Source organism: Schistocerca gregaria, chromosome 4 (assembly GCF_023897955.1).
Source record: "Schistocerca gregaria isolate iqSchGreg1 chromosome 4, iqSchGreg1.2, whole genome shotgun sequence".
In the NCBI taxonomy this organism is placed as follows: Eukaryota; Metazoa; Arthropoda; class Insecta; order Orthoptera; family Acrididae; genus Schistocerca; species Schistocerca gregaria.
Genome location: NC_064923.1, coordinates 250,511,546 through 250,655,724, shown reverse-complemented (window position 1 = coordinate 250,655,724; position 144,179 = coordinate 250,511,546). Strand labels below are relative to the sequence as shown.

The 144,179-nt window shown below is 42.5% G+C and overlaps 1 protein-coding gene across 1 annotated transcript; it reads left to right on the top strand.

Moving 5' to 3' along the window:
* The first annotated feature begins 42,870 nt into the window (after positions 1-42,870).
* On the top strand, positions 42,871-129,406 carry LOC126268057 (carboxypeptidase B-like). The gene is made up of 9 exons (XM_049973491.1): positions 42,871-42,951; positions 56,260-56,469; positions 65,174-65,270; positions 76,398-76,703; positions 86,259-86,346; positions 92,232-92,377; positions 115,302-115,358; positions 115,445-115,529; positions 129,091-129,406. Exons 1-9 carry the CDS (start codon positions 42,875-42,877, stop codon positions 129,279-129,281), a joined length of 1,257 nt encoding a protein of 418 aa, XP_049829448.1. The 5' UTR covers positions 42,871-42,874; the 3' UTR covers positions 129,282-129,406.
* The last annotated feature ends 14,773 nt before the right edge of the window (positions 129,407-144,179 follow it).

The following is a 144,179-nucleotide window of genomic DNA, read 5'->3' as shown; positions in this document are numbered from 1 at the left end:
GCAGTGAGTATACGGTTTTTAACAGTGTGGTTCGGGTAATGGAGACAGGAAGGCGACAAGAGGAGACAGTCATGTCACAAAAGCTACCATTGATTATTAGAACTTGTCCTTTTGGATCTAATCATTGCTTACTTTTGAACATAGCATATGCAGATGATAATTATCCTCCGCATATGCTACAATCAATAACAGATGATAAATACCTTGGAAAACTACCTAATAACTGCACTAACTATTTAACCAGTCTTCCGAAATTATTCCTACAGATAACTTGACATATCTGAACGTTTCCATGGACAATATGAGCCTACATATAGTATGCATTCAGTTTTACTTGTAATGATTTTCTAAGGATACTCATATATGGGTTTCTCCATACGGAAGAAGTCGAATTCACTACACTCAGGGACCATATCTATCAGCTTTGTATAGCATACTGTCACTTGCTCGGTACGGCACTGGTACAAGTAGTGTGTGGGACTATCTTTCAGGTCCAGCCAATAGTATGTCATGCACCTTCAGTCCCCTCTATGCTGCTGGGTAGGAGAAGATGACAACACTCGAACGCGCACTCTCTATATGTCTACGGGGTATTTGTACCAAAACCTGTGAAGGGGTTCCATCCTCAGTGACATCAACATTGCCCATATGGTAGCATAAGAGTATAAACCCATCCTCCAACGTCACTAGCAATTCCAGATTCCAGGGGTGCTGATAACCATTCCTTCACCCTTTGCTAACTTTCTAGAAATTTCCCCATGGGTAAGAGTGCTGAGTAAGTGTGCGTAGTTAAATGTTTAAATGCTTCCTGCAGCTTGGTAGCCTCAATGTGAGCATCAGCGGTACTTTCTGTGAAAATCAGATAAAGGCTTGCGATGGTCAGTTCGGTGAAAAGTGTACCACAAACTAAAGGATGTACTGTAAGTGCTCCTGCGTTTCCATATCTGCTAAACATACCCATGACTGTCACTGTGACGAGCATTTTGCTCTCCCAGTTCCCACATGAAGGCCTGAAGCGGTGCTGCCATCTGACCTCCCTGAGGACTGAACCTAGGTTGTGTCTCAAAATGATTCAAATGGCTCTAAGCACAATGGGATTTAACATCTATGGTCATTAGTCCCCTAGACTTAGAACTACTTAAACCTAACTAACCTAAAGACATCACACACATCCATGTCCGAGGCAGGATTCGAACCTGCGACTGTAGCAGCCGCGTGGTTCCAGACTGAAGCGCCTATAAGCGCCTAGAGCCACTCGGCCACAACGGCTGGCTAGGTTGGGTCTGGACCTCACTCTAGAGCTAGAGGATGTCATCAGTTAGCCCCCTAGGCCAACCTGTGAATTTAAAATGTACAAATAGGATGAAGTAACTGGGTCAATTTCTTCAGTCTGGTAGGTCTTTCTTTCCTTTTCTTTCTTCCCCCTCCCCCCCCCCCTCCCACCCTCCATCCTCCCTCCGCTTTCGAGAAACTTTCTGGCAGTTGCCACAGGGCGTCAGTGGCACCCTCTCATTTATAGACATGTTTTGAGTGTGCCACAATGGTATAATGGGAGCTGTAAATTTGACCAGAGTGGTCATTTAGGCCACCTGATAAGGCCTCTGGTATCGCATAACGAAGTTTTTCTTTCTTCCATTTTGGAATATATTGCTGATAAACATTACTCAGTGACCATCATGGTACTTCGGCCGCTTGACATCTTTTTCTGTGAAACCTTCTTGCCCCCAAATGTCTTAGCAATATTACATGTAGCTGATACATCTTCATCATTGGTGGGTTACGCATTTCGAAAGGGTATGCTTCTGTCCATAAACAACTTCATCTGGTTATAACAACATACTTTCATGCACCTTTGACCTATTATAAGCTGCTACCACAAATGGTAGTAAACTTCCCAGTACTACCGTAACTACACACATAGTAACGTAATATTTTCCCTGTGGTACTCTGAACTTGTTCTGTGCTCCCATTCACTTGCAGACGTAGTGCACTCGATTGGTAAAAGTTCAAATAATTGATTCGTCACCTCAGATATAAAATTAGTACCCTGACTGTATCCAAGGTTCTTTGCTGTACTGCCGACACGAAGTGTCTAAGGTCTACGGTCTTTGACGAATAACCATTCCGCCATCGTAAGGTGTGCTATGGGATGGTGTGTCTGCTGCGTGTTATCAGTATTTATGTCCTCCGGCCCCATGCTGCGTAGTTTGGTAGTAATAGGGGTGAGGCGGGGGGGGGGGGGGGGGGGAGAGGAATATCAGTGGTTTTCAGAACCAGGCCGTCTTTCACTGTCGCTAGTAGAGCTCGCTTTTTGGCTGGTGTTACGTGGTGTCTTCACAGTACTCTGCCAATTTTTGACGATACATTGCCAGGAAATGGCATGAAAGCGGTCTTACCATCGTCTTCGTCCTTATTTACGGCCTGTGCGGCTTTCTTCGTGCTCTCCTGCTGCAGGGCCGTCCGAATCTGTCGGTTGCTGTATCCATTCATACGGAAGACGGACTCCAGCTCTGCCATCATACTTTGTTTATCTGAATTGGTGTATACTCTCTGTACTACAATGTTGAATACGCTGATCTTCTGCGAGGGATAGCGGATGCTGTACGCACATAGATGTACGCATGTAGATGTAAAGGTTGACAGGTTGGTTGAATCGAGCAACGTGGTCCTTGCCATTCATGTAAAGGCATAAAAAATGGAATTGCATGTTAATGTACAACATATCCAGAATTCCCCACCATGCTCCACGCTGAGGTCGCCATAGCACATTAGATGAATTCCCTGATTCTGAAATCAGATGGAGCATTTCATAGCGGAGAGAGTCATCCGGCGATAAATGATTTTAGCAAAGTTATTCAGGTTTCATTGACAGATATATTATGGAGTTTTGGTGTTTGCTGAATTACAAGAACTAACGACGTTCACATTTGTTTGATCTTTAAGACAGAGATTCAACTCCAGGTGGACGATGAAGACACTAAGTTCCTTTCTGCAAAAAGAGACAGCTAGTCAAAGTTGACAAAAATTATTAATTCAATTTAATCTGCTTCGCGTCTGACAGACTATAAATATGAATGCCAACTAGACCAGCAACCTTTATAGACATTCAATTAATTTTGTAAATTGTCAGCCAGCTTACAATTGTATAGGTATTCTTTAAAGATTGTGGTTGGATACAGTACACAGACAAGAAGACAACATAAGCTTTTGAAATGTGATGCTGCAAAAGAATGCTGAAGAATGAGGAGACGTGGCAAAAAATAAATTTGTCGCATAATTTGGCTAAAAGAAGGGGTTGGTTGAAGGTGTGCTTTCTGAGTCATCAGTGTCTTACCAATTTCGTAATGGAGAGAATAGTTTGGACAGAGGGGAGTAAAAATTGTAGAGGGAGACCGAAAGGCAAATATGATAAGCAGGTTCGAAAGGATGTAGGCTGCAGCACAGATGAAAAGTATGCACATGACAGAGTAGGGCGGAGAGTCGCATCAAACCCGACCAACTTCCACAACAAGCACAATGCAGTAGCTTTGGTTGCAGCAGACCTTCTGTGATGTTCACTACTAAAGTCATCAGTTCTCTGCTGGGTCTTGGATCTCACTTGTAGGGGAAAGGTGAGTCTCAATAGGATGCATTCCATGCATTCGCTCAACGAGACAGTCGGATCTTCCTTAGTCTGATGTATTACGGGGTAATTTTAGGCGTTAGCTTAATAGCTTCCTAATTCTTAAAATATCCTTAGTTACGAAATATTTTGTGAACTGATGAACAGTGTGAAATAAGGCAGGATACGTGGAATAGGAACTTACTTTTAACACAGAATGCGGTTAATGTCTATCATCAGAAGAATTTTTCAAGGTTGGGGCAGCAAAGTCGGACGCAGTGTAAATCTTTCTCATCTTTCCGAGTTGGATTAAATCTCTTCTTGTAGCACTGGATACAAATCAGCAACGTATTACGGTTACATGTAAATAAACTGTAGGAACGGTACCATTGCATCGCGACTGGCTGTTGCGTGGTGATGATCATAACTAACCACTTTTCTATCAGTTATTGTCCGATTCCAATATCGATTTGTGCTACCTCTGCGAGCTTGCAATGTTTTAGTCGCGAGATGGCTACAATTTCAGTTTGTAATGGGTTTGTTACAGATACTCAAGATTCCTACGTAGCAGAAATAAAATGCACACTCGTCTGCCTTAGAAAAATTGTCACCTGCCGGTAGGATCGTTTGCAGAGACTGATTAGTACAGTATGCGATAACTTGATTGCTAGGTAAGTCACAGAAATTTAATCTTATCACTTAACAACAGTGCCCCCAGTACAGAAATTCGCAGTGTGAAGTTACAGTTAATTAAGCGGACGGAAATAGCCGTAAACTGATAAGACTAAACACTGCATTGATACTAACACTGGAGAATTAATTTCTGAGACTATCATCTGCCTGATAGTTAGACATTATGATTTCGGGTGGACGAATGCCTCAGACATCGTACTCTTCAGACACACTTACATTCCACACTTATGAGGATCAAGTCAATATGAGCAAAAACGAAATTTCTGGGCACCTGAAAATTTCCTGATTTCACTTGCTATTTTAATCGTGTGGTGAGTTCTGTTAATAGCAGCTTTTCTGTGACCACCAGTTTTGTAAAGTTGTGTCGTGAGTTTTCCGTGGATCATTGCAAATTAGGGCAAATTGCTTTCGGAAGATCATAAATTGATAGTAAGTTTTTCGTTGACCTGTTACTTATCTCCATTCCTTAAGTTATACGCTCTGTCTACGAGATCACAGCCTTTCTTGTGAACCTTTATCAAGCTAGATTGCAGACACTGAGAGGAAAGAGGTTCCACTTCCTTTCCCGCCACCCAAATACAAGTTTCCTCCTTTTCCCTATATCGCTTAAGACAAGTTTCTTTTTGTTTGCGTGGAATAGGCCACGACCGATTTACTTCCCCAATCCGTGCTTACTCTTCGACTCTATTGACTTCATCGTCGACAGTATGGCTGGCAAACGATACTCGCTTTCAGGCTCTATATTTCCCGATACAACGCGGATATGGTATCGAGCGCTGCTTGAAAAATCTCCTGACATCTGTCTCGCGCTGCATGAGTGCAAATAACAAGGGCGAAACTAAAATCCAGCCGCAACCGCTTTATCTGCTTAAAATTTGACAATTTCAGGAAGCAGTAGGGGAAATATCATTAAATACTACCACTGGACAAACTCTTAATGTATTTTATAAATTTGAAAAAAGTTCTCAAACAGTGCGATATGCATGCATTACGAGCTCTTCGTCCAGGCCGTGAAGCCCAAGGAGTGTCGACCAGCTTACGAAACTAATTACATAATGCTGACTGTAACTGCGACAGCAAGAACAAATTACAGCGGCAAGTTCTGTCGCGGAGACACTACCAACTAACGCCACCAGATCGCGCAATAATTGAAGGTTGAGCGTGGCCCAGGATTTCTGGAGCTGTGATGATAGCTGCTCGAGCCGATCAAGGCGTGTTCGATACGACGTTAAACACTAGTCTTCCTCCTTTTTCATTGTGGGCCTTTTATTGGCATATAGATTTCTTTTTTCTTGATTAGCCATTACTACTCGAAAGCGTTACTTAATTAGTGATTGGGGCTCATGGGATGTAGTGAAATGCTGGGGTAGGATCTGTGTTCTTCCCTCAGCATAATGGAACAGCTCCAGATCTGTGACATGACGGTGAATATAGCAAGTGCCTACTTTACGATCAGAAATTACGGAAATTTGAAGAAAACTACTTTCGCCCCGTGACCGACCGATAAGTGCGTGCTACTATCGAACAGCTTCAGACATTTGAATGGGATCTCATTGTGGACCTGCAGGAAGTTGGATGGATCTATCGACGGATTGCTGCACATGTGTCACACGATGTACCGGTGGTTTGTCGTTGCGTTCATCAGTCGTGTGTGTAACATTCCTACACCTGACGCCAGGTTCTGAGCTTCTGCGTGGAACAGACGCACGTCGAGATCGAGGCATTTTGCGAGTAGCGATGCCGACCGTATGTCATCCAGGAAAGAAATCAGGGTGCGTGTTGCTGCAACTGTGTCGTCAGGGACCGTCGGGATGTGTCTGCTTGCAACAGGATTAAGCTCATGTGTGCCCTAGCGAGGCTGCCGCTTATACCACGACACCGCCAAACATTGCTTCTCTGGTGTCGTGAAAGAGTTGACTGGAGAGTGGAATGGCGCTCAGTTGTCATCAGTGGTGAGAGCAGATTCACTCTGTATATGAGTCAAGGACATAGACCTGGCGAGTTGCCTATTCCAAAGTGCAATCATCCGTGACACACAGGTGTCATCCCAGGCTTCATAGTGTGTGTGTAGAGAGGGGGGCAGGATATCTCGCAAGCACTTTTGCTGTGTCTGCAGCGTAAAGTAACCAGTACTCGCTGCATTGCATAGGCTGTTGTGTCCTTAGCACTCCCATTACTTCAGCAGGAAGGTCATATACTTTTCCCATAGGACAATGCAGTCTACATATGGTATTACGCTCCAATGTTCTCTTGCCCTGACCAGCAAGATCACCGAAGATCCTACCAGCTAACACGTATGGGGTGTGGTGAAGCAGGAGTTCACTTGTTCTCCAGAATTTGCAAGAATGATTGTCGAATTGCGAAAAACAGACTGAAAGTGCTTGAAATAGTCTATCACAGGATGACTTTCGGCACGTTTATGATCGTTTGCAGACGAGAAAACCTTCCTTTGTTATTGCCAGAAGGGGATGCATTATGTACTGCAAAAAAAAAAATTGTTGCTTACCGCTTTAGTCAAGTTTAGTGTTGTCTCCTTCAAAGTAGTTCCATTCTGATTGCATACACTTTTTTTTGCGCTTCTGCCACTGATGGTAACATTTCTGGAACTCATCTTCTGTAATATCCTCCAAGACCATCGTCAAAACTTTTTGGACACGTTGTGTTGTTTGAAAATTGTGTGCCTTGACCGCCGTTTTGACCCTTGGAAATAGAAAAACAGTCGCACGGAACGATATATGGTGAATAAGGTGGCTGTGGTAGTACTGGAATTTGTTTTGAGGTTAAAAATTGCTGTACTGACAGAGCAGTATGGGATGGTGCATTATCGTGATGCAGAATCTGATTATTGGCAATGTTGGCACGAACACGAAGAACTCTTTTACGAAGTCTTTCTAAACCTTCTTTGTAGTAATATAGGTTAACTGCTTGTCAAGGAGGTACCCACTCTTTATGAACAATTCCCTTGGAATCAAAGAAGCACACAAGCACGCATGGTCGTCCACTGTGGTCTTCATCTTCAACATTCGTTCTGCCTTAACTAAATATTTTATGCCAACAAAAAACTTGAGCTCTTGGCATAACCTCCTCTCCAAAAACCTTCTGAAGCTTACCGTAAGATGTCATCGCGTTTTCACCCAATTTAATGCAAAAAGAAATGGCATACAGTTGCGCAATATAATGCGGTTCCATTTCTGTGACGAGAGACACAAACACGTGTTAACTTATTACAGCACAACTCACGATTGAGCAGTTGCATCGATGTGCTGCTTGCACTAGAAGCAGCTTATAGACCAAGGTAAAAGATATTGTGCCTATGCAAGCCTGCAGGGTTGCCACATCTTGCAAAGAAAATCAGTCTAATTACTTTATTGTCACACCTCGTATATATATATATATATATATATATATATATATATATATGATAAACTACATGGATGGGGTCCTCACCGGAAATGGAGTAAAAAAGCTCCTATAACATGTGTCTGTAAATACATCGTTGCCAAGTTAGGTGATGCTGAAGAATGAAAGTTCCTCTGACCACGTGCTGCGTCTGTAGGCCACAGATGCCGATTATGCAGACTGATGATGCCTGTTCTGGTAAAGATAGCTTCGCTGGTAAAGAGGACTAATGTCAGAAATCCAATTTTTGCGATTTTCTGGAGCAAAAACATCGAAAAAGTCATTCCCGTAGAGGTAAATACGCTGCTGATAATCCTTGCACTCGTTGCAGGTGATAGGGATAGTAGAGGTTGTCATGTGGGATACAAATAATCGTACTTTGGCTTGCACTATATTGGCGCACCACTTGCCTGGAGCTTCTACTAGGTTTAGTCTCAATGTCCTTTAAAACCTGGTCGTCCATGTCTGGAGTATGCACAGTCCTCCGCCTGCCTGCACTTTCGTCATTCTGGAAAGACCCCTGATAATACAAAAGCCAAAAGGGATTGAAAAGTTGTGTGATGTCATTGGTGTCTGAGAGGGTACCTATTTCGCTATACCCATCCTGGCTCTCGACCGTTTCAATTTGCTTGGTCTACACAAACACCATCTCGGCTTGTTCCCGACATGAATATCGGATCATTCTGCTGCTTACAGTATCCTGCGTCAGTCACACAGCCTGCAACGCACAAGGAACACATGACACATGGTCAGAGGAACTTTCATTCGTCAGCGCCGTGTACAGATGCACCAACCATTTGCTGTCACATATCACTACAAGAACAACTCCATGGAGGTCTCCCACATCCTTTGTCCCGAATACTTTGCTGTGTCATTACGTTTGAGTGAGAGAGAGGAGCACACGTGTGTAATGTCACACAAGATGGTGTTCAGAATGAAATAGCGCGAGTTCAGGTAGAGAGGTATTCGAAGCAAAATTTGTGGATGTTTGCGCAAGAGTTTAAGGTTACATATGTTTTGAAAAAACTCCAGAAAACTTTGCAGTGCCATATTTAGTGAACATATTGCTTGAAGTGGTCTTGTAGTGAGCAACGACAGTAACAATCCGAAAAAAGTTCCAACACGAGAAAACATTGTTCGAGTGAAGGAATGCATGGAACAAAGTTAAACGAAATCTCAATGTCGTTTATTTGTGAAAATGAGAGTTATGGTCAAGTTGAAACATTACCAAAAAGAACCTTCATCTTTATCCTTACAAATTTACTGTTGTACATAAGTTAAGGAGCCTAGACAAACTTGAGTTCTGCCTGTGGTTTCCAGATGAACTGAAATTATGAGTTTTGGATCCTCAGTTTTTCATTTCTTCATGTGATGCCTGGTTCTGCGTGTCAGGATGCGGGAATTCAGAAAACATGCACCATTATGCGTCTGAAAGTTCCAGTTAGTACTTTGAAGAGGCGGTACATAATATCAGTACATGTGTTTGGTGTGAATATGTGGAGCACTCACAGAAGCAGAAAGACTGTATTGATATTTTCAGCAGGTTGTAGAAATAGCACACATTGCCTTGAAAAACTTGCCGCGAGTGAATATGCGGGCCGCGCGGGATTAACAGAGCGGTCTGGTCGCTGCAGTCATGGACTGTGCCGCTGGTCCCGGCGGAGGTTCGAGTCCTTCCTCGTGAATGGCTGCGTGTATTTGTGCTTAGGATAATTTAGAATAGGTAGGGTGTAAGCTTAGACCTTAGCAGTTAGGTCCAGTAAGTTTTCACACACATTTGAAATTTTTTTTTAGTAAGCCTTCTTGACAGATTTGTTAACTTTCGTTACTAAAGTTGCTATAACGATATAATGATCGCTAATACCGCAGACTTTCTTTGAATGACTATAGAACTGTAGCAGTGGAGTCGGGTGGCCGGAACAAACATCCAGCAATTAATGAGTGTTTCATCTACAGCTGTTATACGCGACCAGATAATTTCACTGTCACACTCAACTTCGACTTGAATAGACACAATACTATTGTCAACTGCAGTGAACACTGCCCTCCTATGGCCTCTAGCCTACCTCTCCAATAAACGTTCCACGACACGCTAAATATCTCAGAGCTTTCCACTTCGGGTTTCAACCAGCTCTCGGTCACAAGAACAATTGGAGAGCGACAACTTTCCTGGAGGGCACTAAATTCGGAAACTTTAATACGAATACTGCGGAAGTTTACTGATAAGATTTGGATAGTCGAAGTGTCTTTACTCCGAACCCTTGCTGCGTATGAACTAGAGAGTGTTCATCAGAGTACCTCAAACCACCTTCTAGCCTAAGAAACTCTCATACGCACTTCAAAAGTGCTCTGTTACCCGTGAAGCTGCTTGCTTTGTATAGTGCACACCTGCCCTATCAGTGGGAGTCCTACAATACCCCACACGATAACACAGGTCTAAAAATATGCAGCCAAGACCGTCACAGAGTCGACGAAACCTTTGGTTGAAACCCTCCACTCGGCTCCAAACCAAAGAACCCTGATCTACCGTGGGAACAGTGCTGCCAAGTGCGAGCTCTGCTTGCGCACCGCGCTCGAGATCAGCAGTCTTCACCACCTCTGCCAGCCGCCTGTATGAACTGAGGATGGCCTCAGAACTGTTATAAGGTCTGACAGCCAGATTACACATTTCTAGATTTCCGGCAGCCATTTGACATGGTGTCCCATTGCAGGCTGTAAACGAAGGTAGAGCACATGGAATAAGTTCACAGATATGTCAGTAGCTTGAAGACTTCTTAAGTAATACACTCCTGGAAATTGAAATAAGAACACCGTGAATTCATTGTCCCAGGAAGGGGAAACTTTATTGACACATTCCTGCGGTCAGATACATCACATGATCACACTGACAGAACCACAGTCACATAGACACAGGCAACAGAGTATGCACAATGTCGGCACTAGTACAGTGTATATCCACCTTTCGCAGCAATGCAGGATGCTATTCTCCCATGGAGACGATCGTAGAGATGCTGGATGTAGTCCTGTGGAACGGCTTGCCATGCCATTTCCACCTGGCGCCTCAGTTGGACCAGCGTTCGTGCTGGACGTGCAGACCGCGTGAGACGACGGTTCATCCGGTCCCAAACATGCTCAATGGGGGACAGATCCGGAGATCTTGCTGGCCAGGGTAGTTGACTTACACCTTCTAGAGCACGTTGGGTGGCACGGGATACATGCGGACGTGCATTGTCCTGTTGGAACAGCAAGTTCCCTTGCCGGTCTAGGAATGGTAGAACGATGGGTTCGATGACGGTTTGGATGTACCGTGCACTATTCAGTGTCCCCTCGACGATCACCAGAGGTGTACGGCCAGTGTAGGAGATCGCTCCCCACACCATGATGCCGGGTGTTGGCCCTGTGTGCCTCGGTCGTATGCAGTCCTGATTGTGGCGCTCACCTGCACGGCGCCAAACACGAATACGACCATTATTGGCACCAAGGCAGAAGCGACTCTCATCGCTGAAGACGACACGTCTCCATTCGTCCCTCCATTCACGCCTGTCGCGACACCACTGGAGGCGGGCTGCACGATGTTTGGGCGTGAGCGGAAGACGGCCTAACGGTGTGCGGGACCGTAGCCCAGCTTCATGGAGACGGTTGCGAATGGTCCTCGCCGATACCCCAGGAGCAACAGTGTCCCTAATTTGTTGGGAAGTGGCGGTGCGGTCCCCTACGGCACTGCGTAGGATCCTACGGTCTTGGCGTGCATCCGTGCGTCGCTGCGGTCCGGTCGCAGGTCGACGGGCACGTGCACCTTCCGCCGACCACTGGCGACAACATAGACGTACTGTGGAGACCTCACGCCCCACGTGTTGAGCAATTCGGCGGTACGTCCACCCGGCCTCCCGCATGCCCACTATACGCCCTCGCTCAAAGTCCGTCACCTGCACATACGGTTCACGTCCACGCTGTCGCGGCATGCTACCAGTGTTAAAGACTGCGATGGAGCTCCGAATGCCACGGCAAACTGGCTGATACTGACGGCGGCGGTGCACAAATGCTGCGCAGCTAGCGTCATTCGACGTCCAACACCGCGGTTCCTGGTGTGTCCGCTGTGCCGTGCGTGTGATCATTGCTTGTACAGCCCTCTCGCAGTGTCCGGAGCAAGTATGGTGGGTCTGACACACCGGTGTCAATGTGTTCTTTTTTCCATTTCCAGGAGTGTAGAACCCATAATGGTGTAATGTTCATCAGAGACAAAGGCATCGTCATGAGGGCCCCAGGGAAGTTGGATAGGAGCGGTATTGTCTATATATACATAAATGATTTGGCGGGCAGGGTGGGCAGCAATCTGCGTTTGTTTGCTGATGATGCTGTAGTATGCTGTAAGGGGTGGAAGTTGAGTGTCTGTAGGAAGATACAAGACGATTTATACAAAATTTCGAGTTGGTGTGATGAATGGCAGCTAGTTCTAAATGGGGAAAATGTAAGTTGATGCGGGAGAATAGTAAGAACAAACATGTAATGTCGGTTACAGTATTACTAATGTCCTCCTTGACACAGTGAAGACGTTTAAATGTCTGGGCGTAACATACCAAACGATACGAAATGGGACGAGCGTGCGAAAACTATGGTAGGGAAGGCGAATGGTCTACGTCGGTTTATTGGGAGAATTTTGGAAAAGAGTGGTTCATCTGTAATGGAGACAGCATATAGGACGCTGGTGTGACCTATTTGTGAGTACTGCTCGAGTGTTTGGGATCCGTATCAGGTCGAATCGAAGGAAGACATCTAAGTAGTTCAGAGGCAGGCTGCTAGATTTGTAGGTTAGAACAACACGTAAATGTGACGGAGGTGCTTCCAGAACTCAAATGGGAATCCCTTAGGGGAGGCGACGTTCTCTTCGAGAAGCACTAGGGATAAAATTTAGAGAACCGGCATTTGAAGCCGACCGCCGAACGATTCTACTGCGGTCAACATACACTGCACCACGAAGATGAGATACGAGAAAGTAGGGCTTATACGCAGACATATAGATAGTCCTTTTTCCCTCGTTCTATTTGCGAGTGGAACAGGAAAGCAAATGACTAGTAGTGGTATAAGCTACCCTCCAATGCACACCGTTCGGTGGCTTGCAGAGTGTCTATGCAGATGTAGATGTAAGTGTTCAGCGGGGAGAAGACGTTCAGTCTTCTGACCACCTTCATCGCCTGATCTCTTTCCCTGTGACTTTTACTTGTGAGGCAGATTGAAGGGTCAGGCGCCTGTAAACAACCCTTACACACTGTGAATGCAAACTCTATTGCAGACAAAGCTACTACGCGTGTCTCACTGTTTAATAAATCGAGCACAGTGCTGTACCGAGGTCAATGGTGGCTGCTTCCGGCATCTTCTGTTATGTTAATTGACATTGGTTGTAAAATTTATGGCAGATAACATCTGTCTGAAATTGCATATGACTGTGCAATACTGTGCGAAGTCTGTTGGCTGCGTAAAAGGACAATATTTGTCGGAATGACGTGGCACGTGGGTGACTTGCCCTGCAATCACGGAGTGACGCACGTCAAAAACTAGCGATTCGCCGAGCTAGGCCTTAACGAACATAGTAAAACGAAATTTCCGTGGCTGGCACTGGCTCAAACGAGTGACGCAGAAGCTTCCTTGTCTAGCAGCTGGAAGATCGTGTCTGGTGGCGTTGTCCAGCAACGAGGGCGATTGTGAACGAGCTAGTGCTTAGTTGCTGTCGTCAGTTGCCGAAAAATATCATTAAAAACATAGACGTCATGTGACGTAGCATGTGAAAACTGCTGGATTTGGAATGGTTACTCCTGTAACTGAAATATCAGATCTGGAGATGGTTCTGAATGAACCGAAACCGGTCATATGAATAAAAATATTTGCAATCAAGACGACTTTTAAGTAACAGTATATTTCGTACGAAGACGTGACGCTCTACCAACTTACCTACGCAAGATCTTCAAATCAAGCGCTCACAGGCAGTTTTCCCTAAGCTCTTTAGTTCTGGTGTTACTTTTGATTAATGTTTACGTACGTTCTGCCGGACGACAGCATACAGCACGACCTAAATCGGTGTTTTGGTTGGTATTCTATCTACATACAACGTTTGGTACCGATCTGAATGTCTGGTATCTCGAGATTTCGGTGTGAGTGGGCAAGATGTACATACGACTTCCGCTGTACCAAAACATCTGAAAACGGAATTATTTTCTCTTTCTCTATTCGACGGTGAACTGGACCTTCTACGCCGTGTGGTCACATCATAAACGTATCGTCAAAATACACTAATGGCCATTAAAATTGTTACACCACGAAGATGACGTGCTACAGACGCGAAATTTAACCGACAGGAAGAAGATGCTGTGATGTGCAAATGATTAGCTTTTCAGAGCATTCACACAGAGTTAGCGCCGGTGGTGACACCTACAGCCCGCTGACATGAGAAAAGTTTCCAACCGATTTCCCATACACAAACAGCAGTTGACCGGCGTTTCCTGGTGAAACGTTGTTGTGATGCCTCGTGTAAGGAGGAGAAATGCGTACCATTACGTTTCCAACTTTGATAACGGTCGGATTGTAGCCTATAGCGATTTCGGTTTATCGTATCGCGACACTGCTGCTCGCGTTGGTCGAGATCCAATGACTGTTAGCAGAATATGGAATCGGTGGGTTCAGGAGGGTAATACGGAACGCCGTGCTCGATCCCAACGGCCTCGTATCACTAGCAGTCGAAATGACAGGCATCTTATCCGCATGGCTGTAACGGATCGTGCAGCCACGTCTCGATCCCTGAGTCAACAGATGGGGACGTTTGAAATACAACAACCATCTGCACGAACAGTTCGACGACGTTTGCAGCAGCATGGACTATCAGCTCGGAGACCATGGCTGCGGTTACCCTTGACACTGCATCACAGACAGGAGCGCCTGCGATGGTGTACTCAACGACGAACCTGGGTGCACGAATGGCAAAACGTCATTTTTTCGGATGAATCCAGATTCTGTTTACAGCGTCATGATGGTCGCAAACGTGTTTGGTGTCACCGCGGTGAACGCAAATTGAAAGCGTGTATTAGTCATCGCCATACTGGCGTATCACCCGGCGTGATGGTATGGGGTGCCATTGGTTACACGTCTCGGTCACCTCTTGTTCGCACTGACGGCACTTTGAACAGTGGTGCCCTGGCCAGTACATTCTCCAGATCTCTCACCAATTGAAAACGTCTGGTCAATGGTGGCCGAGCAACTCTCTCGTCACAATACGCCACTCACTTCTCTTGATGAACTGTGGTACGGTGATGAAGCTGCATGGGCAGCTGTACCTGTACACGTCGACCAAGCTCTGTTTGTCACTATGCCCCGGCGTATTAATGCCGTTATTATGGCCAGAGGTGGAGGTTCTGGGTACTATATAAAATAATGTCGTGTGGCTAGGACCTCCCGTTGGGTAGACCGTTCACCTGATGCAGGCCTTTCGAGTTGACGTCACTTCGGCGACCTGCGAGTCGATGGGGACGAAATGATAATGATTATGACAACACAACTCCCAGTCCCTTGGCGGAGAAAATCTCCGACCCTAGCCGCGGTGGTCTCGCGGTTCTAGGCGCCCAGTCCGGAACCGTGCGACTGCTACAGTCGCATGTTCAAATCCTGCCTCGGGCTTGGATGTGTGTGATGTCCTTAGTTTAGTTAGGTTTAAGTAGTTCTAAGTTCTAGGGGACTGATGACCAAAACAGTTGAGTCCCATAGTGGTCAGAGCCATTTGAACCATCTCCGACCCAGCCGGGAAACGAACCGAGGCCCTTGGGATTGAAATTCCGTCATTCTGACCACTCAGCTACCGGGGGCAGACTTCTGGGTTCTGATTTCTCAGGATCTATGCACCCAAATTACGTGAAAATGTAATCACCTGTCAGTTCTAGTATAATATATTTGTCCAATGAATACCCGATTATCATCTGCATTTCTTCTTGGTGTAACAACTTTAATGGCCAGTAGTGTAACAAGAAAATGAAGACGGTCGAAGGGCAGCCAAATTTCATGCTCTTTCCTCAAATTATTCCATATTTTAAGCTGACCATCTGCGACAGTATGACGTTATTACCAACTAATCTGAAGCCAACTTTGGGCGATATAAGGCCACCACAGCAGCAGCTTAGATGGCCAGTTGCTCCTGACGAAGACGATGGAGGTAATCGTTGAAGGTTTGAGGTTTTACCCTGAACTGACGAGACAAGAAGCCCGAGAATTTTTTATGAAACAGTGCCGTCGCGAAAGTCTTTGTTCTCAGTAACAAAAGGGGTGAAGGTATCTAATGTGTAATCTGCCTTTAATTGTAGAATGAAAGTGGTAATTAATGTTGTGCAATATATCGAGCATACAGTGAATCGCGAAGTAAAACCCCAGGAATCATTAAACGGCGGCCCTTTAAAAGACACACTGCGTGCTCTTTACCACAATTCAAGTTGTTAAGGATTTCGCCAAAGATCGGTATTACAGCACTACATCCGCCACTTATGTATGAGTTCACGACTAATGCTTCCACAGCAGCGAAGGGGTAGCTCTGAAGACGTCAGGTTAGTAGAGTTCAGAAATACCGAGATATATGAAGGATTTGCACTTTACCGACGAAAAACTCACACATACAGACACTCTATTACAACTAGAGGCTGGGGCATATCTTTCTAATGCCAGGAGATAGTTGTAGGATCAATCACACATCAGTCGTCTGTAAATATTTCCTGGACTGGTTTTATTTCAGCTGGTTACAGATGCATATCACTGCGTCCAAGGACTTTCGTTTGATCAACATATTCGTTATCTATAGAACAGCAGATTAAGAACTGCTCAAAAAGCCGTCATATAATTATCTTTGCAGACTGAAGTATGATAAGAGACTCATGAGCATATGACACTCTACGACGGTTTGAAAAGGGATGTAGAAAATATGCTTGTTGTTTCCTTTCCTTGACTACCTCAAACACTTACACACAGGTTAAAATTAAGCTCTTGAGTAATTATTCTAAACAAGTGAACCTAATGGAATGAAATTTTCACTCTGTAGCGCAGCTTGCGCTGATGTGAAACTTCTTGGCAGATTAAAACTGCGTGCCGGACCGCGAATGGAGTTTGGGGCAAATTCTCTCACGACCTTTTTTTTTAACCACTGCGCCATCTTTTTTATTACTTTAATTTTTTATTTTTTTCCTGCCCTGAACAGGAAAAGGAAACTACTTACCACCGCCAGTTGTGTCCTGCGTAAAAAAAGGATATGCGCCGATTCAGGTGTTGGCACATATCTATGCGTATCTCAAAGCAACTAAACTATTTTAAAATTGGGTAGGAAAGGTAGTAAGTTGTGGGAGCGATGAAAATGAAAGTAATTTTGTAGGAGCTTTTTTATTTTGTTATTTCATTTTTTGTTCATTTTCATTTTTATTTTATTTTATTTTTTTACCAGAATGTTAGAAGTCACTCGTGCCTTCAGGTGGTGATACATCCGAACGTGTCTTCTCGAAATTTTTAAAGGAGCTCCCGTTTGTTGTTCGTTCATAGCGTCGAGTCAGCAAAACAAGCATCGCTTGGACGTTCCAGCTAGAAGGCGGATCATGAGAGGCGCTCCATAGAAAATTAGGAACGAACTGCCTGTATCTGGGGTTGAGAACAAAGGCGAAGTGTTCATCATTAAGGAACTTCAAATAATCCAGCTCCGACTTCTCGTGAGAGCCAAAAAGTAGCGAACCGTATGGCCGCGTATTTAACTCACATTGTTCGTTGTTGCAGGGTAATGAATCACATCTAGCAATAAAAGTGCCTGGAAAGTGATCTGAGCGGGTGTCTGCCGGGTAAGGAAAACCCAAGATACGATGCGCCCTCCTCCAAACGTCAGACGATGGACCGCATTAAAATCAGTGGGCGTCTCTGTCGCCCACACCGCAGTGAACACAAAAGTTATGTCAGCGAGGCGGACGCGGTGCAAATGAAACTAGTTGACTTTTTTGCCATTGACGGTGATATACCAGGTGGACTGGACTGCTTTCCACACGCAACGCCATATGATCTGGGGAAACTAGTGTTCGATGGGATTGGGGGAACGACGCATTTGTAATGTGTCACGTACAGTCTTTGTATGGAGTATTCAAGGATGTGATAAGTAGTGGAGGATGTAAATTCCAGAAATAAATGCCGAAAGTGATTAAAGGGGCCGGCCGGTGTGACCGAGTGGTTCAAGGCGCTTCAGTCTGAAACCGCGCGAATGCTACGGTGACAGGTTAGAATCCTGCCCCGGGCATGGATATGTGTGATATCCTTAGGTTAGTTAGGTTTAAGTAGTTCTAAGTTCTAGTGGACTGATGACCTCAGATGTTAAGTCCCATAGCGCTCAGAGCCATTCGAACCATTTTCTGATGAAAGGTGCGTTAGAAAGTCTGTTAACATGACTGGGGCCGACACTGGGACCGGCGCATAATCATGTAAAAGCCATCCAGTGAGGCTCGTCAAGCAATGGCGCCAGACTTTTAGTTGGGAGCTAACCAAATGTGCCGTATATCTTCCTGGAACGCGAAATAAACCCACCCTACCACGCTCCCATGGGATGGCAAGGTAGAAATATTGAACATTAAATAACATCGGTACAGACAAAGGATCCCATTTCAGCCGGCCGTGGTGGCCGATCGGTTCGAGGCGTTACAGTCTGGAACAGCGTGACCGCTATGGTCGCAGGTTCGAATCTTGCCTCGGGCATGGATGTGTGTGACGTCCTTAGGTTAGTTATTGTTAATTAGTTCTAACTTCTAGGGGAGTGATGACCTCAGAAGTTAAGTCCCATAATGCCCAGAGCCATCTGAACCATTTGATCCCATCTCCAACAGCTTACGACGGGAGATTGTGGTCGGAACCGGCAACACTTGTGCCACATGAGGAAAGCGACAGCTGTGGTAGACTTTCGCGTATTGCGCACATTGTACAGTGTCGAGGGATCTAAGCTGGTGATCCACGAGGCGAACACAAGGCGTTTGGAGGAGACGTCTGCTGTTTGTTGCCACCGCACGACGGAGATAATCCATAGAATCAATACCTAAATAGCGGACGCTGGTGGCCACACTTAGAAGAGCGACATATATCTCAGGTAGGCCCTAGCCAATGAACAGACCCTGTGATTTGGAAACGTCAAGGGAACTGCCAGATGCCTGCCATTTTCGCTGCGTAAGCAGAGGACAAAATCGTCAGCATACGCCGTAGAACAGAAGCGGTGCAATGCAATGTCAGGACCACCATGCCTTGGCGAAGTCTCTAGAGCAGGGGTTCTAACGCTAAAGCATATGATATCCTGGAAAGTGGCCAACCCTGACGGACAGAGAGTTCGATCGCTAGACGCACTGTGAGGCCACCATGTACAGAATACTCTTGAAGTAGCGCTTCTCAGGAGACACATTACCACTGTTATTATATGCGCTGGAAAACCCATGTACTGGAGGACCGTCTTCAAACAGGCGTGGTCGACATGGTCGAATGTCTGACTTAAGTGAAGCGATGCCAATGCACTAGATAGATGTCACGACCTGGCGAGTGCGATCATGCCCCTGTAACGACAGTGGGATATACGGTTATCGATGTCACCATCCAGCAAAGTCAGATCAAGGGACTTCACATATCTTGCTGCCTCTTGAGTCTTGATGCCAAGAAATGGGTGAAGATTTTCGTGTCGCTGTTGAGTAGAGGAACAGGGGCAGATCTGTGATAGCCCTTGTGTCTTAGGGGCTGGGATGATAACCCCATCAAGGAAGGTGGCTGGAATTGTCGTTGTTGGAGACATCAGTCCATGACAGATGAACGTCGAAGCAGATACCAACAGATAGCTGAAACACTTTAAAATTCGAGGGGAAGGCCGTCAGGTCCTGGGGAGTTATTAGCAGAACCCCTCCCCCCCTTCCTTGATAGCTTCTAGGACTTCATTGGTGGTCACGTCTTCCTGAAGTTCTTTACATCCTCGTTCAAGGGTGGGTAATGTAGGATGGCAGCATAGAACCAGGTGAAATAGGAATGCTAAGAGTGACCAATGGTGCATTGAGTTGTCCACCGTCGTCCTTCTGCATCAGTGAGGCTGTGTATGAAAGCTCGACGACGTCATCCGGCCAGTGTGGCAGTGCGGTTCTAGACGCTTCAGTCTGGAACCTCGTGACCGCTATGGTCGCATGTTCGAATCCTGCCTCGAGCATGGATGTGTGTGATGTCCTTAGGTTAGTTAGGTTTAAGTAGTTCTAAGTTCTAGGCGACTGATGACCACAGATGTTAAGTTTCACAGTGCTCAGAGCCATTTGAACCATTTTTAGATGACGTCTTCGGAGTTCTGTGAGGAGGTGGTACACCGTCGGCATTTCTTGAAGCATATAGTCTTGTGTGCGGCACCTGACAAGGCTGCTTTCGAAGCTTTTTCGAGTCGGTGAGGTGACCCGCGCTTTAGCACTATGAACTATCGTCCGACAGTCGATAGAAAATGCCATCGAAGTACAGTCATGTAGGATCACTTAATAAAAATGCATGGTGCTTGCATGTCAAGCCTTGACGTCTTTGCCATGTCCCATCATTGCCCTGCGTAGAGCCGTTTTCTGCAGGATAGCCATTAGGATAGGGTGGACATGTAGGTGGGGTGACAGAGGCACAACGCGTCCCCAATGATTCAGCAGCAGTCACGGACAGTCAAGTGGGAAACGTTTAATTGCCACCAGCAGCAACTGTGCCACATCTGTTCGTGGCTCAGGGCGGTATCGCAGATGCAGGCTCATAATCGGAGAAAGCCAGAGGCCAAACGTCGGCAAATCGAGTGTCGCCAGCAAGAGAACGTGTGAGATATACGTGGTCGATGCGAATGGACTAGTGCGCCGTATAGTACGTGAAACTTGCACAGCTGCCATGAACCCTCATTCGTGTGACGATAAGGTGAAGTCAGTCAATGAGAAAAAGAGAGGGCCGCACATGGGGACTGTCGTGGAGGTTAATCAGTAGGTCCCTGTGTGAGCTTCATGTCGCCACCAAGAACCATTTAAACCAGGCGGCCCTCAAAAAGCGGCGTTACCTCGTCATCAACGTGGGTGTGTTGTTCACGACGTCGACTGGAGCAGGACAGTTCAAAAAACAGTTCAAATGGCTCTGAGCACTATGTAACTTAACAGCTGAGGTCATCAGTCCCCTAGAACTTAGAACTGCTTAAACCTAGCTAACCGAAGTACACCACACACATCCCTGCCCGAGGCAGGAATTGAACCTGCGACCGTAGCAGTCGCGCGGTTCCGGACTGAAGCGCCTAGAACCGCTCGGCCACCGCGCCTGTCTAAATGGTGTCTCTAAACATTTAAAGTTGATTTGAAGCCCGAATGGTGCCCAGATTCATTGCTGCAATGCGCTAATGTTGTATGCTCCCACTATTGGCACAGAGGGCCCTGCAACGATGTTCTGCAACATCCAGTGCAGCCACTGTGGCTGCAATCACTGGGTGGAAGCTGGGTCAGGTGCATTCCCTGATGGATGGACCAGCATGCCGATCTGCTCTGCCGTGGACATCGTCAGCGTAGGAGGTTGGAACTGCTGGAAGGCAACTGTCGCGCCCACAGAGGGCAACCGCGGTGGGAATCAGGGAAGCACCATTCACGGGATAGGAGGTCGTGTAAAGGAATGACCTCAAATGGGACATCGGGAGCTGCCGTCAGGGCGCTCGATGAGAGATCCCTGTGTTGTATCCGATCCACTGCTTGTGATGCCACATGAATAAGTGCGTCGTCGGAGGATGTTAGACTTCGCTTCTTCCATTTTCGGGGCGACTGCTGCTTTCGGAGGTGCTGTTCCGTCTTAAAATGCGGACCTTCGTTGTCCGAAGTCGTGCTCCTCTGAGGGAAAGCAGAGATAGGCACTGCTCTCCGTTGGACTTCCATGGCAGCAGTCGGCCATTCATTGAGCTCTGGAGAGTTGATGGTCTCATCGTCGTTGGAGGAGATTATACTGGTGAGTCGCCATCGTTCCCGAGAGGGAGTGCCGGCCGGTGAACAGTCGCTTCGTCAAGTGACACATCTAGTTGCGTATGGCCGAGGCGTAAGTATCTAGCAAAGAAGGGGGCGGTACGTTGGGAGCTGCATCACTGGTCGGTATTTGTAGCAAACGGCGACGGAGACAGTAGGACCTGACATGGCCCTCTTGTCCACATCCCTCATGTGGGTGGCCATCATACATGACGTCGGCTCGCACGCCACGTGTCAGTAGATAGGATAGTACATGTTTGGACAGTTCGATCTTGATCTGACGGACACCATTCAACAGGAATGTGTCCTACAACATTGCCGGAGGGTCGTAGGGCTTCAACGAGCACGACTTGTGGCACTTCGAAAGGGAGCTCAATCACCCAAATTTTTCGAAGATCGAAGCTAGTGTGGTCTACTGATACCACCCTAACATGCCCAATGCTTAAACGTTAGTCTGTGTGCGTGTCGTCGAACTACATCAGCACATTCTTCCTCTCTCGTCATTTCAATGTAGATGATACTGGCAGTGGTAGAGAAGTGAATGCCTATCACTTCTACTGGGCCCATACACAACTCTTCACGAACTAATTGTTCGTTTTCATAAGCGCGTGGTCGTGCATTTTTTGCTTTGAATGTTACTTTAAGTGTCGCATGGTGGTAAGAGTGCGCCATGGGGTACAATATTGGTGGACGTTGCACAACACAAATACCACGACACGGAAATAAAGAATTCCGTCAGTGGAGCGCTACCCTGGGCGGGGAGCCAGTCCTCAACGTGACCAAGGCCGAAAGCCAACTGTCCGACTGAGCTGCTCAGGCATGATTCGCGACCAATCCTCACAGCTTCAGAGTGAGACTTTCATTCTGGAAACATCCTCCAGGCTCTTGTTAAGCCATTTCTCCTCAATATCCTTCCTTCCAGGAGTGCTAGTCTTGCAAGTTTTGCAGGACAGCCTCTGTGGAGTATGGAAGGTGTGAGATGAGGTACTGGCCGAAGTGAAGCCGTGAGAAAAGGTCGTGGGTCGCACTTACGTAGCTCAGCTGGACCGTCCACCAGAGACTACTATCACAGCCATCCGCCACGACAACCCCATAAGTCCGCAGCTCGTGGTCGTGCGGTAGAATTCTCGCTTCCCACGCCAGGGTTCCCAGGTTCGATTCCTGGCGGGGTCAGGGATATTCCCTGCCTCGTGATGACTGGGTGTTGTGTGATGTCCTTAGGTTAGTTAGGTTTCAGTAGTTCTACGTTCTAGGGGACTGATGACCATACATGATAAGTCCCATAGTGCTCAGAACCATTTGAACCATTTGAACCAACCCCATAACAACGTCGAACAACATCACCCGACCATCCGCTGCACCATGGTGTGGCGTCCTGGCCACTACCCATACCTGTCCACATATGCCTGTTCCTTGTAGCTTATGGTTGTGAACGGCAAATTATCCACACGCTAGTGCCTCCATTCCACCTATCTCATTGAGGACACACACCGCTTGACATATACTGTGACGGGCAGCTGCTGGGATCTCATGCAACGTATGCTGGCGCTCCTGTTACGACGACAGCCAGAGTCTATCACGCTAGACAACTGCTATGCGCAGGTGCTGTTTACTTTCCGACTACCAGAACGAACACCGCCAACTGGCTGGAGGGCATGGTTCTCTATTGTATTTTGCAAGCCGCGCCTGAAAGTCCCCTCGACTTGTGGTTCCGCCTGACGACGACTCATGAGGCGTTCCGCCGCCTTGCATTGTGCTGAACACGGCTATCGAGTTATTTAGGCACATTATTCGAGGATACTCCTGTCCATTGCCTAGAAGGCACGCTTGAAGATGATTTACGGCATATGATTGATCCTCTGAGGAAATGTTTTAGAGGGAGTCCCCCCTCCATTCATTACGCGAAGACGACTAGCAAGCTTCTGGTGGCGGTACTAGGATCCAGTTAAAAATATTAATAAAAAATGAAAATATAGAAATAAATAAATAAATGAAAAAATATGTGTATATACGTATAAATAAATGAATTTGATCAAGTAAAACTCTCTTGATCCTGTGAGACCCCTTTCCTCAACGCCATGACTCAGAAGACGATACCCCTGTCCTCTTCGCCCCTGATCCTACTCTCGGGTCATTAAAAAAAAAAAAAGTGTTCGGTAAAGCACTTACCCGCAAAAGGCAAGGGTTCTGTCTTCGAGTCTCAGTACGGCACACAATTTTTATCTGCCAGGAAGTTTCAAGTGGGTCTAATGTATTTTATGAAAATTGTAAATGCTCTTCCGAATGTATAACATTCGCTGACTACAAGACTTGTTTTGATACAATATTAATCTGATACAATAACTGAATCGTATTTATTCTCAGTGCAATGGGTAACGCCATTTGATACGAGAAAGTCATGGAAGGCAACGACTTGTAAGCCACTTCAAGTTCTGTTATATTGCACATTTCTCTTTCCTTTCAGCACTCCACATTTAATCATACTCAGCATTGCAATCATATTGATCTAGCGGAGTAAAAGTATCAAAAAGTAACGGCCAATGACCTGGACAATGGTAAGTCATTTACATAATTAAAAAGATTCCTTTCTCATTAATAATAGATATTTATTTACTTAAAGCCCAAGATTTGGCGAAAATGATTATGGAATACATTTAATAAATTTGACACAAACAATTGGGTCAAATCATACTGAAATAAACAGTCGCTCCTTCTATGGTTGATGCAGAATTATCTGGGGACACTTGTTGTGGTGAGAAATAAAAATTATTAACCACGATTGAATGATGCTACTGCGAAAATCACACATGCACTCACGAAATTAATAAAGTCAGATAATTGTGTCAAGTTCAATGTACTAAGAACAAGATGAGAAAAGGAGGAATACATCAAATGTTGAAGGAAGCCTATATCAAAGATACGTGCATATTGACAAAGACCTAAATAATTCAAAAAATTAAGAGAAAAAAGTAATTTGGGCTCCATGTAGGTAGTCGTTCTACTCAGATTTATATGTCCAACACATTGTAAGATACCATATCTCATTATGAAACCATGAACACATGGTGTGGCAGGTGGTTGTGGCACACAATGAATGGTGCGCTATTCACAGAAAATAATTATTTAGACTTATTCAGACACTCACATAAGCTTTTCCTTTATCTTTACTAGTGCACCAAACAAATGAGTAGACAGAGTGGGTGGTGGGTGAAATGGGTGGTAGTTGACGCCCATACTAGAGATACAGAATGATCAACAAAAATCTCAAAAAATCAGTAAAGCAGTCATCAGTGAAAATTCTTGTGGCATGTAGGTATTCATTCCACGTGGATTTTAATGTACTAAACACAAAAACACATAATTTCTTATTAGTCGTAAAATCATGAAAACCTGCGAAGGGGTTGGGGTAGAGGAGAGAAAAGCGATCTTCATACTGGCATCGAAGAAACGAGAACTAAATTGAAATAAATTTCGTCCGAGTTTCTAAGCGAGTTATCTGCGAGCAAAATATTAGCCAGCTATGAAATGCACGATTAAGGTTTGAGAAACTTTGGCACTTTTGATGGTTCATCTTCAGATGAAACACTGACCGTCAGACTACACTCTACAGCGAAATTTAATAAAAGTATCAAAAGGAGGAAAGTTTGACTCACTTCCTTAACATAAATACTGATCATAGAAAAATAATTATGTGATTCTACAGCTAAATAACGCAGATACCTTTACCACAACTTAGATAAGACAGTCCTACAGGACCTGTCTGTCATCTTACCACACCGGAGACAGAGTAGTATAATTTTCAAAAGACTGGCTAGGCAAGAGAGCCTTTCGGGTCTGACCAGCTATCATAGAACGAAGTTACAACCTGATGTATACCTCTGACTCCTCTCATAGTCCTCGATCTCCTGAAGTTATGTTGGCAATGGATCTACTCCACTCATGCTTCTGTGGTCACCAGCATAAACATTCAAATTTACTATACTTTCGTTTTAATTCAGTCCTGAGCGCAGAAAGGGAACACAAGGACAGGAAGAGGTGTGTGTCATTAAAGAAGTGAACAAATCAGCCCATCTCTCCTATAGAGGATTCTGGTCTGCAGAGAAATTAAATACACCGTACGAAAATCAGTGTGACAGATATGCAGCCTCCTATAAAGAGTGTAATCATAATAAAAAGGCAGTCATGGATCTGTTTCATCAAACAGTGTCTCAGCAGAGAATGGATCAGGACTGTCTTTCCAATGGGAGGACAGGCCCAATCATTTTTTGAAGTAATAAGGAGGGGACTGTTATCTCTCAGTCATTCATACACAATCAATAAACAAGGATTGGAAAAGGGCACAGGTCATCCCCGTATTCAAGAACGGACGTCGAACAGATGTGCAGAACTATAGACCTATATCTCTAACGTCGATCAGTTGTAGAATTTTGGAACACGTATTATGTTCGAGTATAATGAATTTTCTGGAGACTAGAAATCTACTCTGTAGGAATCAGCATTGATCTCGAAAAAGACGGTCGTCTGAAACACAGCTCGCGCTATTCGTCCACGCGACTCAGAGGGCCATAGACACGGGTTCACAGGTAGATGCCGTGTTTCTTGACTTCCGCAAGGCATCGATACAGTTTCCCACAGTCGTTTAATGAACAAAGTAAGAGCATATCGACTATCAGACCAAGTGTGTGATTGGATTGAAGAGTTCCTAGATTACAGAACGCAGCATGTCATTCTCAATGGAGAGAAGCCTTCCGAAGTAAGAGTGACTTCAGGTGTGCCGCAGGGGAGTGTCGTAGAACCGTTGCTATTCACAATATACATAAATGACCTTGTGGATAACATCGGTAGTTCATTGGGGCTTTTTGCGGATGATGCTGTGGTATATCAAGAGGTTGTAACAGTGGAAAATTGTACTGAAATGCAGGAGGATCTGCAGCGAATTGACGCATGGTGCAGGGAATGGCAATTGAATCTCAATGTAGACAAGTGTAATGTGCTTCGAATATGTAGAAAGAAAGATCCCTTATCATTTAGCTACCATATAGCAGGTCAGCAACTGGAAGCAGTTAATTCCATAAATTATCTGGAAGTAGGCAATAGGAGTGATTTAAAATGGAATGATCATATGAAGTTGATCGTCGGTAAAGCAGATACCAGACTGAGATTCATTGGAAGAATCCTAAGGACATGCAATCCGAAAGCAAAGGAAGTAGGTTACAGTACACTTGTTCCCCCACTGCTTGAATACTGCTCACGAGTGTGGGATCCGTACCAGATAGGGTTGATAGAAGAGGCAGAGAAGATCCAACGGAGAGTAGCGCGCTTCGTTCCAGGATCATTTAGTAATCGCGAAAGCGTTGCGGAGATGATAGTTAAACTCCAGTGGGTGACTCTGCAGGAGAGACGCTCAGTAGCTCGGTAGGGCTTTTGTTAAAGTTTCGAGAACATACTTTCACTGAGGAGTCAAGCAGTATATTGCTCCCTCCTACGTATATCTTGCGAAGAGACCATGAGGATAAAATCAGAGAGATTAGAACCCCCACAGAAGCATACCGACAATCGTTCTTTCCACGAACAATACAAGACTGGAATAGAACGGAGAACCGATAGAGGCACTCAAGCTATCCTCCGCCACCCACCGTCAGGTGGCTTGCGGAGTATGGATGTAGATGTAGATGTAATAGATCGTTACAACATGGTTGCTAGGAGAAGAATGGTTCATCCATCGATGTTTGATTCAAAAAATATACACTCCTGCAAATGGAAAAAAGAACATATTGACACCGGTGTGTCAGACCCACCATACTTGCTCCGGACACTGCGAGAGAGCTGTACAAGCAATGATCACACGCACGGCACAGCGGACACACCAGGAACCGCGGTGTTGGCCGTCGAATGGCGCTAGCTGCGCAGCATTTGTGCAATGCCGCCGTCAGTGTCAGCCAGTTTTCCGTGGCATACGGAGCTCCATCGCAGTCTTTAACACTGGTAGCATGCCGCGACAGCGTGGACGTGAACCGTATGTGCAGCTGACGGACTTTGAGCGAGGACGTATAGTGGACATGCGGGAGGCCGGATGGACGTACCACCGAATTGCTCAACACGTGGGGCGTGAGGTCTCCACAGTACATCGGTGTTGTCGCCAGTGGTCGGCGGAAGGTGCACGTACCCGTCGAACTGGGACCGGACCGCAGCGACGCACGGATGCACGCCAAGACCGTAGGATCCTACGCAGTGCCGTAGGGGACCGCACCGCCACTTCCCAGCAAATTAGGGACACTGTTGCTCCTGGGGTATCGGCGAGGACCATTCGAAACCGCCTCCATGAAGCTGGGCTACGGTCCCGCACACCGTTAGGCCGTCTTCCGCTCACGCCCCAACATCGTGCAGCCCGCCTCCAGTGGTGTCGCGACAGGCGTGAATGGAGGGACGAATTGAGACGTGTCGTCTTCAGCGATGAGAGTCGCTTCTGCCTTGGTGCCAATGATGGTCGTATGCGTGTTTGGCGCCGTGCAGGTGAGCGCCACAATCAGGACTGCATACGACCGAGGCACACAGGGCCAACACCCAGCATCATGGTGTGGGGAGCGATCTCCTACACTGGCCGTACACCTCTGGTGATCGTCGAGGGGACACTGAATAGTGCACGGTACATCCAAACCGTCATCGAACCCATCGTTCTACCATTCCTAGACCGGAAAGGGAACTTGCTGTTCCAACAGGACAATGCACGTCCGCATGTATCCCGTGCCACCCAACGTGCTCTAGAAGGTGTAAGTCAACAACCCTGGCCAGCAAGATCTCCGGATCTGTCCCCCATTGGGCATGTTTGAGACTGGATGAAGCGTCGTCTCACGCGGTCTGTACGTCCAGCACGAACGCTGGTCCAACTGAGGCGCCAGGTGGAAATGGCGTGGCAAGCCGTTCCACAGGACTACATCCAGCATCTCTACGATCGTCTCCATGGGAGAATAGCAGCCTGCATTGCTGCGAAAGGTGGATATACACTGTACTAGTGCCGACATTGTGCATGCTCTGTTTCCTGTGTCTATGTGCCTGTGGTTCTGTCAGTGTGATCATGTGATGTATCTGACCCCAGGAATGTGTCAATAAAGTTTCCCCTTCCTGGGACAATGAATTCACGGTGTTCTTATTTCAATTTCCAGGAGTGTACATATTGACTTCGGTGCAGGGAGACATCACTGTCTCGCATTTATATCTATATCACACAAGAACAATTAAGATTACAATTGGCTGTCGAAGCAAAACATTAAAACATGGCATAGCTATTGATCTCTCCATGTCGATACGCATTTTTCTTGTTCGTTTTCAGTGAACACTTACTGAGAAAACGACATAAAAACATGAACTGCCCTATGGCGAAATCCACATCGTGTGGCACATAAATAAGATGATGATGATGTTTGGTTTTTGGGGCACAGACACCCAATCATCTCGGTGCAGGTGAAAATCCCTGACCCACACATAAATAAGAACAAGCACAAACACTTAAAAGCAGAATTTGAACTGCTCATTGCAAAACTCGTAGTGTATGAATAAATGTTATTCAGCACGAGCTCAAAATATTTAGCGGGACACTCAATTAAAGACAGCCGAATTGCTTACAAGGAGAGTTCACAATATATTAATCACAGAATGTACTTACTTTAAAAAAAATTGAATTGCCCGCTGGCAAAGCTTGTAACGTGTTACTCAAAAACACTTACATGGATTATGAAATTGAATCACCCACTAGTAAGTTTATGACATCACACTCAGAAAAGATACATGAATGACGAAAAATTAAGTTGCGCAGTGGCAAAGTCTATGACAAGACGCACACAAAAGCAAACATGAATTATGAAACTGAATCGCCCACTTGCAAGATTTATGACATGATACTCAGAAAAAGATGTATGAATTATGGAAAACTGAACTCCCCATAGGCCAAGTTTGAAGTACATTAATAGGCCAAAACACACAGGAATAAAGAAATTGAATCATTAAGAATCAAACTCTCTATAAATCGACGATAGATCACTCACATCCTTGCATTTGCGTGTACCCGTCATTCTATTGGCACAAGCTAGAATGGCTTTTCTCAAGAAAACGGAAACAACATTTGCTTTGCAGTGCACTTTTTGTTTTAATGGAACTCGCTGCCCAATTTCACAGATCTGTACTAAGGTTTTAATGAAGGACATTCCTCGAAATAAAGTTGGAGGGGTGGCTCTATTTGAACAGTAGTTCTCGCCGGCTACTTTATGTTCCCTATGGTAGTTTCAACTACCTCGGCCGTTTTGCCTCTAGTCTTCCGCCACGCCACGCCTTCAGTACATCGTCTTCTGTTCAAATGGCTCTCAGTACTATGGGACTTAACTGCTGAGGTCATCAGTCCCTAGAACTTAGAACTACTTAAACCTAACTAACCTAAGGACAGCACACACATCCATGCCTGAGGGAGGATTCGAACCTGCGACCGTTGCGGTCGCGCGGTTCCAGACTGTAGCGCCTAGAACCGTCCGGCCACTCCGGCCGGCCATCGCCTTCTGTACTCGGTCCTTAAGGTCTCAGTACTGTTCCTCTTTTCACAGTCAACAAGCTTGCCTGGCTGTATTGTGGAATTAAACAAAGCCCTTTGCTATGACCAATACTTCTAGCAAGTTAGAGACACGTTTCGGTGGTCGTGCTTTAACTCAGTTGTAGTGAACACCATTGATTGTTAAGGTGACACCCATCATCTGTCACGTCTCATCTTGTTAGCAGCAAAGGCGCCTCCTTCAGGCGTCCTGACACAGTGACAGCTAGTGCCAGAACACATGTACATCCTTCTCCATCTGTTTGTGGCGGACCAGGGTAGAAAATAACAGACCCCATTGAGTGGAAATGCATGCTTGCCGAATGTAATGAGAAATTACGAAAAGACTGTCGCATGCCCCACCTCGTTCTCTCCACAGGCTTAGAGGAATAAAGCTGCAGCTCTCTTCTGGGACGTCAATTCCAGCAAGTAGCGTAATTCAGTCCTATTCTCTAGCAAGGGATGAAGGTGTTATGTGAGGACGTTTGAGGAGTACGCAGAAGAGAAGGAAAAGAATGAGCATGGGTAAGGTAAAGGAGAGAGAAGTGCATCATGTGTGACACACTATTGCATTGGCACTTAAACTGAAGTTCGGAGACTATAACCTTTTGGTGTATGGAGCTTGTCAGCAAAATTTGACCATAAAGAACGGAAGTTACGTGGTACACGTCCTAACTACCACCCTGTGCTGTTATGTGATGCGTTAATTCCGAAAATACTGTACAGTGGCATCTGATGTGAGTACATTATTCAGTATTCACGACAATTCGTCTGTTATATGCGGGCTATGTTCACGGTGCATAATTCCAACAGCTATTTCATCCTTCGGTACTTGTCGTTTTCTGTAATTATACATTCTTTGTTTTAATTTCTTCTAATCACAGTACCAATCGTGACTGGTTTCGGCCATTCATGGTGCGATCGACAAGATGAACGTGAGTTGCACTGCTCATGTTGTGTATATCTCTTCCACTATTTGCTGTTTCAAGAGTTATGGTTTCTCTAGGCGGCCAACGAATGACCGTAACAGGTCAGGGTTAAATGGATGTTACTGTGATTATGTGTAGGAAAAGTGAAAAGAATTGTATAATACTTGTCAGTCACTGTTCTCCTCGGAGATTTTTTTTTTTTTTTTTTTTTTTTTTTTTTTTTTTTTTTTTTTAGATATCAGCACATTCATCCACTTATCACAGATCTGCATATGTTCCCTTACGTTGAGGGAACAATAGAGACGCTACCCCAGTTTTTCATTATATCCCACGAGGCCCGTAGAGTTCTACGTCTAACGCTGCAGTCACGTGAAGCTTACTTTCGACTGATAATGTCTGATAAGGAAAAGAAATTCATTTGCCCACAAAAGGTCGACAGTGAAAAAGAAGAGAGATTACGGTTTATCGTCCTATCAAGCACGTCTCGAATGACTCTAGCAGTTTTCGTCACAGCTCGAGAAATCTTGGCCACTTCTCCAGATTCCGATTGTCGCGTAAGTTAGTCCCAACAAAGGAAATTGCTGCTGTAATGTATTCTCGCGATAATATTATTACAGTCAGCATTACATGATTTATTTCGTTTACGAGGCATTCAACTCTTGATTAATTTTCTACATTGTTTCATCTTGTTTACAAGCTGAATAAAAAATTATAACTTTATTATCCGTTATTTTACTACATGAACAGAATTAGAGATGGTTATTAGCAACCATCTTAATAAAGCTTTATAGTCTCTTGAAAAGCTTTATAGTCTCTGGAAACCAAATAAAGTTCTGTCCAAGGTTCGAAATCAAGTAGTGTCTTTTTGCCGTTAATTGATCTTACGAATTACCACAAATGCTTCAATAGCTTAGTGGATAGCGTAGATATCTGCTGTGTAGAGGACTTTGGTTCTATTTACTGGATTGGTTTGCTTTGTGGGAGGATTGACACTCAGTGATTGCAGACCGAGCGCCGCCACACGGCAGGTCTTGAGAGACTTCCTAGCACTCGCCCCAGTTGTACTGCCGACTTTGCTAGCGATGGTTCACTGACAAAATACGCTCTCATATGCCGAGACGATAGTTAGCATAGCCTTCAGCTACGTTATTTGCTACGACCTAGCAAGGCGCCAGTATCCGTACTATTGATATTGTGAATCATGTACCATAATGAGCGACGTTCTCCATTAATGGATTAAAGTTAAGTATTCCACCAGCTACGTCAGTTTTTCTCAATTCTAATTCCCTTGTCATGATCCAGACCTCACGCCAGCCTGCGTGAGCTAAAACGCATGCATTTCGGCCTCCTTTAGCAAAACGGTGTTGGCTCTCCTGCCAACCACAACACATACTCACACTTGTCTCAAGCGGTTTAGAGGAACCTGGGAAGCTTAAACTTGGCTGGTCGGAAAAGGATTGGAACCTCTATTTTCTCAGTGGCTTAACACTCTGCAACTTGGCAGATAAAGGCTCACAAGAAAGATTGCGACCTCGCTGATAGAGCGTAAGACAATTATGGAGTGGAGATAAGTAATTGTCCACGGAAAACCCATTAGCACTTCAGGATCCACCAAAATCACTTTGCCATAATTTTCAATGACTCACGAAAAACTCGAAGGACAACTTTACAAAATTGTGCTCCCGGATAAACTGTTGTTAATAGAAGTCATCATACGATTAGAATTCAGGTTCCCAGAAATTTTGTTTTTGTTCATATTAATTCTATGCTACTAAGTGTGGAATATACTTAAGCCAAACGTGGTCCTGAAAAAGTCAAGGTGTCTGAAGCATTCGTCTGTCCAAATAATCTTATCAGTTTACTATTACTTCCGCTCTAGTAATTAAATGTAGCTTCAGACTGCTATTTTCTTTACTAGTGATAACAAATCCAATCAAAGATTAATTTTCTGTGGTTTGCCTAGCACTCATGTGACCTCCCTCTACCAATCAAATGAACTTACCGGCTAGTGACAATCGTTCTAGGGGAGACGAATGGCGTTTTATTTCTGCAACGTAGAAGTCACCAAGTATCTGTAACATACCCATTGTAAACAGTAGTTGTCTCTATATCATGTCTAGAGCGTCGGTATCTCTCAGAGTTAGCACAAACGAACACGCAGGTCAGACAGTAACTGACTGATATGTGGTCAGTTATGGCAGAGGTTGAAAATACCGCTTCAGTTGTAAATTACTTCATTTTCACACGACCGATTTCGGATCTCCAGGACAGGACTGCCAAAGGCGAGGTGACGGTTAAGAAAAAGTCTGAATACGAAACAAAACGATAGTATTCTACATGTCGGGGGACGAATCTCGGAAATCTGAATATAGCAGAGAATACAAAAGCTTGGTCTGGATACACAGGGGGGTCAGTAAAGTGAAATGGCGAGAAGGTAAGAATTAATGGTCAGTCGAATAAGAAGTAACAGCTAAAAGAGCAGAAAATGGTTTTACGGGGTAGGGTTCATCATGAACAGAAAAACAGGGCAGACAGTGAGTTACTGCGAACAGTTCACGAATAGGGTTATTATTATCAGAATCAACAGTAAACTAGCGCTACAACAATAGTTCAGGTTTCAAGTAGTCGCCGAAAGAAGGAATTACAAAAAGGTTCAGGTAAAGAGAGGAAATAGGCAATATGTTACTTAGGAATGAAATAAGAAGTTCAGAGAAGCCAAGGCGAAATGGCTGCAGGAAAAATTCAAAGAAATCGAGAATAATATTTTGGTAGGAAGGAGTGAACCATCACACGTCATTCGATGAAAAGTGGAGATTTTGCTACATGTGTAACACTTTCCGTTTCTTTGTTTGCTGGCAAATGAATACAGTTCGCGTCATCTAACCTTCGCCGTATATTTTCCTGTTTAGGTCTATTGGGTTTCTTTCTAATTCTAACGCTGATACTACATTGTGAATTGCACAAATGTGACGTCGGTAAGCATGGAATGACCCCATGCAGAGAAGCGATAACCACCTGTGGGAAATTAAAAGTGAAGGCATGAATATTAAGAGTGCAGGAGGAATTCCATTGCTAACCGTAGGGGTAGAGCCGACTGGTGGGAAGAGGCCGTTGAAGGTTTCCACAAGGGGCGAGGACTGTATTGTGACGTAATCGAAAAGTAATGAGAGCCGACACGAAAACCATAGGGAATACCGTATTAGAGTTGTAGTTTACCAGAGCATTTGAAGATCTGCGGTCAAACAAGTTGTAAGACATACGTAAACGTAGGCTTCCGCGGCCATTGTCACGGTCAATAAAATTCTTCTGGGTTTGGGACCGCTTTGTCAAATATAACATTCTGACGTCTCCTCAGGATGTATTGCAATACAGCCCGAGGAAGGCGTCTTGAAATACTCGCAGAAAGGTCGGAATTTTGTAGTTGACAATGCGGTCCCAAATCCAGAAGAATTTTATTGACTTATAAGACATAGATTACAAACCTTTGGAATTTCTAAAATCGTTGGGGAGAGGGGGGGGGGGGGGAGCGGCAATCAAACGACAATTCAAGTTGATTTATATAATCTATTAGTCTTGGCAGATACAATCAGACTTTCAGGGAAACATCGTCCTCACAATCGTGAGGACAGTAAAGAGACAATTACAAGAACCATTACCTAATCACTTTAAAAGCTCAAGCTTCCAAGACGCTGTCAACAATAATACACAGAACAATGGAAAAGAAAAATGCCGGTTTGTTAGATGAGGGTCCGTTTGGCTTTTGGAAAGACAAAGGCATCAGTTTTTGCAGTTTGGACAGTGCATTTGATAATGGACGTAGGACTGAAGAAAAGTCAAGACATATTCATAGGATTTGTCGACCTGGAAAAAGCATTCGACAACGTAAAATGGTGTGTGTGTGTGTGTGTGTGTGTGTGTGTGTGTGTGTGTGTGTGTGTATGTGTGTCTGTGTGCGTGTGCGCGCTCGTGCGTGCGCGTATATGTGTTATGTCCTTTGTTTCGGCAGTCTTAAGGGAATCGCGAAATCCGCGAGTAATGAGGATAATGGACAAGGGGCACTACGTTAGTTCTTTGTGGATCGGTTGAGACTTGTGTTCTGACGGGAGGCGTGACAGAATAGTCTGTGCATTTGCAGTGAGCACTGTGTCTGGACGGCTTAGTATTTGCCGGCACGGTATCTCAGCGTGTTCAGTCAGCGAGCTGGCTGTCCACTACAATAAAGAAAACCTAGTGAATGGATCAACGATGAACTTCAACTGGTGTCATGTGACGTCCGCCATGACCAAAGGCAACGAATAATAACGGACAAAATGAAAAATGAAAAAAAAGTGTGTAGAACATGTGTCTAATAATCAAGCGACCCGGGTTAGAATCCTGGTGCGGCACAAATATTCAGCATTCCCCACTGACCTCAAGATTGAGGTTCACAGCTCATAACCATAATTGCTTTGTGCCTTAATTTCTTCAGTGCAGTTGCACACCAGGCCCGAATTCTTATCGTAGTCGGCGAAAGGCCGAGAGTAATGAGGATAATGGGCAGAGAGCACAACGTTAGTAGTGTGTGGATAAGTTGAGGATTTGGGTCTAACGGGAGGCTTGGCCGTACTGTTGCACTGCCCACGCCGGACTGTGTGGCCGAGCGGTTCTAGGCGCTTCAGTCTGGAACTGCGCGATCGCTACGGTCGCAGGTTCGAATCCTGCCTCGGGCATGGATGTGTGTGATGTCCTTAGGTTAGTTAGGTTTAAGTAGTTCTAAGTTCCAGGGGACTGATGACCTCAGAAGTTAAGTCCCATAGTGCTCAGAGCCATTTGAAGCATTTTTTTGCAGTGCCCGGATGGCTTAGTAGTCAGAGCATCTGCCTAGTAAGCAGAGGGCCTCGTCCGAATCCCTCTGCGGCACAAATGTTCAGCTTTTCCCATTGATTTCAGTCTATGCCCGTTTGCAGCCCATGTCTGTAATTCATTTGTGTCTTAATTCATAATGGCTGCTGGATCAAAAATGGTGCCTGTTCCTTCGGACATTTTCGAAAGAACAATTACCACGTATGTAGAGGTATTCTTCACCGCGACGGAGGCGTGGTGACTAGAAGGTGTCAGCGGTGAATAGGAACATGTTTTCACTCGCTTCATTCGTTTTCCCGAGTACCTCAGAGAGTACAGAGTGATTATTCTGTCTTTTCCCTTCGCCCAGAGCGAGCATAAAACGGAGAATTTTCTTAAAAGATTTTCGTAGTTCTCCACGTGTCGCCCATGTGGCAGTGCCGGAAGATAATCGAAACCAGAAATATGTACATCAGTTATTTGTGGGATGGTTCTACTGTCATGAATAATAAACCTCGACCTGTAATTTTCAACGAAGTATTTTCACGTGAGAATATGAAACCATTAAAGTTCATGCGTCACTTCTCAACTAAACGTTGCAAGCAAGCTGCTAAACCGCTGAATTTCTACGAAAGAATACTGAAAACGCATTACTATCGATAAACTTCAGTGGCTCAGGCAATAAATTTGTACTGTATTTCTTTGACTGAAAATAACATTTGTTACTTTATTTGTTTGTTTCTATTATTTAAAAATATTTTTTATCCGATTTTACGTATCCAGCGTCAGGGAGAAAACGTTATGAGCTAGCGACTAAGTCGCATACCGAGTGGCTAAAACAGGAAATCCGCATACAGGTCCAGAGAATCTTATTTTGTCAGCAGCTCTAGGTATAGTTGAAATTATCTTAGGTAAGCAGGCGGCAAACAAGCTTCAAAGTTTTGGAAAGGACACTATTGTTTTTGACTTCACTCTTGATGGTATGGCTTACGCTCCGCGGGAAGTAAATTACACTCAGTTAAAGCAAAAAATCTCGCTTAATCGTAGCAATACCAAGGGAGCAGAGGCGTACCGCCCTCAAAAGTTCGTTCGGGACATCATTACATTAAAAAAAGGCGCCCTGCACATACTAATGTACCTGTGATCGATGACAGTAAACACATGTTATTGTTAAGCTACTTGAATTAAAAGATGCAGTTAAGTGGTTATTCTTGATTTCCATCAGTAAAAATACTCATCATATGTTGAAGGCAAAGTCTTTACACACTGCAAAAACTTCCTAAGTAATGAATTCAGTTTGCGAGCTGCTCGTACCCCACTTTGTTCTGAACGTCAGTTTCTCTCAGTAAAAACTATCTCGTACGTAATTTTGCTTGATAGTTGAGACAAAGGTTTCTTCAAATTACCAGATATTTAACCAAAGCCATCGTTTGACGAGGGGATAGGAGTTAGCATTTTATGTGCCGTTAATAGCATTATTGAGAGCCTTGAACTTCATTAGTTTTTCTACAGCCTTATTATTAGTGTGTCTGTCGTTTAGCAGGGCGAAGTCTAACAAGAGAGGTGACTGTTACCCATATCAGACGATATGATGAGGCATTCTTCCCGTATCTACTTTTCGATACAACATTCTAATATGCCTCACGTTAATATCAGGCGTCGGACATTTGACTGAACTGCTCACCTCCAGTACAAATTTAAAAGTAGATGCATGCATGCTAGCTGAAGGTGAACTCGGTAATCACTTCTTTCAGAACTCAACCCACATACAGATTATTTGTCCTCTTTTCTTTATTTTCAGACAGTCTCTGTGTACTGATGGCTCGTGTGCTTAGGTTTCCTCTCCGTAATTGATTAATAGTAGCTGAAAGACATCAGCCAGAACATTATGACCACCTAGCTAAGCCCGGTTTGTCCACCTTTGGCACGGATAACAGCGGCGACACGTCATGGCATGAGGAGATGTGGTCTTGGTAGGTCACTGGAGGGAGTCGTCATCACATCTGAGCACACAAGTCACCTAATTCCCATAATTTCCGGAAAGCGGGCGGTGAAATCTAGAAATCTGATGCTACGTTCAACCACATCCCAGATGTGTTCGATTGGGTGCAGATCTGGGGTGTTTGGGGGACCAGCACATAATTTGAAGTCGCCACTGTGTTCCTAGAACCACTCCATCACACTCCTAGGCGTGTGACATGACGCATTACCTTGTTGAAAAATGCCATTGCCAGCGCGAAACTTGATCGTCATGAAGTGGTGTACGTGGCCTGCAACCAGTGTACGACACTCTTTGGCTGCCATAGTCACTCGCATGAGCGCCACTGGACTAGTGGATGCCCACCACATGAATGTTCCCCAGAGCATAATGTAGACGCCGCCAAATCGTCTCCGTCCCGCGGTACAGGTGTCAATGAGCTGTTCCTCCGGAAGCCGACGGATTCGCCTGGTACATTGGCATGATGAAGAGGGTATCGGGATTTATCAGACCATATAACGCTCTCCCACTGTGACAATGCACAGTGCCGATGGCGACGTGCCCATTTCTGTCGCAGTTGCCGATGTCGTGGTGTTAACATTGGGACATGTGTGGATCCGGAGGCCCTCGTTGGGAGTATTCGGAGCACTGTGTATTCGGACACAGTTGTATTCCACTCAGAATTAATCTCTGATGTTAGTTCCGCCGTAGTTTGCCTACTGTTCTGTTTAACGAGTCTTCCCAACCTACGACGTCCGACATGTGTAATGAGGGGCGGGCGGGCGCTAACTCCACAACGTCTAACACGATGTGTCCGGGAAAACGTGAAGGCAGCCCGTTTTGCGATTCTGGTAATTGTGTTGCCAATCTGCAAGTGCGACCTAATTTGATGGTTCGAGGTGATGATACGGTGGCGAGGATTAACAATGACACTTGACAACAGCGCAACATACAGGTGCTATCTGTAACTATAAAAAATCTGCTAGCCAATAGTAGGCCTCCCTTTAAAAGTGGGAAACATACCTAGTAATAACATGCAACAAATTCCCCTTGGTTCTCTGGTAACTTATCGTGGAGCACGTACGTCCCGTTGGTAGTCAAATGGTTAATAACAGCGTGTATACACACCTTTGTAAAACAGCGATTCTGTGGGCATGAATTCGACAACTCCCTGACAGGTTTCTGGAGACACCTCACTTCACATGTCTCCTCACAGGTCAGGCAATTCCCATCAATATAAACCGGTGGTTTATGGATGGCGTCCAAGATCTATTCCAGAGCATAAAGATGAGGTGAGTCTGGTGCCCAGGATAACAACGCGACTTAATTATCATGAGCATCAAGGCACTGTAGCACAACTCTGGCCTCGTGATACTGACAGTTATCCTGCTGGAAGAAATTATCGCCGTCGAGCGAGACATCAAGCGTAAAGGGATGCAGGTGGTTCGCAATAGTGTTTACACGCTTCTCATGTTTCATAGTACCTTCGATTACTACCACAGGTTCCCCGGAAGTCCATGCAACTGCCCCACATAGTAGACAGTGCCCCCATCAACATCTTTCTGTGGCACGATATACACTATGTGATCAGAAGTATCCGGACACCTGGCTGAAAATGACTTACAAGGTCGGGGTGACCTCCATCGGTAATGCTGGAATTCAATATGGTGTTGGCCCACCGTTAGCCTTCATTACAGCTTACACTCTGGAAATCATACGTTGGATCAGGTTCTGGAAGGTTTATTGGGGAATGGCAACCGATTCTTCACGGAGCGCTGCACTGAGGAGAGGTATCGATGTCGATCGGTGAGGCCTGGCACGAAGTCGGAGTTCCAAAACCCCGCAAAGGTGTTATATAGGATAGAGGTGAGGAATATGTGCAGTCCAGTCCATCACAGGGACGTTATTGTCGTGTAACCACTTCGCCACAGGCCATGCATTATGAACAGGTGTTGAAAGATGCAGTCACTATCCCTGAATTGCTCTTCAACAGTGGGAAGCAACAAGGTGCTTAGAACATCAATGTAGGCCTGTGCCACGCAAAACAACAAGGGGTGGAAGCCCCCTCCATGCAAAACACGACCACACCGTAACACCACAGCTTCCGAATTTTACTGTTGGCACTACACACGTTGGCAGATGGCGTTCACCGGGCATTCGCCATACCCACACCCTGCCATCGGATCGCCACATTGTGTACCGTGATCCCCCACTCCACACAACGTTTTTCCACTGTTCAGTCGTCCAATGTTTACGCTGCTTACACCGAGCGAGGCGTCATTTGGCATTTACCAGCGTGGTGTGTGGCATGTGAGCAACCGCTCGACCCTGAAATCCAAGTTTTCTCACCTCCCGCCTAACTGACATAGTGAATTTTGATGGAATTTGGAATTCCTGTGTGATGGTCTGGACAGATGTCTGCCTATTACACATTACGACGCTCTTCAACTGTCACCGGTCTCTGTTACTCAACAAATGAAGTCGTCCTCTACGGTTTTGTGCTGTACGTGTCCCTTCTCGTTTCCACTTCACTATCACACCGGAAACAGTGGACCGAGGTATGTTTAGGAGTGTTGAAATCTCGCGTACAGATGAATGACACAAGTGACATCCAAATCACTTGACCACGTTCGAAGTCCGTGATTTCCGCGGAGTGCCCCATTCTGCCCTATCACGATGACTAAAGACATATGAGGCCGCTGATATAAAGTATTTGGCAGTAGCTGGCAGCACAATGCACCTAATATGAAAAAAGTGTGTTTTTAGTGGCGTCCGGATACTTTCAGTCACATAGTGTAAGTCTCAAGCAGCCGTTCATCTGGATGACAGCGTATCACTGTGATGACAAAAGTCATGGGATACCTCCTAATATCGTGTCGGACCTCCTTTTGTCCGGCATAGTTCAACAACTCCACGTAGCATGGACTCAACAAGTCACTGGAAGTTCCCCGGAGAAATATTGAGCTATCGTACCTGTACAGCCATCCATGGTTGCAAAAGTGTTATCGGTGCAGGATTTTGGGCACGAACCAACCTTTCAATTATGTTCCGTAAAAGTTGATGGGCTTCATGACGGACTATCTCGGGCCAAAGCATTCACTCTAATTGTCCAGAATGATCCTAAAACCAATTTCAAACTACTGTGGTCCAGTGACATGGAGCAGTGCCACCCATAAAAATTCCATCATCGTTTAGGAACATGACGTCCATGTATGGCTACAATTGGTCTCCACGTAGCCGAACAGGACCCAGTCCACTGCCTGTAAACATAGCCCACACCATCACGGAGCCACCAACAGCTTGCACAGAGCCATGGCTTTGTGGAGTCCGCGCCACACTCGAACGTTTCCATCAGCTCTTACCGACTGAAATGGGGATTAGTCTGACCAGTACACGGTTTTCCAATCGTCTATGCTCGAACCGATACAGTCAGGAGCTCAGGAGAGGTGCTGCAGGCGATGTCGTGCATTCGCGTCGGTCGTTTGTTGCCACGGTCCATTAACGCCAAATTTCTGATAACTGTACGAAACGCCACTGCTCTCGGTCGTTAAGTGAAGGCTGTCGGCCACTGTTTTCTCCGTGCTTAGAGGTAATGCCTGATATTTTGTATCCTCGGCGTTTAGTATTCTCGGAATATTGAATTTCCAAACGTTGCGAAATGGAATGTCCCATGTGTCTAGTTCCAACTGCCAATCCCTCTTTGAAAGTCTGTTAATTCACGTCCCGCGGCCATCATCATGTCGAACATTTTTTACACGATTCACCTGAGTCGAAATGACAGCTCTGCCAATGCACTGCCCTTTTATACCTTGTGTACGCGATCCTTGTGTACGCGATATTACCGCTATCTGTATATGTACATATCACTATCCCATTACTTTTGTCACCCCGGTGTACCACCCTCATCAGCGTGTGTCTGTGCAACGATATATTGTCTCAAGAAACCATTAAACTGAGAGACGTCGTGCTCGGTCACGATCATGAATTTGGTATAACTATAAATATGATTTATCCGACCATGCGACATGTTTTCATTGATTCGTGGTCCACTCTCGATGATCTTGCGATCACTGTGGTCCTCATTGACGACGTCGCTGGGTGAGCATGGGAACACTTATTACTCGTTTGCTGCGTAGGTTCATGTTGATGTGCGCTGTGAGGTGTTCTCTGAAACGTGACTGCACCAAAATTCTACTCTTCCGGCAGATCTGCCACAAACGCCGCCCATCCTTCTTCGGAGAGCAGGCAACTCTCCGACATCGACGGCCTGTGGTTAGGCTTGGAAGTCAGACATTTTGTGAGCTACTCATGGTTTCAAGGTCCTTCACACTTTTTCCACAGAAGCTTAAGACTGTAGCACAAAAACAGCGGAACAAAACGGTTCAAATGGCTCTGAGCACTATGGGACTTAACATCTATTGTCATCAGTCCCCTAGAACTTAGAACTACATAAACCTAACCAACCTAAGGACAGCACACAACACCCAGTCACCACGAGGCAGAGAAAATCCCTGACTCTGTCGGGAATTGAACCCGGGAACCCGGGTGTGGGAAGCGAGAACGCTACCGCACTACCACGAGCTGCGGACAAACAGCGGAACAGATTCTTCGTATCGAGGTGCTCGTTTCCAAGCGGTGGTCATAACCATTGATCAGTGGATTTCCCCATGCGTGTCAGCATTTTCGCGTTGAACAGTGATTATAATGTTTCGGCTCATCGTTATATAGAAAATATCAAGAGGGTTTGCATCGGTTGTTGAGAGTTCCTAAATACGGCACTAAATGAAGTGGATAATTAGAGGCTAGGAACGAGATAAGGATGAGTATATAGGCTGAGGGCGGGCGGCGAGGTAACAACACGACAGGATGGGAGCCTCTGCACTGTGTCTGCTGCCGCTGGCTGCGCTTCTAGCTCCTGCGCTGGCAGCCGTCTCCTACAGTGGGTGAGTCTCGCAAGTGTTACGCTACCTGCCGCGGCCTCTTCTACACTATCTACTTTCTTATCTCAGTTGGCTTCTCAAGACAAGTGCGTCTACTGCAGTGCCCCTGGCGCTCTATTCCTCTACTGAGTCTCGTCTGTTTTCAGTAGCCAGTTTCGTTTACACGTCTGCACCAAAATGGGCGATATTGCGAGAGCTGTCTGCTGTGCACTTTGGTAACTCAGTGGTGAAGGTGAGGTTACGAGGGACTATCTTATTACGAAAAAATCCAAACATAGAAATAAAATGTAGGAACAAGCAATGAAAACAGAATTTATTAATGGCCAAAGAAGAATTCGTTGTGGAAGTTCTTGTCAAAGATTGTTTGGTGAATTGTTCACTCTCCTGAGAACCGAAAACATAGGTTAAGTGACATCCAAACATTTCGGAACATATACATGTATTTACTCGAGAAAGCCGGCCGGTGTGGCCAAGCGGTTCTAGGCGCTACAGTCTGGAACAGTGCGACCGCTATGGTTGCAGGTTCGAATCCTGCCTCGGACATGTGTGTGTGTGATGTACTTAGGTTTAAGTAGTTATGAGTTCTAGGGAACTGATGACCTCTGCAGTTAAGTCCCATAGTGCTCCGAGCAATTTGAACCCTTCTTTTACTCGAGAGAATATACACTTACAACCACCTTAGAAAACATCTAGAAGGCACTAAATAGCACCTTTTTGTTTTAAGGTTTGCATCATGTTTTCTTGCTAAGTGCCAAATAACATCGAAAATTATGTTTCTAGTCCAATAACTAACTTTTTCGCGGTCAAAATCATTTTCATTAAAACATGTGTATCTGTTTACGTTCTTATTTATGCGTAGTGTAGATTTCTTTCTCTGTAAAATGTAAATAAAATGGCTTCCAGATATGTCGTTTCTCTTGTAGAAAGAATACTCGCAGGAAAAAAAAAGGAACTTGTGTAACTTTTCAATGTGCCACGAAAACTCAGCGAACAACACATTAAAAATTAAGAAGACCAAAAAGCATAAAATCCATTTCCATAAAAGGAGTGAACTCTACCAGAATACGTTATAGCTTCCGATGTTAGCAGGCGCCGCCATAGTCCCTTGTCTCTGCGCATGCCCAGCGAGCAGCATACTCGAAAATTCGGAACTCCACACTCGGCACTATCTATACTTCATTGAAGTCACAGACACATTTTCGTCGTTGCTGGTTGCCGACTTACGCGCAAGCACGAAAGGCGCACGCACTGCGAGTTGAGTTTAGCCACAAAGTCGCTCGCGTAAAACTGGCTTAACACACACTTCGTTGCTGTTCGTACATTCAAAGAATATTCTCAGCCAAGTGGCTGATGTGAGTTCTTGAACCTATTCAAATCGACTAACTTTGATTGCTTTTCGCTACCTGACAAATTTAGCTAACAGACGACACAGTGTTTCCCGGAAACGAACATGTGCATAAATCAGTTATTCAACTGCTCACAACATTTCGGTGGTTGTTAAGTCTGTCATCCTCCTTTGGATTAGTAGTTATAGACACCTTAAACCCAGCGTCTTCTGCTATTTAACGATCAGGGACAAGTCGCCACCGATTGATATCGTTTGATTTCTATCGATTCAGATACTGGTATCAGCCATCACAACGAGATCCTTGTAATGTACGAATAGAAGAGATATACCCATGCTGTTTTAAAATGAGGTTATTGCATGAAAGAGTTTAATGCATTTCATAAACAAGAAATCATGTATTCCTCCAGAAACTTCTTTTTGAATGCTTCCGTGTACTATGCTTAATATAACTGCTACATTAATTGCCACTTTTTCCTTACATTGCACCCTTCAGTTCTAGTTCTTTCGTGTTGGAAAGAGTAAACCATCGGTTCCGAAATACATTGTAACGATGAGATTCTTGCTCTGGTTACAAGCGGGTGATCACTAACGCAACGTGAAACACACGTTTCGTCCCCAATACTCACGAAATACGTTTAACAGAAAATTTTTGGTTATACGCTTCGCGTTCTGTTGCCTGCACACTCGAGGTGATCGGAAACGTATGCACCTAACAGGGCAGCTAAGTGATGCGTTCTACGCACAATGGGACAAAGAAGAAGTAAGTTAATGTAACTAGGATAGACTCTCAAAACACATCCCGAACGATTAAATATTTTTAGCTGTGGTTTTAGATAGCTTACAGTGGACAATATAGCGAATTTATAGCGGCCTAAGTGTGAGCTCAACTTCTATAATGGAACTATATACGTTTTCTGTTGCACTGGTAGGAGCTTTCGAAGAGGAGTTATGGGCCTCGTATGTCTAGATATTGAAACTTCCTGGCAGATTAAAACTGCGTGCCCGACCGAAACTTGAACTCGGGAAGTAAATCTGTGAGGACAGGGCGTGAGTCGTGCTTGGCTAGCTCACTTGGTAGGCACTTGCCCGCGAAAGGCAAAGGTCCCGGGTTCGAGTCTCGCTCCGGCACACAGTTTTAATCTGCCAGGAAGTTTCATATCAGCGCACACTCCGCTGCAGAGTGAAAATCTCATTCTATGTCTAGATCTTGACTGAACAGCAGCAAGTTAATAGTAACGCAGCTCTGTCTCATTGTCAGCGAAAATTGTCTCATAAAAATCTGTGCTACTGTTCTAAATGTGAACAATACGTAATTCAGGTACCGTGTTTCTTACAAAGACTGTCACATAAAATGGTCAAATTGTTGATCTTGATCATTGATACCCTCTGAAAGCGATTCCGGACAGACAATACTCGCGGATCACAGCAGTGTTTCAGCGTATTTAACATCATCGTAAGTCGTCTACGTTTCCTTCTAGATCTGTTAAGTTTTCTCACATATAAAAGTCCAGAAGCGTAGGCCATTTTGCGTTTCCTGAACGATGGACCAAACGATGTCAAAACGTTCTACGCATGGTCTCTAATTATCTGCGCGTAATTCATGGGCCATCATACACACTTGTACCACAAGGATTGCCTTACGCACAGTGGGATGTCTTCCAATAACTTCAACAGTATGTCTGCTAGGACCTGAAGCTAGTTGTTATTTAGAGTCCCATCAATGAAATAAGAAACCATATATTGAAAAACTTGTATTGCACGTTAATGTTATAAGGTCATTGTTTGTCCACTTCTCTAAGCCACTTTCAACTGACCTGTAGATTAATATGATCATAGTTTGTACGCAATGCCTCATGCGCAAAGAAAAATCTAATATAGGAACGCTGCATTATTTTGCATTTGTCGGTGACGGCAGTCGGAGAACTGTAACAATTTTCAAGCTCACTGCCACAGAGCTTTGTATCGAGCGAAATATGGAAAGGATGAAATTCAGTGGAACACTCGCATGCCTGATCCCACTAGCACATTAAGTTTCCTCGAAGTGACATGCCTGTGTGTTATCGTTGCCAAAATATGAGCCGCATTTCTCTCACCTCTTGCTGTTCCTTTTTGTTGGCATACTTTAGTCTTCACACTTTGACTTTCTTGAAACATTTTTATGACGTTTATAAAGTCAGATCTTAATGGTCTGGCATGACCAGTATACTTTTCAGCTTCAACCGCACCGCTATTCTAACAGTTTGGTGACGTTCGGCGCACCGAAAACTTTTCCCTCTCTCTTTATATGAGAAAGTCTCAATAGCAGCACGAGCAAACCGTCTAGCCAAACTGACGGCCTTCAAGCGCACAGTGTCTCTTACAACTGTGGAGAACCACCAAGATGCAACGGTTATCGTACTTGTGCCACGGGATGTATTTTAAAAGTGGAGCAGCAGTATTTCAATCTCGTAACGGGGTACACGTTCAATAGAACATGTGTTATACTACTGTGGTCGAAGCTAGCAAATCGTATGAAACAAGTGAAGGTGATTCAACGTTACTGGGTCGTTGGTTGTATTCCTAAGGCACGACTTAGAACTATCTCCGTCAATATTATTCTCCCCGGTGTGAACCTTCATCTCCGAGCAGCACTTGCAAACTACGTCCTCAATTATTTGCTGAATGTATTGAAATCTCGGTCTCCCTCTACAGTTTTTACCTTCTACAGTTCCCTCCAATACCACGAAGGTTATTCCCTGACTCCTTAACGCATGTCTTGTCAACCTGACACTTCTTCTTGTCAGTGTTTTCCATACGTTCTTTTCCTCGAGGATTCTGCAGACAACTTCCTCATTCCTTATCTCATCAGTCCCCTAATTTTCAACAGTCTTCTGTCGTACCACATTCCGAACCCTTCAGTTCTCTTCTGTCCCTGTTTCCCTATAGTCCATGCCCACGTTTCACTGCCGTACAGCCGGCCGGTGTAGCCGTGTGGTTCTAGGCGCTTCAGTCTGGACCCGCGTGACTGCTACGGTCGCAGGTTCGAATCCTGCCTCGGGCATGGGTGTGTGTGATGTCTTTAGGTTAGTTAGGTTTAAGTAGTTCTATGTTCTAGGGGACTGATGACCACAGATGTTAAGTCCCATAGTGCTCAGAGCCATTTGAACCATTTTGAACTGCCGTACAATGCTGTGCTACAGAAGGCCTATGTTTGATACTAACAGACTTATCTTGGCCAGGACTGCCCTTTGTACCTTTTTTTTCCCTAGTACTAGTCTGCTTTTTATGTCCTCCTTGTTCTGTCAGTCATGAGTTGTTTTGCTGCCTAGGTAGCAGAATCCCTTAACTTCACCTGCTTCGTGACCACCAATTCTGATGTTAAGTTTCTCTGTATTTTTATTTGTGATACTACTCATTACCTCTGTTTTACTTCGATTAACTCTTAGTCCCTATTTTGTGCTCATTAGACTGTTCATTTCATTCAACAGATCCTGTAATTCTACTTCATTGTCACTGAGGATAGCAATATTATCAGCAAATCTTATCACACATGTCCCTTCACCTCCGTTTTTAATCGCATTATTAACCTTTCCTTTTATTTCGAAAATAGCTTCTTAGAGGTATATACTGAAGAGTAGTGCTGAAAGGCTGCATCCGTGTCTTACAATCTTTTTAAGCCGAGCGCGTCGTTCCTGATCATCCAGGTTTATTGTTCTCTCACGGTTCTTGTACATACGGTATATTATCCGTCTTTCCCTATAGCTTACCCTTATTCGAACATCTTGCTCCACTTCACATTGTCGAAAGCTTTCTCCAGGTCGACAAATTCAATGAACGTGTTTTCAGTTTTCTTCATTCTTGCTTCCATTGCCAATCTCAACGTCAGAATTACCTTTCCTAAATCCAGACTGACAGTCATCTTGCAGATCCTCAATATTCTTTTCCATTCTTCTGCATATTATTGTTCTCGGCAGCTTGGATGCATGAGTTACAATGATAATTGTGCGATAATTCTCGCATTTGTCGTCTCTTGCAATCCTCGGAATGGAGAGAATGATGCTTTTCCGAAAGTCTGATGGTTTAGCGCCAGTCTCACACATTCTACACATCAAAATGAATAGTCGTTTTGTTGTCACTTCGCCGTGATTTCAGAAATTCCGATGGAATGTTATCAGTCACTAGTTCCTTATTTAACCTTAAGTCTTCCAAACATCTTTTATATTCTAGTTGTAATAATGGATCGACTGTCTTTACCCTACCGACTGCTGTTTCTTCTCATATCACAAATCCTTCAGTGTAACCTTTCCAGGCATCCGCTCTCTTCTCTGCATTTGACAGTGGAATCCCTCTTGTGGTCTTAATGTGACCACCCTTGCTTTAAATTTCAACAAAGATTATTTTTACTTTTCTATATGCTGAGCCAGTCATTTCGATAATTATTTCCATTTCGAGTTCAAATTTTTCATGTAGCCATTTCGCCTTAGCTTCCCTGCACTTCCTGTTTGATTCATTCCAAAGTGACTTGTATTTCTGTATTCCTGAATTTCCCTGTACATTTTTGCACATTCTTCTTTCATCGATGAAGTGAAGTATTTCTTCTGTTGCCCATGGTTCCTTCTCAGTTACCTTCCTTGTACCTAAGTTCTTCTTTCATATTTCTGTGATTGCTCCTTGAGAGATGTCCATTCGACTTCAACTGGACTACCTAAGGAAATATTCACTATCGCTGTATATACACTTCACGCGTTTCTACTCATTCTTTAGTAGTTCCGTATCCCACTTCTTTGAGCATTGACCCTTTCTGAATAGTCTCTTAAACCTCAGCATACTCTTCATCATTACTAAATTGTGATCTGTGTCTTAATCTGCTCCTGGGAACGCTTTTGAATGCAGTATCTGAGTTCGGAATCTCTGCTTGACCTGAATGTATACCTAATCGAACTGAACTCTTCTCGTATCTCCTAGCTTTTTCCAAGTATACCTCCTCCCATAGACATTCTTGAACAGAGTATTCGCTACTACTATGTGAAATGTATTACTGAACCTAATTAGTCTTTCTCTTCTCTCATTCCTACTATCAACCTATATACTTCCACAACCCAAACCCCCTTGACTATTAGATTTTCATATCCCTTTACGGACTGAACTACCCGTGCAATATTCTAGTTTACTTTCCCCGTCTCTTCATCTTTTGCTTGCGACACTGGCATTTAAACCTGAACTATTGCCGTCAGTGTTGGTTTGCTGTCGATTCGGATAACCCACTCTCTGCCCTACCTTCTTGTTCACAACAAATCCTACTCCTGTTATATCTTCTTTTGCTCCTATTGATATCACTGTATACTCATGTGAGCAGAGGTCCATGTTTTCTTTGCATTTCACTTCAGTGATCCCCACTATGTATAGACTGGGCATTAACATTCCCCTTTTCACGTTTTCTAGAGTCTCTACCACCTTCAACTTCTTCCACGCCGCGACTCGTAGAACATTATCCTTTCGGTGGTAATTCGAACTTTTTCTCATGGTGACCTGCCCTTTGGCTACTCCTCCCAGACATCCGAAAGGGCGACTAGTCCATTATCTTTTGGTACTGGAAATACCATCATGACACTTTTTCAGTTACAGGCCACATGTCCTGTGAATATACATTATGCGACTTTAATGCAGTGTTTCCATTGCCTTCTGCATCCTCATGCCATTGATCGTTGCTGATTTTTCTGCCTTCTAGGGCCAGTTTCTCACCCCAAGGGCAAGAACCTTCCCTGAACCTCTGTCCGCTCCTCCACCCTGTTTGCCATGCCGTTGGCAGAATAATGGCGACTTCTTAAGCCAGAAGTCTCTGGCCGCCATTGCTGACGATTTTTATTCAAAATTTAAGCACTGTTAAGGTGAGAACCCGTGGGCGAAGACGTCAAAGGCGCTACCCCTAGACCACAGGTCTCTCAATGTATACGAAGAGCAAAAGTTGCTATAACCAAGTCATTGTTGTAATTGTCCTCAAAACCTATTAAATGCTGTAGGCCAGCCGTAAGAAGATGTACTCAATAATGCTGTAAATTGCCGTATTCGTCCTGCTAACAGGCTCTCAGGAAATGATAATTATTATCTCTATCGTTTGACTGCAGACCACTAAACCTGCCATCGATGCAGCATTTTAGATAAAAAGATAACACAAGTGAATCATTTAGGAAAAATAGTCAAGATCGCAGAATATTTCACTTATTAAAATGATAGACTTGGGCACATTCAATGGGCCATCTTCAGATTGTTGGCTCCATTTGGCTGGAACTGGTGGCGTGGTGGACAGCTCCTTGTGATCACAAGTAGTGGCCATTGTGACCGTTTGTCCTGACATCATTGCATAGCAGTTTCGACATCGCATGCTCTCCACTTATTCTATTATCTTCTTTCGTTAGAATAATTACTGTTTAAAACATAAGTACATTTTACATAACTGAATAAATAGAACCCTCTGACTATATTATAAACGTCCTGAGAAATTTTTCGATTTTGATAAAAAACAGTTGTCTGCGTAACAAGCTGACCTGAAGTCCAAATAACTGTGAGTCTGTATTACCGAAATGGCGACTACTTTGGAAGCCACCATCTTGGGTCTATCTCGTCATTTTGAAGTGGAAGTCTTGTGATATTTAAAACAGGTCGAAAGTTACATGAGAAACACAAAGGCGCCTTTTTAAAAATTATCTTTATTCATTTTGGTAGTTATGTCGCATTTTTACAGAATTAGGCAAATGCTAGTGTAAAAGTACATGGGTTGTTGTCTTTGCCTATGAGTGGGTGAAGTTCTTTAAGTGGATACATTAATTAAATAACTGAGTGTGGCCCTGCAATGTTTAGTAGCAGTAAACTATCACTCATCAAATCAGTAATTAAGGAATGAATCTGTCTAATAAATCAAACAAAGACCAATTACATCACTTTATTATTTGGAAGTAATCAGAGCTCTCAAGAAACAAATTTAACAATAACTGAAATTAATAAACTAAAATCTTGACAAACCAGCATAAAGGATTTGGATTGGTAATTCGATGTTGATGCATATCTGAACAAATCATTTAAATTTGCAGAGACTGCACTGTGACTGGCGTGGGTTAGTTCATAGAGATCGAAAATACTACAGAAGGATATGTGTGCGCAGCTGTTACCAGAGTTGAAAACATGTTCAACTTCTAACTGCAAATAAGTGTTCGAAATAAGGATTGGAATTATTGAACACAGTTATGTAAACCTAGAGTTTCCCTAAAGTTCACTTCGCTCTTGCGACTGTATCTCACTATACACAGTGTCTGCAGGTGGCAGATGTGGTGGGTGATACATCAGTCGTTGTTCTAAGGTTTTAATGACGTCAGTCCCATTTGGGAACTGAAATGTATCAATGGTATAACAGGTGAACATTTCTGCCGGACCAGAGTAGTGTGTGATTAACTGTTGCCCACTCACTGGTGTTATGCAATGAGCTGTATAAATGAGCAAGTGCTGTGTCATACCTGAAGCATTACACCATGGCATCTCAAGGTGTAACATCAGTGATGATTTTAGACGTTCTGTGATTAAGAGAATGGACAGCTCATATTTACAGATGTTTCATTCGTAGTGTGCACAGAAGATGCTGGTATAACAGAGACATTCCCAGCAGGCACTCCATCACCGAGGTCTTTCAAGGATGTGAAGTTCTAATGTTCAAATGTGTATGAATTCCTAAGGGACCAAACTGTTGGGACATCGGTCCCCAGACTTACACACTATTTAAATTAGCTAAAACTAACTTAAGCTAATGACAACACACACACCCATGTCCGAAGGAGGACTCGAATCTCCGGCGGGAGAGGCCGTGCAATCTGTTATATGGCTCCTCAAACCGCGGGGCCACTCCGCGCGACGGGGATGTGAAGTGTTTTAAGACATGGAGGAGTGCAAAGTGGTTAAAACATTTCTACCATGCAACTCACTGGGATGATCATGATATTACCCTACATATATGTGGCGGCATTGCTTCGATTATTTGACCAGACGAAAACCCTCAGCTACGTCAAAAGCGAGGAGGTCATCTGGATGCGTTGAATCTTCAAGTTTGATGCTATTCAAAACGCGGAATTCTACGTGTACCTTGCTCTAAATCGACTCAAGAAGAAGACTTCTGTTCTTTGGGGCCTGCAGTGCAAAGTGTGTCCTCTAAAGACATAATTATTATTATACAACTTTCGTTTGGTGTTTTTACCTTACATGTATTATCGTTGCTGTTATGTAATGTATTTCTGTAGAATTATTAGTTTCGGCTTAGATGTATGTTGGAGATGTATATCTCACTTAAGTCGCTTTTTATGTATGCTACTTTTCTCTTGACAGTTTGGATGACAGTGGATCACCGATATTACATGTTTTCATAGTTACCATTACAAGTTAAGTGGTGTGTGGATATGGTTTGTTTTTTTGTAATTTTTGTATGTTTTGTTCTAATTATGTCTTTGCCTGAAATTTCTTTTAGTTTTAGTTAAAACTTTTGTATTATATTTTTATTTTTTCTGTAATAATTTTGTTTACTGCCTACGATTTGTAATGTTTTCTTACTGTTATGTCTTTGTAGTATACTATTCGTGTTGTTATCGCTTTTAGTATGGATGTTTATTATTTAGTGTCTCTGATTCATTACGTTACCCATTTTATTGCTTTATAATCTGACTAAAGTTTTCTGTGACCGTTATGTTCTTTAGGTCAGTTTTTTTCATTCAGTAAATATATGAGGTTACTGTATGTGTTTGAACATGTCTCCATTTCTTCAAGGACGTTCATGATTACTCCCTTTTCCTTAATATGGAGAATTTCTAATGTTTCGTTTATCGGTTTTACCTTGTGTTTTTCTCTTTGTAAATACTGAAAAAATGTGGGCGGGTTGTTTTCACTTTCTTTGGCGTTTACAAAATTCCTTTCATTAGGCTGATAACCTTCTTTTTCCATGGAAAAATACCATAAGGTTTATCAGCTGTATATAACAATGTGTCGAATTCATTCACGTGGTAATTAATTACTTCATATGGATTGCTGTTCTTCGCCCAATAGATGAAACTATCTGTATCCATATAAAGTAATTTCGCAAATTCATAATGAAAACGGTACCGTGGAGTTTGGATAGGTCCAGTATGCAGATTACCACACAGATAAGTTTTTTGAACTCTACAGCAACCTTCGCCATCTCCACAGAAACAAAGCTCTGGCTGAATATGATGACTCATTTTAAATTTGGTATGGCGATGTATTCCCTTACACCATCAAGCCCTTCCCATGCGGTCCTAATAAGAATATCTCAGTGATGTCTTAAATTCTCCACAGTTTTGGCAAAAAGTGCATTGTTCATTAATTTAAAAATATCTTTTTCGAAATCATACGTCACGGAAGCCCTAAGTGTGGTATTTAGATCAATATACTCCTTCAACCAGGGTTCCTGGTTGAAGGCGAAAACATATCTAATTCCAGCCAGAACCACCCGTAACCGAAGACACAGCTGAAGGTTACAGTAATGAATAACATACCTCTGCATGTTCCCCAGCGTTTTCATCAGCTTAGAGACGGAACCTGTGCTTCGCATAACTAGTCACTCTGAACACAGGGGCAAATCAACATGTGCATCGTGCATAGTAACAGGATATGCGAGGTCTGGGTCCGTAACGTACCCTATATCAGAATCATCTGACGTACCACCATTTTTAAATACCTCACCTAATCCACTGAGATCTTCTTCAGGCACCCACTGAAACCTACCAATTGTCAGCGATTATTGCATTGCGCGCCCGTAGAAGTTATTCGCATCCAAATACTGTTCTCAATGGATGCACTGAACATCTCACCCATTTGGTTTTTTTTTTCTTTTTTTCGTGCCTATGGACACATTGGCAAAGGGCCCCATGGATCTGTCACTCAAAGAAAAGAAACATGTCCACATCGATCAATAGGCTGATGGTTTTCTTCGTTTCCTTGAGCATTGCATCTCAAGACAACTTCATTTCTGTGTGACAAAAGGCAAATTAGATTCTGAATGTGGTCATGCATACAGTCCGTAATTTTACAAAAACATTCACAAGCAAATGTACATCTGTGTCCATGCGCTGCTTTGCGTATTCACGCAAAGTTGATATATTAAATTCCTTCCAGACATTTACAGCATGCTCATACTCTGCATCCGTTATGGCATTACCAGTGAGATTACTAGACAATACAATTATACCAGATAGTCTTGTTTCATAGAATTTTGCCATACTATCCAGATACTCATAAGGGAAAATCCCCTTCCTAGTCGCAAGCTGAAACTTTGTATCATAGGGAAATGCACATTGGATCTTGTGCATGTAACCTCGACACATTGTTTCGACATGTTTTCGGAGTGTTGCCTGGATAAAACGTAGCGACTCGAGGAAGTGCAGCATAATTCTAGGCGTCATTTGTTTGGAGAATAATACATATTTCTTGATGCACTCAGGTGTGACACTAACCTAATCACTTTTCATACCGAAATCAGTAAAGTGCTCAACAATAAATCGAGAGTCATACCCACTCAAATTATAGAAAAAAACTGGTACGTGTCGTTGTAATTGATACTTCAGGTACCATGCATTGTGAGCTGCAATGCAGCTGCCGTTAGGTGGGAGTGGTCCTTATGGAGAGCTTCCTCTTTCCAATGTAATGTCAACCAACAAAAATGAGTGTCAACAGCATTCGTGTAAAAATCATAATTCTCCTTCGACTCTGTCATGGGGACGACGTTGCTGTAAAGCTTATAGACCTTCCATGAAACTTTCTTGAGCTCAGTGAGCAGCGAAATAACAGAACTATCCCTGACATGTGATTCGTGATGACTGAGACAGGAATCAAAGTTATATACCACCTGGTACGCCGTAATACCGTTGAAAGATTGTTGTTTGGTGGTGTAAGGGAGCATCGAGATGGATCTACGTCCAGCAACTCACAGCTTAGATGGTGGTTGAAGGAAAGGGGTTAACGAACGGAATTACATGTCCCGCAGCCCTGTGTGTGACTTCCCAAGAGCGAAATTGTTGCATGTATCCTTCTTTTTAGTCACATTACCCATTACAGACAACACATCAGCTGGACAGTAGCTAGCTGCTGGCATTTAGTCTGGTCTGACGACTTGCCTCTTCAAGAGATTTAAGGCGTGGAAAGTATCGACCACTCAAAGATAAATTTAACCTGCAGTGTGTATGTGTGTTGGTCAGACCGGAGTTGTTAAAGTGACATTTTGGGGTGTTTTTTCCTACCATGACTTGGTCCTATTCACCAACCTTTCCAGGTGACCAAATGTTGTTTTTACTTCTACACCACCGTGACGAGTAAGATGTAAACTGTACGATGTTCCAAGACGACAACAGGAGTGTTAATATAGCAGCACTTATACATTGCCATTTTGACGGACATTCAAGCACCCTCTCGCAAGTCGACGGGCTCGCTACATCATCTGATCTCAGTCCCACAGAAAATGTTGGGGCCTATTTGGAACAGCGAGTGAAACATTTCAACCAATACTACAACAATTTGGCAGCGTCACCGATTCTAGTAATGAATCTGTGGCTTCAAACGGATATTTTATGCCTGAAAAAACTTGTGGAGTCTGTTCCTTGGCCGGCCTGAGTGGCCGAGCGGTTCTAGGCGCTACAGTCTGGAACCGCGCGACCGCTACGGTCGCAGGTTCGAATCCTGCCTCGGGCATGGATGTGTGTGATGTCCTTAGGTTAGTTAGGTTTAGGTAGTTCTATGTTCCAGGGGACTGATGACCTCAGAAGTTAAGTCCCATAGTGCTTAGAGCCATTTGAACCATTTGAACCAAGTCCTCGTGGTGAGTAATATTACGTGTGCTATGTTTACCTTGTGTCTCTTAGCTGTCCAGAAATATTTCTTAAATTCTTCATTGTGCTTAGCGTTTGGACGTTGTTCTAAAGGCTGTGTTCTTCGTGCAGACACAAAGTGTACCGACTGGTGCCCACGGAGGAGCAGCTGCCTGTGCTGGCAGAGTGGCGGCAGCGTCCTGGCTTTGACTTCTGGTCGCAGGCGCACCTCGCCGGCCACCCTGTGGACGTGAGGGTCCCTCCACACTTGCAGCGAGAATTCCGGGAGCATCTCTACCGCCACAGAGTAGAGCACCAGCTGCTGATCAACGACCTCGAGCAGTGAGCTTTTCTTTCTCTCATACTCGCTCTCTTCCGACAGATTCACAGCACTTCCTGTCAAAAATTGTGGAATACCCAGAAGGGGAGGATAAAATGAAAATTCACAGGTTAAGTGACCATGCGAAGTTATTTCAGTGATTGCAAAATAGAATAAAACTTTCAAAGAACTTATCAGTGCAACGTTGTACCCCACTCTGGCCTGGGTGCATGCATTCGGTTTGAAAGGGTGACACGAAGCCGGTGCATAATCACGTAATCAGACAAGGTTTAAGGACCAAGCAACACAGCTAGCCGCTTGGGGCGCCAGGTTAGTGCTTAATTTGTATACGACCTGTACACGCATCTCTTTGCTCAGTAGGGTTATGTTAATTTTTAAAGTTCTTACCAAGAGCGCAGGCTACGGCAACTAATGTATAAGGGAAATATAGGTTGTTTGGAAAACTGGGAGAGTACGGAGCACCAAGTAATATGTCGTTTATGTGGCCTTGTTACTGAAACAAACTGGCCCATAACTGTTGTAACTGGTCCTTAGTATCCTGGATATAGGTCTTGGGACGGAGTTCACGATCGAGCTGGTTCCACTCATCTACATCTGCATGGATAGTTTGCAAATCCCACTTAAGTGCCTGGTAGAGAGTTCATCTAATCACCTTCACAATAATTCTCTATTATTCCAGTTTCGAACAGCTCGAGGAAAAAACAAACACTACATCTTTCCGTGCGAGCTCTGATTTCCATTATTTTATTACGATTGTCGTTTCTATCTATGTAGGTCGGCGTCAACAGAACATTTCACACTCGGAAGAGGAAGTTGGTGATTGAATTTTCAATGTAACATATGGCCGCAACGAGAAACGCCTTTGTTTTAATTATGTCCAAAGTTCTCTCCCCTATTTCTCAATAATACAAAACGTGCTGCTCTTCTTTGAACTTTCTCGATGCACTCCGTTAATTCTGTCTGGTAATGATCCAACACCGCGCAGCAGTACTCCAAAACAGGACGGACAAGCGTAGTGTAGGCAGTTTCTTTAGTACATCTGTTGCATCTTCTAAGTGTTCTGCCAATAAATCTCACTCTTTGGTTCACTTTCTCCACAGCATTTTCTATGCGATCTCTCCTATTTAAGTTGTTCGTAATTTTAATTCGAAAGAATCTTCTTGAATTTACGGCCTTAAGGTTTCATTGATTTATTGTGTATCCGAAGTTTGACGGATTCCATTTAACACTCAGTTGCCTGACCTCATACTTTTCATTATTTAAGATCAATTGCCAATTTTCACACCGTAGAGATAGATTCTCTAAATCGTTTTGCAATTTGTTATGATCTTCTGATGACTTGTCTACACAATAAACGAAAGTATCATCCGACTGCTTAGATTGTCTCCTAAATCGTTTACATAGATAAGGAACGCAGGCGACCTATAACACTACCCTGCGAACCGCGAGGAATCACTTCTGTTTTACTCGATGACTTTCCATCAGTTGCTACAATCTGTGACCTCTCTCACAGAAAGTCACGAATCCAGTCGCATAACAGAGACGGTATTCCATAAGTACCCAATTTGATTACATGTCGCTTGGGATATACAATGCAAAAGGCTTTTGGAAATCTAGAGCACGGAATCAATTTGCAATCCCTTCCCAATAGCATTCAACAGTTGGTGATGACGATGTTTTCTAAATTCGCGTTGACAGGCTGTCAAAAACCGTTCTCTTCGAGGTAAGTCATAATTTTCCAACAAAAAATACGTTCCAAAATCCTGCTGCATACTGGCTTTAACGATATGGACCTGTAATTTAGTGGATTACTCCTGTTGCCTTTCTTGAATATTGGTGTGACCTGGGCAACTTTTCAATCTTTGGATACGGATCTTTAATCAAGCGAGCGGTTGAATATGATTGTTAAGTGCGGAGCAATTGCATCAGCATACCCTGGAAGGAACCTAATTGGTATACAGGCTGGCTTTCAGTAAGTGATTTAAGTCGCTTCACTACTCCGAGGATATCAAGTTCTAAGTTACTAATGTTAGCAGCTGTTCTTGATTCGGATTCTGAAGTATTTGCTTCATCTTCTTTGGTGGAGGAATTTTGAAATGCTGTATTTAGTAGATCTGCTTTAGCAGTACTGTCATCGATATTATTCCCACTCCTATCACGCAGAAAGGACATTGATTGCGGTAGTATACTTTACATATGACCAGAATCTCTTTGGATTCTATGCCTGGTGTCGAGAAAAAGTTTCGTTGTGGGAACAATTATAAACATCTTGCACTGAAGCCCGCTCTGTAAAAGATCTACAATCCTGGGGCTTTTGTGTCATGTTCTGTTGGAGACGGACTGTCCGTCTTACTGACCACAGAGGTACCCCAAAGTCACACTGACAGTTCAGACAGATATGAGTCATGTGTATACGAATATTGTCCTGTTGAAAAATGGCACTACGACACTGTCGCATTAAAGGCAATAAATGAAGACACATGGAGTCAATGCGTTACCATTGTTCCCCTAGTCACTACCAATAGCGACCTGAAGTCACCATGGTACCTGAAGAAAAACCGCTGTGCTTCCTCACCTCTTCAAAACATTGGACCCATGGAACCCCTCTGCAGATAGCCGTCATACTCACCAACGGCATCTGGGGTATGCAAGAACCGCGATCCATAGCTGAACACGGTGAGACGCCATGTATCAGCAGTCTTTGAGTCCCGGTCATGCCACCACGCCAACCGCAGCCGTTTGTGTTGTGTTTACAATAGCCAACAGGTGGCACAGTTGCTCTCTAGTCTGGCTGCCGCTAGGCTCTGGCCAATGGTGCAGGATAATCCAGAAACTCGCGGGGAGTCTTTTACTTCCTCTCGGATGTCAGGCGCAGACGTCAGAGGGATATCTTGTGTTTTGTGCACAACAAGGTGATCCTGCCTTGTGGTGGTCAGATGTGAACGATTGCAATCTTGACTCCGATTATACCTGCCTTCAAGTTCCATGCAATTCAGCATCAGGCCAGTGCCACATACGAAAGTCCTGCAAATCTGGATATTGCACGATTCGACCAGCCGTCCAAACAAAGCCAACAACAAGACCCCATTCCAACTCTGTCAGGTGCTGATGACACAATCTCTCACGAGTACGTAATGTCTCCCTGTCCTTCACAGTGATCAAAACGTCTGGTGTTTTTCCCGACCCTTATGCATCTTTATACATCTTCCCAGAACTGGTAAAAACGCTAAACACGAACAACGTTAACTCACTCAGGTGGCCGTTCTATCTGTTACAGAGACTTGCAGCTCTAGTCACTTACCTATCAGCCGATGGTGAGTACGTGTTCGAAGTTACATCGACAGCCGACCGAGCCTTCTGGGTGTTTAACTTTTTATGCTGTGCTGTGTAGATCCTGGTTCATAAAGTATAGTCTGTTCGAGAAATGAACCATAGAGGAGAATGTAATCCTTTTACCCTCATATAGCTTGTAACACATAAGGTGCGTACTTTGGTTTATTTGCAGCAATGGAACATATTTGAAAACATTGACTTGTGAGAATGTACATCATCTGAATCGCGCTACCTGAGATCCTAGCCCCTAGATGCGCTTTGGATGCGATCAGCCGTAATATTAATATAGAAGAAGATCCCACAGATCATCCTACATAAGCGACTCTCGGCTAAGTTACCTGACTGTCTTCTAACCTAGATGGGGAACCACGCTACCTGAGATCCTAGCCCCTAGATGGGGAACCGCGCTACCTGATATCTTCGCCCTAGAATAGCGAGAAGTTGTAGCAGATCGGGCAGTTGCTGCCGAGGAGCGAGAGGCTCAATGTCTTTTTTTTCCTTAGATACTCCCTCGTAGGCAGCGTTCGTGGTGGTAGTCTACAAATATGAACTCTTTCCTACCTTCCTACGTTCGTAATACATAAATTGTTAATTTTAAGCATTTCCTTTTTCTGGTAAGACATTTTAGAATATGAAAAAACGAAATTAGCTTTGTTTTAAGTATGTGTACAATTTAAAATTGTGCAAACAAGCCCGTCCTATTCATTAGGTAGTAGGTTAAATTTAGATGCCAGCAAATAAAAAAATATAAAATAACACGGATCATCGTCAGGTGCAGAAGAAGTCACTCTCCAGTTTATACATCTACATATCTACTCTGCAATTCACATTTAAGTGCTTGGCAGAGGGTTCATCGAACCACAATCATACTATCTCTCTACCATTCCACTCCCTAACAGCGCGCGGGAAAAACGAACACCTAAACCTTTCTGTTCGAGCTCTGATTTCTCGTATTTTATTTTGATGGTCATTCCTACCTATGTAGGTTGGGTTCAACAAAATATTTTCGCATTCGGAAGAGAAAGTTGGTGACTGAAATTTCGTGAAAATATCTCGCCGCGACGAAAAACGTCTTTGCTGTAATGACTTCCATCCCAATTCGCGTATCATATCTGCCACGCTCTCTCCCCTATTACGTGATAATACAAAACGAGCTGTCATTTTTGCACCCTTTCGATGTCCTCCATCAATCCCACCTGGTAAGGATCCCACACCGCGCAGCAATGTCTAACAGAGGACGAACGAGTGTAGTGTAAGCTGTCTCTTTAGTGGACTTGTTGCATCTTCTAAGTGTCCTGCCAATGAAACGCAACTTTTGGCTCGCCTTCCCCACAATATTATCTATGTGTTCTTTCCAACTGAAGTTGTTCGTAATTTTAACACCCATGTACTTATTTGAATTGACAGCCTTGAGAATTGTACTATTTATCGAACTCCAACGGATTTCTTTTGGAACTCATGTGGATCACCTCACACTTTTCGTTATTTAGCGTCAACTGACACCTGACACACCATACAGCAATCTTTTCTAAATCGCTTTAGAACTGATACTGAACTTCGGATGACCTTACTAGACGGTAAGTTACAGCATCATCTGCGAACAACCTAAGAGAACTGCTCAGATTGTCACCCAGGTCATTTATACAGATCAGGAACAGCAGAGGTCCCATGACGCTTCCCTGGGGAACACCTGATATCACTTCAGTTTTACTCGATGATTTGCCGTCTATTACTATGAACTGCGACCTTCCCGACAGGAAATCACGAATCCAGTCGCACAACTGAGACGATACCCCATAGGCCCGCAACTTGATTAGAAGTCGCTTGTGAGGAACCGTGTCAAAAGCTTTCCGGAAATCTAGAAATACGGAATCAACTTGAGATCCCCTGTCGATAGCGGCCATTACTTCATGCGAATAAAGAGCTAGCTGCGTTGCACAAGAGCGATGTTTTCTGAAACCATGCTGATTACGTATCAACAGATCGTTTCCTTCGAGGTGATTCATAATGTTTGAATACAGTATATGCTCCAAAACCCTACTGCAAACCGATACAATATGTGCTGATTTTGTTGAAGTTCACATACCGATATAGCTGGGGAACATATTAAAATTGGTCTTGTCGTAGTGAATAGCTCTTAATTATATCGTTAGAGATTCAGTCAGATAGGCACAGTAGCCATATCCAACTTCATGGATACCTTGTCCTCCATATTTAAGTACAACAGCTTCTCTTTCCCACGCGTGTAGACCATTAATTATATCACGTAATTCACGTTTTCGAACCTGTTCAAATACGTGGGCGTTAAACAAGCGTTAGGTACACAGGGAGTGCTTTCAAACAAATTGTGCTACAGTGAAACAACTCATCTCAGGAAATAAGTATTATAAATGACAAACTGACGACGCTGTTCAAATGCAAGTGCATGACACAAACATTAGGTTATGCAGTGCATACATTTAAACAAGCGGAGCTAGGTTAGAAACACCATGTCAGGGTATAATTACTATAAGTGACGAATCTGATAACAAGTGTCTTTACACTGTGATAAATGTGCAGTTTTTTTTAACATTTCGTCCCAATGATTCACAATCTTCTTAGTTGTTTCGAAGTTCTCTACAACTGTAAGAAAATATTTAAACCAGTAGAACTGACTTCAACTGAACATGAGGTAACTCAGATAATAGCTTGCCCGGCTAGCCACACGGTCTAACGCGCTGCTTCCCGAGCTGGAGGCGTGCCGGTCCCCAGCACGAATCCGCCCGCCGGATTAGTGTCGAGGTCCGGTGTGCCGGCCAGCCTGTGGATGGTTCTTAAGGCGGTTTTCCATCTGCCTCGGCGAATGCGGGCTGGTTCCCCTTATTCCGTCTCAGTTACACTATGTCGGCGGTTGCTCTGCATACACTGTCTCCACATATGCGCACACCATAATTGCTCTACCACGCAGACATTTGGGGTTACACTCGTCTGGTATGCGTGGTTCCTGGGAGGTGGGTAGGGGGGGGGGAAGTGGGGAGAGGGGGGGAGGGGGTCCACTGGGGGCCCAACCGCACAATAACCCTGGGTTCGGTATGGCGCAGCGATGGGGTGGGTGGACTGCTGTGGCCTGTTGTGGGGTTGTAAACCACTGATGGCTATGGTGGGACGAAGCCTCTCTGTCGTTTCTATGTCCCCGATTCAATACACACACACACACACACACACACACAAACACACACACACACACCTAAGATAATTTTTTTTAAAGTTTCTCAGGCATACTCGTTACACAATTCCGATTACAATTTTATTAACGCGTTCGCTCCTACACTAGCTTCCTTTCCTCAACGGAAGAAACAGATGAAGGAAGCTTACTGTATGTTCAATTCCCATTTCTTCAGGTTAATGGAATCTAAATACGCTTATAATTATTGAGCTGATACGCATCCGTTACTAAACAACCGTGCTTTTTATTACCTACCCAGCCGCATATCGGTATTATTACACCTTCTTCATTGCGTTAAAAACCCTTCGTCGATGTTCGGATCAACAATCTACCTTGTTCTCCATATTTAAATACAACAGCTTCTCTTTCCCACGCGTGTAGACCATTAATTATATCCCGTAATTCACATTTTCGAACCCGTTCAAATACGTGGGCGATAACAAGCGTTAGTACACAGGGTACACTCTGTCCGAAAATACGGTTGATGTAGCTCTCCACGCTAGTCTATACTGTGGAAGCCTCTCCATCTCTGAATAACCGCTGGATAGGTGCTTACTCAAGTCTAGCCTTGGATTCCGTATGAAATTTTGACCCCTCTCCCGCAAACACTTTCCTCCATTGCCGCATCACGAATACTTGATGCATCAATATGTATCCTATCAACTGATTCCCATTTTGTTCACTTTGTTCCATAAATTTCTTTTCCCGCCCAATTCGAATAAGTACCTTGTCTTCAGTTACTCGCTCTACCAATCTGGTATTTACCATTATTCTGTGGCATCATATTTTAAATGCTTCTATTATCTTCTTGTCTGAACTGCTTGTCTATCACCTTTCACTTCCGTATAAGGCTGCACTTCAGACAATTATCTTTAGAAAAGACGAAGAAGCACTTAAATGTGAATTCGGTGTGAACATGTCTCTTTTTCGTTCTGAACTCTTTTCTTGCTGGTCCCATTCTACGTTTTACGCCCCTAATTCACTCACCTTCACAAGATTTTATTCGACTACATTTCATTACTCTTGATTTAGATCTACCTATACATGCTTGCCGTGCAAACCACTGTGAAATGAATGACAGAGGGTACATCCCACTGTACCCGATGTTAGGACTTCCTCCCGTTCCATTCACGTACAACAATGTTCAAAAGTCTCTTTGTGCAATTACAAAATATGATAGGGGATGATATGACTGTTACGGACATTTATACATTTCAAAAGCGATTGGACTAGAAGCTGTATTATATTGTTGTCATGCTTATAATGTATTTAATTCAGCTCATATACAAATTGCAAATTTCAGAATTACTGCGATAATCTAGATAATGATTTGAGCGCAAAAACCATATTGTATCTTTAAGGATAGTTTACTTCTCACCCATATAAATAGTGTTCTGAAACATGACGACTGAGTGACATAGCAAATTAGATAATTTTAGCGTTCCACCATTTAGGCCAATTCTTTAACCGGGAGACCGGTATCTCGGTGGTTGATAACATTTTCTTCAACGTAATTTCGCCAGACAAGGCAGTGCTGTCCATGATGACTAGTACTTGCATCCATGACCATAATTAAAGTGAAAATCTATTTGTGAAGCGTCATAGAGATAGGTCAGGCAACAGCGTTGCTGCCGATCGTACATAAGGACAGAGCGAGCTTATTCAGTGGCTAGCACACTGGACTCGCAATCAGGTGGACAACGGTTCAAACTCGCGTCCGGCCATACTGATTTAGGTTTTCCGTGATTTTTCTATATCACTTTAGGCAAATGTCGGAATGGTTTCTTTGAAATGGCACGGCCGATTTCCTTCCCCATTCTTCCCTATGCCAATGGGACTGATGACCTCGCTGTTTGGTCCCCTCCCCCAAACCAACAAACCAATCGTACGTCAGGTATCGTGTTCCCTTCAGTAGGATGATTCCCCCACAGCCCAGATTACAACTTCAAGATTGGCAAAGACTGGACTTATAATGTTTTAACAGGAAATTTTCACCTCGCATCTGGACGTTTGTGTCCAGTGTCCTCTGTGTATAATCGTCAGTTCAGGACTATGGTGTTTCTATATAGGTATCGTAGACGTTATGGTTAAATTATTAGCATTGTCGATGCAATTTTTGTATCAAGAGATTTGTAGTCTATGTATAAGATTTCAGTGTCGGTTTGCAGGGTCTTCGAAAAGGAGCGACAACGGGCGCAGACCAGAGCAGTCTCTAAAAACCCCGAGTCTCGCATATCATTCACCGAGTATCTTCAGTATGATGAGGTATGTTACCACAGGGCAAAAGTGCAAATTCAAAATCATAAGTTTACGCAGTGGTGTGCAGCTACGTTATCGTGGGTAACTTAAATTACTCTACTTGACAATAAAGTGATGCACCCGGAAGGAAAAACGAAATGAATCTTCCCTGGAGAAAAAGGTATGTGATGTTACTCAGTGATCGCGAAATCGAGTGTATTGTACAAAGAAAATGGCAATATAAGTCCTCTTATCAGAATGATGTTGCTCCCCATCTAACTGGATGCATGCACTGATTCAGTTGGGAAATGTGTCATAAAGCCGTCGTATGTTTCCTGAAGCAAGCTGGCGAACTATTAGTGTAACTAAGAATGTCAATGAAATTCACCTACAGTCATGTTACTTGAGATGTTATTTTATTTTATTTTTGAGGCTATCAGTTCCAGCATTTCATTATGCCGTCTTCAAGCGCCATATGCATGTCTCCGAACGAAAGAAAATATGATATAGAGCCATAAATCCCTGGATGTTATGAATTAATCGTTACACTAGTGCTTCATTCGAAGACGGCATAATGAAATGCTGAAACTGGTAACCTTCAAAATAAAATAACATCTTAAGTTACAAGGATGTTGGTGAATTTCATTGACACTGACAATTACTTAACCAGCCGGTGTCTCCTGTCCCTGATAGACCAACAGAGACTGGTGTGACTAGTCCTTGATATCCAAAAACCTGGCACTGAGGTGGTGTTGAAGTCCGAGCTGGACCCACATATGTTACCCTTGAAATGGATCTGGGGATCTCGATGGCCACAGAAGTACCTCGACTTCAGGCAGACTGTCGATAGAGGAACGTTCCAGGTGTGTACGAACATTGTCATGTCGAAAAACCGTACCACGATATTGTAGCATGAGGGGCAACACATGAGCACAGACAATGCTCATCATTTACTGTTACGCTATCAGCGGTCCCTCAGTCACTACCAGTCGTGACGTGAAATCATACAAGATGATTCCCCACACCATGTCGCCAGGAATATCTCCTTCATGTCTCCTCAAAACATTAGAACAATTGTTCTTCTCCCCAGGCTGCCGCTATAGCGGCCGCCGACTGTCATCCGGGATGGTTCAGAGCCTAAATGCATCACTGAATTCAATATGATGCCGTTCATCAGCAGTCCATGCTCCTGGGTCATTGCAACCGCTTGTGTTTCGGGGTTAACAGCAGTCTACGTGTGAGCCGGTAATTCCTTAGTCTGTTTGCTGCTACTGAGCGGCCAATGGTGTGGGATTGTTGTTGTTGTCTTCAGTCCTGAGACTGGTTTGATGCAGCTCTCCATGCTACTCTATCCTGTGCAAGCTGCTTCATCTCCCAGTACCTACTGCAACCTACATCCTTCTGAATCTGCTTAGTGTACTCACCTCTCGGTCTCCCTCTACGATTTTTACCCTCCACGCTGCCCTCCAATGCTAAATTTGTGATCCCTTGATACCTCGAAACATGTCCTACCAACCGATCCCTTCTTCTAGTCAAGTTGTGCCACAAACTTCTCTTCTCCCCAATCCTGTTCAATACCTCCTCATTAGTTACGTGATCTATCCACCTTATCTTCAGTATTCTTCTGTAGCACCACATTTCGAAAGCTTCTATTCTCTTCTTGTCCAAACTAGTTATCGTCCATGTTTCACTTCCATACATGGCTACACTCCAAACAAATACTTTCAGAAACGACTTCCTGATACATAAATCTATATTCGATGTTAACAAACTTCTCTTCTTCAGAAACGCTTTCCTTGCCATTGCCAGTCTACATTTTATATCCTCTCTACTTCGACCATCATCAGTTATTTTACTTCCTAAATAGCAAAACTCCTTTACTACTTTAAGTGTCTCATTTCCTAATCTAATTCCCTCAGCATCACCCGATTTAATTTGACTACATTCCATTATCCTCGTTTTGCTTTTGTTAATGTTCATCTTATATCCTCCTTTCAAGACACTGTCCATTCCGTTCAACTGCTCTTCCAAGTCCTTTGCCGTCTCTGACAGAATTACAATGTCATCGGCGAACCTCAAAGTTTTTACTTCGTCTCCATGAATTTTAATATCTACTCCAAATTTTTCTTTTGTTTCCTTTACTGCTTGCTCAATATACAGATTGAATAACATCGGGGAGAGGCTACAACCCTGTCTCACTCCTTTCCCAACCACTGCTTCCCTTTCATGCCCCTCGACTCTTATGTCTGCCATCTGGTTTCTGTACAAATTGTAAATAGCCTTTCGCTCCCTGTATTTTACCCCTGCCACCTTTAGAATTTGAAAAAGAGTATTCCAGTCAACATAGTCAAAAGCTTTCTCTAAGTCTACAAATGCTAGAAACGTAGGTTTGCCTTTTTTAAATCTTTCTTCTAAGATAAGTCGTAAGATCAGTATTGCCTCAAGTGTTCCAACATTTCGACGGAATCCAAACTGATCCTCCCCGAGGTCCGCATCTACCAGTTTTTCCATTCGTCTGCAAAGAATTCGCGTTAGTATTTTGCAGCTGTGATTTATTAAACTGATAGTTCGGTAATTTTCACATCTGTCAGCACCTTCTTTCTTTGGGATTCGAATTATTATATTCTTCTTGAAGTCTGAGGATATTTCCCCTGTCTCACACATCTTGCTCACCAGCTGGTAGAGTTTTGTCCTGACTGGCTCTCCCAAGGCCGTCAGTAGTTGCAATGGAATGTTGTCTACTCTGGGGACCTTGTTTCGAGTCAGGTCTTTCAGTGCTCTGTCAAACTCCCATTTCGTCTTCATCTACATCCTCTTCCATTTCCATAATATTGTCCTCAAGTATATCGCCCTTGTATAAACCTTCTATATACTCCTTCCACCTTTCTGCCTTCCCTTCTTTGCTTAGAACTGGGTTGCCATCTGAGCTCTTGATATTCATACACGTGGTTCTCTTCTCCCCAAAGGTCTCTTTAATTTTCCTGTAGGCAGTATCTATCTTACCCCTAGTGAGATAAGCTTCTACATCCTTACATTTGTCCTCTAGCCATCCCTGTTTAGCCATTTTGCACTTCCTGTCGATCTCATTTTTGAGACGTTTGTATTCTTTTTGCCTGCTTCATTTACTGCATTTTTATATTTTCTCCTTTCATCAATTAAATTCAATATTTCTTCTGTTACCCAAGGATTTCTAGTAGCCCTCGTCTTTTTACCTACTTTATCCTCTGCTGCCTTCACTACTTCATCCCTCAGAGCTACCCATTCTTCTTCTACTGTATTTCTTTCCCCTATTCCTGTCAATTGTTCCCTTATGCTCTCCCTGAAACTCTGTACTACCTCTGGTCCTTTCAGTTTATCCAGGTCCCATCTCCTTAATTTCCCACATTTTTGCAGTTTCTTCAGTTTTAATCTACAGGTCATAACCAATAGATTGTGGTCAGAGTCCACATCTGCCCCTGGAAATGTCTTACAACTTAAAACCTGGTTCCTAAATCTCTGTCTTACCATTATATAATCTATCTGATACCTTTTAGTATCTCCAGGGTTCTTGCACGTATACAACCTTCTTTCATGATTCTTAAACCAAGTGTTAGCTATGATTAAGTTGTGCTCTGTGCATAATTCTACTAGGCGGCTTCCTCTTTCATTTCTTAGCCCTAATCCATATTCACCTACTATGTTTCCTTCTCTCCCTTTTCCTACACTCGAATTCCAGTCACCCATTACTATTAAATTTTCGTCTCCCTTCACTATCTGAATAATTTCTTTTATTTCATAGTACATTTCTTCAATTTCTTCGTCATCTGCAGAGTTAGTTGGCATATAAACTTGTACTACTGTAGTAGGTGTGGGCTTCGTATCTATCTTGGCCACAATACTGCGTTCACTATGCTGTTTGTAGTAGCTTACCCGCATTCCTATTTTCCTATTCATTATTAAACCTACTCCTGCATTACCCCTATTTGATTTTGTGTTTATAACCCTGTAGTCACCTGACCAGAAGTCTTGTTCCTCCTGCCACCGAACTTCGCTAATTCCCACTATATCTAACTTTAACCTATCCATTTCCCTTTTTAAATTTTCTAACCTACCTGCCCGATTAAGGGATCTTACATTCCACGCTCCGATCCGTAGAACGCCAGTTTTCTTTCTCCCGATAACGACATCCTCCTGAGTAGTCCCCGCCCGGAGATCCGAATGGGGGACTATTTTACCTCCGGAATATTTTACCCAAGAGGATGCCATCATCATTTAATCATACAGTAAAGCTGCATGTCCTCGGGAAAAATTACGGCTGTAGTTTCTCCTTGCTTTCAGCAGTTCGCAGTACCAGCACAGCAAGGCCCTTTTCGTTAATGTTGCAAGGCCAGATCAGTCAATCATCCAGACTGTTGCCCCTGCAACTACTGAAAAGGCTGCTGCCCCTCTTCAGGAACCACACGTTTGTCTGGCCTCTGAACAGATACCCCTCCGTTGTAGTTGCACCTATGGTCCGGCTATCTGTATCGCTGAGGCACGCAAGCCTCCCCACCAACGGCAAGGTTCATGGGGGGGGGGGGGGGAGTCTAGGATATAACAGGAGGAATTACCGGTAATGGTCGCTGTGTCAGTAAATGTAACACTCAGCCAGACAAGGGAAATTGACAAAAGTGTGAGAGGTACTAAGAACTCATTTTATTACCCAGCAAGCACTACAGGTATGGAAATTTTAATAGTAGCAGTTTGGCAGAAATACTGAGGCGCAAACGGCTTCAGCTACAAAGATTACATCCTCTTTCCAGAGGTGCAAATGGTATAGCAACCTACTAAAAGGAATGTTACATCATATTTATTGGCCACTGAGTATGGCCCACATTTTTCTGCAAGGTAGGAACGAGACATAGAAGCCTATGCGAGTGTGTTGAACGAGACAGACTTAAACAAGTAGTTCTTAAGTATACAGCAAGTAAAGATAAGCTAAGTAGAAAATCAGTAAGGAAGCGGGAGAGGAAAAATTTTCTAAGTTCGAACAGCTGGTGTTACTCATTCGCCCGGAATTATCAACAGCCGCCAACTAGGGAGCGTAAACATTTCAACAAACCTCGACATTTTGTACGCAGCTGCGACAGAGCTCTGCAAAAAAATGGTTAGAAGAGCACAGACCGAACTGCATTCGTTACTCTCATATCATGTAAGGGATACCATGTACGACTCAGCAGCGCCTATCAGGCATTTCACTACGCAGTGGAGACTCAGTAACAAATTTACTAAGCAAATGCAGTGAAACTGAAGACCGCTGAAAACTCTAGAAGAGCAGAGCAGATTCAGTCATTACGAATGATGTCACAGAACGGAGCCTCTCCTCGAAAACATAAATACTCCACCTCCACTAGTTTAGAGCACTCGATCAATGGGATCGCTAGCTTTCATGTAGTTCGCACTCGATTCTCTAGTCATCGTTAAGAAAGATCTAGTGTGTGAAATTGTTCTAGTATTAGTCTTACACTTCCTGCCTCATGAGAAGATCAGTAATCCATAGCCGTGGATAATGAAGTCTACCGCCCAGTAACGAAGTCAGCGTAGCAGTCAGCACTAAGGCTAGGCGCAAATTGAGACGCGTATAGCACGTGTGACGTGACACGACACTACAGCGCGACACGCACGTGCCGCAGGGTTCGCGCGGGTGCAGCGCATATTGCGAAGCGTACACCATACTTCGCACGCTCCGGCTAGCGACGCTCTGCGCTGACAGAACCGAAGCGCGCCCAACCTGTTATCTTTCTCAAACGATTTTACAAAAACTATTCACTGAAAATATATAATTTGTAGCGTTATACTTGTAGCGTTATATGTCAGCTTCGTGACGAAGTGCCCATAAACTCGCTATTGACCGTTCTTATTGTGATGTACACATTTTAGTAAGACACTACGCAAAACTCAAAAAGTTTGCAACGAAAATTAGGGGTTTCTATGATTTTGCGTTTGGTGCGTATTACACCATATGTTGCTGAGCATGAAATTTAGCTAACATGCTGAATTTTTGTTTAGATTTGGGAGGAGGTCTCCATCTGCCTCCGATCTCGAGAAAATGGATCCCATGTAGCGCGCTCACTTCCGATCTCACGCCCGCAAGAATGAAACACTCGCAACATCTCTCATATCTCCTAAACCGCTCCAGACATCGAGTAGAAAGTTTGGCTAATGATAGCACACAAGGAAGAGTCAGTTTTGTCATTTCTTAAACGCACGGAACTTTCTTACCTATGGCGATATATCAGTACTTATACTTCCCTTTTTATGTATTTCACTACAGTGACTAATTTTTTACTCGTTATCGACAGCTAGCGAAACAAGAGCTTCCTAGTATAAAAATAAACATGAAATTTCTTCTTTTATGTTACTGAAAACCGACACTATGACGTTTTTCGTAAGCTATTGAGCTCTGTGATTGCCAGTTACTTGTTTAATGAGGAACTCCGTTTCGGAATTCTGTCTCAATAGCTGCTGTGAGATGAGTTTGGCAAATTACACTGTGACAAAGGAAGTACAGTTAAACCATTCACCAAGAGAAATGTGGCCGTTACTCACAAACGGTAATGCTTCTTCGAATGAGAAAAGATTAACAACTCACACAAAAATAGATTGCCAATTCCGTTGTAATTTTGGTGGAATCCACGTAACCCATCGTATTTTTAACACTAAGCGACTGGAATCGAAACTTACCCAAGGATTTAATTCCCTCTCTTGATCTGAGCAGTATTAAAATAATGACGAGCGTTCCTTCAGGCGGAATGATAGGCACATGCCAGATACTGTTTACTCACCTAGTGCTTGCCAAACTGACAATGCGTGATCGCGAATAAAATAGTTTTTATTGAGAAAAATAAACAACTGACCTGTCGCACAACACAATGGTCAGTGTATTGTCAGCAGCGGAGGATAATGCGACAGGAATGCACAAGCTAGCCATGTGTGCCTTGTGAGATACAGTTCGAAAAACATTGTCATGAAAGTAGGTCTGCCTTTGTCAGCAGCACATTTCAACAAATTAAATATATCTAATCGTAACACTCTTTTAGGATATTCCTACTTACGTAATAATACCGACCATTTTTTTCATTTGTGTAGCCTGCTGTTGTATAATTGGTTTATTAATGCTGATAATGTGCATGCAACAATTGAAATGCTTTTTCTCATCACGGCGAACCAATTAAATCATCGTTATTTGTGTCTGCTCTTCTACTGTTTGTAGCTTGCAGTGGCAATGTGATGTTCACATGCATGTAATACAGTTTGTCGTATTACATTATTACATCTGTATCAGAGTAATAACACTGAAACTTCTATACTTCAGATCTTGGACGCTTTTTACCACAAGAACAAAGAGATCACACCTGTGGAGATTATCCCTTTCTAAATTTTTGTAACAGATCGTACAGATACGCCAGCATACTAGGCAGCGAGAATATAACCTTGTTTTACTTTTCTACCTTGATTCTTACTCACATGATTTTATAATATTCCTTGCTTCCTTATTCACTACCCTCTGTCCCTTCTTACGATTTGAAAACATCGCGGAGGCATATGATACAATTCCAGTGGCCAATGGCTCATCTGTTACTGAAGTATGCATTTTTCTTGACAGAAGAAAAACAAAACAAAACTATGCATATATAAATAACAGAAAAGTATAATGTACTAACGACGAAAGATGGAGCGTTTAAATGGCGAAAAACGAAACAGTACCCAAAGGCAATGAAATTTAGTACACAGTAAGGCAAAATTTATAGTATGGGCTGCTCATATGCACCGTTCCGATGTGAGCATATGGCCGGGCTACTTTTCCGCTCCCCGCCTCAAATTTCCCACGGTGCCAGCGAGGCAGGCGCCACGCGCGGCGCGAGAAACTGTGCCTCAACCACAACGCGGCGCGACCTGGCGCAGGCGCGTGTCGCGTCCCAGTCGCGTCGCGTCGCAAATTGCGCGGTCCCATTTGAACCTGTGATGTTACAAAAACGCTGCTTCGAGCCACACGCGCTATACGCGTCTCAATTTTCGCCTAGCCTAAGGGTTGTCCAGGGGGCCAACCAACACGGCTCCAGTCCAGGGCAGAAGCTGCCCTAAAATTCCAGCGTTACACGAGTCTTACGGCCTACAAAGCCGCCGGGCCAAATAGAGCATTCAACACATCACGGTACTAGACACTGCGGTCCTCCCGAGACGACAATACAGGCAGTGATCTGGGAGGGACTGAGTACTCCGCAAAATGGCGCCTGAATCAAACAGACATGTCGCGGTCACCGCAATCTCCAAGCAGGGCTACCAACAGGGCATGCCTACCTCGCCAGCGGGCGGCAAACAGCCTCCCTTGGCTATCAGAGACATAACGCCACTCCACATTTGGCTGGAAATGTCCAGGATCCCGGTTGATGTAGCGTCCTCAGCAGCCGTGAGTCTGCTGTTGGAATTCAGCGGATTCCCCTCCAGATTACGTAGTCATCAGCCATCGCAGAAGGCACAGCAACGACTTGTGTTATGAGTAATAAATGGAATAATCTTCACTACTGCTTTACTGCATCTAATGACGCCACACAACTCCTCGGTGTGCATTCTCACAAAATAGTAGGGGTTCCCAGAATGGCACTGGGCGACTCCTACAGATCTTAAGAATGACAACGATAAAACAGAAACATTAAATGAAATTGTAAGAGACTGAAACAAATAGATATATGTGAACAATAGTACAAACTGGCTTTGATAACGACAACACAGAAAATATTTTAGGGATCAAAATTAACATGGAGGCATCGCACCAACAAAATACAACGGAAGACTTAATGATGTAAACAGCAAACACCCACAATAAAAGCAAAGAGTGAGTGAAACTAAGACGATGCTACAAGGAGATCAACTGACAGTAACAAGGAACAGGAGACAAAAGGTTTGTGTTTTGGTCAGAGGGCAGCCTCAGGTGTGAATGCTATAGAGACATTGTTCAGTCTTCGTGAGACATCGAATCCATAAAAAACGTTGTGGTAAAGCACCTGTCGTCTTACAGCAAACCTCATTCGATGTGTAACCGATGTACGCTGTTCTGATGAATACGTAATATGTATATCAAAACCCGTCTGGAACCCTAACTAGTAAAATTGACAAAAAGACTATGTAGAATGAATTTACTGTTTGGAAACTTATGGAGTTATCAGTACCATATAAATATTGAAGTCAGCATGAATGTTAATGTTACGTTTATTCTTTCTGTTATTGATGTTACTACTTAAAACTAGACAGCAAGATTTTTTGTTGTAAACTTATATAATATTTGGCCACTCAGAAAATTCTCTCACTGGTGCGGAAGTTTTACTCAGCTGCGGTTTGTTTCTTCCAACATCATATCACCAGTGATCGTTTGGCTGGAAATATCTAGGATTGGGATCATGACCATGGGCATGAAATGAAAACGTTTCTTTGACTAAGGCGGTGACTATTTGACTGTTATAATGTCTACGTAAGGCTAACGATTGAGTGCCTGTCACACATCTGCAGTATCTATCAAAAAGTTTTGAGTCTCCTCTCAGAAACGATGTTAAATACCATTTACCACAATTCACAATTAATATTCAGCGATCCCCAGACTGATCTGCAAGTCAAAGGCGGCAATAGCACATAAGGAGCACATTGTGACATTACTGCCACATATCGAGAAGCTATATTCTTACATTTTCCACCACTTTTTCGTGATTATTTTATTGGTGGTACGGGACCTATGAGCTTGGGAGGAACGCTTTGCATTTATCGCGCTGGCTAGGTGCACTCCAAGTGCGGTCTCACAGTCCTGTTGTCGGCAGAAGGCAGTCAGAGAATTTTATTAGGAGAGGCGAGCTTCCCCAGACGGGCGGATGGAAAGCTCCAGTGAAAGACCTATCTGAGACCAGGGGATACCGTGCTGTCACGGCTGTCCCCAGAGAATAATTGATTATGATATTCTTACCTTTTCTGGACAAACATCGAAGGTCGAGGTTCCATGGCGCCGCCCAGCCAGTGTGAAAAAGAAGGTTGTTTGCTCCAAAACTGTGCTCAAGCGGTTGGCTTTAGTAGAACCGCCACTGTGCGTGGCGCAAAGAGCCCGACCAATTGAGAAAACACTGATCTAGGCCACTAACAACTTCATGTTTGTTAATGTCGGTTTTGCACACCGAGGGCACAAAGTCTGTGCTGCATTTCCTTGTTTTTTCATGAAATAAGCTATATTCTCACCCATCACATTTCCAGCTGCTTTGAGTCGCACCATCCATGCGGAGATTTTTGAAAGTAGAGGGTTGAGGACAGACAACGAAGTTCCCCCCCCCCCCCCTTTTCCTCAACTGCTGTCTACTGCTAATAGGTGTTTTGATGATTTTGGTGAAACGTAATTTCCTGCAGTAGTACAATCTGTACTCTGAGCAGCTAGCTTCTTACTTTTTGTGGCATGCAAGTAGAATTCCTCTTTTGATTATAATTTGTGATTTTGTCTCATGGACGTTGAACATGTGAGCTGCCCAGAAAAGGGTAAATTGTTGAGTTTTCCCCATGCAGTCTACCATATAATTTCGTACTTCCCAACAGTGTTAGAGTCTTTTTTGTGTGCATTCAATCCAAATTTTTAGAAAATGATACTGTGAGTTAAACTACTCGTGTATTGTACCGATATCCAATAACTGGAGCAAATGAAAATCTGTTATTCTCGGGCTTGATTTATATCGAGATCCCTTAAACTGTCCTACAACTTCTCCGTTGTTAGGCGACCACAGAGAATATATATAATCAGTTGCATACCTGAACTTATTGATCTCACTGTGACGGTATTACAGTTGTCCGTAAGGGCCAAACTCAACGATCATTCTCTTATTATTCAGTGAAGGCAACGAGCTTTGCACTTCCTCATCTTGTTTGATTGCATGTCTGTTTATTAGTTGGAAAGAACTGTGTCGATTTCCCCTACGATTATAAGTTTAACATGTGATGTTTCATGACTACTTGGCTAACATTACAGTATTCATAAGTAATAAGCAACAATGTTTTGTAGCAATGTCATAGAATAACATATATTTGTGGTTAAGTACCCACACAAACGGCATAATGACTATCAAACAACACTTCTTTAATCAGTTATTAAACTCTAATTTGGTGTTACAGATTCTACAATACCTGTCGGATCTGGCTTCCAACTACTCCGACACGGTGACAGTAGAGTCCATCGGGAATAGCTATGCGGGCCGCGACCTAGGTATCATCAAGATCTCCTCCGGAGGTGACGACACCAGGCCTGTTATACTGATCGACGCGGGTATCCACGCCAGGGAGTGGATAGCGCCAGCTGCCGCCCTCTACGTCATCAACCAGCTGGTCGAGAACGCCGAAGAAAGCGCCCTCACAGAGAGCGTCGACTGGCACATCATCCCCGTGATCAACCCTGATGGTTACGAGTACACCTTCACAACGGTAAAGACTCCAGAAACTATAGGGAAACTTATATTTATACACTTTAAGGGGCGTCACGAAGAAATTACCTCGATGGGGTAGAAATCGGTAGATGTGATGTACGTGCATTTCAGAAAATTTGAATCATTTACTGAAGAGCAAGCCGGCCGGAGTGGCCGTGCGGTTCTAGGCGCTACAGTCTGGAACCGAGCCTCTGCTACGATAGCAGGTTCGAAACCTGACTCGGGCATGGATGTGTGTGATGTCCTTAGGTTAGTTAGGTTTAATTAGTTCTAAGTTCTAGGCGACTGACGACTTTAGAAGTTAAATCGCATAATGCTCAGAGCCATTTACTGAAGAGAAAGTTCTACACAAATTGCGCAAGTCAATTACGCGGTGGTCCATCTCTGACCCTTACGCGAGCAGTTACGCGGCTTGGCATTGATTGATAGAGTTGTTGATTGTCCTCTTGAAGGGTATCGTGCCAAATTATGTCGAAATGGCGCTTTTGATCGTCACATGCCGAGATGGTTGGAGGGAACTGTCTATAACCAGCAAAGCCGTGTTTGGAGACGCCACAGACAGCGGTGGCATACCAACCTGAATGTCACCCCCATAGAGCCCGACAATCAGGGATAATGATTTAGTGTGCCTTTTTTTGTTTTTGTTTTTTCATAGCAAGATCCTTTTGGTTGTCACTCGCAGCCTTACAGCACGGCGGTAAGTCGACGATATTCTGAGCTCCGTTTTGTTGCCCTTCGTGACAAACAATTTTAAATATTTTAAGATTACGTCCGCCCACACATGGTGAGTGTTTTTACTGCTTGTCTTTGTACTTTTAAAACCCTACATTGGCCAGCAAGGTCGCCAAATCTTACCCCAACTGATAACGTTTGAATCATTATGGGCAAAGCTCTCCAACCATCTCGGGATTTTGATGATCTAACGCTCAAATTGTTCCGACTTTGTCACGGAATGCCTCGAGAGGCCATCCGTTGATTTCATGTCAGTCATCATCAAGCTTACGTAAGGGACGGACGTTGTCCAATCCGTTATTAACTTGCTCTATTTGTGAAGCTCTTTCTTTTGATTAAACTGAATAAATCATTCAATTTTTGAATCTGTTATCATTTGTTTTCAGTGCAAATACATCACATCTACCGTTTCCGTGCCATCCGGATAATTCCTTGGCGATGTGTGCACTTTCTTTCTTTCTTCCTTTTCTTTTTTTAAGTTTATTAGACGGTGGTGCATAGTTGATAATCAATGTTTGTTTAATGCAATTACTGTGAAATTTACGGTTTTCCCATTATACAAACAGTTCAGAAAAGAATGTCTTCCCAGATGATCATTTCCCTAAAAGATTCCATTACGAATGACATTTGTACCTACGTCTTCATGCTCACTCCGTAAAACACAGTTAAGTGCATGGAAGAGGGTAATTAACATCGTACTGAATGTTATGCTTTCTTCGTATTCCAACCGAGTACTATTTGCGGGAGAAATGACTGCTAAAGCCCCTCTGTGCACGCTGTAATTAATCTGATTTTCAGATTTGTTGCCAATGTGGCGTGACGTAAATCGGTCAGATGGTACATACTGCCGAAAATCGTATTTTTTAACTTCTCATGGTCACGGTTCAAAGTCCTGTAGAATATTTTAAAGGACATCATACTCGCCATTGATTGTAGAAATTATTTATTTCACAATCGGGCTTCGGCCTTTGCGCCATTTTCAAGTGGTACTGCAAAATATTTTGCTTCAGCACATGGCAAACTTAAAAAGCCTCCGTCATGTATACATGTCATCGTCAAAAATAGGCTTTTCACTGCAGAAGTACTCGTCTGATGTTACTATGTAGGATAAGTCTGTCATGTGGTGAAGTAAACGCTTTTGCACTTCCACTTGAAAATGGCCTAAAGGCCGAAATGGCAATTGTGATAAAAATAGCTTCTACAGTCATGGCAAATTTGATATCCTTTAAACAATTCTTTTGTTATTTATTTATTGTATTAGAGTGTGGTATAACGTGATTATAATATCAATATACCACAACTCATCTAAATAACTGGGGGAAAGGATTCGTATGGACATGTAAAGGACGTGTCAGACTTTGTTTCATTTGCAATATACTTACAAATCAATTGTGCGTCCGATCTTAGGATATTCGTCAGGTATGTGGAACCTTTACTATATAGGACTAACAGGAAATAATACAAGTATGCAAATAACGGCGACATGAATCGTTTGTTTGAATAACGAGAAAACGTCACGGGAACTTTGGAAAAACTGAATTGGCACACGCTTGAAGAAAGACACAAATTTTCCCCGAACGTCTATCTAAAAAGTTTCAAAAACCAGTACTGAGCAAAAAGTATAGGTATTCTCTTTATCCCCTACAAATCGCTCCCGTGAAGACAAGGTAAGACCTCTTACAGTAAACCCAGTGACGTTTAAACAGTCATCCTTACCACGCTCATAAGCAAGTCAGCAACGGGAAGGAACCAAAGCACAGACACTCATCAGCCAAAACATTTTGACCACTGCCCATCGCAACGATGGCTGCAGCCTGATGTCGCTGCGGGCTCGTGACACAAAAATACGTAACCTGAGATGACACGCACGGTGGATCACCCTAGCAAAGGTATGGGCTGCAACGGGGAAATTCATTGAGATAAACGACTCCTAAAAAGGGCAGATTATTATTACGCAAAGCCTGGAACGAGTATCTCGGAAACGGCGAAGCTAGTGGAATGTTAACGTGCTACTGAAATGATCATCTATGGAAAGAGATAGGAGGAGAGTGAAGCTACCACTGGGGGCTAAGTGGTTGGACTTCCATGACTCTTCACAGAATGTGGTATTCCGAGGCTTGCCTGCTCTGTAGAGAAGGATAGATGGTGACCCGCGGCATCTCTGCCGACAGAGCACAACGCTGGTGCAAGTGTTTCGGAGCACACCGTTCATCGTACTATGCTGAACATGGAGCTCTCTGCACACATGTTGAGCCAACGACATCGCCAGTTACGATTGAAGTTGGCAAGGAACCATTGGGATTCGACTGTCAATCAATGAAAACGTGTCAGCTCTTCGGGTAAATCACAGTTTTACTACACTAGGTCGCTGGCCGTCTCCACAAATGCCGTCATCGAGGAGAACGGCGGCTCGAAAAGTGCAGTGCGTCGGTACGCAGGCTGGTGGGAGCTGTATTATGCTATGGGAGACATTCTCCTACGCCTGCATGCGACCTGTGGTATAGTCGAATACACGCCGACAGCTGCGAACCACCTGAACGCCTTCACGGTTGATGTCTTCGCTGACGGCGTTGTCATCTTTCAGCAATATAACCGTCCGTGTCTCGGAGCCAGAGACTGTGCTACAGTGACTTGAGGAGCGTTATAATGAACTCTCGTTGAGGTCTCGGTGAACAAATTCGCCTGATGTAAATCCTATGACACGCTTCTGGGTCACTATCGGCTGCCATCATCAAGTGCGCAAATCAGCGGCTCGTCATTTACGCGAATTATGTGACCTGTAGGTAGAAATCTAATGTCACATATCTCCATTAACTTACCACCAAACAGTCAGACCAATGAGTGACGTATTTCGTTCCAAAGATTGATAAACAAGCTATTAAGGATGTGGTCATAATGTTTCGGCTCATCAGTGTAGTGCCAAGCTAAGCGCTCTCCGGCATGCACTTCACAGTGCTTTTCTGAATATGTATGTAAATGTGTGGATGTAGGTGTTATTTTGCGGTTCGGGGTTCGGCCCCAGTGAACACCCCCCCCCCCCTCCCGGGAACGTCTCATACCAGACGAGTGTAACCAAAAATGTTTGCGTGGTAGAGTAAGTATGGTGTACGGGTACGTGGAGACAGTGTTTGCGCAGTGATCGCTGACATCATAGTGTAACTAAAGCGGAATAAGGGGAAACAGCCCACATTCGCAGAGGCAGATCGAAAACCGCCTAAAAACCATCAACAGGCTGTCCGGCACACCGGACCCCGACACTAATCCGCCGGGCGGAAAGAAAGGAAGGCAAATTAGAGTTTAACGCACCGTCGACAGTCCGGTCATTAGAGGAGGAACACAAGCTCAGGTTATAAAAGTAAACCTTCTGTGCTCTTTTCAAACGAGTCGTCACTGCATTTGCCTTTAGATATTTATGGAAATCATGGGAAACCTAAATCCGGGTGGAAGGTCGGGGATTTGAACCGTCATCCTTCCAAATGAGAGCCCAGTGTGCCGACGCTGCGCCACCTCGCTCGGTTTTACTTTTCGATGCGTGCTGTTAATGAATCTTCTTCCACGCGATGTGACACCATCTTAAGTAATACTGTATGAAAAATTATGTGGTCTAGGGTTAGTGTCTTTGACTCATAATCGAAACGTCTTCGGTCCCGGGTTCGAATCCCGCCGCTGCTTAAAACTTGATTAATAATCAGCATTGGCGGCCGAAGACGATCAGCTCTGAGAAGTCACCCTAATTCTGCAAACGGTCTTGTCAAACAGGGTGGAGTATTGGACGAAACTTCAGGGCACTTCCTTGTCCCGAGGGTGGGAAACTGCCCCTAAAAGCAGAAAAATCAGTAATGATCAACGGCATGACGATGCAGAATGCAATGGCAACCATCGCATTAAAGATACGTAACGTGTATTCACAGGACACGTGACATGTAATTGAAGAAGTGTTATGATGATCTCTCCATTGGCAAAAGATTCCGGAATAGTCCCCCATTCGGATGTCCTGAAGGAGACTGCCAAAGATGAGGTTACCGTGAGAAAAAGATTGAATAATCAACAAAAGGATAACATTCTACGAGCCGGGAAGTGGAATGTCAGAAGTTTGAACGTGGTAGGGAAACTAGAAAATCTGAAAAGGAAAATGCTAAGGCTCAATCTAGATATGTTAGGGGTCAGTGAAGTGAAGTGGAAAGAAAACAAGGGTTTCTGGTCAGATCAGTATCGGGTAATATCAACAGCAACACAAAGTGAAATAAACGGGGTAGGATTCGTTTTTAATAGGAAGGTATGGCAGAAAATGTGATACTGTGAACATTTCAGTAACAGTGTTGTTCTTATCAGAAGCGACAGCAAACCAACACCGACAGCGATGGTTCAGGTATACATGCCGACGTCGCAAGCTGAAGATGAAGAGAGAGAAAAAGTGTATGAGGATATTGAAAGGGTAATACAGTATGAAAAGGGGAATGAAAATCTAATAGTCATGGGGGATTGGAATGCAGTCGTAGGGGAAGGAGTAGAAGGAAAGGATAAAGGAGAATATGTGCTTGGACAAGGAATGAGAAGGGGGAAGACTAATTTAGTTCTGTAACAATTTTCAGCCGGTAATAGCGAATACTCTGTCCAAGAATCAGAAGAGGAGGAGGTATACTTGGGAAAGGCCGAGTGATACGGGAAGATTTCAGTTAGATGACATCATGGTCAGATTCCCAAATCAGATACTGGATTGTATGGTGCACCCAGGAGCAGATATAGCCTCAGATCACAATATAGTAGTGATGAAGATTAGGCTAAAGTTTAAGATATTAGTCAGGAAGAATCAATACGCAAAGAAGTGGGTTACGGAAATACTAAAGAATGACGGGATACGGTTGAAGTTTTCGAAGACTACAGATACAGCAACAAGTAATAACTCAATATGCAGTACAGTTGAACAGTAATGGACACCTCTAAAAAGGGCCATCACAGAAGTTGGGAGGAAAACATAGATACAGACATGGTAACTGAGAAGAAACCATGGGTAACAGAGGAAATACTTCAATTGATCGATGAAAGGAGGAACTACAAAAATGTTCCGGGAAACTCAGGAGTAGAGAAATACAAGTCACTGATGAATGAAATAAATAGGAAGCGCAGCGAAGCTAAGACGAAATGGCTGCAGGAAAAATGTGAAGACATCGAAAAAGAAATGAGTGTCGGAAGAACTGACTCAGAGTACAGGGAAGTCAAACCAATCTTCGATGACATTAAACACAAGGGTGATAAAATTAAGAGTGCAAAGAGAATTCACTGTTAAATGCAGAGGAGAGAGAGAGCAGATAGTTGGAAAGAATACACTGAAAGCCTCTACGAGGGGGAAGATTTGTCTTATGTGATAGAAGAAGACACAGGAGTCGATTTAGAAGAGACAGGGGATCCAGTACTACAATCACAATTTAAAATGGCTTTGGAGGACTTAAGATCAAGTAATGCAGAATGGACAGATAACATTCCATAAGAATTTCTAAAATCTTTGGGGGAAGTGGCAACAAAACGACTATTCACGTTGGTGTGTAGAATGTATGAGTCTTTTCACTTTCGGAAAAGCATCGTCCACACAGTTCCGTAGATGGCAAGAGCTGACAAGTCCGAGAATTATCGCACAATCGGCTTAACAGCTCATTAATCCAAGCTGCTTACAAGAATAATATACAGAAGAATGGTAAAGAAAATTGAGAATGCGCTAGATGAGGATCAGTCCGGCTTTAGGAAAGGTAAAAGCACGAGACAAGCAATTGTGACATTACGGTTGATAATGGAAGCAAGACTAAAGAAAAATCAAGACACGTTCATAGGATTTGTTGACCTTGAAAAAGCGGTCGAAGTGTGAAATGGTGCAAGATGCTCGAAATTCTGAAAAAAGTAGGGGTGATTTAGAGGGAGAGATGGGTCATATACAATATGTACAATAGCCAAGAGGGAATAATAAGAGTGGACTACCAGGAACGAAGTGGTGGCGTTAAAAAGGGTGTAAGACAAGGATGTAGCCTTTCGCCCCTACTGTTCAATCTGTACATCGAGGAAGCAATGATGCAAATAAAAGAAAGGTCCAGAAGTGGAATTAAAATTCAAGGTGACAGTATATCAACGATACGATTCGGTGATGACATTGCTATCCTGACTGAAAGTGAAGAAGTATCACATGATATGCTGAACGGCATGAACAGTCTAATGGGTAAGGAGTTTGGATTGAGAGTAAATCGAAGAAACACGAAGCTAATGAGAATTTGTAGAAATGAGAACAGTGAGAAGCTTAACAACGGGATTTATGGTCACGAAGTAGATGAAGTTAAGGAATTCTGCTACCTAGGCAGTAAAATAACTAATGACGGACGAAGCAAGGACATCAAGAGCAGACTAGCAATGGAAAAAAGGGCATTCCTGGCCAAGAGAAGTCTACTACTATCTAATATCGGCCTTAATTTGAGGAGGAAATTTCTGAGAATGTACATCTGGAGGACAACATTGTATGGTAGTTAAGCTTGGACTGTGGAAAAACGGGAACAGCAGAGAATCGAAGCATTTGAGATGTGGTGCTACAGACGTATGTTGAAAATTAGGTGGGCTGATAAGGTAAGAAATGACCAGGTGCTGCGCAGAATCGGTGAGGAAAGGAATATGTGGAAAACACTGATGAGGAAAAGGAACGGGGTGATAGGACACCTGTTTAGACATGAGGGAATGACTTCCATGGTACTAGAGGCGACTGTAGAGGGCAAACACTGTAGAGGATGACAGAGATTGGAATACATCCAGCAAATAATTTAGGACGTAGGTTGCAAGTGCTACTCTGAGATGAAGATGTTAGCACAGGAGAGGAATTCGTAGCGGGCCGCATCAAACGAGTCAGAAGACTGATGGAAACAAATATTTAGGACGATACTTGTTACAAAACACTTTCATGCTGTTTTCCTGCATCATACATTAAATACAGATTTACAGATTTCCAGATTTCTGTAACGAGTCTTTGACAACCTGTCGCTACTGTAGATCTCCATCGCAGATTCCTGATTATTATTTTACCAAACAGCACTACTAACGTCGATGAGGCAGAGAGGTGTTTACTATAAAATTACGCACTTAACATGCTAGTGTCTCACAGGCATTCGTCATTCAACACGTCACATCGAAATATTAATATCAAACTATTGACTTCCTGTGCGAAAATTTTCAGTTTTGGATTCTCTAGCGTCTGTATAATTTTGCCCCGAAATGTTAGACTTTCTTCTTAGCAGCCCACTAAACCATGAAATGAAATGGTCGTCTGGCATTGATGCCCAGGAGTCCCCACCTTGAGAACTTAGGCCACCGAGTTGCAAGTCATTTCAGTTGACGCCACAAGGGCGACAGTCTTGTCGATGATGATGAAATGACGATGAGCACAACAACACACGTAGTCTCCCAGCGGAGAAAATCTCGGACCTGGTCGGGAATCCAACCTGGCCCGCTGCATTGCAGTTAGATGCGCTGACCATTCAGATAATGGGGCGGTCGCTGGCTCCAAAATCATGTTCCACCAAGATTGTTTGTTTGGTTATCTCTATACAAATGAAGAGTAGAAACGAAAAACATTCTAAGTGCCGTTTTTAAGAGTTCTCAGCACTATTGTCTTGTTGAAACTCTGTTGCATGTTTCTAGACCTGATCCAGATGCAAAACTATGAAGAAAGCCGTTGAAACATGCCTTAGTCTCCCTCATGGCCTTCGTGTCAAACTGAGCTTCCATGTGGAGCCCAATTTATAAGATATTAAAACTGGCTTTTGTTGAGTACAGTTCTTTAAATGCGAACATTTTTAGGTTAGGCTTTACCGTGACTGTTATTGACATTAAATGAAACAATAAGTTTACTGTTACCAGTCACTGTTTATTTGTTTCCACGACGCGTTTCGAAGGTTTAAACCTCCATCATCAGGTGGATATACATCAGTTAATATGGCATTTGTGTGTATGTGTTGTGTTACAATATGATAGTGTTCATGTGATGTGTTACGACTGTGAAAAGATCCTGTGACCACTGGAGGTACTTTATCTTACTTAATTTATGTTTACTGCTAGATACAAGTTCAATTTTTGTCAAAACAGACCAAGTTCTGAAATACTGTTTTGTTTTCTCCACTAGACAGTGTCACAACTTCCTCCTAAGAAATCGTAACACAACACATACACACAAATGCCATATTAAATTATGTATATCCACCTGATGATGGAGGTTTAAACCTTCGAAACGCGTCGTGGAAACAAATAAACAGTGACTGGTAACAGTGAACTTATTGTTTCATTTAGAGTACAGTTCTACTTGTCAAAAACCTAATGCTTTATTTCTGTACTTGTACTATCAGTTCTACTTGTCAAAAACCTAATGCTTTATTTCTGTACTTGTACTATCACAAAAAAGCATAGAGCCTCGGTATCAATAGCATTTGCAATAAAAACTCCTTTTTTTGCCGAAACCACTTTTCTGAGAAAATGGCTGTGTACAAAATACAACTTGATTCTTGAAAAGAAGAAAACAGCAAGCAATTACAGTTAGCAAACCTGTTTATTTACATAAGTAGCGCCGTTACCGAACGCCTTGGGCACACTGTAATGATAAAAAAAAAAGGCTGCTACTGCATAAATCTATCATAAGCTCTGGAGCAACGTTTCGAATTATATTTCCTTCTATAGTGAATATCAGTATTTTATAGGAGAAATGGACTAAAATTTCCCCATTAGCGAGCGCAACTGCTTCTACTCAGGCCTCGTAGACTTATATACGTATCTCTACTTACTTGCACTTTTATTGTTGCAGGAGCGTATGTGGAGGAAGACCCGATCTACCGAAATCGTATCATGCGTTGGAGTAGACGGTAACAGGAACTTTAATTTTCACTGGAATGGTAAGAGCAATTTCATACAGCATATGAAATTTTCATTTTATTGCCTACGACTCAAACACACTAAACACTAATTCTAAGGACCATAGTGGGAATTCCTTGTTAGCCTTACAAATGAAAAGCACAAAATTTTGGATAATGTAGAGTATTAAGTTATTGCGTAACCGGTTTTCTACTTACAAAACGAGTGTCAGAGCGTAACTGGCCTTCATTGTCAAACAAGATATACTATGTGATCAAAAGTATCCCGACACCTGGCTCAAAATGACATAAAAGTTCGTGGCGCCATCCATTGGTAATACTGGAATTGATGACAGCTTCCACTCTCGCAGGCATACGTTCAATTAGGGGCTGGAAGGTTTCTTGGGGAATGGCTGCCCATTCTTCACAGAGTGCTCCACTGAGGAGAGGTATCGATGTCGATCGGTGAGGCCTGGCTAGAAATTGGCATTCCAAAACATCCCAAAGGTGTTCTTTAGCATTCAAATCAGGACTCTGCACAGTCCTGTCGATTAGAGGGATGTTATTGCCGTGTAACCATTCCGCCACACTCCGTGCTTTATGAACAGGTGCTCGATCGTGTTAAAAGATGCAATCGCGAGCTCCGAATGCTCTTCAACAGTGGGAAGCAAGAATGTGCTTAAAACATTAATGTAGGCCTGTGCTGTGATAGTGCCACGCAAAACAACAAGAGGTGCAAGCTCCCTCCACGAAAAACACGACCACACCATAACACCACCGCCTTCGAATTTTGCGGTTGGCATTACACATGCTGGCAGATGACATTCACTCGGTATTCGCCATACCCACACCTTGCCATCGGATGGCCACATTGTTTACAGTGATTCGTCACTCCATACAACGTCTTTCCACTGATCAATAGTCCAATGTTTGCGCTCCTTACCCCAAGCGAGGCGTCGTTGGCCAATTACCGGCGTGACGTGTGGCTTATGAGCAGCTGCTCGACCATGAAATCCAAGTTTGTCATCTCCTGCCTAACTCTCATAGTACTTGCAGTGGATCCTGATGCATTTTCGAATTCCTGTGTGATGGTCTGGAAAGATGTCTGCCTATTACACATTATGACCCTCTTCAGCTGTCGGCGGTATCTGTCAGTCAACAGACGAGATTGGCCTGTACGCTTTAGTGCTGTACGTGTCCCTTCACGTTTCCACTTCACTATCACATCGAATCCACCGTCGGAGGTTCGAGTCCTCCCTAGGGCATCGGTGTGTGTGTTGTCCACAGCGTAACTTAGGGTTGATTTAGTTTAAGGAGTGTGTAAGCTAAGGGGCGGATGACCTAAGCAGTTTCTTTCCGTAAGATCTTACCATAAATTTACAAATCACATCGGAAACAGTGGACCTAGGGATGTCTATGAGTGTGGAAATCTCGCGTACAGACGTATGACACAAGTGACATCCAGTCACCTGACCACGTTCGAAGTCCGTGAGTCTAGCGGAGCCACCCATTCTGCTCTCTTACGATGTCTAATGCCCAATGGGGTCGCTGATATGGAGTAGCTCGAAGTAGGTGGCAGCACAGTGCACCTAATATGAAAAACAAGTGTTTTTGGGGGTGTTCGGATACTTTTGATCACATAAGTGTGTATTGCTGCTGAACAGCATTCAAAATATATTACACTTGCTGAGTGAGCTGTAAATACAAAGTAAATCTCTTCTTTGATGGTGGAATCGTAACTTTTTAAAGCTAAATATTTTGTAAATACAAAGAAAATGTACATGGAAATTCTGAAGGTGGCAGAGGTCAAATACAGGGATCGACAAGCTATTTATAATTTGTACAGAAACCAGATGGCAGTTATAAGAGTTGAGGGACATGAAAGGGAAGCAGTGGTTGCGAAGGGAGTGAGTCAGGGTTGTAGCCTAACCCCGATGTTATTCAATCTGTATATTGAGCAAGCAGTGAAGGAAACAAAAGAAAAATTCGGAGTAGGAATTAAAATCCATGGAGAAGAAATAAAACTTTGAGGTTCACCGATGACACTGTAATTCTGTCAGAGACTGCAAAGGACCAGAAAGAGCAGCTGAACGGAATGGACAGTGTCTTGAAAGGAGGATATAAGATGAACGTCAACAAAAGCAAAAGGAGGATAATGGAATGTGATCGAATTAAGTCAGGTGATGCTGTGGGAATTAGATTAGGAAATGAGACACATAAGTAGTAAATAAGTTTTGTTATTTGGGGAGCAAAATAACTGATGATGTTTGAAGTAGAGAGGATATAAAATATAGACTGGCAATGGCAAGGAAAGCGTTTCTGAAGAAGAAACATTTTTTAACATCGAGTATAGATTTAAATGTCAGGAAGTCGTTTCTGAAAGTATTTTTATGGAGTGTAGCCATGTATGGCAGTGAAACGTGGACGATAAATAGTTTAAACCAGAAGAGAATAGAAACTTTCGAAATTTGGTGCTACAGAAGAGTGCTGAAGATTAGATGGGCAGATCATGTAACTAATGAAGAGGTATTGAATAGAATTGGGGAGAAGAGGAACTTGTGGCACAACTTGACTAGAAGAAAGGACCGGTTGGTAGGACATGTTCTGGGGCATCAAGAGATCACCAATTTTGTACTGGAGGGCAGCGTGGAGGGCAAAAATCGTAGAGGAAGACCAAGAGATGAATACACTAAACAGACTCAGAAGGATTTAGGTTGCAGTAGGTACAGGGAGCTGAAGAAGCTTGCACAGCATAGAGTAGCATGCAAGTTGCATCAAACAAGTCTCAGGACTGAAGACCACAACAACAACAAGACACAGGAAACATTAAGATCAAACATAAAAAGTAAATGTACTTGTGTGTGTGTGTGTGTGTGTGTGTGAGTGTGTGTGTGTGTGTGTTTCTGTGTCTGTGTGCGTATGTGTATAGACGTGATTAAACAGTCTATTCGTCTGTATAAAAATTAAATGAAATTAACCATTTCAATAACATAAAATAGAATAAATAGAAATTAACAGTACTGAGAAATAGTTTGATAAAGTTTTATTTATGGAAGCTTCAGTTACTACAGAATAAGAGATGTAACTGAAAATATTGACAGGAAGTACTTTATCTAAACCATGTGTCAGTGATTTGAATAATTAATCTTACTGTAGGGAACATGTACATATAGTCAAACAACAGAGTATATGGAGCACATAGACAGTCACATTTAAATAAATGTAGGGGAAAGCAGAAGACTAGGAAGCAGGAGGCAGTATGGGAAGAATTAGATAAATAAGGACTGTGTGCCAAATGTTTATTGATCTCCTGGGGGTTCTAAGACACTCTGTTTTCCGTCTTTGTTTCCCCAGTGGAGGACATGTACTTGTTATTGGTAGCTGTAACTTTCGTATAAAATGTCTCGTCAAAAGCCTGAATAACCACATTTTGCAGCACGGACTGCTACGAGATGTGCAAGACGAGAGTCAGTGAGTTTCTGGAAGGTTCTGACAGGGATGTGGGGCCATGGCGATTCCAGTCCTGTGGCCTGCTGCACTGGGTTTCGCGGTTGAGCATCAATTGCCTGAACAGACCGATGGAGCTGGTCCTATAGATTCTTCAGTAGGTTTAAACCTGGGGAGTTTACTTGCTGGGGGGATACAGTAACCTTATCCTGTCGCTGTTCGAACCACACGTGTACACTGTGAGCTGCATGACAAGTTGCATTATTCTGCTGGTAGGTGCTATAGTGCGAAGAAAAACCAAACTGCATGTAGAGGTAGACATGCTCCCCAAGGGTAGATACATACTTGCGTTGGTCTATTGTGCCTTCCAGAATGAAGAAATTATCCAAGGAATGTGCTTCAGCCTAGACCCCTCAGACGATTGTTGCAGGGCGTACATTCCAACACCCATTCAAAGATTCAGCATATTTATGGTTCATAAAAAAAAAAAAAAAAAAAAAAAAAAATCTTTGAAAGAACTGTGCACAAACCATCTAGCCACACAAAACATTTTAATAGCCCAGCTTCAGAGAGTACTAGAGAGTAGCAATGATACGAAAACAGTAGATAATGTAAACAACAAAGTACATCAACAGATAACATATGATCATGAAACACGCACTCAGACAGACACAAAACAATATGCAACATATTAGCAGACAGTAAGCTACAAATGGCACGCAATGACAAACAAAAACCAGTTCCATAGTGGGCAGGAAACATACTAAACATAGAGGGGCTCATCATAGCATATAGAACAAGCAGCACATTACAGAACGAACTTGTAAGACAAATCACTAACAATGATAAAGATTGCCAGTATGTGTCTGTCAATTAACCATGCTATTTCTGCCATTCTGTATTTGTGCGCGAAGCATGCAGGAACTTCAGAACCAGATGGGCACAAAATTCAAGATCATTAAAAATTAACAGCTCTCACCTAACATTTGCAGAGCACCTAATGGCACAGAATCACCACCCTAAGCCAGCCGGGTGCCCGAGCGGTTCTAGGCGCAACAGTCTGGAACCGCGCAACCGCTAGGGTCGCAGGTTTGAATCCTGCCTCGGGCATGGATGTGTGTGCTGTCCTTAGGTTAGTTAGGTTTAAGTAGTTCTAAGTTCTAGGTGACTGATGACCTCAGAAGTTAAGTCCCATAGTGCTCACAGCCATTTGAACCATCACCACCCTAAAATCAGCAACAACTTGCTCCAAAAATTAATGGCCGAAGAGCATGATCCTCAGAAAAAAATACTGAATGAATAAATATCACTCTGTAATGCAGTAAAACGGTATTTCCTGCTATAGAAGAGCTATGTAAGGAACCTTACCTTCCCACCTCAACGATCCACATCACACATAAACACACACATACAGTAAGTACCCTGAATAATAACAGTACTTAGAAACTCACGCTCCAGCCATCTAATATGCGCACAACGAAACAAATAAGCAAAATACAGACTCACTAACATTTTAAATGTCCATTGAAACCTTGTGTTTTTGTGACATAATGAACAAAAACGCATGTGTAACCAGCACAACTTACAGTAACAGAGGCAATAAGTATATTAACAAATCCAAAATAAGGGAAGACAAGTCTACAGAACCCGAAAACACATTTAAAATGCCAAACAATGCGATTTTCGGTAGGAAACGAATTTTGGAGTAGAATAATAGAAAACGGTTTGTTGTTTATGGTAGTTGTGAAGCTATCAAACTAAAATAACTTGTTACCATTGTGTAAGGGATGAATGAAACTATGTAAATATTTGTTGTTCACTCTAATATTCTGGACTTAGTTTTCGCCACAGCATAAACATGTAATATTCCTTGTCTTAGTTATGTAATGGGTGTCCTAAATTGTATATGTAAATCAATCCAAAAAACTGATGATAGTTTTCACTCCTTTACATATAAAAATACGAGTAACTTTAAGCTGAAATGCAAATGTTATAATATCACAATACTTTTCTGATCGAGAAATAAAAAAAATTCACTCAACATAGCACAAAGATGCTGGAATATGTTTGGGTAAAGTAAAACTAAACAAACACTGCCTTAATAAAGTGGGATATCGGTCTAGTTTTTTCTGAGCAAGCACAGAAGGAAAGAAGAGCGTCAACATGGGAAAGGTGAATACATGACCTTTTTTGAGCAATAATGAAAACCGTATGGCTACTTCTCGCATCTACACATATGCACACATCCTCCCTCTACTCTATGAGTGGTCATATGGAAGTCGCAATATCTCCTTCCATTCCTGGCCAGTTACTGCTGACTACATTTTCTTCCAGACCAGGATTGAAACTAGTGTCCTCCCAGCTCAGAGCTACGTCAGTAGATAACCTGAGTGGTATATGCTGTGGACTCGAGTTAGACTTCTTTGATCACAGACAGTGATATGTATTAATCTGCAAGCTGTACATTTCTGCTGTTTCAGAGACGGGCTCCAGCAGCGACCCCTGTTCTGACACTTATGCCGGGCCTATGGATTTCTCCGAGGTGGAGACCAGTTACCTGAGGAACCACATCAACAGGAACATCGATCGCATCAAGCTTTACCTTACGTTCCACAGCTATGGTGCCGTAAGTAATAATGTACCACTGTTCCGAAGACATGTAACGAACCATTTGGTAAACAGTATATTTTAATTTAATACTGAACAAATGAACAGTCTTAATAAAAAATAAGTGACCTGGGGGAATGGAGAATGGACAGTTTTGAAATAAATGGCAGTACGTTTTCTTTTTTTTTTTCAAGAAATATATATATATATATATATATATATATATATATATATATATATATATATATATTTGATTTATAGAGTCACTTAAGAAAAGTTATGTCGATGAAGTGTCGACTGTTATCCTGAATACAATTTTCAATTCTCTGCCATAAGTTGCTCACAACTCAAGCAAAGAATCATTGATCAATCTAACACACCACTTCTTTTAATACTAGCTTTTAGTTCCACTAAACTTTGGATTTGTGAACACAGACAAACCATTTCAAATACCCCCAAAGGATTAAGCCACAATTGGATTCACGTAAACGAGTAATGAAGAGTCCAAGGAAAATGTTACTCACAATTGTTATGGATGCATTTGAAGTCTGTGATGTTTCATCATCCTTTTGAAAGCAGAAAGTTCTGTGTGCATCAGGCACATCCACAATTCTGGTCGACAGAATGTCTTCAGCACCTGTACATAACGCTCTGAGCAGACTGTCACTGCTGTGCATTCCCCCTCCAAGATTCCAGTTACGTCACCAGCAGCAGCAGCATACAACAGAGTTACATGTGGGGAGTACAGCACAAGGCTGTTCAGGGAGCAAAAGCGATAATTCTGTTAATTAACTGTCTCAGTTATGTGAAAGTGCACCGATCACTCATAAACGATGTTGTGTTTGTGTGTCTTCAAAGGTCATTCTAATATGCACAGAGTGTCTTTTCATTATTGAAACTTCCTATCTCTCATCTGCTAAATCGCCAGAGCTTCACCAGGATGGAATTTTAAATTCATATGTAAATACTGTTAGATTAAAGGAGACTACTCACCAAAAGCAGAAGTGCTGAGCTGTCGATAGGCGTAAACAGAAAGAAAGAAAACTTCAGTATGCCAGCTAGGAATGAGAGATGTAGGAGTGGCAGGTATACAGGCTAGGCACTGCATGCATGGTTGTCGAAGACAGTGGGGAGCGGTGCATGCTGTGGGTGACATGGTAAGTGAACTGGGAGGGGGTGACTTGATGGAGGAAGGGGGAAACTGTTGGATGGAGGGTGTGGGGGAGAGTGATTTACCAGAGACTGAGCCATGACAATTATGAGAGTGAAGGCTATGTTGTAAGGATAACACCCACCTGCATACTTCAGAGAACTTGGTGGTGGAGAGAAGGATTAAGATGGTCCATGCTGTGAAGCAGTCATTGAAATTGTAGTCACAAAACTAGGAAGTTTTCTTTCTGCAACAAATTGGACATTCATACTGGTGGACAGCTGGTTGGTAGTGATACTGGCAAACATGCTCACTGTTTACAGAAAAGTTAGTTTATGACATGGTAGCTTTCAGAGGCAGCCCATCCTCTGATGGGTTAGGTTAAGCCTATGACACGACTGGAATAGCAAGTGCTGGGTAGGTGAATTGGACATGTTTTGTACCTTAGTCTGTCACAGGGTAATGATCCCTGTGCCAAGTGACTGGGAGTGGGAGTGAAATAGGGAAGGAATAGGATGTACTTTAGGTTGTGTGCGCAGCGGAATACCACATTAGGAGGGGTGGGGAGGGTCTTGGATAGGATACCCCTCATCTCAATACATGATGAGAGATAATCAAAGCCCTGGCTAAGGATAAGTTCAGTTGCTCCAGTTCAATGTGATATTGGGTGACAAGGGGGTCGGGAGGGGGGGGGGGCGTTCTTTTGCACGTGTATCTTGGGGAGAGTTCCTACAACACAAATTCAAATTTCAATTACCAAACGTAATCAGCCTTGTAGGAGGCGATCTGTATTTGTAAATGTCTTCTAATACGCAAAATTCATTTGCCAAGATCGCAATTGTTTTTACAGTGATAACTATTTTCAGCTAATTTGAATTGCAATCTTCAAACATGTAGATGCATAAGATATAACATGCTGGTGAATATTCGACTTGAATGTGGAAGCTACTGCTTGTAGTAATTTGGTATGTAATTCTTTTACTTCTTTCTCTGTCAAGTAATATTACATAGTCATGTCGAACAATTTCTTTTAGCTTACATCTTATGCATTTTCAGATTTGAAAATGGCAATTAAAATTTGCCAAACTAATCATCACCGTACGAATAGTTGCGATCTTGGTGAATAAAATGTTTATATTAGAAGACTTCAACATTTACAAATTAAAATGTAACATTTTTCTCACAGACTCACAGCTCATTATCCAAGGACAGTGTATATGTTGACGTGTGCACGGTTTTGAGATGATGATGTTTGCCTCTCTCATAATGGCGACATTTCCACTTCTTCATGATATTTTTTCGGATCTTGGTGACTTTGTTTCCTGTTATTCTGAAAGTTGTCACCTATAGTGTTGTTGTATGTCGACTTGGAACAATGCGATTCAAAAAGCGACGAGATATCCGCCATCTAGCAACTTACATTTAGGACAAAAGTATCGCAAACAGTCCCAAAGTGAATGATGCCTGAACCATCTGCCACTCTCTATTGACAGCCGTGTATTAGCCAAGCTAGAAACTTCTGTTTCCCACCCACTTTTTGCTCGAGTTCCCAGACCTGTCAAATCTGTAAGTTACTACAATGTTCCAGTCGAGTACTCATCTGTTATTGTCAGATAGCCATGAAGCACTGAGTCGCCGTACTGTTTTTATTTTATTACACTCAGTATTATTTCTACAATACCACTGAATTTCCAAAGCCTACAGCTGAGACAGAATAAATTAAGCAGCTCACCATTCCCCATCAGTACAAAACTTAAAATAAGTAACTGGATTTATAAGAAATAGAGAAAATGGAAGATAATGGTTTTAATGCTTCAGGTGTTCTACATAGCCTCCCTTCACCTGAGTACAACGTGTCGTTCATCCGTACATCCATGCGAAATATCAGATAAGACCTTCTTTGAGATATTGTTCAACTCATTTGTCGCACTGGCTTACACATTGGTTACGTCATAAGACCCTGCAAGTTCGTGAGAACTTCTTCACCTTGTTGTTTTGTGGTAGGTTCGTACTGATAACACGAGGATGGTTATTTCCATAAACAGCTGTCCACATTTTCATTTCAACCTAGTTATGGCCGGTGTCTACGCGCCGTTGTTTTTGTTTTTGCTCCATTTCGAATTGTGACACAACGAAGCTGACACGTTGCCAAAGTAGTTAATGCCCTGACATCACTTATACGGCAGGATAAAATGTCTCGGATATCTTTGGTCGGACGGTATGTACCACATACAGGCTCACTGGCACACTGCTCCTTGTTTTTAATCCGTAGGCAGAATTGGACCCGGGCCGGCTCACCTGCGCAAATCCCACGCGTGGCTATTCAGACGTGCAATACAAATATCATATCATGATATGAATATTTTGCTTCTAGTGATCTATTAGCATAATAAAGTCCATGACAGATTAAACTGTGTACTGGATCTCTAACTTTGCTCTAAATTTCTCAAACCCTTTATTCCATGGGTTGTGCAGGCACTACTCTGAAAGCCTTCTCCACGAAAGGCAAAGACTTGAGGTTGATCCTGGTTTAGAAAATATATTAGGAAAGTTAGGGTCTTTCCACGTACTCACCATCAACTTCCAAGCACTTTTCGTAACGTTGCAAATATCTACTTTAGTCCCTCACCATAGAAGATTCTCGCCATTTTCAAAACTTTGGCCATCAACACACTGTTTCACGTGCAGCTAAAGCTGGGTGCTAGGCCAGGACTGTAGAAGAGTTTCCAACGGAATGGTACAGCAAAAAGTCTATGGTCCCACGTCATAGTGCAGAAGGTCCTGATGCACACCAAAATCTAACTACAGCACGCATTTTCGATGTCACTGTTGTATTTTATTCTGACCTGTCTTTAGCTAACTATACTGCCTGACAACAAAACACGATTTAACGAGCCTGCCAAATGGTCCTTTCAATCTCTATCAGTGGTGATAACGCTGTCTCACATCAGTTTGAGGCATTTCCCTGTTCTTCACAGTGATCACTCAATACCTGGCCGAGCTCATATACCCCACCAGCCCTGGTATCTGTCACTGGAAATTGCACTTCTACTCAGTTGCGTCCCCTCCAGTAGTGTGTACATGATTGAAATCACATTGCCATCCGACCAGGTATTCTAGCTACTTTTTTTTTTTTTTTGGGCAGACAGTGTATATGCAAACTTTCTTCACTTTCCGAATACGCCTCGTATTTTATGTTTCTTTAGTTTCGTCCCTCTTCATTAACAAGGACCAGCCACCGAACGTCATCGGTACAGTCCACAGCGGCTCTTCAGAGAACTGCTTTGTTTAGAACAAAATTTATTTATCATAAAATTTTCAGTAGAGTAATGATACTAACTTCTCAAAAGCTTTAAAGAGCCAAGCGATTGTACTGTATGTTTCTAATTTAAATATTAATGTGGTTATGAACTTTCGTTTTATACTAGAATGTCTGAAAATATTTGCATCAGGCGTAAGTGTAACTGAAATGAGTACCGTACCATAGACTAGGTACTTGGGAATACCCATGTGAGGTAACACCTTCTTTGACGAGCTGTTGGTGGGTGTAGTCCTGGCTTGGTCGGAGGACAGCCCAGGCGTAGCGCCGCTAACACATAAATATGGACCTGTGTGGGTGGTCTTACACGTGCGCTTATTTGCCAAACAGTAAAATGTTTCAAGTCAAAGATACTCGCTATTTCTATGAGGCAAAAAGCTAAAACGGACTGAAACTCAAAATTGCACCTATGGATACATTCTGATAACCAAAACTACTCACTAGAACTTACCATTTTGAAGAAATAAAACATTGTACGACGTGCCGTAGTCCTACTGACAAACGAATCTGCACCTGTATACGCATTTGCAACAGATTATCGGTTCTCTTAGGTTCCTGGCTAGTCATATTCGCAAATAAACAGCCAAATATTTCTGGCAAGCAAGGAACACAAATGTTATTACTGTTCGTTTCACTTGCAGCAACTTAAACTGTACTCTTAGGTTCCTTCCCAACCAAACACTCAGGAGTCGCAACATACTGTAAAAAGTCGGCAAAATATTCCTAACAACCCAGAATGGGAATGTTATTGCTGGTCATTCCACCCGAAGCGATTTCATTCTTTGTTTACTAATCAAACAGAAGTCACAAAATAGGGGTAATTCATTCCTGAGAGAGCACACCCTTAGATATAAATAACATAGAACACTGCAATTCATACATAAAGTCCAAAAATGTATTACACACGCTAAGATGAAAAAAATATTAGCGTAAGCAGGACACAAATCTATTTCCTTACACTCCATCATTCACAATCTGACAAACTACTGTCGGGGATTTGCAAGTTGGAACATCATATTGTTTATCATCGAGTCTCTTGAGGCTTTTGCTGCTAGTGCCTTATTATTGCCATTTAATTTTAAGAAATCCAGCTGAGGGTGACGTTTTTGTGAAACATCTTCAATGTTCCATTGTCTTGATATGGCATTCTGCAAGTTATAATACCAAATCTGCGGAATACGACAAATCAGTTTGGCTCTGTCGCATGGACAGATCGAGTGACATGTCATTTTGACGTCACTTCCTATCAAGCCGAGTGTGGCGCTAACTTCTCCTGGTACACAGACGTTCTTGCTACAGAAACTCTTTGCCTGAGTAGATGTGCATTGGTTAGTACCATAGCGAGCTTGCTTGGTGGGGAAGAACTGTATGTTCAGTATATAAGAACTCCTGGTTTACCCGAATGCTAGAAGTGAAGTGAAATGGTTAGCATAGGGCACAAAGGGTGCAGACGTCAAATATGGCAGAGTTCACAGTATGTCAGCTAATTGCTACCTCAGTATACTATGTCAGTATAGTAATTCACGGAAATGTCGTATCAAAAATTTAAGTAAATCTTGGTGATCAGGAAACTGGCGGCATGTGTCTCTGTTTTAGCCGTAGGTTATATTGTAAAATTATGGAAGTTATGGCAGAACAACATATAAAAAATAATACTTAAACCTTTAAAAATAAATATCTCACAAACACTTCGAGCGATATTTAGAGTCCAGGTGTTAGACGATAGTTGAGCATGCCAGTTATCATCACAGAAGATCACACACCACTGTTGTACAGACTTAGTTATAACATGTTTCAATTATTCTAAATAAGCAAATGTGTCAGAAGATCGACTCCTCCACATACATACTTAATACGAAAGCAGCATGTTGTACCCTGAAAAATCCCCTAATTTCAACGTACTATATGTATAGTTTTTATACTGATTTATTGATTAAGTAACAAAATATTCATCTTGCTGATATTCAAGACGTTTCATTAAAAAAGTCCCAAAATGTGTTGCAAACGGTAAGATGAAAAAAATATTAGCATATAGCAGGACACAAACCTATTTCCTTACACTCCATCATCCACGATCTGACAAACTACACATGTAAATTGTTATACTTGGATAGAGCTCCAAAATACGCTTCTTATGAACACGCTGTGTTTAGTGTTAAGTGATTATTTGTGATGTTTTCTCTGTTGTGAATGTAGAATACAGGTCCACACAATTTGTATTTAAATTATTTGTGACTAAGCTATTCGGCTTAAAATAATGTGTGTGGCCTGAGAAGGACCACCGACTGTGGTACGCCTCTCAAAATATGCATATCACCTGTCAGTTGTGTGTGTTTTAAATGGTACTCCAATTTGTTCAAATCACACATTTTGGCTGGCTAAATAGGGAAAACAACTGAGTGCATCTGGCCATTCATGGTCATTGTATTTGGAGCCATTAGGAGGTAACTTGTACACGAAGGTTTGTTTCAGGCTGATCAGAGCTTGCAGAGTGGTAGATATAGGACGTCATGGGGCTGTACGATACTTTGTCATTTTCAGCAACTTAGTAAAACTCGCTGCTGACAAGTGGGTTAAACGTGGAAGCTGGCAGCCATTTGAGATTCTAACATCTGTGAGTGGGTAGAATGGGACTTGGTATTTTTGAACTGCTTTTGTGATATGCTATTGATTAGACTGAGAGACTATATAAATACATGAAGGAATTTAAGGTGTTGGTCACAGTATTCAACTATAATATGTGAGTTATCGGTGGACAGTTTAAGAGATGCATGACTCAGTGGAACTTTTCTCAAAAACCCCCGCTCTTTTTAAGTCGGCTAATTAGGAGTCGTACTTCTTAAGAAGCGAGGTGCTGCGTAGGCTCTGTGCAGTCCAGGCCATACGCCATGCCCGAAAACAAGAGGCCAAACGAACATTACAGCACCTCTACAAATAAATAATAAGAGAAGATACCATGATCCTTTAGATACCATTCAGTTTGTAATTTCTCAATCATTCACAGAACAAAGAACGCATTGCAGGATAGTGCACTATGCTGATGAAAAATATACTAGACTGAAACAAATATACAGTGGTTCCCTTGGGAATATTTATCCCAACGATTACTTATGAAAAGCAATAAGCAGCAGTATGGGCTGCTAGATTCATCGAATGTAAATTAGATATACTCTTGTGACATGTCCAGCTAAACATCTCGTTTAAAAAAAAAAAATCAGCAACGATGCAACTGAGCATAATTCCGCATCACACACTGACATTGGGGCTTTCTCTTTCTGTTTCAAGACTAACATGAGGACACTCTGGTCCCAATACACGAACGTTATGACTGTCCAGTTTAACAGATACCTAAAAATATGACTCAGCGGAGAAACGACTCTTCCCAAAAAAACGTTTCTGCATTTATCTTGGCTAGCATAGCCACTTCAACTCCTTCGCGCTGAGGTTTTCTCATAGGCTTCAGTGTTGGAAGAAGCTACGCCTTGTAGGCATAAAGACGTGACTGCTTACGTAGGACTCCGTGCACTGTTGATCGTAGCATTACCAACTCCCTGGGAGCCATACGCAGTGACTTTATCAGACTCCTTACTCACAACAAACAGATGGGCGACCTGCCCCCCGTTTATAGAAAACACAACTGTTTCAATAAATGATGTATACCAAAGCCTGAATAGTGGTCGGTACGGTGATTCTCTTCCCCACTGAGTCGTGATGTTTCGTTGCATCTGGTTGTTGGACTTAGTCTCTGCGGACAAGAGCGTTCTAAGGTGGCGTCCGAATTTATAGGTAGATTTGCGGCACATGCTGAAACGTCCCCTTATAAAAATTGTACACGACTGGTCTATGTGAAACGTCCTCTTTGAACAATTATACACGAATGTGCTTAAACTGACACACAATATCTTTAGCGCAACGCAATCTGACTTCCAAAAATCCCTACGAAAGAATGGCCCTGACTAACATTAATCTATATGTTTCACAAATCACTTACCTCACAAAAATCTTCGTTACTCGAACTACTGCAATACAGCGAGCGCCACTACTGCCAGCTAACTAAAAGATTCAAACTACGGAAGTCACTAACTACTGATAGGCATAGTTAGCAAATGAAAGATTTCAATAGAGAACAAACAATGTATTTACCTCACTAGTCATAATATATATAGCAGTTCATGACACCAATTCTTACAAATTTCAAAACTCCGCCATCTCTCTCCCCACGTCCACCACTGCTGGCGGCTCACCTCCAACTGCGCAACGCTACGCGCTGTTAGCATCCAGCTGCCGCTGCCCAACACTACAATGGCAGACAACAATGCAAACCAGCCACAGACTGCGCACAGCACAGCCAGTGATTTTTCATACAGAGCGCTACGTGGTGTTACCAATAAGAAAACCTAAACAGCCTACTTACATAGCCCCCATGCTCCCCACAAAAAATTTTTACAAATTGTTATGGGCAGTGGCCAATACAGATTTGAAAAATTTTTTCATAATTACAATAACAAAGAAATGAAATGCACACACTTATCGATACAATGTTGGTCAAAAGCTAAAATTTTCTCACAGTCCATAAAGACAGTCCTGATCATTCATCAAAGTAAAATTGCAGTGTTTTTCTCAAAGTCTGAGCAGTAAAAGAAATTGCACTTGGAAGTAGTGGATTTCTAAGCAGTCTTGTAGAAGTAGTGTTGTCCTTCCAACGAAAGGCAGTGCTGAGTCTTGACATGCAGACAGGTAATGGGCCACAGCAGAGTCAGTCGACGTTGAAGACTATCGGTAGGTAGGTCATCACAGAGCAGACCCACTGTAGTCCTGGTAGAGATTACGGTATTGGTGGGCCACCAGAGGTGCAGACCCATTGCAGTCCTTGTAGAAATAATGGTATCGGTGGGTCGTCAAAGGTGTAGACCCACTGTAGTCCTTGTAGAGATGGCCAGCAGCCATCTGTTTGACTGTGCAGGTGCACAATCACCATTGAAGAGTCTTGCGGATAATATAGCAAGTCCATAACCACCACTTGTGCACTCACAAAAATTGTTTTTGAAATGTCCTTACAACCAGCAATGCTGTTATCCAGTCCCTTACTGAATTATTAACGCAAGTGCAAACACTGTCAGTCCCTACTTCTCACATATTGTCCATATACTATGACCAACAGAAACGTGTGCAGTGAAATGTAATTTACAAGTTACTTAATGAGATGAACTGGTGTCAATTAAAATTTTATAACATGAGAATACAATAACAAAGGCACAAAATATATCATTAAAGAACATAATATTACAGATAACATTTGCAGTAATACAGGCTTTACAAAAGAATCGAAATAACAAATACATCAGTGTTACAGGAATTATGACATAAGTACATACATAAAAAATCAGAATAATTATTGAAACATCAACTTCACACATTAGCATTAAAATAAAAGAGAATAAATAATGTCTAAACACCAGAAAAATTCTACAATGTAAATATTATTAGCTAAACACATAAAGACAGGAAGAACACAAATATACAAGAGTACACAAACACATAGCGGAATAATAGAAAGGGAAAGGACAGGGTTTCTTTTCAGTGTAACATTTGGTACTGCAGTCCAACCCAAAACGTCATTCTGTAGTTCTTTCGTCTTATCTCAACATTTGTTTCCACCAAAAATATCATATTCAAGCATGCTTTCTGTATTTTGTTCACATCCTCTTTCAAAAATAGTTTTCCTCCACTGTACACTACTTTTTTGGCCAAATCATTTTCTTGTAACTTCTCAATGCATTTCTTCCAATTCCTCATAGTTAGTTTCTTATTTAGTCTACCCCCTCTTAAGCTAACTTAAACCTACTGAGCTCAGATGCTAAACTAAGGGACGAGGCAATGCAGCAGCACAAAACAATTAATACAAATAGCAATGATAAAAAAAATGGAAATTGGCAAAAAAAGGTAGCAATATTACAACTAATATAAGGCAATGCGCAGCAAACAAGAAAAATAAATCAGTAATAAAATTGGCTTAACCCAGTAATACAAAGTGACATTCAGTAGCACTATGAATGGCAAACAGCCGCAGCAAATGCTATAACTTATACCTAAACATGACAAAGCTCAATCAGAAAAAAATGTTACACTAAAGACAACAATGCAGATAAGGACAATGTCTATTCACATCTTAATGTCTATGCAATTAAAGTGGTGGACCACAACTTATTCTATGAAATAAATTACCAGGTACTTGAAAAGAAAATTATGTTTGCAGTTCCTGTTACTAGTCCCTTCTTATTTTTCTTTCCTTTCCAAGAGCTCCTCTTTTTTTTTTTTTTTTTTTTTTTTTTTTTTTTTTTTTTTTTTTTTTTTTTTTTTTTTTGAAGAATGTGCATCATAAAATTATTATTTAACGGATCTGTTGACAGAAAGTTTTCACATTAGCAAATGCATTTACTTTTATTTTATAAAACCAATGCTGCAACACAGCTGGAAAACAGATATCAAATGAAATAAGGAACTGTGGACAAAGCATAAAAATATCATTCGATAGTCATGTGACATTTCATAAGTTAGTAGAATTCTCTCAACTCTCGTAGAAAGACGTTTGTTATAATCAGGTGCCAGATGCAAGTATCTTTCTCAGTAATGAGCGTGTCGTATTTGCGGTGCTTTCTACAAAGGAATGTCAATAGAAAGGATAATGGCCCTTTTTTTTTTACCTGTGCCTCTGAAAGGCACACACTAATGGCTCTCCTTTGTCAGGTGGTTGTCGCGCAGCTGGGTGCCCACGACGCATTACATGCAGGTGGTCACTTAACTGTCTTACCGAAATATTTACGACACCAGTTTCCGCTACAGTGGCAGCCTCATATAAAAAAATTCACAGGTCAAGAATTTGCGTTACAAATATGTAGAAACAAAATCCTTTAAATAGAATAGTGTCCAAATAATTTTCGCCAGCATAGTGATACATTCACGCACATACACACATTTCATAACACTTAAAGTACGATTCTCGGTTTCCAACATCCTTTTTCACAAACCAGAGTCCCTAACCACTACTCATTATTCCTTACCTTATTACACATATGTATATTCGTCGACACTTCTTCAATATGTCATCATAACAGATACGTAGCATAACCAAATAACTCATATAGCATCAGCTTAAGCATACTTCAGCAGCATAATTGACATCGTCGTCGTAATAATAACATCATAACACCACAGTCAAATTCTCAAAATCTCCGTAGCTTCCTCCAATAATTTCAAAACCTAAAAAAAAAATTCTCTGCTCATGTCAAAAGTGTCATCTGCCTCAAACGTACTTTAAAAATCGTGATCCCACACCAAATATGTCATTCAAAGCTCTTATAGTATCACAATGGTTCCGAAAAAGTATGAACAGTCCACAAAGTACAGACAAAATTCAATTTCATAAGTGTGAAGTTATCCACCTGCGTAATTGCGTAAACATGTGTCACTAACGTAGTAAAAAGATGTTGGTTTCTCTGTCAAATGATCAGATAGCTGTGTAATTAATGTGTTAGAGAAATATGGTACCGATGTGTAAAGTTGTATAAGCAAATACCATATTAGCTAGGGCTCCTTGTGGTTGCCATACACATGGTACACAAAGTAGGTGTGTACCCCCCTGAGGATTAATGTAATTATATCCTCAGGAGTTACAGATTACAGCAATGGAATGAAATGTATCACAGAAAACCTTTGTATCATTGTACTTCAAATATCTTTAAAAATAAATGTTTTCAGTACAAAATTAATCACTCAAATACGTGTACTGTAGCGATAAACTGTGCGTCTTGTTGTAAGATAATTCTGTGGAACTGTCGCAGTTATCGTCCTCTGTAAGCAAAGTTCTGCTGAAGTCAATGTACTTACCTCATCATAAACGAAAGTGAAATGCTTTCCGTATAGATATAGTAGTTATTACATACCTTACCGTGATCAAGAAAGTACTATAATGTAACGTATTGTTGTGCTACGATAAAGGCTGTCTCATTGTAGCTATACCACAAAAGTTACTACTGAAACATGTTTTACTTTCCAGAATAATACAGAAAAACTGTGCAGATATAAAACAGATACAGTGCAACAGCAACATTGTAAATTGTCACTCATTAGTAGCGTCGTGATAAAATCGTGTAGCTGTCACATAAACTAACCACTGAGTCATCTGGTATCTCACAGAAAGTACTTTAAATCCAGAATTTAATTTCAAGTAAACCAAAATGTTGCATTAAAATCTCATTAGCAGTACTGGTAAATGTTCTAAGTATGTCAGCCTTATAGTCGTTACGTAATTGTGCAACTAACAAACAAGAATGTACACGCACAATAACACTGTGTCGTCTGTTCACAATATCAATGCATTCGTAATTTCTGTTTAAATAAGTTCTCTTGGTTCTTGACTGGATATTTAACTTCAAACACTGTTGCATGTTAACAATTTCTTAAGTCTGACAAAGCATACTAGTAATGTGAAGTGAAAAGTTATATGGCAAAGACAAAGTTAAAAAGCAGATTATCTTTCAATAAACGGTTTTACATGTGAAATGTGGTGTAAACCTTTATTCTTCCTAGTACGCAGACTGTCAACTGAAAAGCAATTATCATGTGATTGCGTCGGTAAGGAACACTGGAATTTTGCTCAAGGTTAGCTTATGTTATTTTTCTCTGAGCCAGCCGGCGCACGCGGCTGCCTGCGGTGCGAGTCATTGTCTCTTTGTTGGCGCGCGTCGTTATTGGGATTAGGAGACCTAACTTCTACAAATTCACCTTGCCGAGAGGGCCCTGCTCTGTTTGAATCCCGCCAGTTCTGATGTAATTCAGGTCTGTCGTTACGATCATATCGTTTGTCGTCATGTTGGTAATTTCTGTAATTAATTTCTTGTGGGTCACGTGGTGGAGAATTTCTCCCTGAATCGTAACTGCGCGCTGGACCATTGCGTCTGAAGTTATTCCGTCTCACTTGATAATAATTATTTTGGTTCCCGTATTGTCTGTTTCTCTGATTGTCTCTGTGATATTCATTACTACGGAAATGCGATCTTTCTCTGTAATTATTACGCTGCCAGTGTTTGTCTTATGGGTGGTGTCTGTTTTGGTCACGATTTGTGTTGTGAGAATGGCCTTGTCGTGTCCAGTTATTGTTTCTGTCGTCACGGAATTGTGACGGATGTGAACTGTAGTGATTGTTTTCCTGTTTTCGCATCCCGCGACTGTCTGTGTCAATTTCTAATTCTTGTAAGAGTCCCTGAAAAGCTTCAATGTCGTATTTGCAACGTCCTGCCAAAATAATATGTCGTAAATGTTCAGGCAATTTCATTAAGCAAATGTGGATGAGTTCTGTGGGGCTGTATGGGTTTGAAAGATATTGATTCTTGTGTAACATGTCTTCAAAATATTTCACAAGACTGGAAAATTCAGATTGTTCGAAATGTTTCATCATCATCATGCCATGTTTTACTCAGTCTTGTGTGGCTTGGGACCAATATGCTGAGAGGAAGGCATGGTAAAATTCTCCTTCACTGTGGCAATCGTGAATGACCGATCGCATTCTTACAGCTGGTTCATTCTCTAAGTAGCCACATATAAATTCTAATCTGTGCTCTAGTGACCAGTTGGGAGGAAAACAATGAGAGAATTGATGGAGCCACGCTTGTGGATGAATGTCGTTGCCAGAATTCTTAAATGTTTTGAATTTACGTGTAGTAATGAACAGCTTATAGTCAAAATCATCGTCTCGGCGGGTAGCATATCGGTCATTGTTACGTCGTGTCGGCGGTTCCATCTCAGAATTCGGTGTACCTTGCCAATTTCTTTCATAATTTCCGAAGTGCCCTGTGTTATTATTTTGTGGCTGTTCCGTATTTCTATGTCCCTCTTCCCGTATTGGAGAGCGAGTGTCCTCTGAAATACGTAATTGTTGTATTACCTGTGTCAGCTGATCTTGTATTTCCCGGATTTCTCTTTGGTGTTGCGTACTAATTTGATTCAGACTTTGTTTGAATTTCCTAATTTGTTCGCACTCTTCTGTGTCATTAAAGACTACCGGTTTTGTGTCATTCAAATTATCATCTACCTTCGTAGATAAAGTATTTAGCTGATCCGAAAGTTCAACTACTTTCTCTGATAATGAACTAATGTCCTCCATGTGTCTTTCTGAACCAATTTTCAGAGTATCTACTGTGTCCTTTAAGTTTTTGCAAGTTGCGTAACCGAATCGGTAGATGCAACTGAGTCAATTTTAGCTTGCAAGGTCTCATGATTTTCATGAACAATTGTTTGCAGTTCTTTTATGGCTGCTTCGTGATTCTGTAATGCATTTTCATGCCGCGAAAAAATAGGTTGAAAATGCTCAAAAATTTGTGTTTTTACGTTATTACAGACTTTTTGACATTTCGATTCGATTTTATGTAATTCAGTAGTTAAATCTTCACGTGTTTGTTCAAGCGTATGTTCCACTGAGTCTAACTTTTGAAGCTTTTGCTCCATTGCGTCTAACTTTTGCTCTGTTTGTCTCTGATTTTGTTCCATTGTGTCTAACTTTTGCTGTGTTTGTCTCTGATTTTGTTCCATTGTGTCTAACTTTTGAAGATTTTGTTCCATTGTGTCTAACTTTTGAAGATTTTGTTCCATTGTGTCTAACTTTTGCTCTGTTCGTCTCTGATTTTGTTCAAGCGTTGTGTCTAACTTTTGTAGCCTTTGTCCCATTTGTTACATTAACTCTAATAACAGTGCACTGGTGTCTGAAACATGTTCCTCAGTGCTTTTCGGCAGTGCATTTGAACCGGCAATATTCGCATTTTGAAAAGCAGAAAATGTGTCTTGATTTATTTGAGAAAACGGTGAGGACGCAAAATCTGAATCTACAGTATTTGCAAGATTGTGTCCTGTCATTTCGGAATCCTGAGGCGAGCTGTTGCCGACCGATCGATCGATAACTTTTCCCTGTTCACTAATTGTTTCACTGCCTACACCATTATTTGCAACCCGCTCCATTTCCTTACACACAATTACCAAATTACTACTTTGAACATTAGTTAATTCATTACATGGTGGCGCTAACACACTGCTTTCGTCTTCACTGTCATTTCTCAGTTTACTTTGGAGCCTAGTATTACGTTTTTCACACGCCATTATTGTCACAATTTTTCACACGACAACACAGAAAAACACAATTTGAAGAACAAAAATAAGAGAACACATTAACATAGCACTGAAAATAATATCTAGTTAATTGCAAGCACAGCTGCGAAATACTTCATGCAAAACTACATGCATGCCACAACAATTTTACTGTACAACAATGAAAGACTGCAACTACAAAGGAAATTCTCTCTCTGATTACGCGCTAGCAATAAACAAAACCTACACTAATTACACAAACTACAAGGAAAAAATCAGAAGATTCCAGTGAGGTATCCTGGCAGGGTCGCCATATGAAACGTCCCCTTAGAAAAATTGTACACGACTGGTCTATGTGAAACGTCCTCTTTGAACAATTATACACGAATGTGCTTAAACTGACACACAATATCTTTAGCGCAACGCAATCTGACTTCCAAAAATGCCTACGAAAGAATGGCCCTGACTAACATTAATCTATATGTTTCACAAATCACTTACCTCACAAAAATCTTCGTTACTCGAACTACTGCAATACAGCGAGCGCCACTACTGCCAGCTAACTAAAAGATTCAAACTACAGAAGTCACTAGGCATAGTTAGTAAATGAAAGATTTTAATAGAGAACAAACAATGTATTTACCTCACTAGTCATAATATATATAGCAGTTCATGACACCAATTCTTACAAATTTCAAAACTCCGCCATCTCTCTCCCCACGTCCACCACTGCTGGCGGCTCACCTCCAACTGCGCAACGCTACGCGCTGTTAGCATCCAGCTGCCGCTGCCCAACACTACAATGGCAGACAACAATGCAAACCAGCCACAGACTGCGCACAGCACAGCCAGTGATTTTTCATACAGAGCGCTACGTGGTGTTACCAATAAGAAAACGTAAACAGCCTACTTACAATGCTTAATTCATATATTAATAAGTCCCTTGACTTCCCTCGCAGCGTATTGAAAACCAGTTGTTACATAGCACAGTTTTAAAGTCACTGAAGTATAACTTTGGAAAGATAATTTATGGGCATTTGTATTTACATTTTTTATACATTTTTGGTGTAGATGTGTAAGCCAATGTTTATTTTGATGTTTGAGGTTATATAATTGTTTTTATTACCAATGAATGCGGAAATTAGCTTTTTCATTTGTAGCTCAAATAAAAACATATGAATGAAACACAGCTATTGGTTTGATTTCCAGAAATGATGAACAGCATCGCCACACAGTGTGCATGAACTTACCTTTGACATTGTCAGATACTGATCCGGAGTGTCTTTTATCACTTAAAATTCGCACCGCAAATATTTTGATAATCGAAGAAGCAACTGATGATATGCGGATTTCACAGATTGGAATGTGATTAGGGACCCATCTCTGCAGCTCTTAAACAGAGTGTTATAAGTTTCGAACGTGATTTTATTTAAAGGTAAAATTATTTCAGTGGAACAGTGCCCATTGACAATACCACAATAACAGTGAACTTAATTAGAATGTCAAGAGTGTCTGTTGCAGGAGTCTAGTGCAAGTAGTTTACCAGATATCGCAGCTTGAAGACTGTAAACAGCGAAAGTTGTTTGTTCCAGGTGGTAGCAAAAAATTGGTTCAAATGGCTCTGAGAACTATGGGACTTCTGCGGTCATCAGTCCCCTAGAACTGAGAACTAATTAAACCTAACTAACCTAAGGACAGCACACACATCCATGCCCGAGGCAGGATTTAAACCTGCGACGGTTCCAGACTGTAGTGCCTAGAACCGCTCGGCCACAGCGGCCGGCCCAGGTGGTAGCACAAACGAATGTGAATTTCACAAGGCTGCATATGTGCAGCCCTAAACAGGCGTTCATGCATCTCCAATTGTGTCGTTTTGTTAAACAAGGCACTGCCTAGGCCAAACGAAAGACAAACAAATGTGATTACACTACCTCCGTGAGGACGGACACAAGAAAAACCAACGTAGCCTCAAAGCCTGCACTCAGAATGACGACCACCGGCAGCAGTACAAGCCTGCAACGACTGCTTTACAGATTCTAGCATTTCAGCAGTAATTGCAAAGCAGGCAGCAGTAATAAGTCGAATCACATCATTTGCATTTTTTGAAAAGATTAAGAGGTTGACGTCTGCTGGCATTTCTTTTGGAGTACATGGTACACGAATGAAAAGCATATTACTTACACTCACCATAAATCATGACCATGTCCGGTATTTTTTCGCTCTGGGAGATGGCGTCTTACAAACACGTCATAATTACGTCGGCTCTTTCACAGTATCTAACAGGACAGTCGCAGTGCAATTGCAGTGTACACACAACAGAATGTAAACAAACTCAACTAGGTTCTAAGCACTAAAATGGAACAAACAGCTGTTGGTGTTTACAATGTTCACCGTATGATAACTCGTAAACCACTTGCACTAGTTTTCCGCAATCAACACCACTGGAATTCCCATTTACACTACTTTTATGATTTTACTGTCAGTAGACACTGTCGTATTTAAAAATCTGTAACTCATATAAATAACAGCACATCTGTCAACGTCCCAAAATCTGTTTATTGGTTGCAAATACGCGCTCTTGCCTACAATTCACTTCTGTGAAACCGCTTATCTATTGTGCATTCTATTTCCGAAATATGTGCGTTGCAATGTCCTGATTGACTGAGTGACTCATCATCGCCCAGCCGAAACCCCCAAGAACAGAAACTTTAAATTTGGAGAAGGTGTGGATATTTTATTTTAGGCGTCGTTAAAAAGAGATTTTTCGAAATTCCAACACTAAGGGGTTGAAGCAGTGGATGAAGTTTTTTTTTTTTTTTTTTTTTTTTTTTTTTTGAAACTGTTGCTATTAAGGCAGTTGTTAAGCTAGACCTACTAAAATTGGTATGTGGTTTATGTGGTTACTCGGTCTATACATTTTTCAACGTTTTTGAAAATTTAACTCTATAGAGGTGAAATACTGGGCGAAAGCTTTTCTTAAAATATATCATTACTAATGAACTACTAAAGTATTTTTGAAGCTACATTTATGAACAATGGTATTTGACTTCTCGTTACAAAAAACAAACAAAAATGCGTGTTTCAGTGTTTTTGGAAACTGATCTCCTAAAGAAGTGAAACTGGGGGTGAAGTTCTTTATGAAAATGTTTTACTATGGAAGCCTTTTTAAAGCTAAATCTGGCCGGCCGAAGTGGCCGAGTGGTTCTAGGCTCTACAGTCTGGAACCGCGAGACCGCTACGGCCGCAGGTTCGAATCTTGCCTCAGGCATGGATGCGTGTGGTGTCCTTAGGTTAGTTAGGTTTAAGTAGTTCTACGTTCTAGGGGACTGATGACCTCAGAAGTTAAGTCCCATAGTGCTCAGGGCCAAAAAAGCTAAATCTATGAAAATTTAAATTTGGCTTCTCACTTAGAAATATAAAAAATACGTGTTTCACCATTTTGGAAATTCAACCCCTTTGGGAGTGAAACGGGGGATGAAAGTTTCGGTGGTAATATTTCATTGTGCAAGTATTTCTACAGCTGAATCTACGAAAACTTGTATTTGGTTACTCTGCTAGAATTAAAACATATGCATGTCACTGTTTTTGGAAATTCAACCCATAAAGTGGTGAAGTAGGGGTGAAACGTTTTATGAAATTATTTCATTTTCGAAGCATTTTTACAGCTAAATGTTTGAAAATCGGAAGCTGGCTTCTCGGTTAGAGATGAAAAAATATGTTTTTCACTGTTTTAGGAAATTCAACTCCTAATGGGGTGAAATTGGGTCAGACTGATTCACTGATTCAGCCCAAACTGCTAAGGATAAAAACTCGAAGTTCGGAGACGGTGTGGATCTTACACTGTAGGCTTTAATTTAGGAAGGGACTGTCCGAAATTCCGCTCCTAAGGACGTGAAAGAAGTGATGAAAGGGTTTTTGAAAGTGTGTCGCTAGTCGCTAAAAAGGGGATTTTGAAGTTACAACTATAAAAACTGGTATTTGGTTTCTCCGTTTTTGGAAATTCAACCACTAATGTGTTAAAATAGTGGGTGAAAGATTTTTTTGAAAATAAATAATTGCTAATCAACTACTATAGGACTTTTAGGGCTACATCTATGAAAATTGGGAACTGGCTTCTGGGTAAGAAGTAAAAACATACGTGTTTCAGTGTTACTGGAAATTTAGCCCCTAAGGGAGTGCAATAAGGGATGAAAATTTTTAAGAAAGTATTTGAATGCTAAATTTAGGAACATTGGTATTTCACTTTTCTGTTAAATATAAATAAATATTTGTTGGGGAACGAAGTATCTCCGCAAGAATGCAGAAGGCATCATTAACAAAAACTTTGGACTCCAGCTACCAGAGTCGTATTTTGTTCGCAAATACTCGTACATACAGGAAAGGCCATGCTTATATGACCTTAATTACCGTGAAAAGTTTAGATGTTGCAATTTGTGAACAACATAAAAATTCAATTAAATAAAAACAAAAAATATATAAATTTCTCATAGAGTACTGGTTCTGTCTGTCAGTAACTCACATTAATTTTGAATGAAACGGGATGATATTCATTACAAAAGGTTTGTAAACATACAAGAAGAAACTCTGTTTTAGAATTGCCAAAATAAAGATGATATTATAATGTACACTACTGACCATTAAAATTGCTACACCACGAATATGATGTGCTACAGATGCGAAATTTAAAGGACAGGAAGAAGATGCTGTGATATGCAAATGATTAGCTTTTCACACAAGGTTGGCGCCGGTGGTGACACCTACAACGTGCTGACATGAGGAATATTTCCAACCGATTTCTCATATACAAACAGCAGTTGACCGGCGTTGCATGGTGAAACGTTGTTGTGATGCCTCGTGTAAGGAGGAGAAATGCGCACCATCACGTTTCCGAATTTAATAAAGGTCGGATTGAAGTCTATCGTGACTGCGGTTTATCGTATCGCGACATTTCTGCTCGCTTTGGTCGAGATCCAATGACTGTTGACAGAATATGGAATCGGTGGTTTCAGGATAGTAATACGGAACGCCGTCCTGGCTCCCAACGGCCTCGTATCACTAACAGTCGAGATGACAGGCATCTTATTCGCATGGCTGTAGCGGATCGTGCAGCCACGTCTCGATCCCTGAGTCAACAGATGGGGACGTTTGCAAGACTTCAACCTTCTGCACGAACAGTTCCACGAAGTTTGCAGCAGCATGGACTATCAGATCGGAGACCATGTCTGCAGTTACCCTAGACGCTGCATCACTGACAGGAGACCCTGCGATGGTGTACTCAACGACGAACCTGGGTGCACGAATGGCAAAATGTCATTTTTTTATGAATCCAGGTTCTGTTCACAGCATAATGATGGCCGCATCCGTGTTTGGCGACATCGCGTTGAACGCACATTGGAAGCGTGTATTCGTGATCGCCATACTGGCGTATCACCTGGCGTGATGGTGTGGGTTGCCATTGGTTACACGTTTCGGTCACCTCTTGTTCGCATTGACGGCACTTTGAATAGTGGATGTTATATTTCAGATGTGTTACGATCCGTGGCTCAACCCTCATTCGATCCCTGCGAATCCCTACATTTCAGCAGCATAATGCACGACCACATATTGCATGTTGCAGTCCTGTACTGGCGTTTCTGGATACAGAAAATGTTCGACTGCTGCCCTGGCCAGCACATTCTCCAGATCTCTCTCCAATTGAAAACGTCTGGTCAATGGCGGCCGAGCAACTGGCTCGTCACAATACGCCAGTCACTATTCTTGATGAACTGTGGTATCGTGTTGAAGATGCATGGGCAGCTGTAGCTGCACACGCCATCGAAGCTCTGTTTGTCCGCAGCTCGTGGTCGTGCGGTAGCGTCCTCGCTTCCCACGCCCGGGTTCCCGGGTTCGATCCCTGACGGTGTCAGGGATTTTCTCTGCCTCTTGATGACTGGGTGTTGTGTGATGTCCTTAGGTTAGTTAGGTTTAAGTAGTTCTAAGTTCTAGGGGACTGATGACCATAGATGTTAAGTCCCATAGTGCTCAGAGCCATTTGAACCTTTTTTTTTTTTTTAAAAAAAAAAAAAAAGCTCTGTTTGACGCATTGCCCAGGCGTATCTAGGCCGTTATTACGGCCAGAGATGGTTGTTCTGGGTACTGATTTCTCAGGACCTCTATATTTGGCGTACAATTTGCCTGGTAAGTTTTACCCTCTTTTTTAAATATTCTGAAGTGCATCGCTTTTTCCCTCGTCGTTAGCAGAGGTTGAAGTCAAACGCTGTTGCACATGTACTTTCAACAATTTTTTCGACGTTTATGAACCTGATTTTTCTTATTCTGCATTTGTGTTTCTTCCAATTAACTTTACTTTTGTAATCTTCACAAGAAAAATAACACTGTAGTTTCACGTGTTCCGCAGTCAGCACAGTATTTTGATTTATTCATTCGTTTACTCCGTAGGTTGTATTGCCAACCTGGTGAATGGAATTTTTTACACGTCCGTAGTCGTATGTTTGCGTGTATAAGTGTGGTCGTGGGTGTAAATTAGAGAAGACACGCCAGGTGTTTAGCAGAGATTGCCCTCACTGTGCTTGGGACGAGAGCTCCTGCTGATCAGTGACTTTATATTTAGACAACATTTATCTGCAAATTACTGATACGAAATTACATATTGTGTTTAGAAAAATGTGATTAATATAAAAACTTCCTGGCAGATTAAAACTGTGTGCCGGGCCGAGACTCGAACTCGGGACCTTTGCCTTTAACGGGAAAGTTCTCTGCCAACTGAGCTACCCAAGCACGACTCACGGCCCGTCCTCACAGCTTTACTTCTGCCAGTACCTCGCTTCCAACCTTCCAAACTTTATAGAAGCTCTCCTGCGAACCCTGCAGAACTAGCACTCCTGAAATAAAGGATATTGCTGCAGAGTGAAAATGTCATTCTGGAAACATGCCCCAGGCTGTGGCTAAGACATGTCTCCGCAATATCATGTCTTTCAGGAGTGCTAGTTCTGCAGGGTTCGCAGGAGAGCTTCTGTAAAGTTTGGAAGGTAGGAGGCGAGGTACTCGCAGAAGTAAGGCTGTGAGGACGGGGTGTGAATCGTGCTTCGGTAGCTCAGGTGGTAGAGCATTTGCCCGCGAAAGGCAAAGGTCCCGAGTTCGAGTTTCGGCCCGGCACACAGTTTTAATCTGCCAGGGAGTTTCATATCAGCACACACTCCACTGCAGAGTGAAAATCTCATTCTGCTGATTAATATAGTTCTAGCTTTAACACTACTTTTATTTTGAAGTACTATCAGAGTGTCAGTACACTCTGTGTCTTCAGTAGAGATTAATAATGAACGTGTAATTTCTTTTCAGTACATACTTTATCCCTGGGGCTACACCGGCGACTTGCCTGACGACTGGGAAACTCTGGTAAGCTAAACTTACCGCTCTTTTTAAGTAGTAGTTGTTTTAAATGATTTTGTTAACTGAGATGTTAAATTCCGTTACTTCCACAGGACGCCTTGGCCCAAGACGCAAATGAAGCGCAGCTGGCAGCGGGAGGCCCAGAGTACACCATCGGCAGCTTCAACAACACCTTGTGTGAGTAGACCTACAGTCATCATTTTCAAACACCACTGATTTAGGAAACTGGAGCTACTCGCGAGAGTCTTTTTATCTTTTTATACGTAACTTTCTCTCCCGATGTTTCACTACTACGGTTAGGTTGAAACCCTGTGCATCAGACCCAGCTCCAGCGAACTAATACATTGTCTTACAGAGAAAGGAAACATCCAGAAGGAGGGGAGAAAACTGAATGAAACTTCACTGCTTGAAAGGGTATGTGATGTCACTTCAATGATAACAAAATTGAATAAAATATACAACGAGCTTTGCAATATGTGTCCGACTATCAATCTGACGTTGCAACCTCTCTGCCCTGGATGCACGTACTGATTCGGTGATTCCGTAGCATCCTCTCCTGAGGCAAACTGGTCCACAGCTTTTGTAACTACTCCTTGATATTCTGGATACCCGCAGTGCGACGGAGTTGACATTCGGGTGGGCCCCATTTGTGCTTTAAACCAAAAAAAGAAAAGCACCAAGGAAAAATTGTCCGAATGGGACGGAAATCGGCAGATGTGACCCAGACGTTCAGACAAACAAATTATTACAATTTCAGAAGAAGTGGATGATTTATATAAAACGAAGAGCTTCACTAAAGGAGCAAATCAGTAACGCATTGGTCCACCTCTGGTCCTTATTCAAGCTTTTATTCGACTTGCATTGGTTGACAGAGTTGCCGGATGTCCTGCTGAGGGATAACATGCCACATTCTGTCCAATTAGTGCGATAGGTCGTCAAAATGCCGAGCTGCTTGGAGTGCTCTAACCGTAATGGTTCAGACGTTCTCAAAATGGTTCATGTGGCTCTAAGTACTATGGGACTTAACATCTGAGGTAATCATTCCCCCAGACGTAGAACTACTTGAACCTAACTAACCTACAGGCATCACACACATCCATGGCGGAGGCAGGATTCGAACCTGCAACCGTAGCAGCAGCGCGGTTCTGGACTGAAACGCGTAGAACGGGTCGGTCACAGCAGTCGGGCAAATGTTCTCAATTAAAGAGAGAACCTACGACGTGGTTGGCCAAGGTAAGGTTTGGTAAACTTTAAGGCAACAGTAGAGATTCTCGTCGTGTGCTGGCGGGCATCACCTTGCTGAAATGTAAGTACAGGATGGCTTACCCTGTAGGTGAACGGAACACGGTGTAAAATATCGTCGACGTACCGCTATACTGTTAGGGTGCAACGCATGACAACCAAAGCGGCCATGCTATGAAAAGAAATGGCACCTAAGACTATATGACTTTTGTTAACTCGTAATGATGGGGTTGTTCATAGTTACTCATGATCTGCCCCAGCCGACGTCCTGAGTACATTGTCAGCCACCGTAACTTAAATACTGGAAAGTTAATTTAGTTTAATCTTGTGTTAAGTTTCTTCGTTTTTATTATACTTTCAAAACAAAGTAAAGTATTATTACAAAGGCAATCAAAACTTACAATACAAAAGGAGCTGCTCAAAAATCAAAACCTTTGCCAACATGGGTGTTACTATTTACACTTTCTGAACAACCCCAAACACCAAACAATCCTCGGCATTGTTTAAAATTATTATTTCATTAATTAACAATTAAAACTCTCATCCTAAAACAATTGACACATTTCAATGATTACCTAGATTCTTATATATTAAACACATGAGTGAATTCTAGTCTATATACTAATTGTATCGTGTATAAATGCTTAGGGGTCAAATGTTAACAATACACTAATTACAGAAGATTCATATCATATAAAATGTTCTTACCAATTAACGGACTTCTACAAGTTAGTGTAATTAAGATTCCTCACAAGTACATATTTCCATTCACCTCTATGTCAGAAATTACTGTTTGTGGTTAAAATTTACGTTTTTAATAAGTTTCTATTAGACTGTTACGTGTGAACTGTCACACCTCGTTGTCGAGCCATATGGTGGGTGACAGTCAGGCTGGTAGTCCACCACTCTGCTAGGATCTCCTGATACGTCTTTGGCCTGGAATCCCATTGAATTAAATAGATTTGCTTCCAGTTATGACCTTCACATCGAGTTGAATCCTGATGACCAAGGAATACGTGTCTGCTTTTCATCTTTGTGGATGACAGTGAGTGACAACATCAAACAGCGCAGATGGAGGAGTTCTTAGAAGGAGAGGATGTTCAGCGAAAAGACTGACCTGCCTGTTCCTCCCTCTTAAATTCCATCGAACACGTGTGGGATCCTTTGGGGAGACGTATTGAAGCACGTCCACACGCACCATTGACCATCCATCAGTTGTCAACCACGCACAGGTAGTTCCAGTTTTCAAGAAGGGTCGTCGAGCAAATGCGCAAAACTGTAGGCGTATATCTCTGGCATCGATCTGTTGTAGAATTTTAGAACATGTTTTTTTGCTCGCGTATCATGTCATTTCTGGCAACCCAGAATCTACTCTGTAGGAATCAACATGGATTCCAGAAACAGCGATCGTATAAGACCCAACTCGCTCTATTTGTTCATGAGACCCAGAAAATATTGGATACAGGCTCCCAGGTAGAAGCCATTTCCCTTGAATTCCGGAGGGCGTTCGACACAGTTTCGCACTGTCGCCTGATGAACAAAGTAAGAGCCTACGGCATATCAGACCAACTGTGTGGCTGGACTGAAGAGTTTTCAGCAAACAGAACACAGCATGTTGTTCTCAAAGTCGAGACGTCTACAGACGTTAAAGTAACCTCTTGCGAGCCAAAAGGGAGTTTTATGGGACCATTGCTTTTCACAGTATATATAAATGACCTAGTAGATAGTGTCGGAAGTTCCATGTGCCTTTTCGCGGGTGGTGCTGTAGTATACAGAGTAGTTGCAGCCTTAGTAAATTGCAGCGAAATGCAGGAATATCTGCAGCGGATAGGCACTTGGTGCCGGGAGTGGCAACTGACCCTTAACGTAGACAAATGTAATGTATTGCGAATACATAGAAAGAAGAATCCTTTATTGTATGATTATATGATAGCGGAACAAACACTGGTAGCAGTTACTTCTGTAAAATATCTGGGAGTATGCGTACGGAACGATTTGAAGTGGAATCATCATATCAAATTAATTGTTGGTAAGGCGGGTTCCAGGTTGAGATTCATTGGGAGAGTCCTTAGAAAATGCAGTCCATCAACAAAGGGGGTGGTTTACAAAACACTCCTTCGACCTATACTTGAGTATTGCTCATCAGTGTGGGATTCGTACCAGGTCGGGTTGACAGAGGAGATAGAAAAGATCCAAAGAAGAGCGGCGCGTTTCGTCACAGGGTTATTTGGTAAGCTTGAAACCGTTACGGAGATGTTTAGCAAACTCAAGTGGCAGACTGCAAGAGAGGCGCTCTGCATCGCGGTATAACTTGCTATCCAGGTTTCGAGAGGGTGCGTTTCTGGATGAGGTATCGAGTATGCTGCTTCCCCCCACTTATACCTCCAGAGGAGATAACGAGTGTAACATTAGACAGATTCGAGCGCGCACGGAGGCTTTCCGGCAGTCGTTCTTCCCGCGAACCATACACGACTGGAACAGGAAAGGTAGGTAATTACAGTGGCACGTAAAGAGCCCTCCGCCACATACTGTTGGGTCGCTGGCGGAGTATAAATGTAGATGTAGATGTAGATGATGGTGGAATGTAACGCCCTACCACAAGAACTTCTTAACAACCGTTTGGTCACCATTGTAGCAAGTTGCAGAGTATGCATTGTCGTCCGTGGTAATCACATATCCTACTGACAACCTCATCCCGCATTTTCTAATGCACAGGGAACTATCACGAATCACGATGACTTGAGTGTAATTATTGTCTTCGAATAAACGTGCCATTCCTGTTCGTCTCATTGCATGTTTGTTTCAGTTACCTTCTGTAATAAACTCTAGCAGCTCTTTCTACGTATCGACAAAGTTTCATCGAACTACGTTCCTTAGCAGTGACACACCATGCGAAAGTCACTTTCTTCCTTAAGATTAGCAGTCCATCATCTCTCACCGGCGAACGACACTAGTAACTACTCCACGATTAAAAAACGTCCATACGCTATCGTGCAGCATTCCCCAGGTGATCTACGACGATAGTCATGAAGTTGTAATTCTTAACTCAAAAATAAATTAAAATCTAGCTCAGATCGTGAAACATGGTAATGGTGTTAGTTTCTCTTTACATACTGACCTTTCAATGGGACACTTCCTTCTTCCCAACAAGACAAGAGTTGTTTGTAGAAGTCTGGAGCATGCGTTTCGACGTGGAAAACAGATCTATACACTTCAAAGGTTTGGGAATATGGTTTTAAAGAAAAGGGAAAAAAATCATAATGTGAAGGTGTTATGTGAAATGTACGATTATCGTTATTACTGTTATTATTATTTATTTATGTTACATTTTTTTACCGAATCACTAGCCTGTGTTTAAGTAATCCTTCACTTTATTCAATATACTGCTTAACAGATACTTTTTATCAGCCATATTAAAGAATTTCGTTTTAGTAATCCCTTTAATCCACTTGGACAATTTAATCTACAGTTGTTTCAAAGAAAATGCCTGTTTTGCATGCTGAACATCGAAATTTTTATTTTTATTTATACACCCAGACGCGTTTCTCCTTTGTTACAAGGCACCTTCAAAGGGTGTCCTGAAATATTACTTGATTTGTCCATTTTTACACATAGGTTATGGTTTCACATCTAGGTTGCAGATTTAAAAACAGTTCCTTAAAGTCTTTCATGAAATGGAAAGGTACTTAGAGGTAACTTCTAATTAACTGCATCTAAGCAAACCGCTTTTCCTCATCTGGCGGCCGGGCGGACAACTTCCAGTTCACTTTCAGTTCACTGTTTCCGTTACACATCACTGTAACTGCCATCTTTTTAATACCGACTTTCAATTGTTTTTCTAAGTGTTACCATCATTCTCAGTTTTCTCCATTCAACTGTTTTGTGAATATGTGTGTGTGTGTGTGTGTGTGTGTGTGTGTGTGTGTGTGTGTGTGTATTAGAGAGGGAGAGAATTTTTGTAATAAAATAAAATAAATATTTATTTTATTTTTATTACTATATTTTAAATAATTATTATTATTATATTTTCCTGTGTATACTTATGAAAGGACTCAGATGTGTAATCATTTGTTGAGATTTCTTTCTGTTATGTGATCAACCAGCGCAAACAGTGAGTTGTTAGTCATACTTAATTGGTCATTTAGTAGTTGTTTCTTTTCAGCCTTTGTTTTGTATATATGATAATTTTCCTGTAGTGTTAGGAGAGGTTTTCATTATTTATTCTAATTATTTTCATATCATTTTCTCTTGTAGTAGGTTATTTTCTCTCAAATGTTCTACAAAAGTTGAGTGGCTCGTTCCATATTTCCACGCTCTTTGTACTGGATGTCAAATGTTCTGCTAGTTTGTCCTATATACGTTCCATCACATGTGTTGCACTGTAGTTCGTATATTCCTGCTTTTTGGTAGATATCTGCGTGTGCCTTTGGATTGAATTGTCTGTTTTGAATGCTATGTTTATCCCTTGTCTTTTGAAAATATTTTTTATTTTATGTGTGAGTTTGTGCCTGTATGTCATTTTGTACCATCTTGAATCTTCTGTCTTGTTTTACTATGTTCTTTGTGTCGTTATTGTTCTGTCACTGTTTGTGTAGTGTTTTGTTGTACTCTTGTTTGTGGGTGTTTATGTACTGTATTCACTGACTGTATTTGTTTTTTAATTCTTTTGTTTAATTTGGTGACTAGATCCCTATTGTGCCCATTGTTTGTTGCTATTTGTGCGATGATGTATAGTTCTTTCTGGTAATTTTCAGTACTGAGTGATTCTGTGTTGAGTTCACGAAGTGTGAATCTCTGTGCTAACTGTTTCTGTGAGTGTGGGTGATTAGAAGTCTGATGTAGGATTGTGTCAGTTGTTGCAGGTTTACAGTAGATTTCAAAGCTATGCTGATTGTTTTCCTTTTTAATGGTTATATCTAAAAAGTGTATTTGGTTGTTCTGTTCTTTGTCCAATGGGAATCTTATCTTTCTGTGTATTGTGTTTATATCTGTATGCAACAGGTTTACTTTTGCCTGAGGTTCACCTATTAAACAAGGGATGTCATCCATGTATCTGACCCAATAAAGTATGTTGTAATTCTTTTTGATAATTTTATTGAATATTAACTTTTCTACATGGTTTATGAAAATGTTTGCTAGGGCACCTGATACTGGGGATCCCATTGGTAACCCATTTTCCTCTAATAGTATTCATTATTGAAATGAAAGCAGTTCTGTTCTGTTATCAGTTCCAGCAACTTGTGTATTTCTTTGATGTGTTCATCTGGTAGCTGGCTGTTATCCTTCAGATTTTGTTCCATGTTATTTATTGTTTGTGCTATTGAAATGTTGGAATACATGTTTTCTATGTCAAAAGAGAGTAGAGTAACTGTGTCTGGCATTTTTATATCTTTTATAAGTTGTATTAACTGTGAGGTGTTCCTTATAGTTCTGTCACCTTCTATTTTATTAGTTTCTGTTAGTAAGTTCAACATGTGTCCTGAAAGTTTGTGAGTGGGAGCTTTTTTGAAGTTTACAGTGAGACTTACTGAGATATTTGGTTTATGGATTTTTGGTTGGCATTGGAGGGTTGATGCTGTAGGATCGTTCTGTACTAATTTACCTCTTTCTCTGTCTTCCAGTGTGTAGTCTATATTTTTAACATATTCTTTACCTGAAATCTGTTTCTTGGGTCTGATTTCACTTTTTTAATATTATTTTCTGAAACGAACTCTTGTGTTTTGTCAGTGTGTTGCTGTTTGGGCATAAGAACTATTGTATTTGCTTTGTCTGCCTGAGGAATAATAATGTTTTCATTTTCGCATTTCGTTCTGAGTTTTCTGAGTGTTTCATATTCTGTGATTTTACTGTTTTTGTCAGTCAGCTTTTTTGTATCTGTAATAATTTTTTGTACTTCTTTTTTATGAATTCCTTTGTTAGCCAAGTGTTTGCATTGCTGTTTTCACTTTTCTCCTCTCGCTTTAGACTGGCTTCTGATTGTATTATGAGGTTTTCTATGCATTCGCCATCTACTTTTGTGTTCACATTATATTTCAGTTCTTTTTCCAAGAGCTCTTCTTCTTCAAAAGACAGGGATAAACATAGCATTCAAAACAGACAATTCAATCCAAAGGCACACTCCAAAAATAATAAAAAACACAGATATCTACCAAAAAGCAGGAATATACCAACTACAGTGCAACACATGTGATGGAACGTATATAGGACAAACCAGCAGGACATTTTACACCTGGTCCAAAGAGCATGGAAATATGGAACGAGCCACTCAACTTTTGCAGAACACTTTTGAGAAAACAACTACAAACATACTACAAGAGAATGGCATGGAAATAATTACAATCAATATTGATAGACCTCTCCTAACATTACAGGAAAATTATCATATATACAAAACAAAGGCTGAAAAGAAACAACTACTAAATTACCAATTAAATATGGCTAACAACTCACTGTTTACACTGATTGATCATATAACAGAAAGAAATCCTAACAAATGATTACACATCTGATTCCTCTCATAATTATACACAGGAAAACATAATAATAATAATAATAATAATTATTATTATTATTATTATTTAAAATATAGTAATAGAAATAAAAAATATTTTTATTTATTTCAAGTTTCTGCTACCAGTCACTTTTTATTTTATTTTATGCTTAGTCTAACCTAATGCAACGCGTTTCGAACATGTTCTGTTCATTTTGAAGTGTTAATACATACATACACACATTCATAGAGAAATGTTACTTAACAATAAACAGTCTTAAAGTAAATTAGTCTAGAACACTTTGTCCATTGTTTTTTAATTTGTTTAATGTAGCTGCTGGTGTCAAAATTAGGGGGGGGGGGGAAAGGAGGGGGGTAGTGTATATCTAGAAATCGAAATCAGTGATGTCTTCTGCTGGTTTTCTTCATTGTTGTTGATCATGTATATTGCAGCCTGTATCGAATGTAGACAGATTTGCATCACTTCTGTGTTACATATATAATGTGAAAGGTTTTCATATGACAGTTGATCACTTACAATTTCATCATTTTGCTGCTTCACTTGCATACTGGTGTAATGGCGGAGTTGTTGATTGACATTACACTATTGCACATTATATTTTGTCACTGATTGCCACTCCACAAATTGCTTCGATGTTATACACACAACACAAGATGGTGGACTGTAGCATGTGAGTCTGTATCCAGGTTATGTATCGATATTCTTGGTTCTAGTCCATTATTTACGTTGACATTTCTTGAATCTATTGAGTTAAAACTGGCTTAAGACTGTTGAAGAATTCTGAGTTTTTGAATATGGTTACTTCATTAATGATGTTATCTTCATGCTTTGTGTTATGTATGAAAATTTCCATTTCTTCCATGATATCCATTCTTTCACTTTTTCCTATTTTGTCTAAAATATCGAGGTTGTCTTCGATTTTCAAAGGGTGGCCTGTGTCTTTAATGTCAGTTGCTACTGCTGATTTGTTCCATTTTTCAAGCCTGTAGCAGTCTAAATGTTCTTTGAATCAGGATCTGAAATTTCTGCCTGTTTGGCCGATGTAATATTTATTACATTGGCTGCAGGTAATTTTGTAAATGCCAGATGCATCAAGGCTTGTATCTGGTGGTTTTATATAGTCAATAAGCTTCCTATGTAGGTTGTTGTTGGTGCTGAAGCTAATTTTTACTTCTGTGTTTCTGAATAGTCGTGCTAATTTCTGAGATACTATTCCAAGATGTGGCATTTTTTCATATTTGACTGCTGAGGCACTGTCAGTTGTGAGTGTAGTTTGATGTTGTTTGTTTAGTTTATTTTTTATCTGTTGTGACATGGTATTAATTAGAGAAGGCTCATATTCATTGTTTATTGCAGTATATGTTATGGTTTCTATTTCTTGTTGTAGTTCTGTATGTTGAAGTGGAAATTTGTGGGCTCTGTACAGCATTGATCTATAAACAGCTTTTTTGTGGGGGGAGCGACGTGTTTAGGAATTTGGTATATTGGTGTCAGTGCCAGTAGGTTTTCTGTAAACATTGAAGGCTACCTTTTAGTTCTCTTTTGATATTTTTATGTCAAGAAAAGGTGTGGTGTTGTCTTCTTCCTGTTCAAGGGTGAATTGAATATTTGTATTTAGGCTATTGAATTTGTTAAAGAGGTTTTTCACTTCATCTTCTGTGCCATCAAATGGAATAAGGGTGTCATGTACATATCTCTTATAGAATTTAACTTTGCTTGTGATGTTGTCATTTACTGTTAGAATTTTATATTCTATGTGGTTGATAAATATTTCAGCTAATAGGCCACTGAGAGGGCTTCCCATTACTAGTCCTTGGTCCTGCATGTAAATTTTATTGTTAAAAGAGAAGTAATTATGTGAGAGCACTAGATTAAGTACATTTGCAAGTTATATGATTTCTGGTTTGCTCATTGTCTTGTTTCTCAATAGGTTCATTCTTATTATCTCAACTGTTTAATCTACAGGTATACTGCTGTAAAGGTGAACAGTATCTATGCATAGAAGCTTGACTTGATGTGGTACCATCACATATTTGAAACTGTTAATAAGTTCATAGCTGTTCTTTATGGAATACGATTTTTCAAATGTGTATTTTTCTACAAGTATGTCATTTAGTTCTCTCATTAATTTGAAGGCTGTACTATTAATTGAGTTCACAATAGGCCTGATAGGTGTGTAGGTTTTATGGACTTTTGGTTGTACTCTGAGTTTGGGGGCTGTTGGGTTCATCACAATAAGGTCTTGTACTTCATTCTTAGTGAAAATGAAGTTACTATTGTTGAGGTATTTTCTTATTTTAGCTTGAAACTTTGGTGTGTCGTCAACTTGGACTTCCACTATACATTTATTTCAAAGTTGTTTGTTTTTGTTGCTTTTGCGGTTATGTGTCTCTATATAATTTTATTAGCTATGTGGCCTACTACCATTTGTTCAGTGTCATAAAGTTTTGCAAAGTCACTGGCTATCTTTAGTGAGCGTGTGGTATCTTTTATGTTTTTGTGATTGATTCTTGGCTAGACTGAATTCAATGTTGGGAAAAATTTGTGGGGATTACTATTCTTATTTATGTATTTATCGATAGGCAGATTGTTTCTCTTTCTCAAATTGTCTAGCTTCTTTTGATGAGTGCTGTTTATTTTATTGTATGTGTTTTTTATGTTTCCAAGGATGTCATGGAGCAATGGGATCTGTGGTGGATGTGCTAATATCATTAATTCCAGATACATTCTGTAAGCTAATCAGTTTCGGTTTTCTTTCTTTTTATATAACTGTTTTACTTCACATCTCAGCCAGAACTTCTCACCTCTAGTTTTAGCAAGTTGTGCTGAGACAGATTTACAATTAGTCTTAATGTTCATATATTTAGGTACTATGTTTTCGTATAGGAAGGTTTTGTTGAATTTTATACCAAGACATGTTTTAAGTAACTTTAATCTAATGTTTTTGTTTGCACGAAATACTTTCACAACTTGGCTGGTTGAATCATAATTATTTTCTGCCATAATGGCTATGTTTGTGGACCGTGACTGTGTGGGATAATTATTTATTTCAAGTTTCTGCTACCACTCACTTTTTATTTTATCTTATGCTTAATCTAACACAATGCACGCGTTTCAAACATGTTCTGTTCATTTTCAAGCATTAATACATACATACATACATACATAGAGAAATGTTACTTAAAATAAACAGTCTTAAACTAGATTAGTCTAGAACACTTTGTACATTGTTTTTTAATCTTTTTAAAGTAGATGTTGGTGTGGTATTTGGGGGTGAGGAGGGGGGCAGTGTATATCTAGAAATCGAAATCAGTGATGCCTTCTGCTGTTTTCTTCATTGTTGTTGACTATGTATACTACAGCCTGTATTGGATGTAGATAGATTTGCATCAGTGATGTGTTACGAAAATAGTGTGAAAGGATTTTATAGGACAGTTAATTACTTTCAATTTTATCATCTTGCTGCTTCACTTGCATCACCTCCTTGAGAGGAAGGGCCAAATGAAGATGAGAAGATGACAATGAAAGCCCCATTGGTGTAGCTGTCTGAGAATATTGAGCCTCCAAGTAGTATCATACTCCTTACTGAACTCAAAAAATACCCCTAGACAACGCTGCTTACATAGGAAAGCCTGCTGGGTTTTAGCCTCTTGCAGGACCAGCACATCAACAGTTGATCATCATCAACTGAATCCATACCGAGGAGCAGCCTGTTTTTCAATATCCATAGTTCACACTGGATGGTCAGGTACTCTACGGTCCTTCCCACACAGCTTGTTAAGACGATGATGTGGTAACTCTTGGGATATGTTCGGTCCTTTCCTGGTTTGAGGAGAGGTATCAAAATTGCCCCTCGGCATGAGCCAGGAAACTCACCTGACAGCCATATTGAATTAGAATATTGTAATGAGGTATCCTTTGACACCGTATTCAGAAATTGCAGCAGGCTGTACCACATTTAGTCGTGACCATGTGCCTCATCACGAGCGTCGGACAGTGCCGAATGCAGCTCCCATGACGAGGATGGGCAGTTGTAGAACTCCTAACTGATGGACCAGAAGTCTGATTCGACACTCTGCATGGTAGCACGGTAACGACAGAATACCGAAGTCTGGCTGGCAGTGGCAGTAGTGAGCATGCTCTGCCGCTGTCTGCACTATGTCTCCAGGTGTTGTTTTGAGACACCCCTGATTCAACAACGCCGCTATAGGTAACCGACTGCCTTCACTGGAAATCCTCCTGATGGTTTTCCATACTTTCGTAAAACAAATGGAGCAATTTAGAGAATCCATGAACGCTTGCCATGACCTATTCTTAGTCTCCTTAATTACGTGTCGTGCCTTGGTCCTCGCTAATCGATTGGGTGCGAGGTTTTCCGTTGTAGGGCGGCACTTAAACCGTCGCAGACCCGCTCACCAAACCCGAGTAACTAAACGGCACTCATCAGTACACCAAGGAGCAGGTTGTCTCCCAACATGACCTCAGTACTTCGAGATGGAGAAGGCAGCAGAATAATGTATCGGATTTAGTCATGATCAGGTGTCATACCACAAGTATGCCACTCGATTGATGTGGTCCACCTACTACTGGCGCTGTTGCGGCGTCCAAAAACACCTGGCTGGATGAACAAAGTCCAATTGACTCAGTTAACCATCCTTCATGACTGTATAGGTTGAGGGAGAGCTTCATCCAGTAGGTGAATCTGGAGTGGGGAGTGGTCACTCGAATGAAGTTCCTCAGTGACTTCTTACTGAACAGAGATGACACCCCTGATTCAACAACGCTGCTATAGGTAACTGATTGCCTTTACTGGAGTAGGTAGGGAAATAAGGGTCCACTGAGACACAGCCCCACTTGCGTGTGTCAGGCGTATACAACTGAGGTCCGGTAGTTTCCTCAGATTTTTCCGGCTGAGGACTTCCCGCCTCTTCTCGAGGTTTCTGCCATCCTCGCGATCCGGGCAATCAAGCCATACAATACTCCACCGCCACGCCGTACAGTGATCGCTGAAGCATTCCCAGAGCTTAGAGTGACAGGGGACTGGTGGCCATGTAATGGCCACACCAAAACAGCAGGGAACCTCCACCTTGTTACACTCACTGGACAGTGTGTCTAAGGCGGTCACCCTGACAGGGATGCCTCCAAACATGTCTCCCACGATTGTCTGGTTGAAGGCATATGCGACACTCATCGGTCAAGAGAACGTGATGCCAATCCTGAGCGGTCCATTCACCATGTTGTTGAGCCCATCTGTTCCGCGCTGCATGGTGTCGTGGTTTGCAAAGTTGGACCTCGGCATGAACATGGGGAGTTAAGTTGCGCGTTATGCAGTCTCTTGCGCACAGTTTGATTTGTAACATGATGTCTCGTGGCTGCACGAAAAGCATTATTCAACATGGTGGCGTTGCTGTCAGGGTTCCTCAGAGCCATAATCCGGAGGGAGTGGTCACCCACTGCAATAATCGCCCTTGGGCGGCCTGAACGGGGCATGTCATCGACAGTTCCTGTCTCTCTGTATCTCCTCCATGTCCGAGCAACATCGCTTTCGAGACAGCTGTGCACTTCCCTTGTTGAGCGCCCTACCTGGCACAAAGCAACAATACGGACGCGATCGAACCGCGGTATTGACCGTATAGGCATCGTTGAACTATAGACAACTCGAGCCGTGTTCCTCCGTCTTTGTGGAATGACTGCAACTGATTGGCTGTCGGATCCCCTCCGTCTAATAGGTGTTGCTCATGTACTGTTGTTTACATTTTTGGGCGGGTTTAGTGACATCTCTGAAGAGTCAATGGGACTGTGTCTGTGATCCAACATCCAAAGTCAACGTCTATCTTCAGGAGTTCTGAGAATCGGAGTGACACAAAACATTTTTGATGTATGTAGTTGAACACGAGAGTCTAGAGCCTCACGATTTTTAAGATTTTATTCTCCATACTCGTGGACTGGCATATATGTTTCCAACACTACCCGTGTTTTTGCAGACACGGCGTCTGGCGTGAGCAGCGACTGGGTGAAAGGTGTGGCTGGGGTGAACCTCTCCTTCACCCTTGAACTGCCTGGTGGCGGGGACGAGGGTTTCGATCCTCCAGCATCCGACATCCTCAGCATTGTGACACCGTTCTTTGAGGCAATACGCGTCTTCGGCCAATATGTTGCTGACAACTATGGATGATGGAGATCGTATCTGAAGTAGTTTCTATGAGTGAGATATGATTAGTTATAATAAATACAATTTCCTGTATTATATTCTCGTTGTCAGGGTAAAGGCAAATAATAAATTATACGCAGCTTTCGCCACCCCGTCTACAGTGTAACACATTTCTCCTCACTCACCCTAGTTAGTAAGCTAAGTAAAGGTATATAAACATAATCTGTATTATGGACCCGAGAAATTAGTTGATAAGTTAACTGTTATATAGCACCTATTCAACGTACAAAAAGTTGTGTTAACAATCACTACTTATTTCGTGAGTCTCGTTATCATGGTTATTCTGACCGAGCTCAAATCGTCAATCGGGGCAACTATTTGTAATTAACGGAAAGAATAAGTGGATTTAAATATTTGAGGTATTGCCTTAAGCATACAAAATCAGATGATGTTGAAATAAAGTTTGAAAGATGTAGGCATTTTTGTGGCAAAATGCTACGAACTTTTAAACGTTATTGTTGTATGAAGCAAAAGCTGGGTTTCAACGTTTGAGCAAATAAGACAAATTGAACGGTCTGAAATGAGATTTCTCACGATGTATAGCGCGATAATCACACCTAGATCGTAAGAAGCTCTAAATTAAATGTGGAAATACTTACGATTCTTGTCGCTGATCATGTTCAACGTAAGGAAAACAATAGAATCACTAAGCTTGATGATTGTAGTGGTACGTTCCTATGGGACCAAACTACTGAGGTCATCGGTCCCTAGGCTTACACACTACTCAATCTACTTTAAACGAACTTATGCTAAGGACAACACACACACCCATGCCCGATGGAGGATTCGAACTTCCGACTGGAGGAGCCGCGTGAGCCGTGGCAAGGTGCTTTCACACCGCGCGGCTACCCCTCGCAGCCACTAAGCTTGCACGCAATGTAATCGTAGAGGAAAAAAGAACACTGTCCATTCTTTAAAAAGGTGGCATGAATAGCTCTCAGGCGGAACAATTCAATGGGTCTAATCTATAATGTCGATGATGATAATTGTCAGAAGTACTCGAACAAGAAAAGTAGCAGTGTTAAAATAATACATTTGGACAAAATGTCCTCGTTTTACTTTAAACTTTCCAACTTATACCAATATGTTTTGTTCATCATTCCCCAGCGCGCCTCCTTTTCTCTAGCACATCTCCATTCCCGTTCACTTGCTGCCACATCAACTAATTTCTAACACAACGGTTTGTGCATAAACACTAAATACTACGTCACATGAATACAACAAGTTATCAAACTTCCTTCCCCAAAAATTGTAATAGTAAATTCGTTGACATGTATCCCATTTACTTTTAAAATATTGTGTGCTTTCCGTTCAACAGTTAGGCTGACCTAATTTAAGTGTATGCTGAAACGCTAATAACACTCTCGTATAGGTTATAGGTTGCAATTTTTTCAGACTACATCTAGGATAGTTGTGCCTGTGTAAATCGCCTCAGGCAAATGCCCGGATGGTTCCTTTGAAATGGCATGGTCGACTCTTTGATCCCCTCCCCCAAACCAACGAAACAACAATTTGGGCCTGTACGTATTTCGATTGTGCTGAATTATTGGTAAAGCAACCATCACATGGTGTTCTTCCACATCGCTATGTTCATCACAATATCGAATGGACATGTAACATTACTTATTTGTGATGTCATTTGATAAAGCCCAAGGGGACAAAGTTAGCTATTGCTAATGAAGTGAAGTAATGATTTTTTTAACAATAAAAACCTGTATCTCGCAGGATAATGGCTTCAATTAAGTGTAACAATTTTATCCTTCAATAAATATTGGAAAAAGTTCCAGTTTGAAACATAAATACGTCAAAATACATAGGAATATAAAAAAATAAAATTCAATATTTTAAAATAGTAGCTGTAATTGAGAGAAGGTATAAACAACTCCCTATTTCACAACATCGTTGAAACTTCGTGAGCTGTAGTGTCACATAATAACTCATTAGAGGGTAAAGTGTAGGTCTGTTGTGCTTTCTGATGATAGCCGATTCTGCCTCGTTGCCAGGGATGGCCAGGCGAGAGCCTGCAACCAACTGTCTGAGGCCCAGACATATTTTTTTTTTTTGTATTGTTATTTCACTCCCCATAATGGGGTGGGCTGGCAGCAGCATAATACGCCGCTCTTCAGCCAAGAGATTTACAAAAAATATAAGCACATGAGAAAAGAATACATAAACCAGAATGGTAAAAATGGGAGAATAAACGATAACAAAGACAGTTGAGTATGAAATGTAGATTAAAAAACAGATGAGAGCCACACACATTTACGGAGAATGAGCACTGTAGACTGAAGCAAAAACAAAGAAGCACCATAGCGGGAACACAATTGAGTGACACTGGTGACATTGTTGGTGGCGATGTAACGTAGCACTTCACATGGCACTCGAGAAACATGACACCACAACAGAATGGTTAAAAATCACTGCACCGAAGGGAGAGACCTACCACCATATGAAGGGAAGGGGGAGAAAAGGGAGGGGGAGAGACTGGAGGGGGAAACCAGGAGGGGAGAAGGGGGCGGTGGAGTGGAGAAGGAAAGGAGCCAGAAACTCTGTGGGGGGGGGGGGGGGGGTGGAATGGAGAAAGAAGGTAGATGGCAGGTTCAAATGGCTCTGAGCATTATGGGACTTAGCTTCTGAGGTCATCAGTCCCCTAGAACTTAGAACTACTTAAACCTAACTAATCTAAGGACGTCACACACATCCATGCCCGAGGCAGGATTCGAACCTGCGACCTTAGGGGTCGTGTGGTTCCAGACTGTAGCGCCTAGATCCGCTCGGCCACTCCGGCTGTCTAGGTAGCATGAGAAAACGAGAAAGAAGGGAAGGGTAGAGTGGTAGAGAGAGAGGGAGCCCTGAGGATGTGGGGAAGAAGGGGAGATAAAAGCTGGTAGGAGGGGTATATGGAACACACGAGGACATTACCTGGGAGGGGGAGTTGGCTGAAGCCACAATGGGCCAGGGTATGGAGCATGTGAAGATGGAGACCAGGTGGGACGATGGTACAGGTACTGTGTGGGCTGGGGTGGGAGAGTATGGGAGAAACGAAAGGATGGGGTATCCAGTTTGCAGGATACTTATAGGATTTGTATTCGTTCAAGGAACAGGAAAAGATGGGGGAAGGGTATCAAATCATAGAGGATCCGCGTGGGGGACAGGAGACAGATGCGATAACCGAGGTGGGGTGCATGGTGCACAAGAATTTGGAGGGATTTGTAGTAGGTCTGAGAAGGGGGGGCAGAGATCCAAGCAGAGTGGGTACAGCACAGGATGGGGCGGTTGAGGGACTTATAGGTATGTAGGATAGTGGAAGGGTCTAATTCCCATGTTCGACCAGAGAGGAGTTTGAGGAGACGGAGACGATTACGTGGCTTGGCTTGGACTGTCTGCAGATGGGAGGTCCAGGAAAGGCGGCGGTCGATGTTGATGCCGAGGTACTATAGGGTGGGAGTGAGAGAAATAGGGTGGCCATAGATGGTGAAATAGAAATCCAGGAGGCAGGTGGAGGGGGTGGTGTGGCCCACGATGATTGCCTTACATATTGGGCCTACACCGAGAGTTATAGTCTGGAGTGTGATGTATGACAGCAGGAGTACTCTCGTTGTTATCGCAAGCACCCTGACTGCAAATCTGTGAATCAGTCTGGCGATTCGATCTACTATTCTGACATTCATGAACAGCATTCTTGGGGGTATTTTCCAACAGATCTGTCTCCCATCGTGAATGTATGACACATCATCGGATAACAACTCCAGCGTCATCCACAATCAGCATTAACCATCTCTGTATTGACCGACCAAGCACAACAGGCACGGAACTTCATCCCACAAACAGACATTCAGCACCTGTATGACACAATGCATACGCGCTTGCATGCTTGCATTTAATATTCTGGCGGTTCATCACTTCTTGATGCACCAGAATTTCACATTTGCAATGGCTTTTCTCGCTATTATATTAACCCATGAACTTGAAATGCTAATCATTTAAATATGTTACCTAAACGAATAGATTCCCGAAGTTTTATTACTCTTCATTAGTTGCTTTTTGATGTTGGAATTTTTCAGTCATTAGTATTTCTACAAGTATTGGAATGAGACACGGTGTCCCTTTCAAACCACATACATTTCAAAGGTCCAGGAAGAACAATCTACAGTACATATTATAATAAATTGCACCATTTGTTAGACAATCTCAAAGTATTTAGATTACCGCATTACACTGCCAGCTATCGTCGCCAGAGTGCAGCATGGTCGCATAACGTGAAAACGGCGACTCAGCAGCAGCGCGAGCAAGCACTAGTATGGTTTACAGAAACAAAATTGCCGACTATTGTACAAAGAAATTATTGTAGGCTGTATGGATGTGATTCACCTAACGTAAAACAGTTAAGAAATGGTATTGTAAGCTACTGCCATCTGTAAGTGTTCTGAACTATTCTGGGAATGCACGTCGTAGTGTTTCGAAAGAGACAGCGGAGGACATCAGGCAAGCGTTTCTCAGCAGTCAATTCGGCAGGCGTCTAGAAAACTTAATGTGTCCCGAACAGTATTGAATTGCACAGACTTCATATTTATGCTTACTAGGTGCCAATTCTGCTACATGTGATGTCGAACGACCAACCAAGCCGATAACAATTTGCTACGGATTGTTCAAGTATGGACGGTTCTTCCTGCCTGTGCATTTCTCATGATTCGTAACACGGGAGCGGCGAAGCCATGTTATTCTTTCGTATTGTAGAATATGCAGTGACAGTCTGGGTGCCGTCATCCGGGCCCAAACGGGCTCTGAGCACTATGGGACTTCACTTCTGAGGTCATCAGTCCCCTAGAACTTAGAACTACTTAAACCTAACTAACCTAAGGACATTACACACATCCACGCTCGAGGCAGGATTCGAACCTGCGACCGTAGAGGACGCGTGGTTCCGGACTATAGCGCCTAGAACCGGTCGGCCACACAGGCCGGCGTCATATTACACCGTTTGCACTGCTTGCTGTAGCTCCACTTTCCGTTTAGCAGTGATGTACAGGTGTCTCCCTACTTTTGCGATACTGGCACTCTTCGTATGCTCTAGATTACGGTTGTGACGCACGGTCTGTGTTTCACTTGGTTGTCTTACCGTATGTGTCGAAGAATAGCTTCCAAACTTAACAGTGTACTCGGAAATACGGTTACTGTGCAACAATCGTCCCTTCTTCAATAAATGCGACACGAACTTTAGATTTTAGATTGGTGTTGCCGCATAAAAACTCCATATACATAGTCCATAATTAAAAAAGTTTACTTTTAACAATTATTTCGTAACAATTTACTGCTCATTACCACTCCGTTCCTTTAAATTTAGTTTTAATCATTAATTACTATGAACTGATAACGAATATTACGAAAAGTAAACAGAGCGAGGTGGCGCAGTGGTTAGCACACTGGACTGGCATTAGGGAGGACGATGGTTGAAACCCGCGTCTGTCCATTCTGATTTAGGTTTTCCGTGGTTTCCCTAAATCGCTTCAGGCAAATGCCGGGATGGTTCCTTTGAAATGGCACGGCCGGCTTCCTTCCATAATCCGACAGGACCCATGACCTCGCTGTTTGGTCCCTACCCAAAATCAACCAACGAAATGTAAGCCCAATTCTTATTGGTTACGTGTGGCTTCGAGGCAGTCCTCGGGGTTTTATGCAAAGGTAGGCCTCAAGCGTCGGTAGGGCATACACGTTTCTATAAGGAACAGAGCTATCGAAAATTCTAAATATCTCTGAATATCTCTTCCGTAGTAATATGTCAATTTTCGTCTGTGATTAGCTGATCGATCGAGTGTAGTAGTTGTGGATTCAAGGTGTCGTTAAGAAAGACAGGATACTCAAAGGTCTGTACGGCTAGTAAAACATCGGTTTTGACAACTTTATCATGGTCGTGTCGGTTATGGTTGCAGGTAAGTCGTGCCATTAATCAAGATGCCATTATTCTACAGTTCCATTGCTTCCATGCCTCTAGTTTCACATCCTCGTAACAGTCGAGTATTACAGTTTGTGCAGAACAGATGGTAAATCCAGTGGGTTCCTATTCTTTGAGAGTGTGGTTCAGGTTTCAACACTTATTTGTGATACTGTGTGGTCTTATTCAGAATACTCAATACTTCCTTCAGGTGTCCCTGCCGTAATGCCACCTGTTGGGGAGGAAAGTCTGTCAGTCGCCCTACCTTCTTCAAAAGAGTGACCTCATAACTACACTATTGGCGATTAAAATGGCTACACCAAGAAGAAATGCAGATGATATATGGGTATTCATTGGACAAATATATTATACTAGAACTGACATGTGATTACATTTTCACGCAATTTGGGTGCATAGATCCTGAGAAATCAGTACCCAGAACAACCACCTCTGGCCGTAATAACGGCCTTGGTCCGCCTCAGCATTGAGTCAAACAGAGCTTGGATGGCGGGTACAGGTACAGCTGTCAATGCAGCTTCAACACGATACCACAGTTCACCAAGAGTAGTCACTGGCGTATTGTGACGAGCCAGTTGCTCAGCCACCATTGACCAGACGTTTTCAATTGATGAGAGATCTGGAGAATGTGTTGGCCAGGGCAGCAGTCGAACATTTTCTATATCCAAAAAGGGCCCATACAGGACCTGCAACATGCGGTCGTGTATCATACTGCTGAAATGTAGAGTTTCGCAGGGATCGAATGAAGGGTGGAGCCACGGGGCGTAACACATCTGAAATGTAACGTCCACTGTTCAAAGTGCCGTCAGTGCGAACAAGAGGTGACCGAGATGTGTAACCAATGGCACCCTATACCATCTCGCCGGGTGATACGCGAGTATGGCGAGGGCGGCCGCGGTGGTCTCGCGGTTCTAGGCGCGCAGTCCGGAACCGTGCGACTGCTACGGTCGCAGGTTCGAATCCTGCCTCGGGCATGGATGTGTGTGATGTCCTTAGGTTAGTTAGGTTTAAGTAGTTCTAAGTTCTAGGGGACTGATGACCACAGCAGTTGAGTCCCATAGTGCTCAGAGCCATTTGAACCTTTTTTTTTTTTCGATGACGAATACACGCTTCCAATGTGCGTTCACCGCGATGTCGTCAAACACGGATACGATCGTCATGATGCTGTAAACAGAACCTTGATTAACCCGAAAAAATGACGTTTTGCCATTCGTGCACCTAGTTTCGTCGTTGAGTACACCATCGCAGGAGCTCCTGTCTGCGATACAGCGTCAAGGGTAACCGCAGCCACGGTCTCCGAGCTGATAGTCCATGCTGCTGCAAACGTCGTCGAACTGTTCGTGCAGATGGTTGTTGTCTTACAAACGTCCCCATCTGTTGACTCAGGGATCGAGATGTCGCTGCACGATCCGGCTCAGGGATCGAGATGTCGCTGCACGATCCGTTACAGCCATACGGATAAGATGCCTGTCATATCGACTGCTAGTGATACGAGATCGTTGGAATCCAGCACGGCGCTCCGTATTACCCTCCTGAACCCAGCGATTCCATATTCTGCTAACAGTCATTGGATCTCGACCAACGCGAGCAGCAATGTCGCGATATGATAAACCGCAATCGCGATAGGCTACAATCCGACCTTTATCAAAGTCGGAAACGTGATGATGCACATTACTCGTCCTTACACGAGGCATCACAACAAAGTTTCACCAGGCAACGCCAGTCAGCTGCTGTTTGTGTATGAGAAATCGGTTGGAATCTTTCCTCATGTCAGCACGTTGTAGGTGTCGCCACCGTGAATGCTCTGAAAGTTAATCATTTGCATATCACAGCATCTTCTTCCTGTTGGTTAAATTTCGCCTCTGTAGCACGTCATCTTTGTGGTGTATCAATTTTAATGGACAGTAGCGTACAATAAGCAATTACTCACAGTAATGTCTTGTTAACCACTAACATATTATACAAATAAAATACTGCACAACAAAAAAAGATTTATTGCTAAAATAGAGTATATGAGGCACATGAAATGATTACGTTTAGAGATCAACAGCAGAAGCGGTTCTGAGGTACCAGGAATCGGCCCATGCTGGAACGGCCATATTAGTTTGTGGTGTAACCTCCACAGACGGCAATGTAGCCGCTGCCTCTGGCATTCAGTCGATTGTACAGATGGCGAATACTGTCCTGGGATACGTTCTGCTACGCCTCCTCGACCTGTTCACGTAGTTCCGTGAGAGTTGTTGGTTTACGAGTGGAACAGACACTTCTCGTCCCATCATATTCCACATGTGCTCGATTGGAGATAAGTCCGGAGAATGTGTTGGACAGGGAAGTTGCTGCACGTCTTGCATAGCTCTTTGTGTTTCACGGACAGTTTGTCGAAGAGCAAAGTCTCGCTAAGAGCAACACATTACCTCCCTGTTGCATAAACGGAAAAATAACGCGTCTAGCAACATTCTGCACTTAGTGTCCCCTCCAGAAACACTAAAGGTGAACGAGAATTGTAGCTTATGGCACCCAGACCATAAGACATTGGGTGGGGCCAGTGTATCTTGGACGCATGCACTGTACGAATAACGCTTACCAGCTATACTTCATATGCGCAGACGACCATCACTTACGTGCAGAGATAATCTGCTTTCATCGCTGAAGACCATGGCACGCCATTCCATCTTCCAAGCGAACCTCTGATGGCACCAGTCGAGACGTGCAAATCGATGGTAGAAGACGGGCCATAGGTGTGCATGTCCGTAGACCCATTGCTAATAACGCTTCGCAACAGTTTGTGTTGACACGTCTGGCTTCACAATTCCTCTTACCTGTGCTGTGGTAGCTGTACTTTCACCTACTGCTGACCTTACAATACGTCGATCCTGGCTGGCGTCTGTGCTGCGTGGACGTCCAGAACCTCTTCTTTGGATGAGAGAATAGTCACGTGACCATTGATAGCGGGCACTATAGCACGACTGACACAATACGTCCATCTTGTGTGGCAATTCTCTGGAAGGACCATCCCGACACTGCGGTGTTTTGCTTTATATCGACGAAGCCGATGATACGGCGTCATTTTTTTTTCGTTTACTCTTAGAAATAAGCAAGTAAAGAAGTGCTAATCGTGCGTTGTGAAAAAATATAGGGGTGAGTTTTAAATAACTACGGTATACAACCAGAGTAACAAAAAGACATTCAGTTACACGAAATCGCGGATAGCGAAGTGTGGTCATTAAATTGAGTACACCTATAGGACGGTCAATTCCGGGATAAATCTATACGCGTCTCACGAGGGACACGGTACTGAGACCGTTTTTTCTTTATTATTGTTATATCGCGGAGACCGGGCTCCAGTTTATGAAAAGGAGAAAAACTGTATCATTATCATTGACTGTTGGTGTCGAGCAACCAAAACTGTTCATCAAAGGTTTTTGATGGAACTTCGGAGTTAGGTTTCAGGCACTCTCATATACCCCACACCAGTGTGTGAATGAGTAGTGAATAAGAAATAAAACTCTGAACAAAGTTACGTTAAATAAAATAGAAGAAACAAGACAGTTTGGTCGTATCTGTTGTTATTCCATGAACTGTAACATTTATTATCGTTGTACGAAGCCTTTATAGATGATCGTTATGACAATTTGCTTCGAAGGGATCTCGTTACGAGTTAAGTTTTGGGGACACCTGGTCAAGAGGGGGTAGTTCGTAGATCCTAACTGCTACAGCTATTCTGGAATCAGGTGCTATCGTGACCGTTATGTGTTGTCAATGACTTAAGGTTACTATATCTCATTCTCTAAGATCGACGCAACTTTTCACTTGGTATAACGGTGCTTCACGGCAACAATGACAACGCCTACGTCGAAGGAAGATACGGTAGAAGGCCACAGGTTAACCCCTTTCAAACTCGCTCAGTTGGCTGTAGAAAGCATGAGTACATCTCAATGGTATGGTTGCCTGCTTGCTTCACACGTTTGCTCCACACCGAGACATATGGTTGTGAGCATTCACCATTAAATGACTGACACAGATGGCGTTTTCGTAGTTATGCCACTACGCTATCTGTCGGCGGACTACGCTGAAACCATTATATGTATCCCCCAGGTGGCATATGCCGTCATCGGATCAACATCGACGTCATCTTTCTTGGTGAACTAATATTCTTTCCGGCAATGTAGTTCCTCGATCTAAGTTCGTACATGGGCCCTGTGCGTAACAAATGTATCTGATAATACGTTCTTCCTAAACTTTCTCGGTTTCTTGCTTAGCTGCGGTACCGTTACTAGAATTTGCCGTAACACACCTTTCGCACCAACAAATGGCTTTACTCTGTTAACATAAATGATCGATGTTTTGGTAACCGAATGTTCGCATTGACCGGAGAGGTCCCTGGTCGTGTGACCAGGGCCTCCCGTCGGGTAAACCATTCGCCGGGTGCAAGTCTTTCGATGTGACGCCACTTCTGCGACTTGCACGACGATGGAGATGAAATGATGATGATTAGGACAACACAACACCCAGCCGGGAATCGAATCCAGGCCCTTAGGATTGACATACTGTCGCGCTGACCACTCAGGTACTGGGTGTGGACACCGGAGGGATCATCTCTATAGCCTGATATGGACCATTATATTTAGTTAAAAATTCCTTAGGTCTCCCTTTTTAGCGTGAGCAGATTGGTAACCAACATCCATTGGCCAACTCTCAAGCGTGGAAGCTGACTTCCTAGCTGTCCCACACGTTACTGCCATTCAGTTGCTTTTCAATGGGCTCATAGAACTCTTTGCTACAGCTCATGTATTATTTTTGCAAATTTCATTATCAATTCAACGTCCGAACCTAACTTCGATTTTAGTTAATCTAAGGCAGATGGTATTTTTCTTCGACATAAAAGATTGTCTGGACATTTTCGTAGGTTTCATATACGTTGTACAAGCACAATTATTTTGGACTACCAAGTGTAGGGCAGCAGCTTTGGTTTATCAGACGTACTAACATTCACATGTAGTTCCCAAGAAAATCAGGTACAGCCAAGTGCCACCCTGGATTAATGCAGAATCTAGGTAATGATAACCTGATTATACGAGACTGGAAAACCTTGTCAGTGTACTGCGCATGATTTTGCAACAGTAAACAGCAGTAACAAAAATGAAAATGCATCTTACTTGCTAACATATTGGAGCACATATTAAATATGGAGTGGGTGGACCTCTAAAAAATCACCCACAATGGGGAAATGCAACTATAATCATTTATCCACCATTGGGGAACATGGTGCTCAAATACATGAGAAAAGTATTATGTCATACATCATAAGACACTTTAACAGAAAATACAAAACCTTTTAGGAACCATCATTCTACCAATGCATTACGAACAACTAATACTAATTGTACGCTTTGCACAACGGATGTACAAAGAAAATTTTCTTTCCTTTATATATTCAAATATTCTTCAAAATATAAAATTGGCACTAAGGGTAAAAATATATAATACGCTCCAAAACAGTCATCTGCTAGTGTGAAGTAACTATGGGTAGGATATTACAAATATGAAAAATCTCTTATTTTGAGATATGGCCTCTCAAATGTTACAACTGCATACGTTTAAAAGGGCACAAATTTTTTATATCACCAAATATCAGATTGCTCCCACCAAGATGTGCAACCTCTATAAAATGATTTAATGGGTGAACAATTCGCTCAAAGTTCTTTACAAATCTTCGGTAGTAATTACAAAGGCCAAGAGGATATTGCAATTATGTGGTTGTTTGTGGAGATGCAAAGTCATAAACTGCTGGTACTAAATGGGGATCGCTTTACGTATCCCTCTTACTAATGACAAGGCACAAGTGCCTGACTTGAGATTCTACAAAATTACATCTCTCTCTCTCTCTCTCTCTCTCTCTCTCTCTCTCACACACACACACACACACACACACACACACACACACACACACACACACAAACACACACACACACACACCCTCCCTTATCTAAGGTAGCATTTGCAACCTATGTCCTCTGATATTTGCTGCGCTGCAACTCCGTTTTCCTCCACAGTGACGTGTAATGTCCTATTATCCAGTGCCTTCTTCCTGTCTGTCGTTTCCATGTATTCCTTCACTTGCCGATTCTGCGGAGAAACTCTTCAATCCTTACCTTAGCAGTCCACATAACTTACTACATTCTCCTAAAATACCACATCTTAAATGTTTCGATTCTCTTCTTTTCTAGTTATCCTAGCTCAGGTGGTAGAGCATTTGCCCGCGAAAAGCAAAGGTCCCGAGTTCGAGTCTCGGTCGGGCACACAGTTTTAATCTGCCAGGAAGTTTCATATCAGCGCACACTCCGCTGCAGAGTGAGAATCTCATTCTGGAAACATCCCCTAGGCTGTGGCTAAGCCATGTCTCCGCAGTATTCTTTCTTTCAGGAGTGCTAGTTCTGCAAGGTTCGCAGAAGAGCTTCTGTAAAGATTGGAAGGTAGGAGACGAAATACTGGCAGAAGTAAAGCTGTGAGGACCGGGCGTGAGTCCTGTTTCGGTAGCTCAGATGGTAGAGCACTTGCCCGCGAAAGGCAAAGGTCCCGAGTTCGAGTCTCGGTCGGGCACACTGTTTTAATCTGCCAGGAAGTTCTATAAGATGGATAGTTTTTATGAGGCACTCAGTGATGTAGTTGTTAGAGTGAAGGACAAGGACAGTGTTCTGCTCATGGGTGATTTTAATGTCAGGATTGTAAATCGAACAGAAGGGTATGAAAAGGTTATGGGTAAATTTTGAGAGGATATGGAGGCCAACAGGAACGGGAAACAACTCTTGGATTTCTGTGCCAGTATGGGCTTAGTAATCACAAACTTCTTTTTTAAACATAAGAACATTCACCGGTATACTTGGGAAAGCAGGGGAACCAGATCTGTCATTGACTATATAATAACAGATCAGGAATTCAGGAAGGCTGTGAGGGACACACGTGTATTCAGGGGATTCTTTGATGACACTGATCATTATTTACTCTGCAGTGAAATTGGGATTCTGAGGCCGAAAGTGCAGGAGATCAGATCCATATGTACGAGGATAAGAGTGGAGAAATTTCAGGATAAGGAAATCAGGCACAAGTACATAACAGCGATCTCAGAAAGGTACCAGTTAGTTGAATGTAGTCAATTACAGCCATTGGAAAAGGAATGGACAAGGTACAGGGACACAGTACTAGAAGTGGCTAAAAAAAGGTCTTGGAACAGTAGTGTGTAAAAGTAGGATGAAACAAACAGCTTGGTGGAAGGACACAGTCAAGGCAGTCTGTAAAAGGAAAAAGAAGGCCTATCAAAAATGGCTACATACTAGAACTCAGGTTGACAGAGAAAGTTATGTTGAAGAAAGAAAGAAAGCCAAACAGATAATTGCAGCATCCAAGAAGAAATCTTGGGAAGACTTTGGAAACAGGTTGGAGCCTATGGGTCAAGCTGCTGGAAAACCATTCTGGAGTGTAATCAGCAGTCTGCGAAAGGGAGGTAAGAAGGAAATGACAAGTATTTTGGACAGGTCAGGAAAACTGCTGGTGAATCCTGTGGATGCCTTGGGCAGATGGAGGGAATATTTTGAAGAGTTGCTCAATGTGGGTGAAAATACGATCAGTAATGTTTCAGACTTTGAGGTAGAATGGGATAGGAATGATGATGGAAATAGGATTACATTTGAGGAAGTGGAGAAAATGGTCAATAGATTGCAGTGCAATAAAGCAGCTGGGGTGAATGAAATTAAGTTGGAACTCATCAAATGCAGTGGAATGTCAGGTCTTAAAAGGCTACACAGGATAATTGAAATGGCCTGGGAGTCGGGACAGGTTCCATCAGACTGGATAAAAGCAGTAATCACACCAATCTTTAAACGTGGAAACAGAAAAGACTGTAACAACATATCTTTAATCAGCGTTTTGGGTAAAATCTTCTCAGGTATTGTTGAAAGGAAAGTGCGAGTATTAGTTGAGGAGCAATTGGAAGAAAATCAGTGTGGGTTTAGGACTCTTAGAAGTTGTCAGGACCATATCTTTACCTTACGGCAAATAATGGAGAAGTGTTATGAGTGGAACAGGGAACTGTATCTATGCTTTATAGATCTAGAAAAGGCATATGACCGGGTTCATAGGAGGAAGTTATTGTTTGTTCTACGAAATTATGGAATAGGAGGCAAACTTTTGCAAGCAATTAAAGGTCTTTACATGGAAAGTCTGGCAGCAGTTAGAGTTGACGTTAAATTGAGTTCTTGGTTCAGAGTAGTTTCAGAGGCAAGACAAGGCTGCAACCTGTTCCACTGTTGTTCATATTATTTATGGATCATATGTTGAAAACAATAGACTGGCTGGGTGAGATTAAGATATGTGAACACAAAATAAGCAGTCTTGCATATGCGGATGACTTAGTTGTGATGGCAGATTCGATTGAAAGTTTGCAAAGTAATATTTCAGAGCTAGATCAGAAATGTAAGGACTATGGTACGAAGATTAGCATCTCCAAAACGAATGTAATGTCAGTGGGAAAGAAATATAAACTGATTGAGTGCCAAATAGGAGGAACAAAGTTAGAACAGGTGGACGGTTTCAAGTACTTAGGATGCATATTCTCACAGGATGGCAACATAGTGAAAGAACTTGAAGCGAGGTGTAGCAAAGCTAATGCAGTGAGCGCTCAGCTTCGATCTACTCTCTTCTGCAAGAAGGAATTCAGTACCTAGACTAAGTAATCTGTGCACCGTTCAATCTTTCGACCAACTTTGTTGTATGGGAGCGAAAGCTGGGTGGATTCAGGTTACCTTATCAACAAGGTTGAGGTTACGGATATGAAAGTAGCTAGGATGATTGCAGGTACTAGTAGATGGGAACAATGGCAGGAGGGTGCCCCCAGTGAGGAAATCAAAGAAAAACTG

Coding starts and splice junctions, on each gene's coding strand:
- LOC126268057 (XM_049973491.1), top strand. CDS start 42,875: ATGGGAGCCTCTGCACTGTGTCTGCTGCCGCTGGCTGCGCTTCTAGCT. Junction 86,347..92,231: donor CTTTAATTTTCACTGGAATG/GTAAGAGCAATT, acceptor CTGCTGTTTCAG/AGACGGGCTCCAGCAGCGAC. Junction 115,359..115,444: donor CTGACGACTGGGAAACTCTG/GTAAGCTAAACT, acceptor TTACTTCCACAG/GACGCCTTGGCCCAAGACGC.